At 45.0% G+C, this 143,601-nt stretch overlaps 1 protein-coding gene across 3 annotated transcripts; it reads left to right on the top strand.

Annotated features, from left to right (window-relative positions):
- Nucleotides 1–50,705: 50,705 nt before the first annotated feature.
- LOC119445476 (3-oxoacyl-[acyl-carrier-protein] reductase FabG) lies at nt 50,706–137,733 on the top strand. 3 transcript variants are annotated; one of them, XM_037709758.2, is made up of 9 exons: nt 50,706–50,813; nt 62,128–62,267; nt 67,132–67,224; nt 77,226–77,364; nt 80,576–80,616; nt 81,467–81,536; nt 85,446–85,482; nt 87,070–87,133; nt 88,638–89,108. In XM_037709758.2, exons 1-9 carry the CDS (start codon nt 50,777–50,779, stop codon nt 88,827–88,829), a joined length of 813 nt encoding a protein of 270 aa, XP_037565686.1. In that variant the 5' UTR covers nt 50,706–50,776; the 3' UTR covers nt 88,830–89,108. The 3 variants fall into 3 exon arrangements, with proteins under 3 accessions (XP_037565686.1, XP_049519289.1, XP_037565685.1); XM_049663332.1 differs by lacking the exons at nt 62,128–62,267; nt 67,132–67,224; nt 77,226–77,364; ... (3 more) ...; nt 87,070–87,133; nt 88,638–89,108 and adding exons at nt 105,483–105,622; nt 115,109–115,201; nt 124,728–124,866; ... (3 more) ...; nt 135,698–135,761; nt 137,263–137,733 and having other exon boundaries at nt 50,717–50,813; XM_037709757.2 differs by lacking the exons at nt 50,706–50,813; nt 62,128–62,267; nt 67,132–67,224; ... (4 more) ...; nt 87,070–87,133; nt 88,638–89,108 and adding exons at nt 94,597–94,771; nt 105,483–105,622; nt 115,109–115,201; ... (4 more) ...; nt 135,698–135,761; nt 137,263–137,733.
- Nucleotides 137,734–143,601: the final 5,868 nt, after the last annotated feature.

Genomic DNA, 143,601 nt, shown 5'->3' with positions numbered 1-143,601 from the left:
GTGCTGCTGCTAAACGTCGCCTCCCATCCCTCCCTCCCTCCCTCCCTCCCATCACCCCACGGCCTTTCGCCCGACGGAACACGTCGTGTTTGCTGTCCGCCGTGCGTTCGCTCTCCGTGAAAGCGCGCGTGCCTCGTGCACTTTCATTCGCGCACATACAGCATAAGGCGCTCGGCAACGATTTTATCGCCGTTGGACTTTATACGGAACCTCACGGTGACGACGACGGACACGTCGACGGCAGAAACGCGCTTGAACTGTCGATATAATTGCTGTCGTAATAAAAAACATACCGGAGCAAATATTCACAACTAGATGAGGCATATGTGTGCTGCAGGGAAAATCCGGAGACCACTGAGCACATCGTAATGGAATGCGAAGGGATGCACCCAGTCAGAACCGTAGGTAACGTACACCTTCCAGTAGAGTTGGGGTTTAAATTGGTCGGAATCGTCAACCAGTCAACAGTTGATATGAGCAAGAGATGTTTAGAGTATTGGTGGCAAAGAGCAGGGAAGAGATTGATACTACCGGATCTCTTACACTCATACGTAGCGGTAAAAGGTAGATTTTCAAGGGAAAAACATTAAGGAGATGTACACGAACAATGCCTGGGCGGAGTGCTCGGGTGCCCTGACAGAGCAACAGAACGGTTTCAGATCATATATTCGCTTGCAAGTAGTCTGGCTCTTCACCCTGAGCCAGACTACTGCGCTGGTCCGGAAGGAATCGTGTGGTATGGTTGCATGTTTCCTCGACGTCACAAAGGCGTATGACTGCATGCCTTACGAGCGGATGCTTTGCCACACGTCGGCCCTGAATAGACCACCACCGCTGGTAGACATTCTGCAAAGGCTGTACGAAAACAACACGGTTGTTGCCTGTCAGGGAGACGCCCAATCTCTACCAGTGCCGGTGCGCCGGGGCCTGAAGCAAGGCCACGGTGTAAGAAGGCAGGTGATGCGACGGCGGCGCGAGGCGCGGCCACTTAGTTTGACTTTGCGGACGCCGCTGCCGCAAGGGGCAGCACCTGTTCTCGGGGCAACTTCGCTCGCTTTGCTGGCGCTTCTAGAGGCGCGCGCGGCAGAGGTGCTTTATTTCGATGCATATATGCCGTTCGCCTGCTTAAAACAACTATATTTGGTTGGAGGAACGTCCCTTTATATTTCTGCTGACCTTCAGATTCACTCCGATGCGGCGAGCAGCGGCTACCTAGCAGCGGCAAGCGCAGCGCTCTGTCTGCTCGAGCAGACGACGCGTCTCTCTCATGTCGGAAATGACGGTATTTTGACAGTAAGGGGCATGAAACCTTCTACGTGCTCAGGATTTGGAGTCTGAATGACGAAAAATTGCATATCTTTAGGTATGGGTGTTTCAATGCTGACGGAGGTCGTAAATTATCCACTCTTGTACTGTTGCTCCAAAGCCTCCTGAACACGTGCTGCCCCTAGCGGTGGCGCCCACTTCCGGTCACATGAAGTGGCCGCTCTCTCGCCTCAGCGCGGGTTCGCCGTCGGAGCACCTATCTTCTTACACCGTGAGCAAGGCTGCCCGTTCTCCCCGCGGCTATACATGTTAATCGTTGCAGGGTAGGAGCAAAGCCTGTTCGATTCAAGGCTATGCTTCTCGTTCGAGTTTCTCAGGGAGGGACTCCCCTTACTTGGGGGCTGCCTTGACTGCCTTTCGCCGACGATCGGAGGAAACCACCGTCGACCTCAAGCGACCAGTCACCCTGAGCGTCACCCATCTCGCTCACCCGCCTCGGTCTCTACATCAACCCAAAGAAATACGCAGTTCTACAGTTCTCTGGTACGCCAGAAGCGAACACCACGCTCTTGCCGGACAGCGACACAATCCCATGGGCCACCGAGTATCTCTACCTTGGTGCTACCCTATCTTCTTTACCTGATATTCTGGGGGCACACGAAGAGCACCCGCGACAAGCATGCCGCAGAGCCAGTGCCGTGCTGCGTCGGCGGTCAGTGCAATCAATATCTACTCGTTCGCGAACTATCGAAGGCTGTCCACGTCCCAGCGTTAATATTTACCAACGCGCTGGTGTCCATTTCAGCCGATACCCGGGCGTGGCTAGAGCGCGGGCAGCACAAAGTGAGACGTGTGGCTTATCGGCTGCCGCTGATGCGTGGCCGTTCAGGCCCTATACGGCGGCTTCAGGTGGTCGTCATTCGAGGCTCGAGAAGGATACAAGAAGGTGGCCTTTGAGGGTCGACTTCGTCGAATGGAAGACCAGAGATGGGCGCGCCGTGTTTTCCGTTGCGTGGGCTTCAGGGGCGCGCAGACTGCGTGGACCTCTCGAGTGCGCACGCTAAGCCGCAAGTTCGGCTTCCTTGCCTAGCCACTACAGGCGTTAGGCGCTCAGGAGCTGAGCAACGCGGCGCCGCAACGCGTACGCGAGGTAGAAACAGAGCAATGACACTCTCCCATGCTCGGCAAGTCGACCCTGGAGCTTTACGACTCACATAAGCCCACCCCAGCTACGGAGAACTTCTAGAACTACGACAACGACACTGGGAATACACGCAAAGTGGCGCAATCGGCCTGTTGCACGTATTCTGTGTATTCGCGGGTTTCTTTCGCACTCTAAAAAACAATTTTATGTAACACGTATTGAGCAACAGAAAGCTGCGCCGGGAGTTGGTTATGTTCCTCTACAATTTTCTCATTTACACTTTTCATCTAATTATAATATTTGAAAACTTGAATAAATAAAACTAATTATGTATTTAGATGGTATGCAAGAATAATCTGATTATCTCCAAGGACGGAAAACAGCATTATCTTGGTTCCGGCCAGCTACGTGGCATTTGCATATTTTTAAGGTTTGGCTAAAGCTACGTCGGGCACCCTGTACGACGTAAATGCGAGAAAGAAACATGAAACTGTACTTCATACCACTCGCAAGGCAAACTTCCATGCATGCGATTCAGTTCAATTCCTCATCTGTTCGAGGGTACAAATATGCTGCTTAGAGGATAACGCACAGTTTAATTTTTCAAATGCTAAATAATATAGACCTCTATTATATGTTCCTATTAATCATGCACATTTTAGAGCACAGCTTCTAGGGGCCCGTTTCTGCGTGGAGCGTCGACGTCCCTCGTAACAGAACGAACGAGCACAGGGAAGGATGAAAGAGCCAACGCAGAGCGCAGCGGGTGATTAAAGACGGTGATATCGAAGAGAGCGCAAGGAGCAAGGCGGAGGAGGAGGCTACAGTGAAAGCATGAGGCGGAAAGCGGAGGGGGAGAGTACGGCGAAAGGGTGAGGAGGAAAGCGGAGTGCCACACGTGACTACAAGATGGCAGCATAGAATTATAGCGCAGATCTTAGGCGCCCGCTCTTGGGTAAAGTCTCGCCGTTCCTCGGCATGAACGCGCGAACACGCTCGTGCCTCTGCTAGCGCCTTCGTCGTCGTCTTCTTCTACGGCTGGCTCCGATGCCGCTGATCATGCCAGCGTTCACATATTGCCCCTCCCACTGCGAAGGCCATGACGGCACTGGTACGCTGCCAGTCGGTGTGGTGATTTCGGTCTCGAATTCTTTGCGTCGATATATTGCGATATGAAAGCACGTATACATGTGCACTCAAATTTAGCATTAAGAAGTATCGTAATCGTCGCAATTTTTTTCTCATCACATACGTATATGGTGGAAACATAAGTCGAATTGTGAATCGTTTTAAATCTAAAGTGGCTTTTCCACATGTAGGGGATATGCCATAGGCACTTTAGAATGTAATATTGCACAAATGTTTGTTCTAATTGACACGTGTACATGTTTATCTTTTTGAGATTTAGAGAAGTTCTAATCAGGTAACAAGGTTAATGAAATCTCAAACGGCAGTTGCACATTCAAACTTTGGTCTTATTTTAGTTTTCTATAGTAGTTACTTGAGAGAGATGGTGCATTATAGAAGTAGTGCAGCAAATAACCCAACGCGAATCGCATTGTTAATGTCGATATAGGTTGACCAGATGAGATTAGCGGTAATATGAACGCGTAAATACTTTTATGAATACAGAGGCTCTAACGCAGTGTTAAGTAGATACGTCGAAGAAGAGTTGTTTTGAGTTGGAGTTGCTCGGATGATGTTTCTGTTACGACCGGTGTGCCATAAGGCTCTGCATTGAGGCCGCTCCCCTTTCTTGTTTTATATTGATATTATTTGTAACTGTATCGAAATCCAGATAAGATTGTTCGTGGAAGATTGTGTATTGTTGTGCATAGGGTATCTAATGAGACAGATCGTTTTCCTTTGGCGGCCGACTTTAAGAACATAGAAAAGTTATGTGTCACCAATAGCATGTGTACGCCTCGGCTTTAGTAAAAAAAAACCCAAAATCAGATATAAGTATTTTTATGTGGCCAACAAATAAAAAAATATTCTATCAGTCAAATACTTGGGTATTAGGCTGCCAGAAGGTGGTCGTTCGCCAGAACGTTTTAATACCATAGAAGTACGGGGCGCGGCCTTGGCTTCTTGCAACGAAGTTTCAAACACATAAACATTGACGTGAAAGATGCCGCGTATAAAACACATGTTTTACCAGCTTTGGAGTATGGTTGCCCTGTGTGGTATACGTTAGGTGATGTCGATATTAATGCATTACTATAAATCCAATCATTTGCGGCAAGGTTTGTCCTAGGGAGATACGGACCGTTTTCTAAGTGTAACAACAATGTAAAGAGAACTTGGTTAGATCCCCTTGTTTGAACGACGATGATAGCGCGCGCTTTGACTTCTTTATATTTTGCTTTTTTCCGCCTCAGAACCATGTTGAAAATCACTCTGCGCAGCTGCAGTCTACGGCGGCAGCGGCGGCGGCGCGCGCCCGGCCTAAAAGTTTCAACGTGGACTTTCTAGGGCCGCCACCGTTGACTTGCTTTCGCAAGCGAAAATATAAAGAAAAAAGCAAGCGCTTTAGGAGAGGAGATGGCGTTGTAAAGAGTCAATGGCGGTACTTTTACTATATAGGGACTTTAGTCGTACCCTCTGGGTAGCGGCATATCGCGGCAACTCCCTGAACTAAAGCGCACCGTCGGCTCCCTTTGCGGAGCGAGCGATTGCACTGGCATTGAAAAAAAAAATAGAGGCGCTGCTTTGGGCAAGCAAATGTTGCACGCATAAAAAAGAAAAGCACTAAAAAAAAGAGATATTCAACGGAAGCTTTGCGGGAGCAAAGCTTCCGTTGAATATTTCTGCCAGACATCTGATCCGAAATGCTACGAGTTGTCTGGCCAGACGACTCGTAAGATTGGCGTAAGATGCCAGTCTAGCAACTAGCTGGCGGTCTTCTAGATAAGGCTAATAAATACGCGTACTCATTTATAATTACCAAGGTGAGACGACAGTCTCAGGGTGTGCTTCTTTTTATTTATTTTTTTAGTTATGCGTCATGACATACGTCATGGCAGTGATTTCCAACTCTTTAAGGAAGATAGGCCACGTGGCGGCCAAAAGGGAACCTGAACGAAATGTTCCTAAATCCTGGGTATGAGCTCACTGCATGCTCACTGTGTAGTTCGTGACCGAATGGGTAGAGCAGCAGGCCTGCGGTACTAAGGGATCGGTGTTCGAAACCAACCGTCGGAGCAACTTGGGTCACTGAGTATGTCGGGATGTCTACGTATTTGCCGCTCTTGAACGAATTTAATTCACGCCGATATGGGTCACTGGAGATGTGGGACTGGGTAGGTGCCGCTGTTCGAAAGAAAAAACTCTTTGACGCCCAATTGGTATGTGACACTCATTCTGTGCGCTGGTCCTCAGCGAACGTCTTTATCTTCAATGAACGCTTTAGCTGGCTACGCCAGAAACGCACTGGGCGTGTGCCGTTTTTCACTTCGCACCTTTCAGGCCAACGCTTTAGTGACCTGCGCCATGAATGTAATGGGTATGTGCCGCTCTTCCGTGAACCTCTCGCCACTTCGGTCACTGAGTATGCGGCAATAAGTGTGCGGCAAGCGAGGAAACGATTCTCGGCGTTTTCAGCCACCGGCGCGCCACTCTTCTTGCCTCGGAGGCCACGCGTGGACTTCTCAGAAGTGCCAGTAAAAATGGCGTAGCGTGTACATAAACAAGCGTGAGAGGGGCTAGGTCGCCGCATGACGCGTTTGTCAGCGTTCGGATGCACCGGAGCGCCATTGCATTTCGTAGGCCACGCGGAGGCTTCGTGGCGGTGGCACTAGATGGCGCCGAGCGTTGTGAGAGAAACGCGCATGAGGAATCTCGCTGCAGTACACGCCTCATACATGACTCTTTTCGATGATGGAAATCCGTTGTGTCGCTGTATTAATTCAGTGCTAAAAGCATTACCGTCCCCAGTCATCGTGAGACAGGTTTTGCCGAATTTCGCAAGAAACATTTTCCATAATTAATTCTTGCTGTCGAGTACAGATTATTGTACACTCGGCAAAGAGGGGGAAACATGATGCATGGCTTCTTTGTCGTTTCTGTAAATTCTGGATGTACGCCACAATGATAACGAACAAACTAGCTTGGAGGAAACCGTTGCTGACTTTCCATCTGAAAGAGGTATTAGGGGGATCCAAAAACAACATCTCATGTCAGATGTTAGGCCGCGCATGTAGTCAATTTTTACAGACAAACTGTTAAGGGCTCAGTCTTCGATGGTCGCGTCCGGATGTAGAAAAAAAACTTTCATTGGCCGTATGCTGTATGTGCCAGTGAAAGCGTGCGAGGGACGGCGTCGCGCGAAAGGCCGTGGGGGGACGGGAGGGAGGGAGGCAGGGGAGGCGACAGGAGGACAGCAGGAAGGCAGCGCTGGAGGGAGGGGTTGCGGCTTCTGCTCTGCGAGGCACTTGTTCTTTGCGCGGCGCCGAGCGGTCGCCCACACACTATGTTGAAAGCGATCTGCAACACAGCTCCTATCTTTGTATGCGCTGTGTTTTCGCGACTCAGTTTCTGTTGAAGCGATAGACCGTCTGAACCTTCGCTCGCTCCTACTGGCGCACTTGCTCACGCCAGCGTTCTGACAGCGGTTGTGTGCGGTCACACAAACAAAGCGCAGAACTGTTGTCGACGGCGGCGGCGTTTTGCCGGCGTTTGCACCAAACGCGCGCGGTGTTTGTGGCGTATTTATGAAGAACGTGCCAACCTTTTCAGTACACCCTATGGCGGTGTACCGTAGCAACCGTAAGGCCATGGTCCCTGCGGTCACGAAATAAATCAAAACCACCGGATAATATATATTTCTCATTCTTTAATAGTTCAAATAACAATTTACACCATCACAACCTAATAGTCATAATTAGAAATACATAATTTCCACCATAGCACAGCTTCGCTCGTCTTTCATCTCTACTCCAGTGGAATGGCTGACAGTTTTTAAATAAATTTTGTAATTATATCTTCTGTGACATGTTATTCGAAAAAAATGAACACTTTTTCATAGCAAAGTAACTTGGGGCCGCTGAAGGACTGGCTTTCTATGTCCCTAATTTTGGTTACCTTGGCCTGCAAATGTATCACCTAGAAACCCAGTTCTGTGTACCAGTCCATGGCAATAATTATTGATACTTGTTCTTTATAGGCGTAATGATATTTTTAAACGAAAAGCGCGATGCATGGCATCAAACCGCTCGTGATTCAAAGAGCTCCGATGATCCACGCACATCAGCCATAGAACAGACACACACCACGTACCTGTGTGTCCGTTGTTTTCAATGACGACATTCCGCATAGCTTCAATGTAGTGGGTGTACTTGATCGGGCCCAGAGAAGGGTCGAAGACGGTAGCATTTGTGGTGATATTGATCGGCGACTCGAAGGAGCCACCGCACTCGTTCTTCGTCCTCATTCGCAAATTAGGCCACTCTGCAATACCTGTTCAGGGCGGCTTTGTATGCAATGAGTTGCGGCCGCAGTTAAAAACGGAACACAAATTAAAAACACTTTTTCATGTGAAACTCGCCGGCCAATCAACGTGTTCATAAACATTTTGGCTGCCCTTTGTGGCTTGATTTTAAACGATAGCTAATCAGTTATGGTTATAATACAGCAAAAATAGTTTTTCTAGAGGAATAGCTGCTTTCTTAATAATTTATTTCTAGAACACAAGATAACTGTCTCTATGGGCAAAAACAAAACTATTATTAACTAGACTTAATTCCTTTTCGCAGTGGGCTTGAGAGCAAGTGCTCTCTTCCTGAGGCTTATTGTGCTTGGATCTGCGCTCAATATAAATAGTTCCTGCTTTTTTTTGTGAGTCGAAATTACTGGAAGGGTTAGGAAGCTTATTCGGACGATATTTATCCATATATATCGCATATTCGCTTTAGCTATTTCACATCGTGGTCCTGGATATATACCGATGCGAAACAACCAGGAGTGACGACAAACAGGACGTTATTCTTCAACAAAAAGACGATTTGGCCGGAAGAAATGCAACCAGTGTTCTCATAATCTTAGTAAAAATACATGTGAGTCTATCGGCTTCCGTAGTGGGTATGAGCCAGTGTCTGGCCACAAGAACAAGTTTTGGCAGCCGTTATTGTCACACGCATCATTGCCCAGTTTTTAAACAATTCCTAAATAAACCTTTAAACGCAACTGCTTCATTAATTCAGCCCCGTCATTATCTGTTGCCACGCGTGCTCCTAGTTCAGATGGTCACCTTTGTCGCCGCCTTGGTATTGCGTTTTTGATCGAGCGCAACGATGCATGGGCAAGTGATGTGAGGTCGTTCACACGTTCCGGAAGCTGTTGTTTCTAGATAGACGAACCCTTCTGATAAGTTTCATGCGTACACTCAGAGATGCTGGTGGCAGTTACAAAGAAAAAAACGAACGGGAGGGCATTTGACCCGACGCAAGACGTCCGCACTTGCTACTTCCACCACCACTGTGTTGTTTCAATTGTTTGCGGGCACGCGTCCGCCCAATAAAGCGTTTCAGTTTATTTCTGCACTACACTTCCGTTCTACCTGTCTGTGCACTGCCACAATTACGTGACATATGGTGGAGGTGCTTATGCTCCTTACGATAATCCTAGGGAGCAACCGAACCAGCTCAGAAATCTTTTGGGCCGCCGATGACAAGCACCGCAACCAAGGAACAGATACTGACGATCTCCGAAGAAGCCGCCGAGAGCAGCAGTTCCCTATAGATTTTGGGCCCTTGCCAGTTCCTGTCCCTCAGGTGAAGAAGGCAAAGATCACCATCATGGGGAGCACCATCATGGTCCGGTCATCCTACACCAGCCGTGGCAAACACCGACCTTCAGGGGAGCTGCGACTCAGAAGAGTAGCTTAAGCAATTTGAACAAGTCGCCACGTTCAGTTGCTCATCCAACACGGAGAAGCTGCACAACGTGTACTTCTCATTGGAGAAATCGGCGAGGACGTCGTTCGAGAAACATGAAACAGCCCGGAGCTCTGGAGCTGTTTTTCTCACGAAATTCAGGCATTCGTTCACGAACACCGTTAGTAGGGAACACGCTGAAATCTTGCTTGAGACCTGAACGCAATGGCCAACGAACCGCGTCACAGTCTACGCTGAAGAGATGAAGCTCCTTTTCCTTCGAGCGAACCCAAATATGCCTGAAGACAATGTCCGATATCTCATGCGAGACGTTAAGAAAGAAATGTTGGCCGGGATTGCACGTATTCATCCAACCACCGTCGCAGAATTCGTCATTGTGGCGGCTATCGTCGTAAAGGAACTCAATATCCGGGGACGGCAATACGAACGCCGCCTGGGCCCTGTCCAAACAAGCGACACCGACTTCAACAGAACCGACATATGCAGCCTTCCAGATCTAATCCACACCGTCGTAAGATTCGCCCCATAGTTCAACCACAGGTCTCATCTCTCTCCGACGTCATCAGAGAGGGTCTACAATACCATGGCTCAACTCCGCTGATCCCGCAAGCATCACAACCAGAACGAACGGCACACGAAGTTCAAACCTATGCCTCTGCGCTGCAAAGCAGAGTACGACAACCCAGCTCGTGTTGGCAACCTCACACGCCGCCAGCTGACACACCGTCAAATTTACATACCGGCGCCACACCAGCAGCCCTAAGGCCAAACAACACGTACGCGTGGCCGCGCGCGATAGCTCGCGCCCTAGCGCCTCACTCCTGCGAAGATGGTGCAGGACAGATTGTACACGTCGAAGAGCGGCGCTAGCACAGATATATAATGCTAGAGTGCACTAGGATACGATTGAGTGGAACGAGCGGCTGGGGCGACGCATGATTTCCAGTGAGGCGCCCGGACGTGGTAAACTACTGTGGCGGCGCTGCGATCGAAGTGGATTGGGCCGCGTGAAGGTCGTGCCGTTGGAAACCGCTGGCGATACTGCTCGGAAGGGTCATTCGTACTACTTCGCGCACTGGTATTTGCATTCAGACCGCTCAAATGGTGTTCATAATTTGATATGCCATGTATTCATGCCTTAAGAATAGATTCCTTTGTTTCTCTTCTTTATTTTATTTTTTAATGACGCTCGGTGATTGCGCGTGCATTGCGGCCGCAGTGTAGGCTTTCATTCTGCGATGTTATTGTAAGGTTCCCTTTGGAGAACAAATATTTTTCTCCTTCTTCAAGCAGCATATATCTTTCGTGTGTATTGTTGCGCATATAGTTTTCCATCAGTAGGTCTTGTGAAACTCAGACGAAGAAACATAACTAACCTTCCTTCTTACCGCTTCAAACAAGTTAAGCATATCTGCCCAATCCGCAGCCTTGTACTCCGATTTACGGGAAGGATTGTTATAGATAAAAAAAGAGTAAACTACAGCGCAACATTCCATTCAAGCGTCCGCCTTCCTCGCGTAACATAATGCGGAGTAATTTGTACGGGGTCATTTATTGCGGTCCGACCTCGAGCGCCAAAAACGGCTTTATTTAGACATTCCATATGATGATATTTTGCCTTAAGCCGTACGTCGAATTGGTTGATAGCAGGATAAGTTAACAGCTGCTTCCTTAATGTCGTTGGGAACCTTCGGACGCAGCCCTTCGAGTGTCCTGTCCCGAGATGCATTGCTCTTCCGTTCTTTTTAAAGAAGCAGTGCAGTTGGCGTGCATCGGGAAACTTGTTCGCGAGCACATATTCCAACTTTCGCCGGGCGAAAAACGTCGCATTCCTGAAATTCCGAACTTTTTGTCTGCCCTCCTGTATCCGCGCTGCCAGTAGCTTTTAGGTTTCGCCTGATGGTATTACGACCTCAAGTTGTAGGACTGGTGTCTTTAGGCAGAGAGATTTCGGCGTCAGGCACTCGTTTTTCGCAAGTCTGGTTGAACCACAGATGCGTCTTGAATGCAGCTGTACTCGTCGTGAGCGACACAAACTGCCTAATCTTGGAAACAATACCTTGTCCATGTATACTTCTGTAGTGTACGTAGTCAAGAGTTCGATGAAAGCTCGTCTGGTGAGGTATAGCATGTTGTATTAATGAAAGAATTACGGTCATTGGCCAAGGCAAAATTCAAACGTTTGACATTTCGCGACCTGTACAGATTCCGTGTTCACAGAGCATCAGACATAGTGTCGTTGTCCTTTTAAATACGCAGTATATGACGTAATGAACGGGCCTAAACTTCAGGTATGTTTCCGTCCGTCCTGTTAGAGGTATCTGGCGTCGCCTGTATCAGCAGAGATTCGAGCAGCAGTCTGGTTGTCGTGTTTCCTTACCAATGATTACAGTATTTTCCCGAGCGTTGAAGTGATGACTCTTGTGTACATGCTTCGCAAGTGCGTTGGACACGTGGCGATCATTTTGAAGATCGCGTTTATGCTCGTTGAGTCATCGAGTCAAGTTTCCCGTCCCGAAAATGTAACAGAAATTGCAGTCTTTGCATGGAATCTCATAGCTTACTCCCAGGAACTTATGAACTTACTATAGGGAACTTAGGTTTCTCGGGACAGGAAGCTCAAAGGGCTGCGTCTGAAACTCCTACGGCTGCGTAGGAAGGGTGGTCGGAAGCGTCCAACAGACGTGGCGACGAACATGAGCCAATTCTGGTGCAAAATTGCTTCTACCGTCTGCGTTGGACTCAGCTTTGTCTGTTTGTAACAACGGATATATTGCATGACGGCCCGAACATAAATTAATAATTACCGTCAAATTACGCACGTCGCATGGCGCATATCGCGTTTTCGGAGAAGTTTGACGTCATTTGGAATCGGCAAAACTATTTGAATATAGTTTCCAAAATAAAGAGAAAAACGTAGCTGCTACACCTTAGCTTGGTGCAACAGGTATAGCATCAAAGGAATTGGTGTCAGGTATCCTGCTTTCTTGCAGGTGTACACGACATAGGCGTCCATGTTACGCGTGCAGCTTGAACGCTACTCCGCCAACAGCCAATCACAAGTCTTTCAGTTTGATCTCGAAGCAATCAGTCACGTGTTTTATGGTGCAGTACTGCACTACGGCTTCTATTGTAACCATGACAATTCTGCAAAGTACGGAAGACAAACAGCGTTCATAGCAGCGAATGTCTATCCCGGTTATGTCATGGGGCAAGCTTTGCTCATACCCTGCCGAAAATGAAAACTGATAGACATCTGAAAGCCCCAAAATGGGCATACCTTCTTACCAAGATTATTGAACCGGTCTCGCAAGGTGACAAATTCTTTGCTAAGGAGCCGCCATATTGCCCTTGTTTTCAGCACACTGGTTCAGTTTCCGCCTGCTATGTGGAATGTGTGGGCTGGAATCTCTCGTGATTTTATTTCTTCTTTTGAGCATGAGACCAATCCAATTTTTATCCCTTTTATTCAAAGGCATTCTATGAGTGGTACTACCTGGGCTATACGGGTGGCAGCGCTTGGTTATTTTCGTTTACCGGCTTGTCGCGCTCGCTATCAATAAAAATATACGGACAGTAATGTACGAATAATTGGAATTTTATTTTGATATCAATAAACAATAGGTAGTACCAAGAAGTACTTGGTGCACTGGCATATATTAGATGTGTTTACGCTTTCGGGTCGTACTCAAAGTGACGCCGCGTACGCTAGCCGACGTGCGCTTTTTCGCTCTACGTATACTTTAGGGCCGCGAAGATTCTGCATCATGCTGGCGCGCATGTATTTCTGAAGCGCAAATTTCGTCGTAAAACATTCCAGCAAATTTCCCATGCTTCCGTGAAATTTGGAGAACCGAAACTAGTGCCTGCCGCTGTTGTATTGCTTTGAGTGATGCTTGCTTTCTTGGGAACAAGTTCCGCAAATAAAGGATTCTGTTAACTCGCGTGGTTGGGGGTGCTTCATGCTGCAAGGTCAATACGAGGCACCGAAATTTGCTTACATAATTTTAGCATGAAAAAAGAAAAGAACACGACGTGAGAATACAGGGAACCCTGATCCCGTCAGCGGCTTCTGATAACAGCTTTCGACTACTTGCTTCTGTGGTTTATATGGAAGCGTCTTGCTCAACGCACATTTGACTTTGGAACGCATTTTCTGCTGGTCGCATTATAAAATGAGGCAAATGCCTATTTTGTGCGTGTGTAAAAATTCAAGCGCGGCACCGGTGATCCGGAGTCGGAATTTATTTCATAAATGAAGAAAAATAAGCACAAAAATAATTTATGGCACTACCCCAATAAAATAGGAATCATCGTTTTTTCGTCTCTCTACGTTTAAGCATTTTACCTGCCCGGTTTTCTACCTTGTTTAAGTTTTTATTTCCTTCTGCATATGGCGGGACAGCACTCGGACAAGGCACCACGTAGGCCTGTATAAATATACTTTTGCCAACATGTGCGTTCGAACTGCATAATTTGTTTAGTTTATAAGAAAAAAGAAGTCCTTTATAAACGTTCAGCGTGGATGGAACTTGCACAGTTTACATAATGATCATGTTGCTACAGTCAACATATTCAGACGAATAAAATTGGTTAAATCGCGATCATGCCATTGAATCGACTGTAGTAATACTCATATCCACAACGCGTATTTACAGATAGTACCACACTAGACAGGAGAAGACCAGTAACGGTCTTGAAAATCTTCTCGTGAGGGTCATCGTATGCGGAACTCCGCATTATTCTCGAGCTCCTCTAGTTTAACATACCTCTGAAGCGCTAAGTACACGAGCCCAAACGGCCCTAGGACGTTTTTGCAACATATGAATGCAAAGATCTTTGTACTACACTTTAAGAAAAATTCCGAGGGAAACGGTAGTAACTGCACAGTTACTCCTAAAACGGGCGCTTTCATCCCTCAAGGGACTAACTGCAGGAGTGTGCGTGCCGCGTGCAAATTTCGGGGAGTAAGTGTTCAGTCTCTGGTCTGAAAGAGAGCAACGGGAGGACGATGATGATGATGATTATTGTGGTTTATTGGCGCAAGGGCCAGATGGGGCCAAAGAACGCCAAGACGATGGTAATGACTTGTTGATGGTATATGAATAGTCAATTATATGAACATTAGATGTGACATGGCTGTAAAGGGGCCTAAAAACAGTCGCTGTAAAGAGCGTAAAATCTATACGTAATAAGATTATGGCAATGACTAATGATGTGTACTATAGACATGAATATACATTGCGAAAGAATGATTTGACTTACAAAAAAAATATTACAGATGCAAGAATTGGCCAGAAGCACAAGTGCCTAAACAGAGCCCTTGAGACACAAGAGCCTGTAGGCATGTCCTATAAAAAAACTATCACAGCAACATCCTGTTGAGAGAGGATGCGCTACGAACTTACTGGGCTAATAACATGTAGCACAACATCTTTCAAGTATGCGAGGACTGCTTTGGTGTTAAAGAGCGGTTCTTTACCAAGAAACATGGCGGGATGCAGAGGGACACAATAGCGATATGCTAGAGGAAAGTGTTTCTTTCTTTCTCTTTCGGCTTCCCGACACTCCAGGAGGACGTGGAGGACGGTGAGCCTGTCGCCACATCTACCACAGGTTGGAGGATCATGACAATTCAATAGAAAATTGTGGGTGCCGTAGGTGTGTCCTATTCTGAGGCGACAGAATAGGACATCAGTTCGTCGTGTTTTATTTACGGAGGGCCAGTAACCTAACTGTGGCTTAATCAAATGAAGCTTATTACTTGTTTCTGCGTCCCACAAGCGTTGCCAGTGGCTTCGCAGTTTCTTTCGCAAGAAAGGTTTCAAATCTGTTGCAGGAACAGCAGCTGTAGGGTTAATAGCGGGTGTTGTGACTGATGTGGCCATTTGGTCGGCAAGAACATTGCCCTCGATGCCTCGATGCCCAGGCACCCAGCATATAATGACATGTTGGTTAGTTGCGTATGCTCTACAAAGAACAGAATAGAGCTCAATGAGAACAGGGTTTTTCTGTTTACAGGGTGACTTCAAGGCTTTTACGACGCTTTGAGAGTCTGTAAATATAATAGTTTTTTGAAGTTTTCGTTTCTTTATATGCTTTACAGCTGACAATATTGCGTACGCCTCAGCGGTAAAGATACTTGTTTCTTGGTGAAGCACGCCGGATTCCGAGAAGGACGGGCCGACGGCTGCATAAGATACTCCGGCATGTGATTTAGAAGCGTCTGTGTAAAATTCTGTGCACGGGTACTTGGACTGTAATTCTAGGAAATGCATTCGGATTTCAACCTCTGAAGCGTGCTTTGTAACCTCTACAAAGGACATATCACGTGCTACCACCTGCCACTCCCAAGGTGGTAACAGCTTGGCTGAAGGCATTAAGCGATGTTCGTGGAGTGGGATATTCAGTTCTTCGCTAAGCTCCCTGACACGCAGTGAGAAAGGCTGTCTTATAGAGGGACGATTACCAAAAAGTGTAGCACACGTCATATCGTTAACGGTATTAAAACATGGATGCTGATGATTAGAACGGACTTTAAGGAAATATGTGAGGCTGGTGTATGTTCTCTGCAGATGGAGTGACCACTCATTTGATTCGACATATAAACTTTCAATGGGACTTGTTCTGAAAGCGCCAGTGACCAGGCGGATACCTTGATGGTGGACGGGATCCAGCATCTTCAGCGCACTAGGGGCGGCAGAGTGATATACCGCGCTACCGTAGTCCAATCGTGATGAAATGAGACTCTTGTAAAGATTCATTAAACACTTCCTGTCACTACCCCAGGATGTGTGAGATAAAATTTTTAGTAAGTTCATTGTTTTTAGACATTTCACCTTGAGATATTTTATATGTGGAATGAAAGTAAGTTTAGAATCAAGTATGATGCCTAGGAACTTGTGCTCTTTGTTGACAGGTATTCGTTGTCCATATATTTCGATAGTGGGATCTGCAACAAGCCCTTTCTTCCTGGTGAAAAGAACACAAGAACTTTTGTGGGGGTTCACCTTGAATCCATTTTCGTCTGCCCACTTGGACACTTTGTTCAAGCCCTGTTGTACTTGTCTCTCACAGACTGTGAGGTTGCAGGATTTGAAACCTATTTGTATGTCGTCTACGTAGACAGAATAAAAAATAGCTGGCGGTAGTGAGGCACGAAGCGTGTTCATCTTCACGATAAACAGTGTGCAGCTGAGCACACCTCCTTGGGGTACACCAGTTTCCTGTATGAATTCACGTGATAGAACATTGCCGATTTTCACACGGAAGGTACGTTTAGACAAATAGCTTTCTATTACGTTTAGCATATTTCCACGGATGCCCATTCCCGACAAGTCTCGTAAAATTCCGTAACGCCAAGTTGTGTCGTACGCCTTTTTCATATCAAGGAATGTCGCCAAGAAAAACTGTTTGTGTAGATATGCATCACGGATATGTCCTTCAATTCGCACAAGATGATCAGTTGTGGACCGCCCTTCTCTGAAGCCACACTGATAGGCATCAAGCATATTGTTCAGTTCAAGGAAATGTATAAGTCGGCGATTAATCATTTTTTCAAAAAGCTTACACAGGCAGCTTGTGAGAGCTATCGGGCGGTAACTTGCCGCCAAGGAAGGGTCTTTACCCAGCTTCAAAACTGGAATAACAATAGCTTGCTTCCATGAGGATGGGATGTATCCGGCAGCCCAGATAGAGTTGAAAAGGCCCAGAAGTGTCATCTGCGTGTCAGTGTGTAAGTTTTTGATCATGTCATACATGATTCTATCAGCTCCCGGTGTAGAGCTGCTGCATACGCTCAAGGCAGCTCTCAGCTCGGCAATATTAAATGGACGGTTGTATGGTTCATTCGGTCGGCATTTACGATCCAGTGACTTAAGTTCAGCTACTTGTTTGTATTTTATGAATGCTTCTGAGTAATGCATGGAGCTTGACACACGCTCGAAGTGCTCGCCCAGAGCGTTGGCCTGGTCTTCCAAGGTATTCCCTTGGTCGTCAACTAAAGGCAATGGGTGGATTTCCTGCCCCTTTAGCTTTCTTAGGCCATTCCATACTTTGGACTCTTGGGTGTAGGATGTTATGCCACAGAGGAACCTCTCCCAGCTAGCCCTCCTTGCCTGTCGCCGCGTACGCCGTCCCTGTGATTTTGCCAGTTTGAATTCCATAAGATTTTCCGCAGTCGGGGAGCGACGCAGTGCGCCCCAGGCTTTGTTCTGTTTCTTTCGTGGCAGCCTGCACTCCTCATTCCACCAGGGAACCCGTCTTTTAATGAGAAACCTTTGGTTTGTGGAATGAATTTTTCAGCTGCGTCGAGGATAAAACCGGTAAAATACGCTACTGCGACATCAGTACTAAAATGGTTGATAAAATCTTGTGTTAAGTAGGTGGATTCTCTAAAACCTTTCCAGTTAGCTGATGTTATTTTCCAACGGGGGGCGTGGGGTAGACTGTCATGTTCCTCTATCAAGGTCAACGTCACAGGGAAGTGGTCGCTGCTAAATGGATTCTTAATGACATTCCATTCTATATAAGGAAGGAGGGTAGCAGAGCCAATCGCTAGATCTATAGAAGAAAATGAATTATGGTGGAGGTTATAATAGGTGGGCTCTTTTTTGTTAAAGAGACACGCACCAGAGGTTAATAAAAAGTTCTCTATAAGCCGACCCCGGGCTTCACACCGGGAGTCTCCCCACAGAGTGCTGTGGGCATTAAAATCACCGGCAATTATGTATGGTTCCGGGAGCTGGTCAATTAGCGCGTAAAATTCCGTTTTGCCGAGTTTATAGTGTGGCGGTACGTAAATACAACAGATTGTTACCAACTTGCTGAAATGTATCGCTCGCACAGACACCGCCTCTAGTGGTGTCTGAAGAGAGAGATTCTGGCAAGCAACAGATTTATCCACAATTATTGCTACACCTCCAGAGGAGGCAACAGCAACGTCACGGTCTTTACGGAAGATAGCATATTGTCTGAGGAAGTTTGTTTGTGTAGGTTTTAGATGTGTTTCCTGAACACACAGCACTTTTGGCGTATATTTATGGAGGAGTTCTGTGATATCATCGAGATTACGGAGAAGTCCTCTCACATTCCATTGTAGGATTTGTGTGTTCATTTTGATAGATTTTTATGCTGTGTGTTCAAGAATATAAAGTTAGCTCACGGGCCCTTTCCAGGCGCCGTGACACGAGATTTTTCTTTTTTGGAGCGGTCGATGGAATCGCGCCGCTCCTTAGGCGCTGACTGCGCCCTCACGCTCGGTGTTGTGTCCATGGCCTCTTGCGAGGCGCTGGACACGCGCTCTTTCGAGCGATGTGGTTGCCTTGAAAGCCTCGCCTCGAAAGACGGGGCCTTGGAGCCCACCAGCCCGGAGGTTGATGGGCCCTCTTTGGATGGCGGAGCAGTACTGGCTGCACCCGCCAAGGGGGCGGATGGCGTCACCGCTGGCTCACTACGCGTGTGCCAGGCAGCCGCCGAAGGCCGTTGTGGTGCAGCCCCCTGACGCACCACTTCGGCGAAGCTGGTTTTTGGTAGGTAGGATACCTGCCGACGTGCCTCTTTAAACGAAATGTTTTGTTTTACTTTAATTGTAACAATTTCCTTTTCTTTCTTCCAGCATGGGCAGGACCGCGAGTACGTGGCATGCTCCCCATTACAGTTCGCACAGTGAAGAGAGTTTTCACAAGATTCAGAGGTGTGTTCATGATTACTGCATTTCGCACAAGTTTGCCGCCCTCGGCAGTTCTGTGAACTGTGCCCAAATCGCTGGCACTTAAAACATCTCAGAGGATTTGGCACGTATGGCCTCACACGAAGTTTGATGTACCCGGTCTCGATGGACTCGGGCAGAACACTTGAATTGAAAGTGAGTATCAGGTGCTTGGTCTGGATTTCTTTTCCGTCACGCCTCATCTTAATTCGCTTAACGTTGATAACATTCTGTTCACTGAAGCCCTCCAAGAGTTCAGCTTCAGTGAGTTCCAACAAATCGTCGTCTGAGACAACGCCACGGGTGGTGTTCATGGTGCGGTGCGGGGTTACAGTTACTTGGATGTCCCCAAAGGACACTAGATTAGGCAGCTTTTCATATTGCTTCTGATCATGGAGCTCCAAGAGGAGATCACCACTGGCCATCCTCGATGCCTTATAACCTGGCCCAAGAGCATCAGTAAGGGATTTAGAGACTAGGAAAGGGGAGATTGTTCGTACTTGTTTTCCTGCTTTTTCCGAGTGAATTACATGGAATCGCGGAAAGCTTTGTTTTTGATGTCCAAAGAACTGGAACACGTCTTCGGTGCGCCCTCGTTTCAGACGGCGATCAGGGAGTGATGGGAAGGAACTAGCCATAAGGATATATGGATTTTTCGGCAGCAACGCCAGCCACCCACCATGGAGCCCAACAAGGGGACGCTGCAGTGCCTGTAAACACAGGTCCCGCAGACGCCAGCTGTACGTCACCACTATAACCGAATATGAAATAACCTAGGTTGGTTACTCACACAGGGTTAACCCTCGCTGCCAAGAAGATCGGAAGTAATATGGAAGTGAGTAGAAGACAGGAGAGATGAAGAGGCGAGAGAGAAAGACGAAGATTGGAGAGAGAGACAGGAAAAGGCAACTACCGATTTCCCCCGGGTGGGTCAGTCCGGGGGTGCCGTCTACGTGAAGCCGAGGCCAAAGGGGTGTGTTGCCTCCGCCGAGGGGCCTCAAAGGTCCAAACACTCGGCATCAGCTCAACCCCCAGGATCCCCTTTTCCCCGGACACGGCTAAGCCGCGCACGGCTAAACGCGGGAGGGTCCAACCCTCGTGTGCTCGGGTACGTGGTGGCGCAACTCACCAAACGCCTGCTTACGCAGGCGCCCCTGCGGGGAACGGGAGGACGAACGGCAACAGTTACTCCACATGCACCCCGCTGTTTTCGCCCGTGTCCTGGAGTGATGCGGCGATAACGATATTGCCTATCAATCGTGAATAGTTAGATGTTCGTGCGCTGTATATTGAGCTACATGCAAATTAGCGCTTTGCCTCTTCGTGAGAAAACTGCGTGAAATGTAAAAGTTTACTTAGTTTAGGTGGAATGTAAACAGCCAAGCACTTCGTGTGCTTGCACACCATGAGTGAACGATTCACAGTAAACACGCCAGTCATTGATGGACGGTCAGATTCTCTTGGGAAATAGTACCAAAATTCCTTCCGTTCTAAGGATATTACAAACTTAACTGAAGCGATGTGTAGCTCAAACGGGGCGCGCTAAGTGACAGATAAATTGGCCTTGTCTGTCATCTTCTCCGTCGTTTCATCACTACTTTGTGCTTGGACTCGGATCTGGGCGGTACAGAAGTTGCCGAGGAGGGGCATTCCAGCTTGCTGGCCGGCGTTTCCGAAGCAGACGATGCAGGTTCATCTATTTGTGAAGCAGCCGTGTGCTACGCACGGCAAATCGGTCCGGAGCCAGGTGGTGATGGTTTTGTCATTGGCTCCACTACAGGTGCCGGTACTGTTACACGCAAAGAAGGCGGGTGCGTTGAATCCGCCAAGCGCAACCTGCGAGCCGCCGGGGCTGCCTTGACGAGCGGCCCACGCACAACTCTAAAGCGAGCGGCGCCAATGGTGGTCAGCCCAGGTCGTCGTTGATGTCCAAAAGTCCTGGTGACTTGCAGCCAGCGGTGGTGTGATCGTAACGCAGACGAGGCGGCAATTGCCGGTGCGGTGATGGCTTGGAAGCAGGTGCTATCAGCTGAGATTCCCGGACCGATCGAAACACGCCGGCTCTTATCGGCAGCTGGCAAGCAAAATCCAATATAGTGTCATATCAAACAAGCAATATACAAAAGGTAACGTAATTTTGTCGTTAATCCCGCGATTCATGTGTAGCGTGAAGTGACGTCATTTCCTCTATGTAGGTTATGAGTAAACTGAGATTGACATACTCATCCCATTTCACAAATAATGAAAAATGAACCTAATGTGAATTTGAGGCACTACAATTTCAATTCTCCGAAACAGATGCAAAACGTTTTATTTGTGTCGTAAGTGCTACATCTTTAACAAAATGTTACACCTTTTATTTCGCTGCTTTATCTGACGGAACATCTTGTGTGCCTATAATTCTACCTTATTAATTTGTTATTACCAGCAACAGTTAATAACTCATTTGTCTCATTTTGTTAATCATTCCTTGAGGCTTTTAAGTAGGGGCCATAGTGGCGAATATTACGTACCCTGTCCAATGTTCAGGGCACCTTAGACTAGACAAGCCGGATGGCATGAGCGAATGCCCTTTCTTATATTTCAGGACCACAACTGAGATTGACGTGGAGTCTTCGGTTTATAGCTATTAATGACTTTTCAACGGTTGGTGTACATTTTAATACCAACTTGAATTGTTCTGCTCATAATAAATGCCTCGCCATTATTGTATGCGCTCTCTGTGTCCTGTTTTGTATAAAGGGGATACTATTCGCCGACACACTCGCCTAATCTGTACAAATCCATGTGTCTTTGTCAACTAAAATATTTATAAGTCGCTTGGAATGACACCTTAAAATGCCACAGCGCATCATATAACGGTTTTGCAAAACACGTCTCTCAGCATATACTATTGTAATTATACTAATGCCGGCACTGTCCTTCTATAGGTGCTACTTTGTCACCAGCATGTAGTTGCCAAGGTAATCGCCCAGGCCTCATGTTATTGCTCAAACTCCTTCACTATATTTCCGCTTGTCCTGAGTTAATCAGTGGCGTCGTGCTTCGACGCTTGCACATAAGGCTACAATGAAACATCAACCATTCCACCTGCCATAACTAATTTTCAAATTTGGACCTAATATATAGCTTTTATAGCTCATACTTTATTTTCGTAATTATGTTTCCCGTATCCCAGTGGTTGCTTTGTTGTGATCTTCAAATCCTAGCTATTTTTCCACACAGTTGTCATGGAGTACCATCACCGATAGTCTACGTATTCGTAAACAGTTGCTCAACCATGCAGTGTTCCCACAACTTTTGTTTTACTGCTACGGCTACGTTTATTTTGACCGCTGTATTAAACTGGCCGGCCTTTGCTTTATATTGAGGGGACCATGGAATATATACGTTTAGGCTTGATATTCTTTACTCGGAGGCGGCTAATTTACCGTGACTGTAGATGTATATGTATATAGTGACAATAAAATTGAAGGTTTAGCGCTGTGGATAGAGAGCTTGTGGGAGACATGGATGGATGCACTCAGTCGTGATACATGGATAAAATATGTAACCATAGTATGCATACATGTTCTCCGGTCATTCGTCAATCACGAACTGTCGTCGCTAAGCATGGCGATCGAGAGAATGACACACGCTGAACGCGGCCCTATGTCTTTGTCGTCGCATTCGTAACGTCTGGTGGGCCTAAAGATTGGCGTTCGCTACAAGTTGAATAACATTTGTTGCTGGGCGATGTGTACAAATAATGCCGCGACAACTTGCCTGCATTCATCGTTACTATAAGCTTAAAGATTGGTGCAGAGCAAAGCAAACACAACAGGGGGGAAACAGAGTCTCCGTCGGCATGTGTCAACGTGTATTCATCTGGGTTGTGCTGTATCTTTGTGCTAAAATAAACAACAGTGTTTTGCCGAGAATAGTTTCCTGCCACACGGATTAATAAAGGTGACGCTGAGATTGAAACAGTCGAGGAGAACTTTAACACGGTGTAGTGTAGGTATACCGCTTCACAAAGTTTGATTTAATTTTTTTGCGTCTGCTGTTAAACACATTTATATGTATTTTCACACGCCCTCTGGATCTCTGGTATGTATGCTTCTACAGAGGCGAAGAGTTGTGATAAAGTCAAGAAAAAAGAAAAAAATTCCACTTGCCTTTTGCCCCGTAATGCCAGGCGCCGACTGCGTTGCCTTAATGCGCCAATAGAGATAGTGAGAAGTAAAACACTTTATAAACGTGGGCTAAATAATAAGAAGTTTAGCTACTTTCCATCATAGAAAGGAGTAGAAGCATTGTTAACTCTAGATTACATTAAATTTTCGGGTCACCAGAGTATGCCAGTATACAACCCTATTACACATAATAATGCAGTTAGCTCTGCCAGCTAACTATTTCTCATACACTAAAACTGCAGCATAGGTAATCGAAACATACATCTGCTTTTTAAATAGACAGTGTATTTCCATAATTATGACTACCATGCGATCATAGTCAAGACACCAATATCACATTCGACTTAGCCAAGTTGACAATCATTGTACACTTACATGCGCCGAGAGCAATAATCCAGAGGCTGTACCATGCCGCTAAAGGCTTTCGTTTGGTTGGCAGTAGAGTCATTTCAGCGGTTACTCCTCGCCCTCCCTTCGGAAGCCTCGGCATCTGATGGAGAGCTCGCGAAATGCCTGACCGTGTGTTTGAGTTCCACCTGTCTCTGCCTTTCTGAGTTAACACATTCGCGAGCTGCGACGTTAAGTTGAACTCCGAGAAAGCAGGAAAATGCGGACTCATTTGGACTGCAATGCTGCATACGAAAACAGCCCGAGCAGCTGTTCGTTCACTGGCAGAAAATTATTGTTTGCCGCGACTAGCGCTCATGTACTCATAAACAGGTATGTGCGCAATGAACACACAAAAAACATGGCAGCGGTTCGTTCTTGAAGTTAAGAACGACATGTGCGTCGAGAAGCAATCAAAATATAGTCCACGTACTCCTATCAAGTTTGTTCGGTTCTGAAAATGGTCCGCAGCGACATCCGTTTACTGCTGGTGTGCGAAGCGCTAATACTTACTAACTTTAGTGCGGTACTATGAAGCGCCGCCATACAAAGCCCCAGCGCATAAATAAGTGCAACTTCACCATTACCTTTCCGGTCCGTTCAAGAGAAATGCTTATTGAAAGGAAACTTTGCCTCGATAGCTACTATGGTGAAGAATTGGATTCATTAGGCATCCAGTGAGCCTAATATTATGACATTTGTCGCATTTAAAGGAACCAAGTTATTGTGTGGTTGCCAAGCTCTTTTTTATTTAGGTCGTCAATGCTTTGTAAAAACAACGTTGCTGAATGAAAAAAAAGAGAAATCCGAGCTTACCTAAGCGTTGTGAATGAGTTGTGAATGCGAAAACAATAATGTCCAAGTGAACGCCACTGAGCGGTCCTTCTAGATTTGCGCTGTGAGGTAAGCTTTAGAGTTTTGCTGCGGGTTATGTTATCAATTTGGAGATTTTCTTCTTCTAGCGCAAAGAACGCACGAACGTGGAAGAATGAAGATACATACGTGCGCTAACTTCCAACAACTATTTATTTCCGGGACGGACGCTGTTTTTATACCCTCACTTTTCCCCTCTCGTTTCACAAACACGTGTTTATTGACAAGGTGCATGATAGCAGACTAAGGCAAGGCAACAAAGCACCATGGTAACATGACACCACTTGCAGACTAGGCAAAGAAAACCATTATGTTTAACGCATGCGCAGGAATTCCAAGTCCTTCATGGATAGTGACAGGTACTTTTGCGAACACAATTATCGCCCAACTCTTAAATGTAAGCCCTTTCAATGATTAGACGAGTTAATTCACATTTGCTTCTCCCGATAATAACTGTATCTTCGAAGCGGGGAATGCCGCATCGGCACTTGTGACAATGAATTACGAGGAAGCCATCCGCCGCAGGCTTGTTAACTTTATTTGCATGTTCCATAAGCCTATTATTGATGCATCTGCCGGTTTGTCTGATATATATCCTTCCACATTGCAAATGTATTCTGTAAATAACACAGTTCCTGCTGTTAACGTTCCCTTTTTTGTGCTGCTTTTCGCACGTGTACTTTATTGTACCATATGGTCTTGTTTTTGCACACAAGCCGATAAGCTTATTTGGAGCTGAGAAAACCATGCCGACCTTTCCACGAAGTCCTATTTTCTGCAGGTTTTGCGATAGGCGGTGAATGTGTGAAATTCCGGTAAAAATTTTCTTTTTGCCAGACTCTGCGGTAGCTGTCGTCGAGGAACCAGCCTCTCCTAACTGCGTTGCTCTGAGCAAAGCTTCGGAAATTGACACAATCACATGGTTTGGAAACCCAGCCTCACTCAAAAGCACTAGGTGTTGTTTAAAACTGGATGACATCAAATGAGGGCACGACTTCTTTACAGTATTGCTCAAACACAGTTGCACTATGCCCATTTAATAAGCTTAGAATGAACAGAACTGTACGATAAAAAAGCCTTGTTAGCACTAGGTTGATAACACCAGCAGATGTGATCATGACACGGCACAATTTTTAGATCTAGAAAGCGGATATTCTTATCTACTGGCATTTCGCAAAGGTCACATCAAGAGGACCAAGACCTTCACAGATTATGCTTGTAACACCCTCACATTCTATTTCAAAACACTGAGTGGTGCAGTCAAGAAACAAAAGGAAATCATCAACATAATGGAACCCTCTGTAGACTGAGGTTTCCTTGAGTCTCTCTGCCAAGACTCTGTGCAATCTTCCAATGTACAGGTTACCGAGAACAGGTGCCAAGCAAGATCCGATACATATGCCCTGTTTCTGCAAACACGAAACACCATACCAAAGGATAAACGTTGAAGTCAGGTATTGCTTTAGTAATGCTAAAAACCATTGAACAGAAGCTGCCGCTTCATTGCAAAACTACACTGCACCAAATTCATCTATGCTTTCTTCAACGCAGGTTAACAGGTCTGACGGAGGAATGGAATAATGAAGGATCTTTTGTGTCACCGGAGAATGCATTAGGCTTCTTGTCAGAATGCACTTTTATAAACTGTAAAACTTGATCTGAACTCTTTACAAGGAAGGGGTAATAATTGCCGCGAATAGTAAGTGTTTTTAGCAGGTAAGCAGCTATTTCCTTCTGCCAGGTCCCCTTCTCAGACACGATTACCCTAAAGGGGACGTTACTTTAGTGCGTCTTGGCGCTAGATATTACGTCTAAAGATTTGCCTCTGTTGTTCTCAATATTATTCTTCTTTCTGGAGTTTTACGTGCCCAAACAAGTTCTGACTATGAGACACGCCGTAGTGGAGGGCTCCGGATTAATTTTGACCACCTGGAGTCAAAATAATGGGATTAATTTTGGTAACATGACACCATGCACGTGGTCAAAATTAATGGGATGAACTTTGACCGCGTGCACTATAACGCAAGCACGCGGGCGTTTTCGCATTTCGCCTCCATCGAAATGTGGCCGCCGCGGCCGGGATTCGATCCCGCGATGTCGCGCTCAGCAGCGCAACGCCTTAGCTGACTGAGCCACCGCGGCGGGTCCGTCTCAATGTTTTTCACAACCTTATTCATATTCATTTTTCCACAGTTCAATTGTTTTTTTAGGACCTTAGCCAAACAGACGGTTTTATGTTGCCTAAAACGCCTGAGAGTGCTTCGTCAGCCTTTGAGAAGACACATGGGTCATAACAGCAAACCGTTCCTTCTTGTCGGCAGGCACTGCACATAATGACTTATCTAATAAGTACGAAGCTACGCGACGTACACAAATCCTTGACGGTTGAGGCTTACAGCGTTTTAGAGCGTCCTGTCGGATTCGTCCTGCAGTGCTTGCTAGGTGACTTGGCGCACTAGCGAAAGCTGCTCTGGTGTGGTCCTCACGATTTCTACGGCGAATTTTGGTCCGCGTGCAAGAATGTTCCGGATTCTCTTAGGAAGATGAATTCCTTCGACAACGTCAACCTTTCAGGTAGGTGTCCGGTAGTATTTTCTCACACGGTCTCGCAGTATCTGCTTTTTCAAAGCGCGCTGCTAACGTGGCGTCGCGGCAATGCCCTCTCTCCTCAAGCAACACCTGGCGCACTAGCGTTAAGCAGGTGTTCCGTTTCGCCCGCTCTGCTCTGTCTAGGCTCGCTCGTAACGTGGCGTCGCAGCCAATGGGAATTTGGGTGCCGTCTCTCTGCTACGGACGCCAGATTTTTTCACCTAATGGGCCATTTGACGCTTTCGCAGAAAAATACTCTCAAATACCAATTTCGAACTCTGTAACTCATTATCAAAATGCGAATCGCACGTCTGTAAACTGCACCTATTAAGGCATATCAATCAAAAATATATTGATGTATTATACACAGACTCTCAATTATACACTAATTTGTGAGTATAAATATGACTTTTGCAAAACACCCATAAGCACTGTAACTACTTCGCGACAGCTTTACCCTTATACGCCAAAGCTACTCGCTTTAGGTTATCTAACACTTGCAGTTTTCACTACTGGGATACCTCTTTTTGGTGCTGCCACATATGTGTAAATTTCGTGCTTCATTTTTTAGAAACAAACGCCTGGCAACATTTGTAAGAAGTATGAAGGCCTAACCTAATATTTTGCTTCCTGCAGTTGCTACTATTTAGCTTTCTCTCTCAAATTCAATAAATAATTGAATCTCTGAACCGTTCCAATAAATAAGTGGAACGGTGGTCGCATGAGATATTTCTCTGTTTTACATGTATTTTAGTAAAGGAAACAGAGTTGGCCCCATTCTAATGCTTCCTCTCAAGCGCACAAGGCCTCGGCAACGTGCGTTGGCGTGCTGAACGGTGTACCACGTCGGCAAGACGAAGCAACAGTTATAGGCTTGCTTCTTTTCAGGCAGTGCCACGATTGCATCCTACATGCTACTGCACACTACTATTGGAACAAAGTAGGGCGCATTACGTGCATGCTATTTCTGGACCACGTTGGGGTTTCTCTTGTCTACGCGTGTCTTTCCAGAAATGGTGCGATTTTGCTTGCAAGTCGGCGCACACCCATTACGCCCGTTTGTTGAAAGGCGGGTGAGTTTGGCACAATCAGCTGCACGTCGAGTGCATTGTATGCGACCAACGGACGCATGAAAGCGCGAGGCGCTCCCGCCCGCAACTGATCAGCTTTCAGCTTTAAGCACTTGAGAACCCTTCAGCGAGACCGTACATTTTGCATTCACACATGGACATTTCTTAACGAACCATAGAAAAAAGCGGTTGACGTCTGACATGGAACGGTCTGTGCACTACAACACACCCGGCTGCAGATGAGATACATATATACATAATTTTGTATGAGCAGGCAATTATTGAAGCCTTCGAATGCGCCTTGAGCAGTTCTGGATGTTTCCGTTATAGGGGTCACCACCGCCACTTTCAACGTTATGCTATGCGTTAGCTATGCGTGCGGGCACAGCTGCGCCCAAGTATTCCTAATATTGGAATATAGGGCTTACGACATGTGCGTAAAGAAGAAACAGGACAACCTAGGCGCAGTAAGGGTAAAAGCAGACCAATTAATGCTGGTGCTCGCGAACAAATATGCAGCTTTACAACAGGAAGATTAAGACAACATAGAGATAATGAATAAAGCCGTAACTAGGCTGATCTCAGAAGCAGCAATTGAAGTGGGAGATAAGGCACCAAAGCAACCAGTACGTAAGCTCTCCCAAGTAGCAAAAGACCTAATAAAGAAACGACAGAACGTGAAAGTGTCAAACTCCAGAGACCAGATAAAATTCGCTGAACTGTCAAAACTGATCAACAAGAAGAAAGTAAGGTATATTCGAAATTATAACGTGGAAAAGATTGAGGAAGCAGTAAAATATGGACGCAGCATGAAATCAGTCAGAAGAAAACTTGGCATAGGACAAGGGCAGATGCATGCAGCGGAAGAATTCTACACTGATCTGTACAGTTCGCAGAGCGGCCAAGCTACTTTCATTGGAAGTAGTAATGAACAGGATACAGAGGCCCCTTATAAAATTAGCGATGAAGTTAGAACGGCCTTGAAAGGCATGACCAGGGGGAAAGGCTGCTGGAGAAGATGGAATAACAGTCGATTTAATCGAGGATGGAGGAGATATCATACTTGATAAGCTTGCGGCCCTTTAAACGCAATGCCACATGACTTCAAGTGTACCAGAAAGCTGGAAGAACGCCAACATTATGCTCATCCATAAGAAGGGAGACGTTAAAGAATTGAAGAATTATAGACCCATTAGCTTGCTCTCAGTATTGTATAAATATTCACCAAGTTAATTTCAAAACTTCACTTCAGCCAACCAAGATAAGCTGGCTTCAGGAAGGGATATTCTACGATGGATCATATCCATGTCATCAACCAGGTAATAGAGAAATCTGCGGTGTACAATCAACCTCTCTATATGGCTTTCATAGATTATGAAAAAGCATTTGATTCAGTACAGATACAAGCAGTCATAGAGGCGTTACGTAATCAAGGAGTACTGGAGGCATACGTGAATATCTTGGCAGATATCTACAAGGATTCCACAGCTACCTTGGTTCTCCACACGAAAAGTAGAAAGTTACCTATCAAGAAAGAGGTCAGGAAAGGAGACACAATCTCTCTAATGCTATTCACTGCATGCTTAGAAGTATTGAAGCTCTTAGACTGGGAAGGCTTAGGAGTGAGGATCAACGGCGAATATCTCAGCGACGTTAGGCTTGCAGAAGACATTCACCGTTTGAGCAACAATGTGGAGGAATTACAAGAAATGATTGAGGACCTGATATAAAACTGCTCCAATCCATAGTACGATGCATCGGTATTCAATTCGATCGGCCTGGCAAGGGAGCCAGGATTCAGGATCGCCAGTCAGCCTCTAGAGTCTGTAAACGAGTACGTTTATCTGGGCCGATTACTTACAGGGGACGCTGGTGGTCAGAATGAAATTTACAGAATAAAATTGGGTTGGAGTGCATGCGGCAGGCATTACTAAATCCTGACTGTGAGCTTATCCCTGTCGTTGAAAAGTGTACAGTCATTACATTCTACCGGTGCTAACATATGGGGTAGAAACTTGGAGGTTAACAAAGAAGCTCCAGCACAAGTTAAGGACCGCACAAAGAGTATGGGAAAGAAAATGTTAGGCCCAACGTTAAGAGACGGGAAGAGAGTGGTGTGGATCAGAGAGCAAACGGGGATAGCCGATATTATAGTTGACATTCAGAGGGGAAAATGGAGCTGGGTAGGCCATGTAATGCATAGGGTGGATAACCGGTGGACCATTAGAGTTACAGAATGGATACCAAGAGAAGGGAAGCGCAGTCAAGGTCGGCAGAAAACTAGGTGGGTTGATGAAGTTAGGAAATTTGCAGGCGCAAGTCAGAATCGGCTAGTGCAATACAGGCGTAATTGCAGATCGCAGGGAGAGGCCTTCGTCCTGCAGTGGACATAAAAATAGGGTGATGATGATGATGAATGCCATCAGGACCTGGAGCTGAATTGTGCAGCTGGCTTAAGACATTTGTCTTCCCCGTAACTGTCACTTCTTAGAAGTATTCACCATGAGTACGGGGCATAGCGTGACAGGGGAAAACACATATTAAGTGACTTTCTAGGCCTTTATCAATATCTTCAAGTAGTTAAACCCCAGAAACGTAAAACCCCCGATAGAGAAGATGTGTTGTCGTAAACCTATGATCATGTTGTTTGTAATCCATGTGGACCAGGTGAAAGGCACTGCCTCTATATGTCTCAAGCATCTGGCGCTTGCCACGTCGACTGTCAAATGCATGATCATTGTTAGCCTGTAGTGAAAATGGGGGCGGGGGGTGGATGATCAGTTCAGCGACTGCTCGTAACAGTTTTCGGTGTTTGTCTAAAATTGTGAGACTGCTCATGTTGTCCAGTGCATGGGAAGTACATATAAAAGGTGTTTTCTTTTTTATCCTTAACCCATCTTCTTTTTCATTACAATGTGACAGTAGCTTAGGGGGCCCTTTCACGTGATTATATTACGAGCGCTGCATGAAACACCAGAAAGGAACGCACACAAAATGAATAATTAACAACAAATCATTTATTAACTTCTAAACTACGCTCTCAGTCACGTCCTGTATAACGTTAATTTTTCATATAGACGAGATTTTTATAGCCTCATAGCGCGAGTGTCAGCGGCGCCGCTGTATACCCTCGACAAAACGTGCTGCCGTTTGGTGAGAGCTGATGGGACTGAGGAAAACGTGAGGAAATAGCTGCAATTACTGTGCATGTTCGCATGTTGTTTTTAGATGGGCTCCTGCCGTATTTTCGTGGAAGTGTTTGCTTTAGACGTGTTCTTACCGCATTTCCTGGGTGGGATGTATGTACAAAGGTTATTCGTCCGGGCGGCACTGTGCCGTCGTTGGCTGCACCAACAACCAGCGAAAGGGAAAGCTGCTCATGCAAGTGCCCTGCGATCAACATTCACACAGAGACAGAAGAATCTTGTGTTTTTCGCAGCACAAGTTCCCTGCGGCGCCTGAGAAACGACATCAAATGATAATGGCTTTACATAGGAAGGACTTGGTGCCCAGCAAGCTTGCTCGCGTTGGTAATCGTTTTGTTGTCATAAACTATGCAATGGTGAGCGGCTCTTATTACCGCGCAGCGGGCTTGCGGTAACATAACGGTGTCGTTTACGACGCTGCGACGTCTTTATTTTGGTCTTCTCGCTTGATTTTCGAGACGGAAAGCCCAAAATTGCGTTGTAAATATAAAAGCAAGATAAGCAGAAATCGTTCGGGTGAGCGCGTTGACTTCGTAACTTGCACAGGGATTGTTCCGTTTCGCTCAATAAGCTTGAATGTTTTCGTGTGCTGTGTTTTTCGTGCGGGCGAATTAGCCGCATTCGAATGTACCGACCGCGAAAAGAGAAAGCAGCGCATGTGATTAGCCTACATTGAAACAGGGATGCGCATGCGTCAATGCCTTACTTGATTTTTTTTTGTTCTTTAGCGCAATGGCTGGCTACTTAAACTGCTATAATTGGGCGATGCTCACACTAAGATACACGTTCCTAACAGAGACGGTGCCCCCTTCAGCGATATGTCGTACATGGACACGCAATTTTGCGCTTGCTATTGACTGTGAGGGAGGAAATTAAAAAAAATTTAATTATGGGGTTTTACGTGCTAAAACCAGTTCTCATTATGAGGCACGCTGTAGTGGGGGACTCCGGAAATTTGGACCACCTGGGGTTCTTTAACGTGCACCTAAATGTAAGTACACGGGCGTTTTCGCATTTCGCCCCCATCGAAATGCGGCCGCCGTGGCCGGGATTCGATCCCGCGACCTCGTGCTCAGCAGCCCAACACCATAGCCACTGAGCAACCACGGCGGGTTGTGAGGGAGGAAATAATAAAGCGCCTGTAACTGGCTGCACACGAGACATAAAATGTAATGCTTCTATCACGTGGACACTGCACTGGTCCACTAATTGATAATGTTACGTGAACACGAATGAGCTAGAGCTATTGCTGCGACTGCCCGTGCAGCGGGCGAACAAACAATAACTTTATCGTACTCGTATCAATCGCGGAATGCTACGAGCACACGACGACCGAGATGGCAAAGCAGAGTAAACATGCAGCGCAATGTAGGGCGGTCGCGCGCGGCACAAATATATGATACCCGTCTTTTAAAAACAAAATATAATGTACTAGGAGTCGCCTAGTATCTTTATTACTGTGCGTAAAGGCCCCCAAGAAAGCGTGTAATTGATAAGATCTCGCAGAAAAATAAACTTGCCCAATTGCACGACGTTGGAACCGCAGTGAAGCAGACGACGCTGCAGCTCTGTTGATGCAGACGGTGCCGCAGGGTATACTCTCGCTAAATTATCTCCAAGGTATATTTTTGTAACCTGAAATGCGATATCATTAAGGGGGCAGGCAGGGCTGAAAATGAAGTTTTCAACAGTTGCACTGTTCTGTGTAAAAATTTGTAGGTTTGTGCACTTTTTGTTTTAAGCAAATATTCTAAATTCCATTAATACAGGTCAAATAGCAAAAACTTATGGCTGTCATACGGACGAAATAAGCCATGTTACCTTACGGAAGCTATAATTTCAGAAATAATACAGCTACACTGATCGTTTTTGTTAGATACAATGATTGTTTTTGATACGTACCCTGTAGGGTGGTATAGTGCAGAAAAAGGCCAGTCGCGCGTTTTGCATTACATTTATGTAACAATGTCATCACTTCGAGGATAAGTTATATTATTTTCGTGGTCATTCTATGTCATATATGGACTATTTCTTGTGGTATTAAAAATTTACAATAATAAAGAGTACCTAATCTTGTTCCTGACAAAACTTCAGCCCAGATACTACGTTGAAACCAGGTTCTGGTGTAGCAGTTTGGAAATGATAGTTTTCCTAAAGGGCTTGTTCGACCAAATAGTGGAAAGTGAGAAAAATGACCAGAAAGATGTCAAGCTACATGTAATTAATTACATTTGCTGGTAAGTGTTATTTCACAATTAAAATTTTACTCGGTAACGCTGAGTGTAATTTAATTACTTTTTTTCAGTAACCAACTACATGTAACAAGTTACATATTTCAGCCTAAAGCAGCTAAATTTGGCGAGAACTGGGTTGAAAACACGTACAACGTCCCGCATTTTTAGCTATATCGCGCGAGCGGCCGTCACGCGTAATTTTAGCGCTTTATGCGGCGATAATGAGCGGGACCGGCAGAAGTACTCTCAAGTGCGCTAAGCACTCCCCTGTGCAAGAGTGCAAGTGTGTGATGTGCAAGAGTCCAAGTGTGTGCTGTGCAAGAGTGTGATGTTCCCTTGAGGATGACGTGCGACCATATTATAGTGTTCTCGCGTTATGTAGGTAAAAATGGGGGAGGCTGTACATGTGTTACCTACTTCCCTCAAAAAGTGCGTGGCAGCTAGGCCTCAAATACCTGAACATGGCCGTTTGCAGATTTTTCGCACTTCTTTTGGGATGGCCGACCTCTGAGCTGTTCTCGAACAATAAATTTTTTCTCTCTTACTCTTTCTTTCCGGAGATGATATTCAGCGGCCTTCATAGGCGGTAAGAGCAGTTGCTGAATTTTGCGCTGAATGAAGTGTACGACTTCCCTGATAAAGACAAAGAGTACAAAGAGTAAAGAGCTCTTGGGTGGTAAACGATTATGTTTATAAGTGTTTTATATACATGGTGCCCCATCTATCAGGCGCAAAGATTTAAATATGTGCAAATGCCACATAGCTGGACCGAACTAAAGTAATGTTGTTTGCCATCGCTTGGAGATACTCACTCAGATTATTTTTTTCATTGCGCCTTATTACATAATTAGCCTTAATTAATTATTCAACATCTCAAATATTATATTTAGGTGAAAAGTGTCAATGAGAAAATTATACAGCAACATGAAAAACTCCCTGTACAGTTTTTCGTTGCTAAATACGTGCTACATAAAAGTGTTTTTCGGAGCGTTAAAGAGAAGCCCGCGAGTACACGCAATGTTGCCGCGCGACCGGCTGCTCGAGACCGCGCGCGTTCCTGCTCGCCATCCGGACCGGTTCCGCCTGGCACGCCGAACGACAACACCACCTCAGCGAGGCCCCCTCCCCCTTCAGCAGACTGCGGCGCGCGGAAAAGGCTGCAGCACCTACTGTGTCTGTGCCCAACTGCCTCTCCCACAAGAGCGACTCTCGCAAAGATGTAGCGCGAGCAAAACCTCCCTTGCTCGGCAGTAGAACACATCGTGCATCCCTCGGGCTGCAATTCAATTGGCAGTGGGCTCCGTACTCTGCTGACCTTCGCTGACGACGCCATCCTTCCGATCGCCTCTAAACGCATCCCCTTAGCGCGTCTGCGGCGTTTCGGCTGCCGCTGTTTCTATTTCCCACTTTTCTGACGCCACTCCCTAGTGCAGCGCGGTTCAGGTGTCCTCCGCAGAGAGACAGTCCCTGCGCTACATATTAGCCAGCCTTTCACTTATTTATTTGGCAAACATTTTGAACCAGCGGTTTCTCATGTTTTTGACTCAGTAAAGTTCCGCGGCGCGGTCGCAATCTGAATATTTTCTGCCTAATCTCTCGCGGGTGTGCTCAGTTCCGTTAGATTTGTTCTTGCTGCGCACAAGGCTTGAAGCGTAGCTGTGCTGTACATTGTAATACCTTTAGCAAATACGTATTACTGCTAGTAACTCGCGTACTCCTGTGGACGGCCACGATACATTCACCTTCAACCATTCGCGCGCTATCGGTGTAGTACCATCATTTATTCTGCGTATATAGCGCATATATATTCAGGTGTGCGCCCATTCACTTATTCTTGACACGTTGGCGAAACAGTGGGCGTAAGTTTCAGTGGGCGCCAGTTGGGGTAGATGTGTGAAGATACTGTCGCGAAGCCTACTATGAGAGGAAGCGGCGCTACTTAAAGCCCCTATAAAATAAAAAGTAGCGTCACGCTTTGAAGAATGCCGCCGCCTCCTCGCACACCCTGTCCGAGGCCGACGCCGCGTCGATATTGGCCTAATGGCACCACGTGGACCGTCGAGCCCCCGGCCGCTGGCTGCGTTTGTTTACGATCACGCTTCATCGCCATTTTCGCCCGAGAAGCGTCTACCGACTGGCGAAGAGCACGACGATAGCGACGAACGCAGTCAGCGATCGTCGAATCTGATCAGCGGTGAAAGATAAACAAGTGCACGTGTTTCAAGCGGTGTATGCGGCGCAACGGTCGAAAAAGGAGCGCGAAAGAGAGGCGAAACGAGGAGGAGGGAATGCGGAGGAGGAGAGTGTCGCTACTTTTTATATAGAGGGGCTTTAGCGCTACTCCCTTTTTCATTGTTTAACCAGCGATACTAGAATGCTTTAGCTGAGCGCTTGCTGTCCGCTCCACTTAGACCGGCATATGCTAGCAAATGCCACAAAACCACTTAGCGGGAACGCTAGTGCGCTTGCGCACAACGCTCATATCATCTACGGAACGAAGATCGCATCCCTCGTTCCGCTACAAAGCCGACTGAATGGAGGGTGACAGCGTGTTTACATGGCCTCTCCGTCGTTTTGCAGCCGAGTTGATAGCGCGTCGCTCGCGTCTCGGCAAGACGCACTTATCAAATGCGAAATCTACGCAGATTACTGCAGTATCTCAGAGCGTGAAATCTGAGAGGAACGGAGCGTACGCGGCGCTCTGCTAAAACTGTTTACTGACTCTTGCCGGCGTACCGAGGCTGAATCCCTTCGTTTGAATGTTAGCGATATAACGCTGGCGGATGAGCGCATTTCTGTATTCTCGAGGAAAGCCATAGATCTCTAACTGCCGGAAATACGTACGGACAGCTGCAGCAGCGGTCCGCGACTATTTTTGCAGCCATCTGCTGCACACGTCTTCAATCCACGTGATTCAATCCAGCCTGATTGGAGCAGAGTGCGTTAGCGAAAACTCAGTTGCATTTCCGATGACTGATCGCACAGAAGCAAGCTAGAAGCGCTAATGGTTTCGTCGCTGAGGCGACGTACGGCGCGTCGCTGAAAGTGCCATCTCGTTTCTGTAGAACAAACTGCCCCCCGAAAAGGATCATTAAAACATAAAATATAAAACATTTAAGATAATTCGAGGTGAAATAAACTACTGCTAGAATATAGATCCGGATGCCTGAAAACACTATGTTCTAAAAAAAGAACTTACCGATATCGAAGATAGATGCGCATGGCGTGCCGACATAGCACTGAAATCTTTGGAAACCATCTTTTGTAAGCACGTCGCGCTATCCGTTCAGAGGCAAATAAGGTTGCAGTTATCCTCCTGGGGCCTTGGGCTTCAATAACAACTTAGGGCCTTGCAAAAAAAAAAAAAAAACACCGCTGCGGACTTCTGCCAGGTATCACGTTCCGCAATATTAACTCTGAATGGCAGCAGTTCGTAGTGGTGTTTTTGCAAGAACGACTCAAGCTCCTGGAACTTTATGACCCATTTGTTGTCAAAAATTTGGATGAAGTCTTACAATTCTTAAACGCAAACTGTGACAAACAACTTTGTGCATTTTATATTGACGTTACGGACTTGTTTTATTCTTTACCTCATGATGAACTGCTGGTTGTCGTGGAAGGGTGTATTGATTGCAATAGATGTATAGGGTTTCAGAACGCCTCTGGTATTTCGGTTAGTGATTTTTTGGAACTTTTGACCTTTTATCTAAGGTCAACATACCGTCAGAAAAAGAGCATATGTATTGGATCATGCATAGCTCCAATTCTAAGGGATTTGTTTTGGTCAGATTAGACAGAGCATTGCTGGGCTATTTGGATGGAAAGAGTGTGACAGTCACAAGAACTTTTATTGGTCCTGCATGATAAACTGGCGCTCCCTCAGGTCAAGTCGGTGGCTCCGCCCACGATGGCACCGGAAAGAGTGTGGCAACTTCAAAAGTTTGTCGTTACGTTGATGACTACATCGTTTTCCTTGAGAAGGGTATTGATGAGCTGCAGGTAAATGTTCTTGTTGTTCTTGAGACGTTCAAAGACTGCTTTAAGTCCCTTGAATTCACGAATGAAGTGCCCAGTGACAACACTCTAAAGTTTTTTGACACGACACCTACGTCGAAATGGGGCACTTACCGCTGCTATTGACCCTTTTCGCGGCGATTCTGTGGGCGCTGCCCTGTCTGATCACGTGGTGACGCGTCCATTGCTTGCCTCAACTGCCTCCGTTGCCTCCTTGTTTACAATGGAAGTGTATGACGCCGGCACGGCTTAGAAAACCTGTTTTCGGGGATATCGTAGACGGTGACTAGGTGGACGACACGAAGCTTTGATCACAGCTTCAGCGAACATGCAAAAGCGCTTTCGGAGCTGATTAAGCTATGTCCAAACGGCGCAAGCAGCGTATATGGTGTTTGTTCTAGAAGCGGGCTAAATATGTATTCCAAACTATCCAAACATTCCGCTCATGAATTCAGTCAGGATTAGTGCATTTTGCTCTTTGTTCTTTATTCGGCAAATATATTGAAGCAGTGGCTTGTCAGTTCCTGACTCAGTGAAGTTGCTCGGTGCGGCCACTATCTGATCATTTTCTGCGTAATCGATCGCGGGTGTGCTCAGTTCCGATAGATTCGTTCTTGCTGCGCGCAAGGCTTGAAACGTAGCTGTTTTGTACATTGTAATACCTAGTAACAATTAAATACATATTACAGCTAGTAACTGGCTTACTCTTGTGGACCGTCACGAAACATTCAGCTTCGGCCATTCGCGCGCATCGGTGCGCGAATGCCCTATATTATTGTGCGTATACAGTGCGCATATATTAAAGTGTGCGCCTATTCACTTATTCTTGATACGTCGGCGATAGAGTGCTCGTAATATTCCTGCCATTTGGGACAGATGTGTATAGATAACGTGCGCGAAACTTACTATGACAGGAAGCGGCGCTACTCCCTCTGTCATTGTTTAACGAGTGGCACTCACTCTTGCCGCCGTTCTGGCGATGAAGCCCTTTCTTCGAAGGTTAGCGATACAAGGCTGGTGGATGAGCAAATTTCTGTATCCTCGAGGAAAGCCGTACATCACAAAGTGCCGGTAACACGTTCAGACAGTTGCAGCAGCGGTCCGCGAACTTGGCCACACAGATTCATTCTATTCCTTAACATGCCAGTCACTATTTTTGCAGCCAACTACTGCACATGTCTTCAATCCACATGATTCAATCTAGCATGATTGGAGCACAGTGTGTTAGCGAAAACTCAGTTGCATTTCCGACAGCTTATCGCACAGAAGCAAGGTAGAAGCGGTAATGGTTTCCTATTGGTGCGCGGTCGCTGAGGAGACGTATGGCGCGCCGCCGTGATCGCCATCTCGTTTCTCTAAAACAAACTGCTCCGCGAAAATGGTCAATATTTAGAGACTGCCATTTTATGTGGCGTCCGTGCTTCGTCCACTGGATGTTGGTTGCCGCCTTCAAGTGCTCTACTCTTATCGCCGCCTGAATCCCCGTTCAACCGCTAGACAAGGAACGCTTCCATGGAATGGGCTGGCAACCTGGATCCTGCACCGCTATCATCGCAGAGGCCGGCAAGGGATATAAGCAGCGTCTGGTCACGGCTCGCTTTGGGCACGACACCGACGTCGAAATGGGGCACTTGCCGCTGCTATATTTACAGGCTGCCATTTGATGTGGCTTCCGTGCTTCGTCCACTGGATGTTGGTTGCCGCCTTAGAGTGCTCTACTCTTATCGCCGCCTGAATCCCCGTTCAACCCGCTAGACAAGGAACGCTTCCATGGAATGGGCTGGCAACCTGGATCCTGCACAGCTATCATCGCAGAGGCCGGCAAGGGATATAAGCAGCGTCTGGTCACGGCTCGCTTTGAGCACGACACCTACGTCGAAATGGGGCACTTACCGCTGCTATATGTACAGGCTGCCATTTAATGCGGCTTCCGTGCTTCGTCCACTGGATGTTGGTTGCCGTCTTCAAGTGCTCTACTCTTATCGCCGCCTGAATCCCAGTTCAACCCGCTAGACAAGGAACGCTTCCATGGAATGGGCTGGCAACCTGGATCCTGCACCGCTATCATCGCAGAGGCCGGCAAGGGATATAAGCAGCGTCTGGTCACGGCTCGCTTTGGGCACGACACCGACGTCGAAATGGGGCACTTGCCGCTGCTATATTTACAGGCTGCCATTTTATGTGGCTTCCGTGCTTCGTCCACTGGATGTTGGTTGCCGCCTTCAAGTGCTCTACTCTTATCGCCGCCTGAATCCCCGTTCAACCCGCTAGACAAGGAACGCTTCCATGGAATGGGCTGGCAACCTGGATCCTGCACCGCTATCATCGCAGAGGCCGACAAAGGATATAAGCAGCGTCTGGTCACGGCTCGCTTTGGGCACGACACCTACGTCGAAATGGGGCACTTACCGCTGCTATATGTACAGGCTGCCATTTTATGTGGCTTCCGTGCTTCGTCCACTGGATGTTGGTTGCCGCCTTCAAGTGCTCTACTCTTATCGCCGCCTGAATCCCCGTTCAACCCGCTAGACAAGGAACGCTTCCATGGAATGGGCTGGCAACCAGGATCCTGCACCGCTATCATCGCAGAGGCCGACAAGGCATATAAGCAGCGTCTGGTCACGGCTCGCTTTGGGCACGACACCTACGTCGAAATTGGGCACTTACCGCTGCTATATGTACAGGCTGCCATTTTATGTGGCTTCCGTGCTTCGTCCACTGGATGTTGGTTGCCGCCTTCAAGTGCTCTACTCTTATCGCCGCCTGAATCCCCGTTCAACCAGCTAGACAAGGAACGCTTCCATGGAATGGGCTGGCAACCTGGATCCTGCACCGCTATCATCGCAGAGGCCGACAAAGGATATAAGCAGCGTCTGGTCACGGCTCGCTTTGGGCACGACACCGACGTCGAAATGGGGCACTTGCCGCTGCTATATTTACAGGCTGCCATTTTATGTGGCTTCCGTGCTTCGTCCACTGGATGTTGGTTGCCGCCTTCAAGTGCTCTACTCTTATCGCCGCCTGAATCCCTGTTCAACCCGCTAGACAAGGAACGCTTCCATGGAATGGGCTGGCAACCTGGATCCTGCACCGCTATCATCGCAGAGGCCGACAAAGGATATAAGCAGCGTCTGGTCACGGCTCGCTTTGGGCACGACACCTACGTCGAAATGGGGCACTTACCGCTGCTATATGTACAGGCTGCCATTTTATGTGGCTTCCGTGCTTCGTCCACTGGATGTTGGTTGCCGCCTTCAAGTGCTCTACTCTTATCGCCGCCTGAATCCCCGTTCAACCCGCTAGACAAGGAACGCTTCCATGGAATGGGCTGGCAACCAGGATCCTGCACCGCTATCATCGCAGAGGCCGACAAGGCATATAAGCAGCGTCTGGTCACGGCTCGCTTTGGGCACGACACCTACGTCGAAATTGGGCACTTACCGCTGCTATATGTACAGGCTGCCATTTTATGTGGCTTCCGTGCTTCGTCCACTGGATGTTGGTTGCCGCCTTCAAGTGCTCTACTCTTATCGCCGCCTGAGTCCCCGTTCAACCCGCTAGACAAGGAACGCTTCCATGGAATGGTCTGGCAACCAGGATCCTGCACCGCTATCATCGCAGAGGCCGACAAGGGATATAAGCAGCGTCTGGTCACGGCTCGCTTTGCGCTCGACACCTACGTCGAAATGGGGCACTTACCGCTGGTATATTTACAGGTCAGTTACCGCCTTGGCGCTTCATGTATTAAGACTGATAACTATTGGCTCATTGCGGTGTCGTGCCCCGAAGTGCTTTCAGATAAATTGTGCCTGGTGTCATCGCTCTTGTCGAGCGTATCTTCTTCCATAAGTAGCTGGTTGATTCTACTATCTGGAGATGTTGAACAAAACCCGGGCCCTGACACTAATGCTATCGCGCAAACGCTTGCTTCCGTTCTTGAGACTGTACGCAGACTTGAAGTGGGACAGTCAACTATCCTAAATGAGCTGAAAGGTGTCAGGGAACGGCAAGAAGCCACAGATGCCAGAGTAAATTGCTTAGCTGGAAGAATAGATGTACTCGAAAACACGGTTGCATCTCTCGATAGTGCTCAAAACTCGGAGCCAAATAACGAGTTACGTAGCTTAAGTGACGAACTTCACACTTCAAGATGTGATGATACAGAAAACAGAATACGACGATGTAATTTACTGTTTTTCGGTATTGGGGATGAGCAAGGCGAAAACTGGGCTGCATCTAAACAAAAAATAATAAAGTTTTGCTCTGACCAGCTGGGCCTTATCATGGTGAACGCAGTTTGAGCGCGTGCATAGATTGGGACGCTTTTCTTCTGAGAAACGTAGGCCCATCATAGCACGATTAGCCCTTTTTTAAAGACAAGCAGAATATCCTCGCACTTGCGCACAAACTAAAAGGTATTGAGCATTCGATAAGTGAAGATTTTTCTTTATCCACAAGGCAAGCTAGAAAAAAATTTATTGAATTTGCCAAAACAAGAAAACAGCCTTTCAAACTTACATTTTGATAAGGTTCGTATTAATGACACCACTTATGTTTACGACCGCGCTACTGACACAGTTGTGCTTTTAATCTCGTAGCTAAAAAAGGCAACATCTGCTGGTATAGCTAAGAAATCGCAATCTTCCTTAACGTCCCCGCTGTCGTTATCTTACACGAACATTCGCAGCCTACTAAACAAGCGCGCTGCACTCAGTGCCTATTTGGAAGATGGCGATCCCGATATTGTAGCTTTAACTGAGACTTGGTTGCGCACTGACATTACTCATGAAGAACTTCTTCCCAACAGTAACAAATTTAACATTTACAGGCATTACCGTAGTGGGAAGAGGGGTGGTGGTGCCCTGATTGCTATACAAACCTGCATTTCATCCTTTCTCGTAGAAACAAATTCCCCTGCTGAAATAGTTTGGGTCACATGCGTAACAGCCTCTACCCGTGTTCTTGTGGGTACATGTTATCGGCCGCCCGACGCTGACCACTCGTTTCTCGATGTACTGCGCGAAAGCATCTCATGTGCTACTCAACAATGTTCCACGGCTGTTGTTTATCTCCTGGGCGACTTTAATTTTCCACTTATTGATTGGCCAAATCTGTCATCATCCTGCGTGAATTTATGAGCTTAACACTAGATTACAAACTAACCCAGATAGTCGATCAACACACCCGCGGTCCCAACATCTTAGATTTAGTATTAACTACCGCACCTGATACCGCCGGGCCTATTGCTTAGGTTGATGGCTTGAGCGATCACAAACTTCTTCGATTAGACATAAATGTTCCACAAACTTTCTATTGGGTTCAGACGAAAAGCATTAGAGATTGCAATAGGGCCGACTATAAAAATATTAATGCTGAATTGGCTATCTTTCTTAGTGAATAATTTCTGCCATTCTTTAATTCAAGATCGGTAAACGACAGCTGGGAACTTTTTAAACAAAAATTAACAGCACTGGTAGAAAATTACGTGCGGAAAATCGGTGTAGCAAATGACAGGTCTAATCCTTGGTTTACAAAGCACCTTCGAACATTGAGAAACAAAAAGAAGCGTCTGTATCGGGCGGCCAGAAGGGACAATCAAGCCTCATTTTGGGCGGCATACAGTGATTTTCTAAAATCTTACTGCAAAGAGCTATGCGCAGCAAAAGACAAATATTTCTCACGCAACCTGCCATCTCTTCTAATAAATAACCCCAGAAAATTCTGGCAAGCTATATCACCAGGTAACACTGTCCGCAATATTGTGCTAGATGATGATAGTCAAAGCCCTTTGTCTGACGCTGATTTCCAGTAACGTTTAACAATTTTTTCACATCTGTTTTTACACAGGAAGACTGTTCCACTGTTCCCTTAATTCCCGACTTTGAATATCCTTTTATGGAACCAATATATATTACAGCAGATGGCATTACATCCTTAATAAATAATCTGAAATTATCCACATCCTCCGGTATAGACAATATCTACTCAAAAATACTAAAAAATACCGTAACAATTTCAAGCCAGATTTTGTGTCATATTTTTAGGCAATCCTTAACATCTGGCGAACTACCCCTGGATTGGAAAATTGCGAAGGTTATCCCTGTATTCAATTGTGGTAACAAGTACTCTCCACGAAATTACCGTCCCATCTCATTAACATGCATCTGCTGTAAACTACTGGAACATATCATAGCATCGCATATCTGCCGCCATTTAGAATCAAACAACTTTTTTTATTTGAACCAGCATGGATTCAGAAAAGGCTTATCTTGTGAAACCCAGTTGCTCGAATTTACAACAGAATTACATTCCAGCATCAATAACAAACAGCAGACTGACTGTGTATTCTTAGATTTTTCGAAAGCATTTGATCGTGTCGCTCACTGTCGCTTCATCTCAAAATTATCCGCGCTCGACTTGATTCATTAACTTTATCTTAGCTCCGAAACTTTCTCTCCTTGCGGCAGCAGTTCACTGTTAATAACCAATCATCGCTTATCTCTGACGTTACTTCTGGCGTACCGCAAGGCAGTGTCCTTGGTCCTCTTCTTTTCTTAATTTTCATTAATGACCTTCCACAAAATATATCATCGCAGTGCTTTTCGCAGACGATTGCATATTATACCGTACGATAATAATAATGATCATTTATAATTGGAGAATGACCTTAACCTTGTCAGTTTCTGGTGCAGTACATGGCAGATGACCCTGAACTCAGATAAATGTGAAGTTATGTCCTTCTCGCGAAAACATTCAAATTTTAGCTTTTCCTACGTCCTAAATAACACCGCCGTACCTCTGACATCGTCCTATAAATACCTTGGCATTGAACTTACAACTAATCTTTCCCGGAATACTCACCTAACAGCTATCTGCGCAAAAGCTTCAAAAACTCTGGGTTATCGCCGACGGAACTTGCGTAAATCCCCTGCTACAGTTCGTAAATTAGCATATCAGACTTTTGTTCGCCCACAATTAGAATTTGCGTCATCAGTATGGTCACCACATCAAAATTATTTAGTTGATATGCTAGAATCAATTCAAAACAGAGCATCGCGCTTCATCACAAGTAACTACGACAGAACTTGCAGCGTAACTAAGAATAAAGCAGATACTGCACTCCAGCCACTTGAAACTCGTCGCACGATTAGTCTTCTTTGCCTTTTCCATAGATACGTTCATGGTAATCGACCTCATGTGTTGCCCCTTGAAGTACCAGCCCGCACGTCACGTCGCCTTAACAATAGCCATAGTTTCATGCGCTTATTTGGCAATACACTGTCATTTAACGCATCAGCCTGCCACGTGTCATAACCGTATGGATCAGTCTTCCTGATAACATTGTGTGCCTAACAAATCGGGAAGCCTTTCGCGAAGAATTGCAAAGTTTCCTGTAGAAACATTGTATAAGGATGTTATTGACCTGTTTACCTTCCCTGTTTTTCATACTTGTACTTTTGTATTTTTTGTGTTTAAGAGTATATTAATGTGTTTACGCTGTGTAAAGCTTAGCCTAGACAAACTTTTTTTGAACTTTGCTTTACCCATCTTGTGACGGCCTGTATTAACATTTATAATGTTTACTCCTGTTGAAACACTCTGTGTCCCCCTTTATCCTATGCCCTTAAATTGGCCTGTAAGGTATTTTAAATAAATAAATAAAAGATTGTTCTTAGAGCGGTAAAAATCTGTTGGCGCTTTGAACCGCGAATAAGCCGATTTTGCCGTATGTCTCGGTACATTCTAAAGTGGTCAAAAGGGGAATCATTGATCTATGTTGCCGTGCACGAACACGCGAGGGGGGGGGGGGGGGGCGGTCCAATGTCTCTGATATACATGTATAGAGTCTGCTTACACTACTGCTATTTATTATCGATCACGTGACCTTGAGGAAAGCAGAAGCGTGCCCCCCCCCCCCCCCCGCCCGGTCGGGCCGGTGAACCCCCCCCCCCCCGAACAAAATTTCTGGCTACGCCCCTGTGGTGGTCAATAAATCTTTGTTGGTAGATTACGCTCGCTTGTCGTCCAATGTGTTCTTTTATGTCCACGTTGCTCTTGCGCTGCAAAACGTTTCCGATGTGCAACCATCAGGCCCAAATCGCCACAATTGTGAGTATTGCGCCCGTGGTGAAATGTCTTCCTGTTTATACATTATCCGGCAAATGGCGTCCTCAGTACACGCTAAACGTTGGAAAATTGTTGGCTGCTTATTTTCTCGGTTAGTGATACACGTAAGTGAGTAATGAGCGGGTCACACGTGGGGGGCCATCTAAGCTCGTTTAGAATTTGTTAGACACGTCGGTTGGAAAACACAGTAAACCCTTATTTCCATTATCGGTTGGAATGGGAAGTCGGAATAGCCCTCTGTAGCGATGATTGGCCGACGTGATTCTGTCACTGTGATGCACACTCAAAGCTGAAAATTGCATTTGTGATTCGAGACTAATAGTATATTTGCTGAAATCCAATTAACTACCATCTACCCAGTTGAAGGGTTCATGATACATTGTGTAATAATTTTAAGCGAGAATCCTCTCTGTTCGCTCCGAAATGATAAACTTTTCACCAGCCAAGGGCCCATGTAGCTTCATACATTGCCAAATTATTACAAAGAAAACATGGCAATAAACTTTCAAAATACCGCCAAAGTCTGTAATGAAATACCAAAACACTTACAATGCATGGATATGGATCAGGCAGAAAATAGGGGAAAAATTATAACAGTACAAGCATAAACAGGTCGTGGAAACATAGAGAATATTAAAAGTGCAAGTAAACTACTCAAAAGACAGAGCCTAAACCAACTTCAACAACATGAATTTGTCATGCCATGCCAGCGAGGAATTGAGGCGGTTCATTAAATAGGGGACAATATGTTTTCGACCATTCATGGACTTTTTGTTATTTTTAAATTGATTTTATTTATAGGAAAGACAGAGAGGTGGACCTAGGCTAGTGTGCTAGTGTCTGCTACTCTGTACAGGGAAAAGGAGGGAAGGGGAGTGAAATTACTGTGGTGGATGATGATGCAAAGATGAGTGGTGAGTGCTTATGTACATTTGACGGTGGCCCTACTACAGCCGCTTGTCTAGCTTCGTGTCCTGCAGAAACTTAAATGGCGCTTTAGTTTCCCGCATTGAAGTTACACTGTCAGGCCATGGGTCGAGAATAGCGTCCTCCGATAGTAGTTTCTTGCTGACGCTGGATAGGGAACCTACCAACGTCATTCTCACCAGCGTATATGCTGGACGATCGCACAATATGTGTTCCAGCGTTTCAGGCGTCTGGCAGTGTTCAGAATCAGGGCTGTTCGATTGGGCGATGAGGTGTGCGTAGCGACGAGGGAAAGCAACGCCCAGCCCAATTCTGTGTAGCAATGACGCTTTGCTCCGCGTAACCTTCAGGGGCAAACGGAATTTTCCATCTGGGTCGATCATATTTAAGTGTCTGTTAATGTTGCCAGCATGGGCTCTGATGCCTTCGTAAGGTCCTGCATGAGTGCCTTTATCAGTTTATCGCTGAGTTGGTGTCAGGACGTGAGTATGCAATCTGTGCTTGATCAGAGGAAGAGAATGCCGATCTTGTCTCACTGTCCGTGAGTTCATTGTCAATCACACCACAATGACTAGGTATCCGTTGAAAAGTGATCACGTGGCCACTTGGCTCGGCACTGTGATGAAGTTCAGTGATTTCTAGCACGAGCAGGTAATACGGTCCTTTCTTTAAAAAGCATTTTAACGCTTGTAGCGCTGATTTGGCATCGCAGAACACTGTCCATTTATGAGGTGTCTCCATTGTCAAAAATGACAGCATCCCGTATTGCCGCAAGTTCCGCAGCCGAAGATGTCGATTTGTGGTCCAATTGAAATTGCCGACGAATTCCAAGTTGCGGGATAACAAATTCCGCCGTTGTGGCAGATGGTGTGACCGAACCATCGATATATATACTTGTACAGTCCCACTATATGATGTAAATATATGGGACAGGGTGAGCTGCTTCAAGCCATGGTAGAAACGTGGGATTTCTTCGTAATTCCAGTTATTTGAAGCCTCACTAGTGGTCCCGGTAATGTCCACGGAGGTGTCTCGGGGACTTTCGTTTTTCATTTCTACATATTGCAGCCATATTACAGAGCTATGGGAAGATTGTGAAAAATAGAAGGGTAACTTGGAATAATGAAGGCAAGCACAAGCAAAGCACTGAAACATTTAACATAGACAAGCGAACACAAGCAAATAATTACAGAAATATTGCAGGCAATGCAAATTAAATAGTGGAAACGTACTCTGCTATGGTGACCGGAAAGTCATTTATTGGGAAGGAACGAATAGTACCGGACAATGAATTTAAGGGCTCTATTGTACGTGTAAAAAAATTGAACGCGGTAGTACGAAAATAAGGCATTAAATTCAACGCATGAGCTGTACGAGTAAAACTCACTTCAGCAAGGACAGTATGACTGCAGTTGCAGACGCCAGAGACATATTTAGTGATGAAAAGCACAAACCTCACAGCTTCAATGTGATAACGGAGCAAGAGCATTTGCAGGTTCAAGGGCTACAGTGCGTGTGCTGGTGAAAAGCTCAGACCATAATAATGACAGATGATTTGTAAAGGCCAGCAGATAGCTTAGTAAGCTGATGCCCTTGTTCTTTAGCAGCTCCCCTGAAAAAGATCTGCCTTGAGCGGCCTGATGTTAAGCCGATTTCACAACCTCCTCCACCGTTCCAAAGAAAAGAAAGAAAATCAAATAAAAAAAGTCTGCGTGGGAGAGGTTGGGAAGCACGTTTGGAAATTGGTTGTTAAGGTATAATTAGAGTTATGAAACGAGGTTATGACACGTGAGCGATTTCACTCACGTTCACACATGAAGCCAAATCTTATTCAGAAATGATGACTGAGACCTTTATATCTAGCACAAGCGCACATAACATGAAGTTTTCAGTGTAGCCACAATATATCAATGACTGCGTCTTGACGTTGTCAAACACATGCCATTATTATAAAATAGTTTTTTGCTACCATTAGAGCTCCGCCCTTGATCCCCTCCTACCCCCACCTTCTTATTCCCCCCTCTCAGAGAATTGGTTTTCATTCAGTGGGAAGCACTTACGTAGCGTAATATAAAATTTATCGAATAAATATATAAACTAGAAAGCGAGTAAGGGGTTTTCAACTGTGTCAAAAAAAGATAAATGGGCTGGTATACATTCTCATTCTATATTACACATTTATAAAACAGAAAGAGTAAGGGAAGCTCCAAAACGCACGTAAAGGGTAACCAGCCTTGGCTCAATACTTCAGTCATCTGTTATTCGGGCATTTGCCTCCATAATTGTCGTTTTTCCACGCAGTCCCTTTAGGCAACACTTAGTAGATGTTTTATCCTTTACACTTAAGCCATGTACCTGGCTTAATCATATAATATGATCGAAACTTGGGAGAGTTGGTACCACAACATAACTTTGCTGCATGGCGAAAGAAGACGTACATGAGATACAAAGTATGAAGACGGACGAGCGTTCGTCCTGTGAATCTTGTCTACCTCTTCGTCCTTTGGCGCTGCAACAAGGTAAATTAACCATACAACCAGGTTCAGGTACTTTGCTAAAGGCCGAAAGAGTGGCATACTGCCGCTAACTTATAAAATTGGGACCGCAAGGAGGAGCGGATTCAGCACGGTAGCTCGACATCCCACGGAACCTGTTATCACTCTTAGCGCAGAAAATTGACGTCATCGCTACCTTGGAGACAGTTACGTAGATCCAATCGGCAGTGGATTTTAAGATAAGGCATGCGCTGCTTCCATTATCAAATTACTGCAGTAATGATATTATAAATATTATCAATATGACTAAGCTCAAATAAGTTTGATGATGTTTTCAAAAACGAAAAAAAAAATACTATCGCCAATACATCGCAATACTATCGGCCGACCTCTCGGGAAGACCCCCGAACCGAGCGAGACAGACTGACCACATACAACACCATTACAAAGATGTACCAACAAGCCAGAAGAGCATTCCCACCACCACACAAAGACCTAAACAGGGCCGAAGCAGTGGCCCTACGTCAACTGCAAACAAAAACCTTCCCGAAACCGTTTCATCTCAAACGGATATTCCCCGCAGTACCCAAAGAAGACACACGCAAGATATGCAAACAGGAAACAGCTACACTCAAACACATGCTATGGGAATGTAACGCCCAACACAAAAACGAATTCAACTCCGAGACCCTATCGCTAAGGTGGGCCGCCGCACTGCGCAGCTCCGACCTCGGCGACCAACTCTGGGCTGTACAGCAGGCCCGCGAGGCGGCGCTGAGACAAGATCTCGAGGTCCCGTCGTGGGACACCTGAGCCCGGATCGTCAAAACTTCAGGACAACTCAATAAAGTTATTACCATATCGCCAATTTAAAACCAAGCGAGGGAGGCTCTATTAATGATTCGCTAACTGATATAAGTTGTACTTCTGCATTAGTGATTAACAATATATTCTGCTTTATCATGTTGGAAGTAGTTATGTCTTCGTTTTATTTATCTTCTCTTGCTTATTTCAATTATAGAGAGCTAGTACTGCGAAGCATAACAAATTGAATGACTGTGGTAATTGCAGCTTTGTAAAAAATAAAAACAATATTTAAAAAGTATTCTGTGACGACCTCCTCTGGGATAAGAAAGAGGATTCCGTGGCCTATCATATCTATAAGGAATCACATAATCACATGACAGCTGAACACTCAACTCCCCCATTTTTCCTATTTCTTTTTGTTAGTTTTGCTATTTTACACTCCAGAGCCACGAAGTCATTATAAGATCGTAGTTCGTTAAACATCCCCGGGGATGTTTAACGTAAATAAAAGTAAAAGATCGTTTTTGCCTTTCGTGTCCATGAATATGCGGCCGCCTCGGTGGGCATCGAATCAGCTACCTTGAGCCTATTTCCGTGTATTTGTGTGTAGCTAGCACATACCATCGAAAAGACCACGAGTGAGCAAATGGATGGTGACCGCCACGATTGCTTAAATAGGATGGGACAAGTGGTACCACGACGGGGATTTCCGCGTACGCGGCACAGCAGGAAAGGAGGACGCTGCCGGGTCCGAGGAGGCCGTAATTCCTGGCTGTTGTGGGCTTCAGTTTACGCCACAAGGTCGGGCTGTCCACTTCACTTCGTCCACGCAGTCGCTGTACTCTGAACTTGAACGTACAATGCCTGATCTGAAAGGAAAAGTTGCCATCATAACTGGTAAGTTGTTAGCCCTTTCGGGCTTTGCAAATATTTTATTACTTTACGTCACGTTCTACACTCTTTTGAAGCATTTCTCGCCGAAGCGGACGCTGTACTTGACCTTTAAAAAAAATTCATTCAGCTAGTTCACGTGCTAGAACCTCGACCTTTTGATGAGGCACAGTGTACCGGGACACTCCGGATTTCATTTTTTAACCCCCACGGTTCTTTAACGTGCACATAAATTGCGTCTCTATTCGCCTTTGCATTTCGCCCGTGTCACAATGCGGCCTCCGCGGCGAGTATAGAACCCACGATCTCGAGCTCAGCAGCGCTATGCTACCGCGGTGAGTAACACGAAAAATTCAATTATACTGCGAGCTATTTTTTTGTTTTCTGAGACTAATGAGACGCGAAAACAGCGAGCAAGAGCAGCACGATCGCGTTGCTTGTATTTAACCCAAGGTTCTGTTTAAATTGTGGGTATGATTTCCACTGCCAGTAGAAAACTAAAATGTACTCTTTGTAGCGCAGAACTCAATACATTTACTTCAACTTCGATACAGCGAATAGGGAGCTTTAGTTCTCGTATATAGAGTGCAATTTTTGAGGTACAATACTGCCATGTGGAATACTCAAAGGAAAATCATTACCACTCATTACCGGCGAGTTGTCGCACGTCGCAAATATTCTTTTTTAGACCCCACATAAGATTGTGCTTGATTTGAAACGCGGATGGCGAAAGAACCAAATTGTTGAATTTATCTATAATGCAATGTCCAATAGGTTTACAAACTTTTGCTTCACACGTTGTATAGCCCACAGTCACTACGAGCACAATTGTCTCGCAGTTAAGTCACTGACACTCATATTTGTGTATGTGATCAAGCATCTTGTACATCCTTCGGTTTCTTTTGTACACTTTGCGCTATTGGGGCTTACATGTCTTTATAAATTGAACGAATACGTGTTTTTTTATAGGTAGCGCCAGGCTTCAGCTCTTGAATTCATACATGTTGTTTGTACAACAGGTTAGCTCTGGGATAAACTCGGCCAATTTGCGCAAGAACATATGCAACACAACCAAAGATGCACTGCAAGTAACGTTGGCGTTCTCATTAGCATATTACAAAACTGCTACCCTTGCTTGTTGTCTGAGAAAGCTAATGGTGTAACACCATTAGATTAGTATTTGGCAGGGCAAACTCAAATGTGATTGTAGTTTGAAGATGTCTGTTAACCGTATATGAGTTCATTACTCATCGACTTTTACGTCATAGTTCGAACATAATGTACGAAGCTAAATATTAAAGTAGTGTAATTAATCGCAACTTGGTAATAATGTGCAAATATTTGTAAAATATTTATATAATGACTGCTTTTTGAAGGAACGCTTTTGAGGAAGCGTAATAAGCGGTCTGTCATGGGTGAGCATATCCATGTTTTAGTAGAAAAAAAGTGGAAAAAAGAAGTGGAGTATTCCGAACTATTGTACATAGAGAACATGTAAATGGCGATTGAATACAAATTCTTGAATACGCTCTTTGAATAGTACCGTGTGTGGCTTCGAGTCTAGGGCAGGTTCCTTGTGTCTACGGCATCTGGGTTAACTGTAATCTTCGTCTCATTAATGAGGTTGCATAATATTTCCCTATAGTGCGAACCTATAATAATTCGCTGTGGCCCACCCCATTGTCCCTTGGATGCCAATCGTTCTTTTAACGCTGTATTCCTGCACATTTTTAAGGGACTCTCCGCGGAGTGCATTGGATCCTTTCATGCGAGCGGCTACACCTCAAGGTCATCTTTAAGCACGTGCCGCGCATCAGCAATGTGCGCATGTACATTATTAGAATACGATGGAGCGATACATCTGTAAAGTTCGTGGCCGCGTATAAATAAAGCTAATGGACGTGGGGCACTGACTGCACCTTTGACACGGGATGGGTTCCGCATGCACGACGTCCTCGTAACAGGCGCTCTTAAAGAGGGGTCGACGCGGACGGTGTAACAAATATAGCTCATGTTTTTTCCTGAAGGCCGCGTTACGCAAGCCGCCGGAGCGTGTTGGCGGTCAGCCAAGCTGGAAAAGCTTCGTCTTTGTTTGGCCGCGCTTAGACGCACGCACTCATTATTCCATTTCGCTTGGTAATTACCAACGGGCACGCACGGCAGTCCATGGTCGCGGCTCACGCAATGGCATATCGCAATTCAGCACAAGTCGCCTACCAGACTGCTTGCGCCGAGTTGCTGCAACCAGAAAAGATGCCCATGTGCCGCTTAAAAGAAACCAGCTGAATCTGATAGAATACATGAAATTGTACGAACCGTGGCAAAGGAAGGCACGCTCGAAGCGCGCAAGGTCGGAGGTTTAGCGCGATAGCATTATCGGCGGACTTCACCCACTTTGTAGACATATCCGCCTGTTTAAAAGTGTTCCCGAATGCCGCGCAGCCTAGCACGGCGTCCAAAAGCGCAAGCTGTAACGAGGGAAGAATACCAGAAAGTGGCATGTGACGCCCACGTGAAGAATTTCAAAGAGGGACTTTGGCACGAAGAGAAGCGTTGGTGCGACCATGGCCTAATGGTTAGGAGAGCGCTGAGCTGTAGGGATGGTAGACAGAGATTAGATCCTACCTTCAGCCACGCATTCCCTTATAGCATTATAGCTGTGCGTAACCGCTTTTGAGTTATCTGAAAAAAAAAAGAAAAAAAGAGACCGTCCAGGTGGGTTGAGCATACGCGAACCTTGTAACAGTGCGCTCGAAATCGCAAGGTCATGAGAGATATGTAATAGTCAGCAAAACTGACGTTTCGGCGACTTGGTTTAGCTTCTTGTTTCAGCAACTCAACACGGAGGAAGCGTCGGGACAGGCGACAAAAGGGATGCTGTATACAAGGTCACTTTGAAAATTGAGTGTGTGCAAGGACCCGCGCGCGCTGTCGAGACGTCAAAATCGCCGCACTTTATACCTGAAGAGAGTTAGCGGATCTACGTACGGGCTAGTTTATCTTTTTTCTTTTTTTGTTTCAGTCTGAATGTAGCAGAGTACTAGAACAAAATACAGGAAAGAGGTTCACCGCCGGAGAAGCATTGACATTATTCTAGTTCTACTGGACTAATGCGATTAGTAAGGATGAGAGAGGCTTTGAAAATGCTTATCAAGTTAACGTATTATGCGACCACACCCACCCAGGGAAGGTGCCGCTCGCTTATCGAAAAAGATAGATCCATGAAGTAAGTATTCGCTCATAACGCTGATAAGGCAGTCCAACCAAGCTGGGATAACTTAACGATTCTGTTACCACAATATTCCTTTTCGCGCATCGTCAATGGTCTTAGCGGCACTCCATCCTCGTTGTCACCATGATTGGGTGTCAGTGAATAGTGGGTGATAAAGCAGACACAGAAATAAGTGAAAGGAACCTAGACATCATGCAGACTCTTCTGTCCTGCCGATTCACGCTTCGTAGAGCATCAAGCAGGTGGCGTTGAAGCTTGGGCAGTAGTAAGCCCCTTGAATAAAACGAAAAGCAGCGACAATACTTCTCGCCCGGCTTTTCCTTCTCCTGGTCTCCGTCGCTGCTCGCGCTTTCCCTCGCCGCTCCCCCTCGAAGTTTTGCTTCGGGGCGCGCGTAGTCCCCGCTGAACTCGCGTGTGCCACGTTGGTGTAGTTTATACTATTACCACATTTTCCGCTTGCAGATTATAGATTAGATTGTGTGAATGGCTCTTGGCGCAGCATTCTCGGCCTTGGAGTGAACGAGCTGGGCGATGGTGAGGAGGACTTAGAGAAATGAAAGTTTATTTACATTACGTACAGGCGTTGAACAAAGCAAAATCAGAGTAAAAAGTCATTGTTACTGCCGGCACCAAATCCTTACCAACCATCTCAGCTTTCTGTCGTTCTAAGCTTCAAATCGGACGCTGCGGCCCACGGCAGGAAGAACGCCTCCCTCTTCTCGGTCTTTCTCTGGCCTATAACCACTTCAGTCCGTCTGGGTCACGTCCTTTTCAGCCAATCGTTGGACCTATGCAAGTGGCGTCATGTTCGGCCAATGGACACACTCCATGGGCTCTATTATGCGATGGCTGCCTTCGTCCGGCGTTTCCTCCTCGCCTTGTAGGCGCTCAGCTAGAGGGGAAGAGTGGTCCTCGAACGACATTTCAGAGTAGCAAGGGGCTTTTCCTGTGACGGGGGTCAACGACCTCGAACCGTGCCAGTTTCCAGAGGTATTTCGGGACGCGTCACGCAGGGGGAGACAAAAGCTTCATGCGCATTCCACCCTTTTGACGGGTCCGGTAGCATGGTCGACGCGCACTCGCGCACCAAGATTGGAATGCGGCGGCGAGTGGTTGCGGTCGAAGAACTTGACCGATGCTAAATAATGGTCCCTATCTAACAGGGGGCTACATGGTGAAATAATTGTTTCTTTTTCTGCATCAAAAGGCCCGCGCCGATGCGTTGAAGTAGAACTGAAAACTGTAATCTCTTGACAAGGACAAAAATATGAACCCGTGATATCCAAGACTATTGTAGAAAGCAACTGCTAGCTCCAGCTTTCTTATCTGTTTGAGCAGGTCCTTTATGGTAAACATAAATGGTGGAATAGTTAGAGCACGCTCGCAGCAATCCTAAATGTAACACGGTCATCCCATGGCTTGCTTGGGCCACGGTTGACGGTTATATTCCTTTCTTTTTCGTGTACTTTTACGACAAGCAAGAGGCGAAGGATATGATAGCAAGACCTGGTAGAGCGCACGTCCTTGTAGCCTATTCATATTACCGCATTAGTCTCTTGTATCGCGTTAAACGATAACATTCACAGAGTCCAGGAAAAAAAAGTGTCCTCGTGTATTTATGCTTAAAATATCGAGAAAATACTGTTTTATATTGCGCACGTGCATTTATCGTAACAGGTGTGCGAGTTGCAGAACAATGAATGAATTCTGGAGTTTTATGTGCCAAAACGAGGATTTTATTATGAGGCACGTCGTAGTGGGGAATTCCGGGATAATTTTGACCATCAGCGGAACTTTAACACGCCCCCAATACATGGGGACACTGGCGTTTTCGCATTTCGCCCCCATCAGTGGTAGACCAAAAATAAAGTTTATCACTACTTGTTCCTGTGCTACTTGGTTCATACATTTATGACAGAAAAAGCGCGAAACAATATGGACCAATGTCCGGACCGAAAAAAAAAAACGCTCTTCGCAACTGTGTTTAGTCAGAGAAGACAGGTATGCACCCTTTTTAAGCTAAGTGCCAGGGTGCGCAGACACATTTTCGCTCTGTGATCGCATAGGATAACAACAGAAATCAAATTGCCAACATACAGGCTTATTCTAGCATACACGCGAAGAACTGTTTTTTATTGCTGCTCCGTGTCACAGACGTCAATTCCTGTTCGGTCGTTTCTTCAAATAGTTCCCAGTCTTACTTTTCCCTCTTAATAACATTTTTTTTGGTCAAGGCCTCCATATCGGGAATGCGTGCGCGAAATAAAAACGTGCGCCTTCAGACCACTGTTGTATTATTGTTGTGTCCATCATGACTATAGAAAGTTGTTCGTTTTTTACAGAAGTTGCTAATAAATTCAACATAATTAAGAAAGAAAAATACATGTCTCTTACGTTTGGTAACAGAAAGAGAGGAAATTAAACTTTCATAACGTTTAAACAAGGCAAGGCCGTCCGTACTGCGCAGCTTTCGTAGCTCACCCAGATTTCGCAGCATTCTTACCAGGCAAGCTCTCTACACAAAGTTTCTTTCGAGAAATTATCAAGTAAAACAAAGGAAACGCCCTGCGCACAAGTTTGCCGACAGCGCGCCGTGCACGCTCCTGTTCACGGCAGTCAAACTTACACTTCCGAGGTCCTTAAAATCGGGTGATGCGAAAGCCTTTTATTATAAGGCAATGCCATTTTTGCGTTGCTGAATTCTTCAGACTTCGTAACGCAACACAACGAAAACGTCGGCAGCGACCCTATAGCAGCAGCGGAAATTGCGCAGAGGACGCCACACGCATTTCCATCCCAAGCGCAGTAGGCCAAGAGCAATTGTTATGGCGCCGCCGGTAATCAAAACAAATAACAATTATAATAAAATCACCGCATATCCACGAAGAGAATCATGATGAGTGGGGCGAAGCACTGGGGATCGTTATACGGTAAAATCACCCGTGACATTGCCCCACTCGCGCATGTAAATGTGTGACAACGCGGTGTACAGTATATACAATGTTTTGTTGCTCATAACGCGTATATCGTGTTGAGTTGCGGGTTGCGTTTCGATTTCATTATTACTGTTTTATGGTCGGTGAAATGCAGAGCCAGCGGTTCTTTTAGCGGATACATCCTAAAGTTTGCAAAGACGAGGTCTATGCACGTTCCCCTCGTGGTCGTGGGTTGCTTGTAGTCGTAAGAGTTGCACCGTAAGAGAGCAGCTTGTCGGCGTTGCTGCTTTGCCGGCGCTTCCCTCGCTCTCGCCTCCGGGGTAGCTTGCTGTCGGCGTTGCCGGCGAGGCGCCGCTTCTCGCGCCCTCAAATCCGGGTCCGCTTGGAGCTTTTGCCGCTTTGCCGATGCTTCCCGCGCCCTCGTCGCCGGAGTAGCTTGCTGTCTGTGTAGACACTGAGCCGCAGCATGCCGCGCCTTACGTTCGTCCATGACAGAAAGAGATTGTGTGGTCTGGAACGCGCCATACACAGCAGCGTCATCTCGTACACGGTTTAAAAAGGAAGGTGATCCGCTGGCGGCGCGAGGCGCGGCCACTTAGTGTAACTCTACGCACGCCGCTGCCGCAAAGGGCAGCACCTGTTCTGGGGGCCACATTTTCGCTCGCTTTGCTGGCGCTTTTATGGGCAAGCGCGGCAGAAGTGCTTTATTTCGATGAATATATGTCGTTCGCCTGCTTAAAACGACTCTACTTGGTTGGAGGAATGTCCCTTTATATTTCTGCCGACATTCCGATTGACTCCGACGTGGCGAGCAGCGGTAAGCGCAGCGCGCCATCTGCTCGAGCAGACGACGCGTCTCTCTCGTGTTCGAAATGACGGTATTTTGACTGTAAGTGGCATGAAACCTTCTACCTGCTCATGATTTGGCGTCTAAATAACGAAAAATTGCACATATTTGGGTATGGGTGTTTAATTATGCTGATGGAGGTCGTAAATTATCCACTGTTGTGCCGCTTCTCCAAGGCCTCCTGAACACGTGCTGCCCCTAGCGGCGGCGCTCACTTCCGGTCACACGAAGTGGCCGCTCTCTCGCCCTAGCGCGGGCGCGCCGTCGGAACACCTATCTTCTTACACCGTGATCTCGTATAAAGACGTTGAGCCGCTGCATGCAACGTTTCATCCATGACAGACAGATCGCGTGGCAGTCGATGTGAGCACGGATGATGCCGGACGGACAAGGCTATACCCTAACGAGCTTCGCACCTAAAAAAAGATACCCGCAGCTGGCAGCACCCGCTCGGTAGCGTGCTGACGCTCGCACGCTTGTTTCCGCGCGAACTGCGCAAGGCAACCACTTAGCTCCACCAACCGGGATGCGTGGACCTCCTCGCCTACCCGCTCTCGCCGGCTCGATGGCTAGATTAAAAGAATGTCGCTACCTTTAACTTAATTTCAGGGGCTCAGTGCAGCGGGGGCGCTATGCGGTGCCTCGGCACTCTCGGAACACCGACCCTGAGCTACGAAACCGGCTTGACGCGCCTTTTTGAAGCTTCAGGTAACGCCGCCGAGATTCAGGTACAATTTTTACACAATCGCTGTGTTACCTAATGTAGCCTATGAACCTCGCGTATTAGAGGAATAACCGACGGTCACCTTTCCTTGTTTACACAAGTCGTTTTTCCTTGCTACCCTGTCTGTACCGTGTCGAGCACAAACAGCTAGCAGATCATGAAACGGGAGAGAGTATGCTAGAATGGCGCAAAGAAGAGATGTGGTGACTGTTTTAGGAGCCAACTGTGGATAGCTGGGCTGCTGTAATACAGGCACTCGTCGTGATAACAGAGGAAAAGCGCAGCTCAGACAGTCTTATCTTGATAGGAAAAAGATATATGCTAGATAGTTTTAGTTTTGAGCGGTACGTGATACGTCAGAGCCATTGGGCATGCGCCGCCTCTCCACGAAACCGTGGTAGACATGCCTTCAGATCAACGTTTCAGCATTCCATCATCGCGTACTACTAGAGCGTAGAATCCAATTAATGACTCTTTAAAGAAATAGGCCCCGACCACTACAAGTGTCTGACGGATTTTCGGCATCGTCGAGAACAATGCAACGATAGGGGCGACGCTCACTCTACGCCGAAGTCTGCCCATGCTACGGTGCCTCAATGTGCGCGCCCCCGTGTGGGTGGTGCCAGCCTTTGAAAGGGATTGTGCTGCGGTGACGACGGGAGGAGACGAGGTGCCATTTTCTTGCCTACTTCCTCCATGGGTCGCCATTGGTGACCGCGGAGACTTCCGTTCCCGCGTACCATTCGCAGTATGTGCCTGACGCATGCATTTCCCATAGCAGCAATATTTCTAGAAACTGTTGAATGATGTTTTCCTAGAGAGCCGAAAATAAAACTTGTTTGCGTAGTGAAAGCTAAAAGAAGCCATATGGCAGTACTGCCCAGTCTGGGCTTTTTATCTTATTGTTGGTGCGAAGCGTTGTGAAGGCAAGCATTATCTGGGCTATTTGTTGTTCTCGCAACGACATAATTAGCTTGGAACTTTATTACGCGTAAAGGTACGTTCAGACTACGTACGTAATGTGTTGATATTTCGCAAGAAACGGTAGCGCAAACGCAAAAAGCGCAACTAAATTGTTCAGACTACAATCGTATGACGCGTTAAGAGTGCAACAGTCGTCACGCACGTGAGCGTAATCGTTGGAAGGCCCGATACTTTTACGTTTCATACAGATACAACATTTACGGCGTGGCCAGTAAGTGCCGCAGTTTCGGTTTTAAATTTCCAGTGACGCGACTACCGGCATCCCTAGTTAGAGCAACGGCCCGACGGACATAGCTGCGTGTGTGCGTAGTAGCTTGTGTGCGTAGTTATGTGCGTAGTCTGTTTACAGCCGCCACGTTGAAATGCACTGAGACGCAACTGGCCAGCACACGTTTTGATTGACCGGTCTTAAGACAATGGGAACGACCAGCATTTCTAACCGTCTTAACGCTTGTAACGCGCGATACGGTCTTTTTGTTTGATGCGCGCTTTGCTAACGTTACGACCGCAGTTTGAACATACCTTAAGCCATCCTGACGTTGGTCGTAAGATTCGTCGCTTCCCTGTACGAATGACGACAGGAAAAGTTCCGCGATTAGGATGAGCAGAAAAAGCGTTGGTGTTTCCCGTCCGTACATCTTGTCTCCACGTGCGCATTACATTTTTACAGGCGACGAGTGACCCACATATATGCACAGAAAATGGAAAAGACAAATAAATATGAAGTAATCAGTGCAGCATGAATATTTCTTCTTGTTTTCTGCAAATAAACTATTGATTTTCTTAAACTTTTGCGGCTCTGGCTGATAGTCGTAGTGCACGACTTAAATCATTTGCAAGCTGGGTGGACAACGTTTATAGTAAAAAAAAAAAAAAAAACTAAAAACAGGCGCAGACAAACTGCGCAGTAAATTATGCAGATGGCGATTTTCTTACGCGAAATTTCTTCTGGTAGTGTAGTCCTCAGTTTCGGCAATCATGCATGTCGTTTTATAATTACACACTACTTCAACAATATAAAAGAAAAGCTTTCTGCGAGCTATCCCGCAATTTCCTGACCATGGCTCGTGGGTAGGGGCTAATGTTTCGTGAAGTAGCGCAAACTTTATTACGTTTATTAGTTTATTACGTTCCTGATGGGGGTCGAATTCAGGCCGCGACGGCCGCATTTCGATGGTGGCGAAATGCTAGAACGCCCGTGTACGCTGCATTGGATGCACGGTAAAGAACCCCAGGGGTTCGAAACATACCCTCAGTCCCCCACTACGGCGCGCCTCTTAAACTTGTCGTCATTTTGGCTCGTAAAACCCCAGATTTTTATTTATTTAATGCGATACGTCCTCGATGGTTGGATCTTATTTTGGTCCCTCCACACAGGAGCTTTAACCATTAGGCCACAATCACACCTATACTTCCATCGTACCAACTCCAACTACACTATAAAAAAGAGTTTATACCCTTTGCATGGGTCGTACACTCTAAAATAAGTTTACACCCTTTGGGTCGTATCTTATCCCCAAACAATAAACTGTCATCTCCTTGCTTAAGTTTCTTTTCTTGAAAACTCAGTGCTCGCTACTTTCCTGCCCACAATACTGTGTCACGCTGATGACGCGCAAGCGTTTCGTGACTAGGCAGTACCATGCTCGCAGCGTTAAAGAAAGGCAATGCGGACGATACAGATGACGATGGTTGCTTGGGGACAAGACACGACCCAAAGGGTGTAACCGTGTTTTAGGGTGTATCTTGTCGGCAAACAATAATCGTCATCTGCCTCGAGATTGAACGGCGCTCGTGGGCCGTTCTAACTCGAGGTTCTCTTCTCTTGGCGGCTAATCTTCGTCGGCGGTACAAGCGCGCGATGGCTGATTGTCTGCCTCAGCCGAGCTCCGCAGGAAGCTGCCCACCAAGCATCGTGCGTGGAGCGCATAAAGCACCCCGCCCCGTTGGCGCTCGGTTTCCGAATGAAGGCATATAGGTGAAATTTGTCCGCAAATATATGAGCAACTGATGGCGACTTCAAAAATAAACGCTTGTAACTTAAGTTGCTTTAGCTCGTGCAGCTCCCTCTGAGACACATTGAAAACAACAAAATCCTTAAAACCACAGAAATAAAGAGTAATTGATGAACATTGATCAATCAACAAACTGACTCATTCATTAAAAGCTTGTCATACTAAGAAGACGTGGGGAATGAATACTCCTGAAATAAATGAAATCCTCTTTTTGTGAATACTTGTTTTATTAAGGAATATCTCTTCATAAATAAAGGCGATATCTTCTGGTCCTCCCAGTTGCCGAACTGCTTTCAAGGCACGCATGCGCGATAAATAGGAGCGTTAAGAGATTGTTCTCGTTTCTGCACTTTTACAAGTGCTAGCACAGCTTTCCTATCCCTTACATTTGTGAAAGCATTAAAATGTTCATAATTCATCTGGAGTCTATCATGCACAAATGCGTTCATTTTAACTAAGAAATGGTTGCGAGGTTGGCGCACGTCCACACCTGTCTTTCTATTTTCGTTGCCCTTTCTGTTGCGTGGCGCTACCCGTGTAAGCTTCATTTAACTTCCGTACGCGTTTTGTTTCTCCCCACAGGCGCCTCGTCGGGTATAGGCGAAGGAACGGCGCTCTACTTCGCTTCTCTCGGCTGCTCGCTTACGCTGACTGCACGGAACAAGCAGGCTCTCGAGAGAGTTGCCAAGGAGTGCTGCGCCAAGGGACTTCCCTGTGACAAGGTGGGCAGACAGTAGCGCAATGCTGCTGCACTAGCTATAACGGACAGTCGTAGCTTGTGCGTGAAATATTGATCGTTCACTGACAACTGCGTTATCAGTGCGTTATCAGTGCGTCAACTGCGTTATCAGTGATTTGTTACTGCCGTGTACGGCAGTAGCAACGCTGGTAGCTACATCTTCTGACGCTTTGTCGAACCGCGACAAAGTTAGTAAAGAGTATCGCGAACAGCAATGTATTCCCACCGGGATTTACTGTCTACCGTAAAGATAGACACCGGCACGGCGGAGGTGTTCTTATTTTAATATCGAAGAACCAGCCCAGTGAAGTACTTCATTTTGACAATAATGGAGGGCTGCATAAGTATGGTGTCGAGTGCATCTGTCAAAAGGGTATAAACTAGTATTTGGATCCTTCTACCACTCACCCGATAGTAATGAAACCCCAATTCATAGCCTTGCTGGCATTTTATCAGTACTCTCTGGTAGTGTTTTTCTGGGTGCGGATTTTAACCTCCCAGACATAACTTGGCTTACTGACGGTGCAATAACTAACAAATCGCGAATCTACAATTTTTCGAGAAATAATTATGTTAATAATTTAACCCAATATGTACTTGTTCCTACTAGACAACAGGCTACATTAGACCTGGTCCTTCGTAACGATCCCAACATTGTGACCAAAATCTCAACGCAACATGGCCTTAGTGACCACGATGCGGTCATTACAAACTTAAACATTTGAGTGGTTCCTATACGGGTGCAACTACCACGGCGAGTATTCTTGTATGAGAAAGGCAACTCTGACACCATCCAGCATAATTAGTATCACACTTGCCAACATTCCGGCGCCTGTCAGGGAGTAGTGATGCAGAGAATTTATGGTCCACCCTTCGCAACAAATTATTAGAACTACTAGAGAAACATGTCCCCATAAAAGTACCGGTGGTGAAAAAAAAAAAACATAAACCGTCGTTTAGTTCTGGAGTGTGTATAGACTGATGCGCAAAGCTAGAAGCGCGTACAAAAAGGCTGTAATAAAAGCACTTCACTCCACCGCCAACATTTAAAGAATGCAAACCAGATGCTAAAACTAGGAATAAAGAAAGCAAAACAATTATTGCTTACCCAATTAAACACAGACCGGAACGAAAAACCTAAAGCTTTCTGAAAATGTATAAAAACAAGTAGAACCGACGCCATTTCAGTTCCCGCACTAAAATCGAATGGCACTGCTCTAACGACAGAAGCTGAAAAGGTTGAAGTGTTTAATCTCTATTTTTAATTGGTCTTTTCGGAGAGACTAATGACTGACGCGACCACATTACTTCCTCCTAACTGTGCCTTTGACTATTACATGCCTGAAATAAACATCGATATACATGTTATCGACTGTCTTTGGGGGGAATTGGACACCTCTAAATCTATGGGTCTTGATATAATTCTTCCCTATGTTCTGAAGGAATGTCACGACATTAGTGCACAATATCTGTGTTTTATTTCAAATATCGTGCGATACTGGGCTTGTTCCACAGGACTGTTAACTCCCGGTGGTTAATCTCATCTTTAAATCTGGAGACAAGAAACTGGTGGAAAAACAGGCCTATATCCTTGACTTCAGTATTCTGCAAAGTTTTTGAGCATATATTGCACAGTCAAGTATTTAAATACCTCGACTCGATTAAATTGTTTACTGCCTCACAGCATGGAACGCACAATTAGTTGAATTGCAAAACTTTATAGGTAACTCCCTTGACAAGAACAAACATGTAGATGCACTATTCCTATCTTTAAAAAAGCGTTTGACACAGTATCTCATCACTTCATCAATATTAAGATAACGTCATTGACCATACATAACAAAACCAACACTGGATTTGTAATTATCTAAATGACCGTAAACAGTAAGTAGTTCTTAATGGGTGTAGTTCATCACACATAACCGTATCCTCAGGAGTGCCCCAGGGCAGCGTTCTGGGGCCATGGCTATTCCTTATATATATTAACGACATTCTACTTGACATAGAGTCCCCCATGAAATTCTTGCAGATGACTGTGTTCTTTACCGAGAAATAAATTCACCATCAGATTTAACAATCATACAGAGGGACCTTGATAAAATAGGAAATTGGTGTCTACGCTAGCAAATGAGTCTGGATGCAATGAGTCTGGAATAAATGCAATCACGTCCGTTTTTCAAATATAAAATTCGAACCTCAAACGCAGTACAATGTGTAAAAACAACAATAAAAAGCGTCTCAGAGTGCAAGTACCATGGCGGTTACTTCACGCCGAAACTTAAGTGGAACATACATTCAGCTTGCAATATCTAAAGCAAGTAAAATGATGCTTTTTACTCGCAGAAATTTCAAATCAGCGTTTAAAGATGTTAAAAAAACACTTCATTTTTTTTAATGTAAGATCGATCCTCGAATACGCCTGTATAATTTGGGACCCATATCAGGACTATTTGATTCAAGTAATATAAACACGCTTCGTCTCGAATAGTTACAACCCGTTGGAAAGTGTCACTGAAATAAAAGCATTGCTGGGCTGGGAAACGTCAGTCACCAGAAGAAAAAAATTGAGACACAAGTTCTTCCACCGTATCTTCTATAAGAACACAGGCATTGAAATATCCCAACTACGTGTCGGGGCCAACTAATGCCTCGAATCAACTCCACCACTCGAAGAAGGTGCCTGAATACAGCTGTAATACGAACCGTTTTGCTGAATCCTTCTTTCCACAAATGGTGAATGTCAGGAATTTGTTTCCGGAAGAATGTGTTTCAGTGTCAGATAATCCAGATTTTTTCCCCGACTGTGTTTTTGACAATGCATTACTGTCTTAACTTGGTTTAAATTTTTTATTACGCTTGAAAGTGTTAACTCATTGTATGTTGCACCTTGATGTTACTTTGCTTTGTTTATTTATTGTTTATTTCTTTGAATCATTGAACACATCTTTCTGGGATAATGCCAGCGATAATGCCTCCGAGGTGACGCAGGTATTCTGTAAATAAATAAATAAATAAATAAATAAATAAATAAATAAATAAATAAATAAATAAATAAATAAATGATGCGTTTGGAAACCTCTTTCTGATAAGGGATTGTTCTCGTCGAAGGACAAGTATAAAAGGACAGCGTGTTAACAGTTGTGTAGCTGCCAGCGCTTTACACCATGGTAGGTCATGACAGTATTTGTGTTGTGTGCGCTCCGGTTGAAGTCAGTGTCACAAGATGTCACTATCAATGCTGTAGCTTCGCTACACCTCTCCGGTAACGCCATATTCGGCAGACGGTATAGCATTTAGGCACAAGCTTAAACTCGTTAAATAGAAAGTCATAGCATGTCATTAAACGTATGGCACTTTACTGCGTACCGAGTTACCGGAGACGATTGTACGAGTGGTTGCTCTGGTGGCGCCATCTTGTGGCGCCGACTTTAACCCGAGAGAAGGCACAAAGCTATTATAGTTGTAAACAGCTGTATTCTACAGGTTCTACGTAGCTGCTAACGTAATTTATTAACATTGAGCGTCGCTTTATTTTTCTTCGACTAGAACAATATGTAGCACAAAAACGTCTTTAACGCGTTGTGGTTGAATAAAGGGTCTTACGAGGTCGCTTCCAGCGTTGTTGCCGCCGTGAACGTCTCCGGTAACCCGGATCTCCATGGCAGTTATGAAGTTTAGGGGCTACCCAAAACGCAATAGCTGTATGTGCTCCCGCTGCCACGCCAAATACTGTACCTCAAGCGTTTGCATGTTTCACAGTTCATGTGGCATTCTTAAGCGGCACTCATACGGCACCGTTAATAAAGAACAGGGCACAGAGGGGTTACACTGAGAAAAAGAAAATTAGAAGCGAGTTTTCCTACCTGGCTGAAACTAGAGGTATTTCGTCTGCCGTGCGGAAAGTTTAGTGCCGGAAGAGGAAAACGCGAAAGTGCGCACGGATGAGGCATTCATCAATATTTGGTCTGCTGCTAGCAAAGTCATAAAATAGTAAATAACGCTTATCAAATCTAAAAAAGTCAATTCGTTCGTTGAGGCGAATTTTTCAGTAATTCTATACACAGGGAAATCCTTGCTTACCCATCTTCCTATCCCTATCAAATGGAAAACAAGCGAGATGAAATCGCAACGCGCACGTACCCGAGAATAAACGCATAATCAAACAGAGTGCAACCACAACGGCCTCATTTTAATGGGGACGAAATGCCAAAACACTCCTGTGGCTTGCATTGGGCGCATGTTGAAGATTTCCCACGTGGTCCGTGTGGTGCTGTTGAGACTATAGATCATGTGCTCGTTGTGTGCCCTGTGTACGTGCGCGAGAGACTGACACTGTCAGCTAACTTGAGGCATTTAGACAATAGACTACTGTCGAAGGACCTCCTGCTAGGCGCATGGCCAGAAAGTTGGCAGACTATAGAGGTAACGCGTGCTCTGTCACGTTTCTTAGGCGACACGGGCCTGGACTGGTGCTTGTGATGACACCACTTATGTGCTGTGTTCTCTCACCTCGTTTCTCCCATCATCATCCTGCATTGCGACCATCTTTCTTACCCTGTTCCCCTTTCCTTACGTAGTATAGAAGGCCACATACCCAATTTTCCGGTCAACCTCTCTGGATTTTTCAATCAATAAACTTCTTCCACAGGTGGTCAAAATCAACCAGGAACACCCCCATTACGCGTTCCTCATAATAAGATGCTGGTTCTGGCTCCTGAAACCCCAGAATATAATTTTCATAGAATTTTCAGTAGATGAAAGAACGCAAAATGCACGTTCGGAAAGTTGACTGGTGATGAACAGTATTGAATGAAATTTTTGTTACAATAGGTCTCGTTCAAATGCAGGTGATTGTTGTACCTGGTGACATATCCGTGGAGAAGGACGTTGCTGCTGTGGTGGAGAAGACGGCAAAGCACTTCGGAAAAATTGACATTCTCGTGAGTGTGACGCTATGTGTACCAGAGCAATTAACCTGGACAGACGAAAAATCAGCAGAACCCATCTTACGATGACTGTTGATACTAATGCGTTTGGCATCGAACCAATATTATGACACAATGTATTGCCATCGCTGAAACGAGTTACATATCAGGCGTGTACGGCAACGGGATTACTCTTTTGCGCTTCCCTAGGAACACCTGGCACCGCCTAGCGGCGCCGCTGCGAAGCCTGTCCGTGGCCTCCGAAATGCATGGCTAGTCGGGGCGTGTGAACGCTGAGAAACGCGTCATGTGGCAACCGGGTTCTTCTCTCGCGCTCGTTTCTGAACATGCTTCGCAATGTAGTGACGCTGTCGTGAAGTCCGCGCATGGCTACCCATACGAGAAGCGTAGCACGCCGGTGCGTGCACACGCTGGGAATTGTTCGCGCGTTTGCCGCACACGCAGTGACACATACTGAGGGACCCCAAGTTGGCGAGAGGTTCCTTAAGAGCGGCACGTACCCAGTGCCTTCATGGCGTAGAAGAGAGAAAGGATGCATAGAAAGGCAGGGAGGTTAACTAGAGGTAGTTCCGGTTGGCTACCCTGCACGCGGGAAGGAGTAGGGGGATACAAAGAGAAAGAGAGTGGAAGGGGGAGAGAAAGAGAGACGAGCACAAACCGCGTACACTATAGAGCGGTAGGGGGCGGCGTTCTTAAAGCCTATAGTGAAGGCCCGTAGTCCGCAGGAACTTTAGTAGCGCGAGTTATGCCTTCAACGCGAGTGTTCTTTCGGAGCACTGACCTAAAGCTTTTAGTTCCGTTAGGGGACCATTGTTCAATTGGTCTAGTACTCTGCACAGCACTTGTCTCTCCGCACTATAGCGCGGGCAGACACAGATAATGTGTTCGAACGTCTCATTGCTGCTGCACATGTCGCACGTGGGGCTGTTGGCCATTTCAATAAGGAAGGCATGCGAGTTCATAAATGCAACGCCTATCCACAAACGGTACGGCATGGTCTGTTCACGTCGTGGTAATCCAGGCAAGAGATGCATCCGTGTATCCCGAGACAACGAACCCAAACGACACATGGTGAAAGTGTTCGAGTAGCTCATGGCGTAGCTCACTGAATAGGTTCGCGTGAAAAACGTTGATTGAAAAGCGGCACATACCCAGAACATTTGTGGTGGAGCCTGCTAAAGCTTCGGGTTGGTGTTTTTGAGGGACCCTTGTGATGTGGGTTTGATTCCCCTAAGCATCGGATAAATTTAAAGGATCGTTTTTGTCATTTTACAGTGACACGTACCTAGTTATCCAAGTTGGCGTCAAAGACGTTCATTGACACGAACCTACTGGCACATTCCCAGAGAGCCAAATGGGCATCAAAAAAGTTCATTGGAGACCAGCACAGACTGCGCGCGACACACCCTGTGCTCTCAGTCGGAGTCTAAGAGTTTCGTCAAACACAGTTTCCTTCCCAATTCCCCGAGCCTTGTGGGCGTGAAAAACGTTCGTTAAAGATCGGCACGTATGTACAGATTGCCATATACGCAGTGACCCAAGTTGGCCCGACGGTTGGTTTCCAACCCTGTTCCTTGAGCACAGCAGTCGATGCGATACCTAATCGACCCGACCTTGGTGTACCCAGCGACCGTTAAGACGATTACGGACAACAAACAGGCATGCATACATACATAGGTACAGTTCCAGCGGAAAAAATATTAGCACAAGTGACCGATCATTCGATCTTATAAATTGCGGCACGCGACCCTGTTGTGCACTCGCCCGCTAAAAATGGGATTGCCACGCACCCCCTGATTGGAGCATGAATCATGTGGCACTTTAGATACCAGTGTGCACGGGAACAAGAGCGCCGCGTGCCGCAATTTCCCGGCTCCGGTCATGGGCCACTTGTGCTTATCTTTTTCCGCTGCAGCTGTACATACATATATACATACATACGTACATACATACATACATACATACATACATACATACATACATACATACATACATACATACATACATACATACATACGTACATACATACATACATACATACATACATACATACATACATACATACATACATACATAGATGTTTAGGCCCTGGAAACTGCGTGAATACATAACTCATTAAAATCAACCTACCATCACATCGTAATATGAAGCGAGTATGGTCTGAAATAAATGTGTCAAATTTAAAGTTATATTGAATATCATGATTCAACAAAAAGTTCTTGAGCGCCCAAGAATTACGATACATATGCAATGTATACCGCAGCCAACGGAAAACGCTATACGAAATAGAAGTTTCTAAGACGACCAGTCTATTCCAATTAAGTGTCTATATAAGCACAACCTTAGGAAACGTCTTGTTTTTCATTGAACTGTCACTGATATATTATATGTGAACAGCAAAATTTATTTGACGTATGAACGCATTTATGCTTCACAGATAAACTTTTCGTGTTGCCGGCATCCTTGGGTATGTCTATTGTAAACCTAGGCATTGCATGCCACATATTATTTATATATCAACTCAACCGTATACACCACCTATTTCTTGCTACTGTCAGCATATCTGTGACAACAAACGCGGTGGACTGCAACCTTTCCCTTCCAGTTCTTACAAGCTTTTCCGATAAAATGTTGTCGACATGCTTGCACGAAATGGTTGACCGAATACACAAAATGATCAGGAGCATTTTTTTAGAAAAATCTTAATATGAGCAATGTTCACATCAACACTGCACAAAGGCAATATAGTTCATTGACCCCTTTAATACATGTTACCCGAGGAAATGCTGACTGCATTTCCCATAGCAGAGACCAGGGAAACAAATTCGCAGTTGCTGCGCAAGGCGTCTTCAAGCAAGCGGTGCTCTAGCACTGACAGGGTGTGACAGAGGCTTGGAAGAGATATGCGAGGTATTCTTGTGTGTTGCTGACTGCTGGAACCGCAATGTCAAGCAGAGAAATCAGATGCGTGGGAATTCCTATGTAAGCTACCTGTTCCGATAGCACCATCAAGTGATAGGCTTCCGTGTATGACTTCCCATATAGCGAAACCAAAGGATCAGGCGGCGCAGCGAAAACTTAGCTGATGTTAAAGTTTAACAGACAAGTACATTTATCAGGAAGAGGGCTCAGTAAATGCCGTCCTAAAACCGTCTCAATTATGAAAAACGATATCCTACTCTGCTAAAATGGTGCTAGAAAGATAGTGGCAATAGCGGTATGAAAGCGTATATATATATATATATATATATATATATATATATATATATATACATACATATATATAAGGGTGTAATGAGAAGCATTGCTTTCAATTTAGCGACATTGTTGTGAGCATCCCTGCTACAAGCATAGCACTCTATTCAACCTATGCAATATGACGCAAAGTACACTCTGACAAGAAATGGGCCGTAATAAAGGCAGCTGTTCGAATTAGTACCTAGTGAACTAGGCACTTACGTAGCGTTATCTAAATCTGCATGCTGTGATTTTATAATAAATAGTAACTCACACTAATAATTTTTTCAGCCTAGGAAAAAATCGGTTACTGGTGATTGATGATTTTTATCCGCCATTTCTGCAAGTTTAAACCGTTCATTGAATATAATGTCTCAGTACACAGGTCCATATCGAGTGCTGCGTGCCGTTACTACAGTTATTTATGAAATCGCCACAGTCAGTACCAGTGCCTCATATACCCTGAATTTCACTAACGTACGTTGTGCATGTCGCACGCCACGTAGAGGAAGATTGAGGCAAAGGGTACCGGCAGAATAGTCGATCAAAGCTGAATGCGCCGTAATAAAGTCGAGTCCGAGAATTACGTCGTGAGGACAATTGGTCAGCACTGTAAAAAAAACTGGAACGGTGCGGTCAGCGATACTTATACGGGAAGTACGCATTCCAGTGACGGCAAGAGCGCTGCCATCGGCGACGCGTACGGCTCATGTAGTAGCAGGCGTGAGAACCTTCTTCAGTCGACGACGGAGGTTGTAACTCATTATGGACAGCTGGGCTCCAGTATCTACTAACGCCGTCAAGGGGACACCGTCGACGTGAACATCAACTAAGTTGTGGTTCGTTCGGAGTATCAATGGAGGATTTCGACACGACGAAGTTAATGCAGCAATATAACGCTCTCCTGTAGGAGGCAGAAGAAAAAACAGCTCTCAGAATTAGTTTTCATTGTGTTCCTTTGGAAAAACTCTGATTTCTGGTGCAACTTTTGCTAAACTGAGGCTTGCGTGTTATGATTAATGTTCGCGTGGGCTTTTGCCTTGGCCACTGGTGAAAAATGGATTGGAGAGATTATTTATTTATTTATTTATTTATTTATTTATTTATTTATTTATTTACAATACTGCCAGTCTCATATCGAGACCATTGCAGGTGGGCATATGATTGCACATACAATGCATGTGTTATATACAGAACGGCAAAAACATCCAAACATGTAAATGGAAATACATGAAACAGGTTCAATGCACAATTTTACAACAATAATGCTATTAATAAAAAGACCAAATGTTACAAAAACGAAGAAAGAAATAAAGGAGGTAAATTTTAGCTATAGTTCAAAAAGTGGTAGTTTTGATGATTATATGTGCATAAGAACTGTTTTTTCCTAACTATTTATTTCATCGTCCAATAAATTAACAAAATCGGACTGCGATACTGTGTTAGGTATAGATGCATCCAGCTTATTCCACTCGCGAACAATACGGAGGAAAAGGGAAAACTGAAAAGTATCGTTATTACAAAGAAACTCGTTTAGCGTATACGTATGATTATGACGAAGTATGCGGGATTTAGAAAATGTAACGTATGCAGAAGCATCTATTTTTACTCGCTTGTGTAGTATTTGATGCAGAAATTTTAGACGAGCTCGTTTTGCTCGAACTGCCAAAGTTCCAAGCCCTGACTGTGCTAGGAGAAGAGTAGGTGAATCACTGCGTCGGTACTTTCGGTGGACAAACCTAATTGCCTTTCTCTGAATGCTTTCCAGTTTAGATATATTAGATTTAGTGAACGGGAACGATACGACATTAGCATACTCAAGGACAGGTCTCACAAATGTAGTGTAAGTTAAAAGTTTGACGTTAGTTGGTGCCATCCGCAGACACCTTTTGAGAAAAAAGAGTTTTCGTAATCCACAAGAAGTAATGTTGTTAATATGCGATGTCCAATTAAGGTCGGACGTTATCGTTAAACCAAGATATTTATGCTGTTGAAGTAGTAAGTGGTTCGGGAGGAAAAGGAAAGGTTGGCGCTATGTTCTGCAGCCCTTGAGGGAGCACGGCTCAGCGCCAGCTGTTGAACTCTAGTTACGAGGCTGCCGTTAAGTGTGTACGGGAAAGCGGTGGGTGCTTTTTTTCCCCTCGTTACTCTCATACAAACCGTTTTGTTTTCATTAATGGTCATTTGCCAGTTATCACACCATTTGCTTATTTTTGCTAGTGGGTTATTGAGCATAAATCGATCCTCGTGATTACGTATTTCTCTGTATATTATGCAGTCATCTACAAAGAGTTTAATTTTACAATCAATGTTGTTTGTAATGTCATTGATAAAAACAAAAAATAATAGCGGACCTATTACTGAGCCCTGTGGGACCCCTGATGTAACAGGAACCGGAGCAGATGGGATGTTTTCGATGACGACAAATTGTGATCGGTGAGATAGGAAGTTTTTTATCCATGCAGTAATGGGTCCATTGCCAATCACAGCTGTAATTTTGGCAGTTAGTTTACTATGGCACACACAACCAAACGCTTTACTGAAATCTAGTAGAAGTAGGTCAGTTTGATTATGATTATTAATACTTGAAGCAAGATCGTGTACCACCTCTGTTAGCTGAGTGACTGTCGATAAACCTCTTCTAAAACCGTGTTGAACATCTACTAGAAAATCTTCTTCAAAATATGCGGTTAAGTTTTTGAGAATAATGTGTTCTAAAATTTTACATGATGTGCTGGTAAGTGAAATTGGTCTGTAGTTAGATGGTAGGTTAGGATCGCCTGACTTACGAATCGGTACAATTTTAGCAATTTTCCAATCTTCTGGTAAGTCTGATGTCGAAAGTGACTAGCGGTAAATAAGGCCAAGATATTTACTGTTACATTCAGCATATCTTTTCAAGAACTCACTGGGAATGTTATCGGGACCGTTTGCTTTCTTCACGTCTAGCTCAATTAGGTGCTTAAATATCTCTGAGTCGTTTATTGTTAATGTGTCAATAGTGGGGAATGATGGCGGTGGCAAATATGGAAGTGTGTTGTTATCTTTAGTAAAGACTGAGTGAAAGTCTTGGTTAAATTTATCAGCGAGTGCCAATTTTTCCTCGCGTGGACGATCTGGTGTCGCTGCAGGGCGTGCGCGAAAAAAGGTCCAAAAGTGATTAGGGTTGTGAGTGATAACGTTAGGCAATGTTTCATTGAAATACGCATGCTTTGCGAGCTTAGTCTTTAACTTGAGTTCGTCGGTAGCGCGAAATAGTTGCGATTTTTTTTGTGTACTTTCACCTTTCGTTTTTATGTTACGGCGCAAGCGTTTTATTCTGCGCTTGACATGAATTCTATCGCGTGTTATCCAAGGATTGTTTTTTTTTGCTTTTTTTGCTTTTTCTGCTTTTTTTCGGGATGTAATGGTGCATGCCGTGCGAGACTAAACGCTTGAAATGAAGCCAAAGATCATTGACGTGAACAGAACTATCGTTGGCCATTTCGTAAAATTCTTCGTATTCGTGCTCTAAATAGGTTAGTATAGCGGAATCATCTGCTTTTTAAAAATTAGGGACGATAACTTCGGTAGTTTTAGCTGTTGCAGTGCATCCAAGGGGCAGCTGACACATTGGTATGTTGTGATCTGAGATACCGTTTATGATCTCCGAGCTAGTTCAGTAGATCTAGGGGGAAGTTGTCACTAATCAGTATTAAGTCTAGAATGTTATCGCTTGTTCTCTGTGTTCACGTAGGAGAGGTTACAACTTGATGAAGCCTGAAGTTTAGCATCAAATCAATGAGTGAATTTGATGAGAGTGAAGTGTGATGCATGGTATTCCAGTCAATATCAGGTAAATTGAAGTCTCCCATCAGAATAACTCGGTTAGTAGCATGCTTCTGCATAAACTCCTGTACAGCAATAACACTTTCGTGACCAGAAAGAGAACTTCTGTAAAAGCAACCAGTAAGTATTGCAAAGTCATCGCACATAATCCTGCAGAACGCAGTCTCAACATCTGGAACGTTGGGCGTCCATTCAAAGGATAAGGGCTTCTTAATAAGCAGAGCTACGCCACCACCTCGAGTTGGTCGATCTTTATGGATAACTGAGTAATTTGGGGGTGCTATTTCGTGGCTGCATATTTTTGGTGAAAGCCAGGTTTCAGTAATGGCAACTATATCAGGGCTGTGTTCGAGTAACAGGTTTTCTAATGCTTCAGTTTTATTGACAACACTTCTGGCGTTCACATTTAGTAATGCTATTTCTGTGAATGTTTGTGGCTTCGAGTTACTTTCGACGTTTTTTTGAACTGCGACTCTCATGTTTCTTTCGTCATCCCAGACAAACCTGCTGTCATTTATGTACAGTTTCTCAAAAAATAGAGATACTTTTTCTCCTTTCTGAAGGTTTGATTTAGTACTTTCCCAGAGTTTTCTTCTCTTTTCCCACACTCTACGACTGAAATCTTCACCTATAGAGTAGTTAGTGTTCTTGAGTTTGTAGCCTTTCCTCAATATCATTGATTTGTTTCTTGAGTCAAGTAGCTTTAAGATGACAGGTCTATTTTTATCTTTATTCGGTCTGCCTAAGCGATGTTTTCGTTCCAAGGCAACTGGCTCTAAACCAAGGGTATCCTTGATCGTTTGATTGACGCTGTGTTCCAATGTAGAGCTGTTTTCGGCCTCAACCTCGGGTAGTCCGTAAACAATAAGATTTGATCTTCTGCTATGGTTTTCCCAAATCATCAACCCTGATTTCTAATATTTCAAAGGCTCTTTCCAATTGCAATATGTTGTTTTCGCATGAAACCACTTTTTCTTCAAGTTTGGAGAGGGCGTCTATCTTCTTTTCAATTTCGGTTAGCCGATGTCCTTTTATATCTTTTATGTCGGTTGCGATGTCCTTTAGTTGTTTAGCAATCTGGCCTAACTAGGGGCCTGGATTTTCTTCTATATCTCCAGCTACTAAAAGAAGTTTCCATGAAAACAAAACAACATCGGCAACTGCAACAACAAGCCGCGGGCACGGCAGCACCAACAAGAAGGGGTTACTAGATCTAAAACACCTATCGTGTTGCCTTCTCACCTGCATAAAGAAGGACAGTGGATTAGACGTCTGCATTCTTGTGGTACTGCCGTGCCCAATGGCTCCTGGCATTGAAGGAAGACCATATATAGCCGGTAGAATAGGTGGCGCTCGATGCCGGTCATGTGTCCAGCAGGGCGCGTCGGTCGCCGAACCACGTGGCCAGTTGTCCCAACACAGATAGTAGGAATCATCTGGCGCGTGGACCCGGTGTTGTTGATATGCGTTACGCTGATCATCTCCGGTAGCAGCCCGGTGTGCGCATTCCCACCGATAAGGAGTATGCTGACAGGAAGCTGCGTGAAAAAGGACAGTAGATTAGACGTCTGCATTCTTGTGGTACTGCCGTGCCCAAGATAAGTCGCGGCGCGTGATTACGGCGCAGTATCATCGCATTTGTGTGGCCAGAGTAGCAGCAATAAGCCAGGGGACGGCCTTACATACGCATTTACGCTCTCGTTCACAGAAGTGCGATAATTGAAAGAAAAAGTCGGGAATTGCTCGCGCAGAAGTTTAGGTTTTGACTTGAGGCGGTTTTATATACTCACAAGCGCAGTTCAAATACTCTACCACAACTCTAACGCGCAGAACTTGGTATTCTCACGATGTTTAGAACAGTTGTTCAAAATTGAGCGCCTGCGGAAACTGAGGGGCTCCACAGTATTTGTTTATTTGTTTATATTTCCTCAAAAGCCAATTGTTGAGACATTACATGACGGAGTGGGCGGTGAATGGCAAACAAGATAATAAAAGTCACAATGGCATGTTTTCAATGAGCCGCTTGAATGTTAGTGGGTCGATGATAGTGCCAACTTCGGTGGGCAGGCCATTCCAGTCTCGTGCGGTGCGCAGGAAAAATGACTGCTGGATGGTCACGGTATGGGCTTGCGGGGGTTATGCTGTGTTAGAGTTACTGGTGCTGGCAATGTGGTGGGCTCTTTCTTGTACGGGTTACCAAAAGGCAAAGATTCTGTAAAGGTTCCGAATATTTTCCTGCTGGAAAAGTAGCGCCAAAGCTTCAAGATCAATCTAGGAAAATGCAGAAGACGCTGACCTCTGAGCAGCGCTATCTGGAGCGCGAAATCAAGCAAAAAACTAGCTTCCGCAGAGTTTCCTGTCGGGCTAGTTCATACATAATATTTGCAATGTCAAAGCAATGCGTCTTTACCTTTTTGCGGGTTTGTTGCACTGTTTTCGTTCTAAAAATGAACATTCGCAAGCCAAAATTCAGAGCGTACGTTTTCCTCACAGTATTTCAGAAATGCTTCACTGCATGGCATGGGCAACTTGCTTCTGCGAAACGTGTTCTCTGAGATTCTATAGCCTTTTTTTATGTGGAGGATATTACAATTCGCACGCTAGAAGCATGCTTTGTAAGTTGTTGTATGTAAGAAATGATTGTTTCTTGCAACATACGCATTCCGGAACCGCAATGTTTTCAGGAATTGATAATGCTTCATTACATGGCAGAATGTTGCTTATAGCACTAAATCTTTGCTTGGATACCTGAAACGTGGTCACGCTCCTGTTGCAACGAGAAAGTAACAGAAACTGCATGCACCTAGATGTAGCAAGAAATGCAGGTTACAACTAACTAAGCATATTTTTTTAACCAAAAATACGGGTAAATGAGGCCGACCAATTTTTGGCTGGATGACACTTTTTTTGCACATTTTCATTTATTGCAGGTGAACAATGCTGGTATTCCCATGCCAGGTACAATTGACAGAACTACGACAGAGGACTACAACCGCGTCTGGGACACAAACTTTCGGGGCCCGCTCTGCATGATCAAGAACGCTCTTCCATACTTGCGTAAAACCAAAGGTATGGTTTATATTCTTCCTGATTAGGGGGTGGGGGGTAAAATTACGCCTTTCTACTAAGGCACTTCGTTCGTTTGCGTCACTCAAGACAGCCTGGCCTGTTTAAGGTAGTGACATGCACCACACAAATATTAACATAAACAATAATTATTCAAGGCACAAATGAACACAGTCTAAGAGAATAATATGACGCACGCATAGCCCATACTGGGGCAAGTTCGAATAATAATAGGTCGCAAGGCAATATCCTGCTATAGATGCTATCTAATGGCTACATATGTTGCTATAGAATACCAGTGGCATGGTCTCGAAGCAACGTTGACGTGCAACTTCCGTAGAATCGCTTATTGATGCTGTACTGACCTCAATCAGCACATGATGCCTTTCTTGCATAAAACAGGATCTCCAGAGGTTCTCGGTGGCAGTCGTATTTTGCGGCGACAGCGGGAAGTGGTGGAAAGAGTGACCGTGACATATCTCAGTCTATTCATATCGCACGCTTGCGGCCGCGTGCACGTCATGGCTTTTTTGTCAGCTGCTCTGTCACCAGACCAACAGTCCCTGCGCTGTCTTCGCCGACAGTTAGTGACAGGCATCGACTCAATGACATCTTAGAACGATCGCTCTGACCTTCGGAATCCTAAGCGGCTGTTTTTCGGAGCAGAGAGAAGGAAGGCAGCAAAAGCTGAAGTAAAATTGCAGTAATGCTACCAGTGACTGCGATGTCGGTGTACATGAATGATAATCGTCGTCACGGTGAACCGAGTGAGAGCTTAACAATTTGCGAGGGCAAGTACGCGGAGCGGGTGGGGTCACGTGACCGGAAGCTGACCACATTACTCGGCTGTTTCGAAGGCGCCACTGAGAACGCTTCTCGGCGCTATGATATCGAGTCAGGTGATCGGAAAGGACGATGCGAGTGTAGCCTGAGTGCCCCTTTTTGACTATCCAAACAAGGAGCCGTGTTCCCAAACAGCTCTTACGCTGGGATTGTTAATTCCAGCCGTGATAATTCCAGTCAATCCTTATCTTGACATATTTTTATCGAAAGAAGCCAGCTAATTACAAATTGTACTTACGGCCGCAAAGCTTTGTGGATTCGGCACAATATTTTACTAAATAAACTATTTGGATGACCCTATCTCGGCTGAGGCCTGATAGGGCGGAGAACAAGAGAGCAGCAACACAAAAATGGGGCAAGCGTTTGATGCAGATTAAAAAAATACTATAATTACATAAAACAATAATGCAATAAAGTACATAATGGATGAATTCTGGGGTTTTACGTGCCAAATGCACGATTCTATTATGAAGCACGCCGTAGTCAGGGACTCCGAAATAATTATGACCACCAGGGGGTGTTTAACGTGCCTCCAATGAACAGGACACGGGCGTTTTTGCATTTCGCCCCCATCGAAATGCGGCCGCCGCGGCTTGGATTAAATCCCGCGAGCTTGTGCTTGGCAGTGCAGCGCCGTAATCGCTAAGCCACCGAGGCGGGTAGGGTACATAATTGAATGGTGGCGTTATACAGTGCTAGAAATATAGGAAAACAGGTTGCGAAAAGTATAGTAGAAATCATTGCATTCAAATACAATTGAAGAACCTGATCAAATATTTTCGAAAACCAGCACAGTCGGGATAGTGCGCACGATATTAATGGGAAGGTAGTGCCAATACGTAGAAGTTTTGAAACGAATGAGTGAAGAAAGGATTTGCTGTGACCTTAACCCCAACCCACTTTATACTTATGATTCGGACGAGATTAGCAATCAGAAATTGTTTCGATAAGCCGGGTTCGTAAGATTTGATGATGTTAAAATTTGTGCGGACTGGCAGCGGTGGTAAAATGAGCTAGATTTCCATAATGTTATACTGACTCCACGGCGATATAACGTACATAACGTACGTACGTAACGACGATATAACTGGACAAAATAAAGCTAGTGGCATTATTTTGTAATACTTCGAGGCAATAATAGAGAGTAGCGTGGTAATGATCTTAAACAGACGCAGTGTATTCTAATTTGGGATATATGAGGATTTTATAAAGAGGTAATCTTAGACAAGTCGGGGCTTTGCTAAAATTATTGCTCAAGTAATGTAACGTGCAATTGTCGTGGCTGTTATAAGACAAATATGAGTGCTCCGCGTGAAGTTGTTAGGTATTAGAATGCCTAAATACGTCTATGATGTCGCGGACTCAAGTCCTGTGCTGTAAAGTATGTAACTAGAAGAGCACTCACTTCGTCTTGACACATGCATTAGCTTACACTTGTTAGGGATAACTCCATTAACCATTTATCTCTCACCCTAGTATTCCAGACGGACCGTAACCTTTGCATGTCAGTTGCATTACAAATCTCACCGTAAAGAATGCAGTCAGTGGTATATAGGTGTCAAGAAGAAAGAATGCACACTGCTAATTCATTAATATATATTAAACAGGCTAGCGGGCTTAACACGGAACCTTGGTCAACTGCGAATCATGACAAATAATTCATGAGCATATAGAAAACGGTTCGTAAGAAAGCATTCAATCCAGGTTAATATTTTAGGATCTTCGTTTAGGGCTCCAACCTTAAGCATTAGAACTTTGTCATTTACCTTATTTAAGGCATTGACGAAATCCAAAAAAATTACACTCCGCCTCAAAGTTCCGGACATGTATGGTATGCAAATGGTATGTAAAAAACTGCGTTTGGCAAAAAAATAATAACAAGGGTCTGAAACCGCGTTGAATAATAAAAATTAGTTGTACCGAAAAAAATGTATGGTGTGAATATAATATGTGCTCGATGATCATAGAAGGTATTTTCGGGTTGATAAGTTAAGGGTGATGCTCTAGTCCCTGATTTGTGAAGCGTTACGAATTTCCCATGTTTCCAGTGTTCAGCCAAAATACTGAGACCAAGTGATGGTTTAAATATTTTCGTTTGGAAAAAAGGGGAGCACATCTTTGGATGTGCTCGCTGAAGGCTATAAAGAAAACAATTGGCTGTAAAACGTTGGGGCAGGCGCTGTACTGTTTCATCGAGGACTATGGTCACCGGAAAGTTTTCAACGCAACGGCAAATCTTGTTTGATGTTAGTGATTTCTTGTCGTTCTCTTGTACATTCATTACGTAAATTCATAATGAATGCCGTAAACGATGCTGTGCTGCTGTCGCGCGCCGGCTGATATGATCACTTATGCGGTAAATATCTTACAGGCAGCATCGTGAATATTTCAAGCGTTGCGTCGACGATTGTGGTGAGTAATGATGAAGAAAAAAATAGTATATACTTGGCTCATTAGTTAGCTATCGTGGGTCCTCAACGCCGTCTTCTACCTGAAAGAATGACACCAGTTTTAAACACTAGCAGCAGCTGTTGGTGTTAATAATATTCTGAAGTGAAAGCTTGCGGATTTTTATGCGAAACAATTCTTAATGCCGAAATGTCACAGTCAATTACATCGATTCACTATTTCGCACATACAAGGAGAGTGCAGTTGTGGTCCGAAAAATGCCCGCTCAGTAGCAAAGAATAATGGTGCAACTCGCGTGAGCACTGTTCGGCAACGATATATATAATATTGTAGAAATGACTGAGGACCTAATTCGGTGAAGCGTAACGATAAGTATGTATATTTTAATTGTCTAGGCGAAGAAAACAGTAACGTTCGAAATTTCGCGCGCGGAGATGGCATTCATATTTTTTCAATTCGTCCGCAAATCACAGGGACCTTGAATTCACAACTAGCAGAAAAGCTGCTACGGTTGTTTACTAAGTGTGTAATTGCTGGCTATAATCTTGGCACGTACAGGTGGCGCTAGTAGGTGAACTGCCACGCTTCGGCCCAGCTTCCCGAAGAATACTTCATTGCATTACTCTTTCATATTGATCCGAAAAGAATTCGTTAGCCTTCAGATGGCTCGTTTTCTTTAATGCGACACAGAGCATTTGGGACGGCGAAACACGAAGCAAAGTGGACAAACTGCGGGTCCACTGCCCATGCTCTGCGCTCGATTAAAAAAAGTGGCGCGCATAGCAAAATACCAAATGGCCCAAAACTTCCACCCTACTGCAATATATCTATTTTCTATCGTCTTTCTGGGCAGATGAAAGGTATGACACCTTACTGCATGACGAAAGCAGCAATGGACCACCTGACACGATGCGCTGCTTTAGGTGAGTGGGCGTGGCCGTTCTACTGATTGTCCAAATTGAACGGAAGTGTGGCGGCATATTTTATTCCAGTGGCGCGGACAACTACTCATTTTGTAGAAAACCAAGAGAAAAAGACAGCTATACATTGAACTTCACTAATTCTCACGAAGAAAGACGTGCTCGTGGAGTATGACGCTGGAGACCGCGTTTCCCAAAGATGTCACATTCCTGAAAGTCCCCCTAATGCTTTATTTTGTTTATTCATGTCTGATAACACAGAAATGCCTTCCCATATGGTCGTATACCCGTATTTCTCAGAAACTTAGCCTTTCTCTCTTTCACCATGGTAAGAAGACCCCGAGCTAAGATCACCCCATTTATTTGCTTGACTACCTCTTATCACTCCTGTTACTATTAAGCCACGCACAATGCGTATTGCCGTGGAAAAATTAAATAATGCGAGTGTCGCACTTACATATATGTAGAAACACTAAGAAAAGAAGCAGTTGGTATTGACGAACTATCTATCGGCAACGAGTGAAAAGGCTTGTATTGCAACAACAGCCTTTTTTTCGCGTACTATTCAGTTTGCTTTGAGAAAACGTTTTGATTCCAGTGAATCAAGTGAAGTCACGTTGTTATAATTAAAAACTTGCGGACAAAATGTATGTGTGTGTATGTTTTTTTTTTGGCAAGTAAACCCTTTTTCCCACCGACCAATGTTACCGGTACCGCGGCTTTCCACGATTTCCGCAGTTGGCGATAGTGGGCGAATGCAGATCGTGCAACGATGCAAGTATCTAAAAAATATAAAGGAATGAAATCATCTAACAGAAATTTTTCGGAAACATCAAGGTGCAATGCACTAGTGTTCAATGCCAGATTAACGTGTCTGAAAAAAAAAAACGGTGCCATCGCAGAAAATTTCGAGATGCGAACTTTAAATGCGTAGCGTGAGTAAATAGCAAAAAAAATCATCTCGGCATATTTTGCTAGCGTGGCGAATTATCCATCCGCAAGTACTTCGGTTCCCTGCCTGGGAGCTTGGATTTTAAGAACAATGAAAATCTTGTCAATCTGCTTTGGAGTATACTCTAACCGTTTTGCACCCTAAAGGTGCTTTCTGTCCATAATTCACACCGTTACGACCGTTAAAGGTTTAAATTGGTTTACGGTCTATTGTACAAGACTGCCAGAATATTAGTAGAATGAAGAGAATTAACAAACATAATGAAGAGGCATTACACATAAGGGCACCAAATTTCTATCAGGTTCAGTCTGCCCCAACAGGAAGCTGAAGTCATTAACGACGATAGCAACCGAAGAGCGAAATAGAAACAACGAGTTTAGTGGAATCGGCCACCACCTCGTTTCAGAGATGATGCCATCTATCCATTCATCCTTCGAATCGATGCCTCCGCAGAAGGTATCTTCTTTGATGGCAAAGGACGCCCTCATTCACAATCAATTTTGTTTTTATTGCGATAGCAATTATATGGACACTCCTAAGCAGATTTCTGCCGTCGGCGTCAGCCGTCGTCGTCGCCGTCGGCGTGAGGTTCCGTATGACGTCAATAGAGATGAAATCGTCGCCGCGCGCCGTACGCTGTATGTGCGAGTGAAAGGGCGCGAGGGACGCGCGCTTTCACGGGAAGTGAACCCACGGCGGAGATCAAACGCGCGTTCTGCGCCGTGCTCCCTTAAGGGCTGCAGAAGTAGGCGTCTCTTTCCTCCTTTACGATCACCATATATGTAGAGCAAACGCGCCTTCTTCCGACGCACGAAAGGCCGTGGGGGGGGGGGGGGGGGGGAGGGAAGGGAGGCGACGCTTAGCTGCGGCACCAAGTTCCTATTTATATAAAAACGTTGTGAGGCGAGAAGGTGGTAAAGACTTCCGACGCTGCTCGACGAGTGTTCCGTTCTGATATCGTCGAAAACCTCCGAGCCGCCCCCAGAGGCTCCGGCAACAGTCACCAACGCCCCACGCGTTTTGTGCCAAGACGGGCAAAACGCCGACGGCGTCGACAAGTTCTGCGTGTTGCCGGTGGTGCTGCATGTCCAAATTTATACAGCTGATAAAGCTACTATCATTACTCCGTATAGCTCTCTACAAATTTGCTATTGCAATTGATGCTTCGCTTTTCGGGTGAAACTGCGACAACCTTTTTTTTTCTGTTTGACGAGCTTGGCAGGTTCTTGTATGCCGGCACCGTATGATACCACAAGAAACATGATGGCTGCTTTGCGGTGCCATGTTTCTTTTCTGAAATGTTGTTCAATATATCTGCTGCTAATTGGAACTTACAATTATGGCCATGCATAATACAGTAGTCATTATGAATCTGTGCCGCTTACGGATTATGTCGCGCTTCCTGTAACAAAATGTGCATATGTACAGAAGTGAACAAAAGGAGAAAATATCTTGCATTTAGGGCCTATGTGCTCAACTGTTAATAATGTTGCTGGTGGTTTAAGCGAAACCCTAGCCAATAGGGCTATAGTCTCTTAAATACAAACTGCCTTCGTACTTTATTCACACCGCATGGTCCGCCCACCTTGTACATAATTTTAGAATTCCAAGAACGTATCACAAGAAAATTGGAATATCAAAATGTAGTGAAAATACATGCGCGCTCATGAGATAAATTTTTGAGATTGATGCTAAGGTTAGTTGACCAAAAGTCCTGGCATGCTGTTACATGCTTAATATCTAGCAATAAATCAAAGGCCGATACTAAATAAAGATAGCGCACCCGCCTGCTAACACAAAAACTAGGAAACTGGCAGTAGTGAACAGCGTGAAAAGAATAAAATGGAAAGTCGAGTTTTTTTGCATCGTCAATAACCAAAATGCTATCCATCTCTTTCATCAGGGCGCATGTATTTTCACTACTGGTTGATATTACCGTTTCCTTGCGATACATTCTTGATATATACAAATGATGTCCACGGTGCGTGGGTTATGTAACCTGAATAAAGTACGATGTCACTGCGTTTTCTAGAGACCTTATGCCTAGGCTAGCTGTCTGGCATAACGCAGCACCAACCTTTTGAGCAGTTTAGCTCACAGAAGCCAAATGGAAAATATATCTCGCTGTTAATTGCTGTGGAGAGAGAGAAAAAAACTTATTTACAGAAAGGCAGAGAGGTCGGCCTGAGCTGTAACTTGCTGTGGCCTGCTACTCTACACGGGGAAAAAGGGACGGGGAGGAAAAGGGTTAATGAATTATTATGATGATAAGAGGAGGAGGTGTGTGTATATACAAGGTTACAACGTTGTGGCATCTCTAAAGCCGTGCGTTCAGCCTAGTGGCTTGTAGAAAGACTACAGCGGCACTGGTTATCAGGGCTGCGCTGTTTGCATTGGGCCAAGGACCTAAAAAAAAACTCGTCTGATAGGGGCCTCTTATCGACTTTTGCAATGGAAGATACCAGTTTCTGTCGTTCTTGCGCGTACGCGGGACAAACGCAACATATATGATCATGTGTTTCTGGTACCTGGCAGTATTCACAATTGGGGCTAGTGTCACTGCAAACAATCACATGTCTATAATGATTCGTGAATGCGACAACAAGGCGAATCCGGTGCACCATGCTTGTTTGGCTTCTTTGGCTGTGAGGAATGCCCTAGTTCATTTCTGCGCCCCATTTATACACTCGCTTGTGTTGACGATGTGGTTGGGTCCAGTGTTCCAACGTACAATTGCGTATTACGCAACGAAGTAGGGCATTTGTGTCTGTTCGTGAGAATGGAACGCGTAACTTCAGTCTATAACTATTTAAAGCAGAAAGTATTCAGAACCGAATCCCTCATTAACAGGTACGCGTCGCTGAACATAACATTATGGCCAAACTAGCTCTCATGCCGCTGTCTGCAGATGGTGTCACAACCCTTCACATAATTTTTCTCTCCTTTTGTTGCTTTTGTAGAGAATGCTCCCTTTGGAGTACGTGTCAACACAATCAAGTAAGTAAAGCCGTACGTTACCCTACAAATTTTCACTGTGCAGTATCCCGAATAAGAGTACTTATGTAAATCGCTGTGCAGTTTGTGGCAATATTGCTTCAAATTTCTTACGTTGTGCACATATGTGCGCGCGAGAGAACAGCACATTGATGTTGAACTACATGCTGCTAAATTATGCATATGATGAGTTCATAATTAACGCAACACCTTTGTACCAGAGGCAGGTACCAGCCAGAGAGCGTACAACAGCGGCTTTTGTTGCATCACTGTAGATTATTCTCGTAGTGCATTTCCGTAATTACAGCATAGGATATTATGTTAGAGGAAAAGGAAGAATGTTTAGCTGGTAAGGTACCGCTAGAGCCTTCGCACTGTAAATTTTAAGCTGCAGCAAAGTGGGCCACACATCAACAACATGGTAGGCCATTGACTGCGTCTTATTGCTGAAAGCAATACTGGTTCGCTAATAGTGTATGACGTTAGTGCAACAGGGCTCGAGACAATATTAAAGCACTGCGGAAGCGAAATATTGATAAATCAAGTCTAGCCAACGCTATGAAGCAAAAGGGAAGTGGAAGCGTAATAAATAATGTCCCTGAGCTGATTGCGGCAAACAACGAAAGCTCATCATAAGACCGTAGCTCGCACAAGTATGCTTCCGTACAAACCACGGTGTCAAAATCAAAAAAGAAGTAAAAAAAAGTGACGGTGAATTTAGGCTTCACGGCGCTCCGATTTAGCTCGGGTTCAGTAGTGGTTCGGTGAAACACAAAATTTTAATGGCTTACAAACTAGTCCGCAATACTCAAGCGATTCGGCGTTGTCCACTTTATTCACCATCATGGCGACAGGCTGTGCAGTACTATCGACTTGTCTGCAAGGCGCATGGTGAGGTCAGAAATTCACTACGGCGGTGAGGTCAGAAATTCCTAGGTGAGGTCAGAAATTCACTACGGCGTATGGTAGGCAGCAATTATAGGTTCTGGATGACCATCAAATGAAAAAAAAATTGTTTAAAAAATACAACAAACAGTTACATAAAGACCTATCATAGACAGTGGTATTCCTGCGACCAGCTGTGCGGCGCATTGGCTCATCCACCTCCGTGCTGCGTCTTTCCTGCGTTTACGTTTATCACCATCCATACTTAATACGTGCAAAACCTGTACAAAGTACGTCTTCCGAGATATTTAGACGCACAGATTTCAGTGCGTCTAAATAAGAGAAATGTTATCAGTCTCAGCGGTTATCAACAGCTATCTCAGCAGTATCAGTATCAGTATCTCAGCACCTATCAGTTATCAGTCTGCGGTTCTTCTTTTTGTAACCTCTAGTGAAGTTACTTGGCGCACTCACAAGATAAGAATTGTATGTTTCTATCTTTGTAAGTAGGACAAATTTGAATAGCAGAGTTCCTAGCCACGGAACAATGAAGTGATTTTTCAGTTTATTTCTGAGAACCATGGTAACCTGCTGACGTAAGCTGATGTGGTGGAACGTATGTCAATAGAGCCAGATGGACAAGTGACGAATGTAACTTTACGTATCGGCTTCTTTCTTTCTCTCTTTATATTTTCTTTTTCCCAGCCCCGGTGTCATCAAGACGACCTTGGCGTTGAAACCTGGAGCCAATGTTGACGAATATATGGAGGTGCGTAAGGCAAAACCCGCTGCAGTCGCGTTGGCTACTTAAGGCACAGAGGAAATTGCAAAACTACTGCTCGCAAAATGGGAATGCATAGTTTCCTACAACCAGTTAACGGTGGGGAAAATGAGGGCATAGAGGTATCGAAAAATATTGTGGCGATGCAGTAGGCTGCGTGATCTCCTGCCAGTTAAATTATATTGCACATTACCTTCTATGCGACTTTGGTTTTGGTTGTATCCTTTACACAATCTCTTTGTTCTCGGTGGTTATACTAAACTAGCGCCAGTAAAGAGGAATGATAAATCGACAATGGCATGTAACGCTGCATAAGCGTCATTTTGATAGCCCATCAGTTTAATGAAACTAATTCTCTTCATAGGTGGCAATTTGGATGATGCGGCGTTCATGCACTTTCTCGCGCTGTTCACGACAGAATCACGTTGTTTGTGCTTGTTCCACGTTGATACGACTTATCTTTTTTTTTTGACTGGGCTATAAAACATGAGTGATAGATAAGTGCGCAAAATTGGGAAACAGGACACCACACAAGAAGAGACACATGGAAAGAACGAGCGCAGTAATAACAACTGATTTATTTCAACGTTGGGCGTTACAAATTATAGAATCACAAAACAGCCGAATTGCGCAGGTACATACAATTCGAAAGAGAGCCTTCGACCAACCCGCCGTGGTTGCTTAGTGGCTATGGTGTTAGGCTGCTAAGCGCGAGGTCGCGGGATCGAATCCCTGCCACGGCGGCCGTATTTCGATGGGGTCGAAATGTGAAAATACACGTATACGTAGATTTAGGTGAACGTTAAAGAACCGCAGGTAGTCAAAATTATTCCGGAGACTATGGCGTGACTCATATTCAGATGGTGGTTTTGGTACGTAAATTCCCACAATTGTTATTACCCTTCCTCCTTTCCCACAAAACTTTCCAATGCATCTTATTAGCCAAAAAGGATATTTGTGCACTGAACAGTGATATAGATGTGTCACACAGGTGCAACCTCTTCTTTTGATGGGAAACGCTTCCAAAATCTCTCGGGTGCATGCGTTCTTGCTTCTTCGTAGTACCTTGGTAAGATGAAATTGCGCCTTGTAGGTGCAGGCAGCGCAATGAGCGGGTAACTTACCCATTTCATTAATTTTGATAGTCAGGGCAGACAGGACGCTGCGTAAACGGCCACGCACGGGAACACTTTTCTGCATTAATGAACACACCATCGAGAACTTGGTCCTTCATTAATTTACCTTTTTTTTTCAGGCATATTCTATTCTTTCTAGCGTTGTTTCCCAGTCTCCAATATAGGATTTACTTCGAAGCATTGGGCTGTTTACTGCGACTAGCTATTCATTTTCTCACACGTGAGCACGTCAGTAACCAGCGCTCAGTTTTCCCTAATATAAACTGTGCACTATAAGCATATACGCTTTGCTACTTTCGTACTTGATTCCATAAGTTGTACGACGAGCTCAGAATTTCATTGTCACCACCGTGCAGATGCTGGAGAAAACTACCGGTGCCGCTCATGCTCTGGGAAGAACTGGAACACCGGACGAGGTGGCGCGCTGCATCGCCTTCCTGGCCTCAGACGATGCCTCGTTTGTCACAGGAATATCGATGCCCGTCGACGGTGGTCTGCTGCTGGTGTCCTCGCTGTCTCATGGCACCCCATGGGAGGAGAACATGTAGAATGCCTAGTGGACAGGCTCGAAACTCTGTCGATGCATGGTAAAACTGTAGCGCACAAAAAGAAAGGAGGAAACAGCTTGTTTACAAACAGCGCTTGTTTGTAACATGTATCATTAGTTATTTGTGGGTGCTACAGCTTTACCCTGCACAATTGCTAACTGACCAACCCATCAGCTACTCTGTCGATGTCCATGGGCGCATAGGATCAAGACAGCGTTGCTGTTTCTGCTGTCGGTGATTTGATGCATAAAGGGTGGAATAAAGACGCATGCCTTGTGCAGTGAATTCCTTTGCGACTGTCTGTGATCTTTCTCTTCGGAATCCTTTTTCAAGCTTAGCGAAAAATTATTACTTCTTGCTTTAATATTGGTTGTATTTAGTTATGTATATTGATATTATATTTTATGAAAAAAGATTTCGAGGTGGGACAAGTGCAAAACGAAAATTCGGCAGAATCTATCTCAGTATTACTGTTGATAGTAATGCGTTAGCATGGAATTAATATATAACGACACTATAGTCGGATACAACTTCAGAAGGCAGCGGCATTTGCCCCTCAAAGGCGGATGCACACAAGCCTCCACCAATAGGCGCGCACTTCAGGTGACGTCATGAGCCGGGCGGCCGGTGACCCCGCCGACGGAGAACATGCCTAACATGGCCGCCCTCGCTTCGAACTGGGCCGAGTCGCGTCAGCTGTGTGTATCCCTTCCTCAGAGTGAATTCGAATTGTTTTTGGTGGTCTGTCATGCCGGAAGTATAGGCTCTATTCTGGACACGCATGGCGGCTGCACGGCCGCCATTATCCGCCATCTTGTCTGTCTCATTGGCTGTCCAGAGGTCACGTGTTTTGAAATTTGTGCCGGGAAACGGAAGTTTTGCAAAATGCAATTTTGTGTTTTCGTCAGAATGACGAAACGTGACGTGGAGCTGCAAGTTTTATCGACTAATACTTTTTTGTGGTCCTTGGCACCTGTATTGCGACTTTAGCGATTTAAAAAGAAAGTGGACGGTAGCGTGCAGAAGCCCGTGTAATGCATCTGCAATTTCGCGAATATGTGGTGGCGTTCCAAGATAGCTGGCATGTCAGCTTGTTCATTGGCTGAAAGAATATCCCGTGAGGAGCGTCACAGGAAGGGCTGCTTCGTAAACGTCAATTTGACGTTGCGTGACGTTGCGCTGGGCCGCCATTGCAGAGATTTTCCGCCATAATCTGTGGTGCGACGAGCCGCGCGAATTATGGTGATGAGCGGCCATATGCAGTGTCAGTCGTGAGGCATGCGTATCGCCGCATTTTCCCTGTCATTTGGGGCCATGAAATTTTTTTGTTCACAACGCATGCTCATAGCATTTGCATCGCTCTCGGGTGGTGTTGGCATTTGTGTTTTGAACCATCATTTCTAATAAAAGCACGTTTATTTGAAATAATATTTGTTGAAACTAGCAAACTTCTTGCGACTTTTTGCACTTTTCGCTACTGCGTTTGCATTGTAATCAATATTAATGTATTTTCGCGTCATCAAAGGCTATGACAACGGCGAATTTTTAATTTATAAAAATAAATGTACGCAAGGCGGCGTCTTGATGTTTCCTCTCGCGGGGCAAGTAAGCAGCGAAGAGAACAAGAGATGGCAGTGCCGGCGCTTGCGTTGCGCAAGCGGATACCTGTGGCTCGCGCAACGCTATCAATGATATTCGGCCGCTTCTCAGCCAGACGAGTCGGGCTGAGTCACTTGCGGCTCACGAGATAGCGATAACGCACCCTAGAGCGTGCGCTGATCATCACTCGCAGGTCGCGTATGTTGTCTCAAGGTAGAAAGCAAGCGCGTGGGCGCCAATATACGATGACTCATTCAGTTTTCCGAGGACACGCATCCTAGCTAATGAAGCAGACGACAGCCTGCGCGCATGCAGACGACGGAAGCGAGAATTAAACGATTTTGATGGAGTAATCGTACGCTTTGAGCTAGCTGCTTTATTTTTACTGGGGAGGAAAACTGTTTTGCTTTATCAACCACGCTAGGTTCAATGCCTACATTAGAGTTTCATAGTCGAAACGTCAGATTTGCGTGACGTTACGAAAGCAAAACGGGGCCATCGGCGCCATTTTGTAAGCGTCGCGCCTACGTCACGCCTCGAAGAAAATGGCGGAATGTTCAGAATAGCGGCTGATTTGTGAGCTCACGACGCACAAATTGTGCCGCGTGCGTTTGTTCTGAGCTGTGAGCCGGCGAAGAAAGATTGCAGCGAACATCGGTGACGCTGCGCTGCGCTTCGTGTGGAAACAGGATCCCGCGGCGACATACCGCCGCAAACAAACATCGTGCGTGTTTGTTCCATGGTGTTTTGTTTTGCTCATAAGTGAAGTTACGACGAGGAGAGTTTGCCAAAGTCTGGTACCTACTGTTAGCGGCGGGTGTGTTTGTGTACTGTGCCCCTGCGTTTCTCGTCGGACGTGGCGAAGTGATGGAGCAAAACCATTATCAGGATAAACGAGAAAAGCATGCGCGGATGAAATCAACCTACGAGTTTCTCAACAGAAAAGATTTGCGAAAGAAACTTCCAACGCAAAGATTCGTTGCTGCCATCTCAGCGCGCAAACGACCGATTGTTGGCAGCAGTGTGATAAGATAGCCGAGCGTCTAGCTGCGTCGTTCGAGTGTTGTGTAGCACCGTCGATTGATTGCTTTCCACCAATGCCAACAATCAGTAACAAACACGCGCTGCTTAAGCGAATGTCATTGAATTATTAACGGTCAGGCGTTTGGGAGCAGCGTTTGTTTCCTTAATGTCAGCCTCAGTGCTAATATAAAATTTGACTGATACACTGGTGCCGTTACAAGGGAGCTTGGCATGAATTCGCGTTGCTGTGCGGCTTAGAACTCTTCGCTCAGTGCACGCGCCAGCTGTAGAATGTCTGCTGCGGCACAATCGCACATAAGTTGTGCTGCCAGCACTCGACTTGCTTTCCCACAACACAGCTTTGCGCTGCTTTTCGATTGTCGTGATATGTCGGTACTAAAAAATTCCTATGACAGTGAAGGCAACAGAGCCAATATGTACATTTAAAAAAAAGTACGACAAAGTAGGAACAGCTGCTTGTGAACTGACTCCTAAGAGTTCTACTCGCGTCTGCGTTAAATGTGTGCGTGCTTTCTTGCGTGTTTGTGTATATTTGATTTTTCCCCTTTTTTGTATTTTAGATGTTAGTTTTCGCGCTCACGTTTGCGTGTATGTGTGTGAGTATCTGAGCGCTTCCTTGCGTGTATGTGTTTATTCCTATTTCTGTCCTCTTATTTTTGCGTTTGTTCTTTTAAGCATGCTGTATCCGCATCTTTCTTTACAAATTCATTAACTCGTCTCATTCAAAGCACCAAGTCCTGTGAATAGCAGGGCTGGCGTCTTCGATGTCATTAAAGCCTCTCTATCGTCTACCTTGTCTCCTCAGTCTGCCATCTTGCTTTGTTTTCTCCTACTATTCTGACCTTGCTTCTTGTGCTGCTGCGGCAGCGTGATTAACCAACTTGCACTAAAGAAAGTTCTAACAGCAGAAACATTGACAGATACAAAATGTTAAAAACATCACGTAGCTTGCACAGTTACTTCGTCTCTTAGCCCTGTTAATGTGCCCATGCATCAGTGCATACGGCAGCTTGCAAGAAGTGCACATGAAAGGGTGCCATATTCTAAAACTGCCCCTTGCTATGTTGTTGCATTCAGTCTTAATAAACAGATGGTTTCGCTGCCCGTCACATGTGGTGGTACACATATATAACATTGTGCAGTGGAGTATCATTTCCTTTCTTGACACTTTCATCATTACAAAAGCAGTTTTCTAGTGAATGGAGTCCAGCAAAGCAGTGCTGTGAGAGCCTTTTGCAACGTTCACCATTTATTAGTTCACCAATATCACTGTCTGAATCTGTCCGTCACTTTGCCTACGGCTTGTAATGAACAAAGTGACTCACTAAAACACGCTCAATTTTGCTGATCATTTTTCCAGTAAGTAATTATGACAAAAATGCTAGCAAAGTTAATCACGGTAATAATTGTGCTTGCATTTGCGTTACTTGCCCGAGTCAGAATAATAAATTAAACATTGGCTATGATAACACTTCAATTTTCAGTGCAGACTGCTAACAGAGCCATAAAGCGTGCTCCGACAACTGCTATTTCCCTATGGGGCGCGTCAAACTCGACGGTGGCTGCCATGTGAATCTTGTCTACCTCTTCGTCCTTTGGCGCTGCAACAAGGTAAATTAACCATACAACCAGGTTCAGGTACTTTGCTAAAGGCCGAAAGAGTGGCATACTGCCGCTAACTTATAAAATTGGGACCGCAAAGAGGAGCGGATTCAGCACGGTAGCTCGACATCCCACGGAACCTGTTATCACTCTTAGCGCAGAAAATTGACGTCATCGATACCTTGGAGACAGTTACGTAGAGCCAATCGGCAGTAGATTTTAAGATAAGGCATGCGCTGCTTCCATTATCAAATTACTGCAGTAATGATATTATAAGTATTATCAATATGACTAATCTCAAATAAGTTTGATGATGTTTTCAAAAAACGAAAAAAAAATACTATCGCCAATACATCGCAATACTATCGGCCGACCTCTCGGGAAGACCCCCGAACCGAGCGAGACAGACTGACCACATACAACACCATTACAAAGATGTACCAACAAGCCAGAAGAGCATTCCCACCACCACACAAAGACCTAAACAGTGCCGAAGCAGTGGCCCTACGTCAACTGCAAACAAAAACCTTCCCGAAACCATTTCATCTCAAACGGATATTCCCCGCAGTACCCAAAGAAGACACACGCAAGATATGCAAACAGGGAACAGCTACACTCAAACACATGCTATGGGAATGTAACGCCCAACACAAAAACGAATTCAACTCCGAGACCCTATCGCTAAGGTGGGCCGCCGCACTGCGCAGCTCCGACCTCGGCGACCAACTCTGGGCTGTACAGCAGGCCCGCGAGGCGGCGCTGAGACAAGATCTCGAGGTCCCGTCGTGGGACACCTGAGCCCGGATCGTCAAAACTTCAGGACAACTCAATAAAGTTATTACCATCCATATCGCCAATTTAAAACCAAGCGGCGGAGGCTCTATTAATGATTCGCTAACTGATGATATAAGTTGTACTCCTGCATTAGTGATTAACAATATATTCTGCTTTATCATGTTGGAAGTAGTTATGTCTTCGTTTTATTTATCTTCTCTTGCTTATTTCAATTATAGAGAGCTAGTACTGCGAAGCATAACAAATTGAATGACTGTGGTAATTGCAGCTTTGTAAAAAATGAAAACAATATATAAAAAGTATTCTGTGACGACCTCCTCTGGGATAAGAAAGAGGATTCCGTGGCCTATCATATCTATAAGGAATCACATAATCACATGACAGCTGAACACTCAACTCCCCCATTTTTCCTATTTCTTTTTGTTAGTTTTGCTATTTTACACACCAGAGCCACGAAGTCATTATGAGATCGTAGTTCGTTAAACATCCCCGGGGATGTTTAACGTACATAAAAGTAAAAGATCCTTTTTGCCTTTCGTGTCCATGAATATGCGGCCGCCTCGGTGGGCATCGAATCAGCTACCTTGAGCCTATTTCCGTGTATTTGTGTGTAGCTAGCACATACCATCGAAAAGACCACGAGCGAAGAAATGGATGGTGACGGCCACGATTGCTCAAATAGGATGGGACAAGTTGTACAACGACGGGGATTTCCGCGTACGCGGCACAGCAGGAAAGGAGGACGCTGCCGGGTCCGGGGAGGCCCTTAATTCCTGGCTGTTGTGGGCTTCAGTTTACGCCACAAGGTCGGGCTGTCCACTTCACTTCGTCCACGCAGTCGCTGTACTCTGAACTTGAACGTACAATGCCTGATCTGAAAGGAAAAGTTGCCATCATAACTGGTAAGTTGTTAGCCCTTTCGGGCTTTGCAAATATTTTATTACTTTACGTCACGTTCTACACTCTTTTGAAGCATTTCTCGCCGAAGCGGACGCTGTACTTGACCTTGAAAAAAATTCATTCAGCTAGTTCATGTGCTAGAACCTCGACCTTTTGATGAGGCACAGTGTACCGGGACACTCCGGATTTCATTTTTTTAACCCCCACGGTTCTTTAACGTGCACATAAATTGCGTCTCTATTCGCCTTTGCATTTCGCCCGTGTCACAATGCGGCCTCCGCGGCGAGTATAGAACCCACGATCTCGAGCTCAGCAGCGCTATGCTACCGCGGTGAGTAACACGAAAAATTCAATTATACTGCGAGCTATTTTTTTGTTTTCTGAGACTAATGAGACGCGAAAACAGCGAGCAAGAGCAGCACGATCGCGTTGCTTGTATTTAACCCAAGGTTCTGTTTAAATTGTGGGTATGATTTCCACTGCCAGTAGAAAACTAAAATGTACTCTTTGTAGCACAGAACTCAATGCATTTACTTCAACTTCGATACAGCGAATAGGGAGCTTTAGTTCTCGTATATAGAGTGCAATTTTTCTGGTACAATACTGCCATGTGGAATACTCAAAGGAAAATCATTACCACTCATTACCGGCGAGTTGTCGCACGTCGCAAATATTCTTTTTTAGACCGCACATAAGAATGTGCTTGATTTGAAACGCGGATGGCGAAAGAACCAAACTGTTGGATTTATCTATAATGCAATGTCCAATCCGGTTTACAAACTTTTGCTTCACACGTCGTATAGCCCACAGTCACTACGAGCGCAATTGTCTCGCAGTTAAGTCACTGACACTCATATTTGTGTATGTGATCAAGCATCTTGTACATCCTTCGGTTTCTTTTGTACACTTTGCGCTATTGGGGCTTACATGTCTTTATAAATTGAACGAATACGTGTTTTTTTATAGGTAGCGCCAGGCTTCAGCTCTTGAATTCATACATGTTGTTTGTACAACAGGTTAGCTCTGGGATAAACTTGGCCAATTTGCGCAAGAACATATGCAACACAACCAAAGATGCACTGCAAGTAACGTTGGCGTTCTCATTAGCATATTACAAAACTGCTACCCTTGCTTGTTGTCTGAGAAAGCTAATGGTGTAACACCATTAGATTAGTATTTGGCAGGGCAAACTCAAATGTGATGGTAGTTTGAAGATGTCTGTTAACCGTATATGAGTTCATTACTCATCGACTTTTACGTCATAGTTCGAACATAATGTACGAAGCTAAATATTAAAGTAGTGTAATTAATCGCAACTTGGTATTAATGTGCAAATATTTGTAAAATATTTATATAATGACTGCTTTTTGAAGGAACGCTTTTGAGGAAGCGTAATAAGCGCAGTCTGTCATGGGTGAGCATATCCATGTTTTAGTAGAAAAAAAGTGGAAAAAAAAGTGGAGTATTCCGAACTATTGTACATAGAGAACATGTAAATGGCGATTGACTACAAATTCTTGAATACGCTCTTTGAATAGTACCGTGTGTGGCTTCGAGTCTAGGGCAGGTTCCTTGTGTCTACGGCATCTGGGTTAACTGTAATCTTCGTCTCATTAATGAGGTTGCATAATATTTGCCTATAATGCGAACCTATAATAATTCGCTGTGGCCCACCCCATTGTCCCTTGGATGCCAATCGTTCTTTTAACGCTGTATTCCTGCACATTTTTAAGGGACTCTCCGCGGAGTGCATTGGATCCTTTCATGCGAGCGGCTACACCTCAAGGTCATCTATTAAGCACGTGCCGCGCATCAGCAATGTGCGCATGTACATTATTAGAATACGATGGAGCGATACATGTGTAAAGTTAGTGGCCGCGTATAAATAAAGCTAATGGACGTGGGGCACTGACTGCACCTTTGACACGGGATGGGTTCCGCATGCACGACGTCCTCATAACAGACGCTCTTAAAGAGGGGTCTTAAACATGAGCTATTACAAATATAGCTCATATTTTTTGCTGAAGGCTGCGTTACGCAAGCCGCCAGAGCGTGTTGGCGGTCAGCCAAGCGGGAAAAGCTTCGTCTTTGTTCGGCTGCGCTTAGACGCACGCACTCATTATTCCATTTCGCTTGGTAATTACCAAAGGGCACGCTTGGCAGTGGTTGCGGCTCACGCAATGGCATATCGCAATGCAGCACAAGTCGCCTAACAGACTGCTTGCGCCGAGTTGCTGCAACCAGAAAATATGCCCACGTGCCGCTTTAAGAAACCAGCCGAATCTCATAGAATACATGAAATTGTGCGAACTGTGGCAAAGGAAGGCACGCTCGAAGCGCACAAGGTCGGAGGTTTAGCGCGATAGGATTATCGGCGGACTTCACCCACTATGTAGACATCCGCCTGTTTAAAAGTGTTCCCGAATGCCGCGCAGCCTAGCACGGCATCCAAAAGTGCAAGCTGTAACGAGGGAAGAATACCAGAAAGTGGCATGTGACGCCCACGTGAAGAATTTCAAAGAGGGACTTTGGCACGAAGAGAAGCATGGGTGCGATCATGGTTAGGAGACCACTGAGCTGTAGGGAAGGTAGACAGAGATTAGATCCTACCTTCAAGCACGCATTCCTTTATAGCATTATAGCTATGCATAACCGCTTCTGAGTTATCTGAAAGTAAGAAAAAAGAAACCGTCCAGGTGGGTTGAGCATACGCGAACCTGTAACAGTGCGCTCGAAATCGCAAGGTCATTAGAGATATGTAATAGTCAGCAAAATTGACGTTTCGGCGAGTTGGTTTAGCTTCTTGTTTCAGCAACTCAACGCGGAGGAAGCGTCGGGACAGGCGCCGAAAAGGATGCTGCATACAAGGTCACTTTGAAAATTGAGAGTGTGCAAGGACCCACGCGCGCGCTGTCGAGACGTCAAAATCGCCGCGGATCTACGTACGGGCTAGTTTACCTTTTTTTTGTTTCAGTCTGAGTGTAGTAGAGTACTAGAACAAAATACAGGAAAGAGCTTCACTGCCGGTGAAGCATTGACTTTATTCTAGTTCTACTGGACTAATGCGATTACTAAGGATGAGAGAGGCTTTGAAAATGCTTATCAAGTTAACGTATTATGCGACCACACCCACCCAGGGAAGGTGCCACTCGATTATCAAAAAAGATACATCCATGAAGTAAGTATTCGCTCATAACGCTGATAAGGCAGTCCAACCAAGCTGGGATAATTTAACGATTCTGTTACCACAATATTCCTTTTCGCGCATCGTCAATGCTCTTAGCGGCACTCCACCCTCGTTGTCACCAAGATTGGGTGTCAGTGAATAGTGGGTGATAAAGCAGACACAGAAATAAGTGAAAGGAACCTAGACATCATGCAGACCCTTCTGTCCTGCCGATTCGCGCTGCGTAGAGCAACAAACAGGTGGCGTTTAAGCTTGGGCAGTAGTAAGCCCTTGAATAAAACTAAAAGCAGCGACATTACTTCTCGCCCAGCTTTTCCTTCTCGTTGTCTCCTCGCTGCTCGCCTTTTCCCTCGCCGCTCCCCCTCGAAGTTTTGCTTCGGGGCGCGCGTAGTCTCCGCTGAACTCGCGTGTACCACGTTGGTGTAGTTTATACTATTACCACATTTTCCGCTTGCAGATTATAGATTAGATTGTGTGAATGGCTCTTGGCGCAGCATTCTCGGCCTTGGAGTGAACGAGCTGGATGATGTTGAGGAGGACTTAGAGAAATGAAGGTTTATTTACATTACGTACAAGCGTTCAACAAAGCAAAATCAGAGTAAAAAGTCATTGTTACGGCCGGCACCAAATCCTTACCACCCATCTCAGCTTTTTGTCGTTCTAAGCTTCAAATTGGACGCTGCGGCCCACGGCAGGAAGAACGCCTCCCTCTTCTCGGTCTTTCTCTGGCCTATAACCACTTCAGTCCGTCTGGGTCACGTCCTTTTCAGCCAATCGTTGTACCTGTGCAAGTGGCGTCATGTTCGGCCAATGGACACACTCCATGGGCTCTATTATGCGATGGCTGCCTTCGTCTGGCGTTTCCTCCTCGCCTTGTAGGCGCTCAGCTAGAGGGTGAGAGTGGTCCTCGAACGACATTTCAGAGTAGCAGGAGGCTTTTCCTGTGACGGGGGTCAACGACCTCGAACCGTGCCAGTTTCCAGAGGTATTTCGGGACGCGTCACGCAGGGGGAGACCAAAGCTTCATGCGCATTCCACCCTTTTGACGGGTCCGGTAGCATGGTCGACGCGCACTCGCGCACCAAGATTGGAATGCGGCGGCGAGTGGTTGCGGTCGAAGAACTTGACCGATGCTAAATAATGGTCCCTATATAACAGTGGGCCACAGGTGCAATAAGTGTTTCTTTTTCTGCAGCAAAAGGCCCGCGCCGATGCGTTGAAGTAGAACTGAAGGCCGTAATCTCTTGACGAGGAAAATAATTTGAACCCGTGATATCCAAGACTATTGTAGAAAGCAACTGCTAGCTCCAGCTTTCTTATCTGTTTGAGCAGGTCCTTTATGGTAAACATAACTGATGGAATAGTTAGAGCATGCTCGCAGCAATCCTAAATGTAACACGGTCATTCCATGGCTTGCTTGGGGCACGGTTGACGGTTATATTCCTTTCTTTTTAGTGTACTTTTACGACAAGCAAGAGGCGAAGGATATGATAGCAAGACCTGGTAGAGCGCACGTCCTTGTAGCCTATTCATATTACCACATTCGTCTCTTGTATCGCGTTAAACGATAACATTCACAGAGTCTATGAAAAAAAAAAGAAACATAGATTGGATTGTAAGTGTCCTCGTGTATTTGGGCTTAAAATATCGAGAAAATACTGTTTTATATTGCGCGCGTGCATTTATCGTAACAGGTGTGTGAGTTGCAGAACAATGAATGAATTCTGGACTTTTATGTGCCAAAACAAGGATTTTATTATGAGGCACGTCATAGTGGGGGATTCCGGAATAATTTTGACCATCAGCGGAACTTTAACACGCCCCCATTGCATGGGGACACTGGCGTTTTCGCATTTCGCCCCCATCAGTGGTAGACCAAAAATAAAGTTTATCACTACTTGTTCCTGTGCTACTTGGTTCATACATTTATGACAGAAAAAGCGCGAAACCATATGGACCAATGTCCGGACCGAAAAAAAAAACGCTCTTCGCAACTGTGTTTAGTCAGAGAAGACAGGTATGCACCCTTTTTAAGCTAAGTGCCAGGGTGCGCAGACACATTTTCGCTCTGTGATCGCATAGGATAACAACAGAAATCAAATTGCCAACATACAGGCTTATTCTAGCATACACGCGAAGAACTGTTTTTTATTGCTGCTCCGTGTCACAGACGTCAATTCCTGTTCGGTCGTTTCTTCAAATAGTTCCCAGTCTTACTTTTCCCTCTTAATAACATTTTTTTTGGTCAAGGCCTCCATATCGGGAATGCGTGCGCGAAATAAAAACGTGCGCCTTCAGACCACTGTTGTATTATTGTTGTGTCCATCATGACTATAGAAAGTTGTTCGTTTTTTTACAGAAGTTGCTAATAAATTCAACATAAGTAAGAAAGAAAAATACATGTCTCTTACGTTTGGTAACAGAAAGAGAGGAAATTAAACTTTCATAACGTTTAAACAAGGCAAGGCCGTCCGTACTGCGCAGCTTTCGTAGCTCACCCAGATTTCGCAGGATTCTTACCAGGCAAGTTCTCTACACAAAGTTTCTTTCGAGAAATTATCAAGCAAAACAAAGGAAACGCCCTGCGCACAAGTTTGCCGACAGCGCGCCGTGCACGCTCCTGTTCACGGCAGTCAAACTTACACTTCCGAGGTCCTTAAAATTGGGCGATGCGAAAGCCTTTTATTATAAGGCAATGCCATTTTTGCGTTGCTGAATTCTTCAGACTTCGTAACGCAACACAAGGAAAACGTCGGCAGCGACCCTATAGCAGCAGCGGAAATTGCGCAGAGGACGCCACACGCATTTCCAGCCCAAGCGCAGTAGGCCAAGAGCAATTGTTATGGCGCCGCCGGTAATCAAAACAAATAACAGTAATAATAAAATCACCGCATATCCACGAAGAGAATCATGATGAGTGGGGCGAAGCACTGGGGATCGTTATACGGTAAAATCACCCGTGACATTGCCCCACGCGCGCATGTATGTGACAACGCGGTGTACAGTATATACAATGTTTTGTTGCTCATAACGCGTATATCGTGTTGAGTTGCGGGTTGCGTTTCGATTTCATTATTACTGTGTTAAGGTCGGTGAAATGCAGAGCCAGCGGTTCTTTTAGCGGATACATCCTAAAGTTTGCAAAGACGAGGTCTATGCACGTTCCCCTCGTGGTCGTGGGTTGCTTGTAGTCGTAAGAGTTGCACCGTAAGAGAGCAGCTTGTTGTCGGCGTTGCCGCTTTGCCGGCGCTTCCCTCGCTCTCGCCTCCGGGGTAGCTTGCTGTCGGCGTTGCCGGCGAGCTGCCGCTTACCGCGCCCTCAAATCCGGGTCCGCTTGGCGTTTTTGCCGCTTTGCCGATGCTTCCCGTGCCCTCGTCGCCAGAGTAGCTTGCTGTCTGTGTAGACGCTGAGCCGCAGCATGCCGCGCCTTACGGTCGTTCATGGAAGAAATAGATTGTGTGGTCTGGAACGCGCCATACACAGCAGCGCCATATCGTATATAGACGTTTAGCCGCTGCATGCAACGTTTCATCCATGCCAGACAGATCGCGTGGCAGTCGATGTGAGCACGGATGATGCCGGACGGACAAGGCTATACCCTAACGAGCTTCGCACCTAAAAAAAGATGCGCGCAGCTGGCAGCACCCGCTCGTTAGCGTTCTGACGCTCGCACGCTTGTTTCCGCGCGAACAACGCAAGGGCAACCACTTCGCTCCGCCAACCGGGATGCGTGGACCTCCTTGCCTACCCACTCTCGCCGGCTCGACGGCTAGATCAAAAGAATGTCGCTACCTTTAACTTAATTTCAGGGGCTCAGTGGAGCGGGGGTGCTATGCGGTGCCTCTTTCTCGGAGCACCGACCCTGAGCTACGAAACCGGCTTTTCGCGCCTTTTTAAAGCTTCAGGTAACGCCGCCGAGATTCAGATACAATTTTTATACAATCGCTGTGCTACCTAATGTAGCCTATTAACCACGCGTATTACAGGAATAACCGACGGTCACCTTTCGTTGTTTACACAAGTCGTTTTTCCTTGCTACCCTGTCTGTACCGTGTCGAGCACAAACAGCTAGCAGATCATGAAACGGGAGAGAGTATGCTAGAATGGCGCAAAGAAGAGAGGTGGTGACTGTTTTAGGAGCCAACTGTGGATAGCTGGGCTGCTGTAATACAGGCACTCGTCGTGATAACAGAGGAAAAGCGCAGCTCAGACAGTCTTATCTTGATAGGACAAAGATATATGCTATATAGTTTTAGTTTTGAGTGATACGTGATACGTCAGAGCCATTGGGCATGCGCCGCCTCTCCACGAAACCGTGGTAGACATGCCTTCAGATCAACGTTTCAGCATTCCATCATCGCGTACTACTAGAGCGTAGAATCCAATTAATGACTCATTAAAGAAATAGGCCCCGACCACTACAAGTGTCTGACGGATTTTCGGCATCGTCGAGAACAATGCGACGCTAGGGGCGACGCTCGCTCTACGCCGAAGTCTGCCCATGCTACGGTGCCTCGATGTGCGCGCTCCCGTGTGGGTGGTGCCAGCCTTTGAAAGGGATTGTGCCGCGGTGACGACCGGACGAGACGAGTTGCCGCCATTTTCTTGCCTACTTCCTCCATGGGTCGCCATTGGTGACCGCGGAGACTTCCGTTCCCGCGTACCCTTCGCAGTATGTGCGTGACGCATGCATTTCCCATAGCAGCAATATTTCTAGAAACTGTTGAATGATGTTTTCCTAGAGAGCCAAAAAATAAAACTTGTTTGCGTAGTGAAAGCTAAAAGAAGCCACATGACAGTACTGCCCAATTCTTTGCGGTCGCGTTTATCATGGCCAGTCTGGGCTTTTTATCTTATTGTTGGTGCGAAGCTTTGTGAAGGGAAGCGGTATCTGGGCTATTTGTTGTTCTCGCAACGAGATACTTAGCTTGGAACTTTATTACGCGTAAAGGTACGTTCAGACTACGTACGTATTGTGCAGATATTTCGCAAGAAACGCTAGCGCAAACGCAAAAAGCGCAACTAAATTTTTCAGACTACAATCGTATGAGGCGTTACGAGCGCAACAGTCGTCACGCACGCCAGCGTAATTGTTGGAAGGCCCGCTACTTTTATGTTTCATACAGATACAACAGTCACGGCGTGGCCAGTAAGCACCGCAGTCTCGGTTTTAAATTTCCGGTGACTCGACTACCGACATCCCCAGTTGGAGCAACGGCCCAACCGACATGGCTGCGTGTGTGTGTAGTTCGAGTAGCGTGCGTAGTCTGTTAACAGGCGTCATATTGAAATGCACTGAGACGCAATTGGCCAGCTCACGTTTTCATTGGCCGGTCTTAAGATGCGTAACGTATGCAACTGACAATGTGAACTATCAGCATTGTTAACGATCTTAACGCTTGTAACGCGCGATACGGTCTTTTTGTCAGATGCGCCCTTTGCTAACGTTACCACCGCAGTCTGAACATACCTTAAGCCATCCTGACGTTGGTCGTAAGATTCGTCGCTTCCCTGTGCGAGGCACGACAGGAAAATTTCCGCTATTATGATGAGCAGAAAAAGCGTCGGTGTTTCCGTCCATACATCTTTTCTCCTCGAGCGCATTACACTTTTACAGGCGGCGAGTGACCCACATATATGCACAGAAAATGGAAATGTCAAATAAATATGAAGTAATCAATGCAGCATGAATATTTCTTCGTGTTTTCTGCAAATAAACTATTTATTTTCTTGAACTTTTGCGGCTCTGGCTGATAGTCGTAGTGCACGACTTAAAATTATTTGCAAGCTGGGTGGACAACGGTTATGGTAAAAAAAACAGGCACAGACAAACTGCGTAGTAAATTATGCAGATGGCGATTCTCGTCCGCGAAATTTCTTCTGGTAGTGTAGTCCTCAGTTTCCGTAATCATGCATGTCATTTTTAATTACACGCTACTTCAACAATATAAAAGGAAGGCTCTCTGCGAGCTATCCCGCACTTTCCTGACCGTGGCTGGTGGGTGGTGCTAATGTTTTGTCGAGTAGCGCAAACTTTATTACGTTTATTACGTCCCTGATTGGGATCGAATCCAGGCACCGATGGCCGCATTTCGAGGGGGGCGAAATGCAAGAACGCCTGTGTACGGTGCACTGGATGCACGGTAAAGAACCCCAGGTGGTCGAAACACATACGGAGTCACCCACTACGGCGCGCCTCTTAATCATGTCGTCATTTTGGCTCGTAAAATCCCAGATTTTAATTCAATTATTGAATTACGTCCTCGATGGCTGGATCAAATTTTGGTCCATCAGCACAGGAGGCCACAATTACCAAACCATTAGGCCAGAATCACACGTATACTTCCATCGTACCAACGCCAACTACACTATAAAAAAAAGTTTATACCCTTTGGGTCATACACCCTAAAAAAGCTTTACACCCTTTGGGTCGTATGTTATCCCCAAACAATATTTGTCATCTTGCTTTCGTTTCCTTTCTTGAAAACTCGGCGCTCGCTACCTTCCTGCCAACAATGATGTGTCACGCTGATAACCAGCAAGCCTTTTGTGGCTAGGAACTACCATGCTCGCAGCGTTTTAAAGAAAGGCAATGCGGACGATACAGATGACGATGGTTGCTTGGGGACAAGACATGGCCCGAAGGGTGCAACCTTGTTTTAGGGTATATCTTGTCGGCAAACAAGAATCGTCATCTGCCTTGAGATTGAACGGCGCTCGTAGGCCGTTCTAACTCGAAGTTCTCTTCTCCTGGCGGCTAATCTACGCCGGCGGTACAAGCGCGCGATGACTGATTGTCTGCCTCAGCCGAGCTCCACAGGAAGCTGCCGACCAAGCATCGCGCGTGGAGCGCATAAAGCACCCCGCCCCGTTGGCGCTCGGTTTCCGAAGGAAGACATATAAGGTGAAATTAGTCCGCAAATATACCAGCAACTGATGGCGACTTCAAAAAGAAACGCTTGTAACTTAAGTTGCATCAGCTCCTGCAGCCCCCTCTGAAGCACTTTCAAAACAACAAAATCCTTAAGACCACCAAAATAAAGGGTAATTGATGAACATTGATCTATCAACAGACTGACTCGTTCATCAAATGCTTGTCATACTAAGACGTGTAGAGAATGAATATTCCTGAAGTAAATGAAATCCTCTTTTTGTGAATACTTGTTTTCATTAAAGCATATCTATTCTTAAATAAAGGCGGTAGTCTTCTGGTCCTTCCAGTCGCCGAAGAGCTTTAAAGGCACTCATGCGGGTTAAATAGGAGCGTTAAGAGATTGTTCTCGTTTCTGCGCTTTTACAAGTGCTTGCACAGCTTTTCTAACCCTTACATTTCTGAAAGCATTAAAATGTTCATAATTCAGAGGGGGTGTCTATATTGCACAAATGCGTTCATTTTAACTAAGAAATGGTTGCGAGGTCCGCGCACGTGCACACCTGTCTTTCTATTTTCGTTGCCCTTTCTGTTGCGTGGCGCTACCCGTGTAAGCTTCATTTAACTTCTGTACGCGTTTTGTTTCTCCCCACAGGCGCCTCGTCGGGTATCGGCGAAGGGACGGCGCTCTACTTCGCTTCTCTCGGCTGCTCGCTTACGCTGACTGCACGGAACAAGCAGGCTCTCGAGAGAGTTGCCAAGGAGTGCTGCGCCAAGGGACTTCCCTGTGACAAGGTGGGCAGACAGTGGCGCAATGCTGCTGCACTAGCTATAACGGACAGTCGTAGCTTGTCCGTGAAATATTGATCGTTCACTGACCACTGCGTTACCAGTGATTTGTTACTGCGGTGTACGGCAGTAGCAATGCTGGTAGCTACATCTTCTGACGCTTTGTCGAACCGCGACAAAGTTAGAAAAGAGTATCGCGAACAGCGAAGTATTCCCACCGGGATTTACTGTCTACCGTAAAGATAGACACCGGCATGGCGGAGGTGCTCTTATTTTAATAGCAAAGGACTATCCGAGTAAAGCACTTCATTTAGACAATAATGGAGGTCTGCATAAGTATGGTGTCGAGTGCATCTGTCAAAGGGATATAAACTAGTAATTGTATCCTTCTACCGCCCACCCGACAGTAATGAAACCCCAATTCATAGCCTTGCTGACATTTTATCAGTACTCTCTGATAGTGTTTTTCTGGGTGCGAATTTTAACCTCCCAGATATAACTTGAACTACTGGCGGTGCAATAACTAACAAATCACGAATCCGTACAATTTTTCGCGAAATAAATATGTTAAACAATTTAGCCCAATATGTACTTGTTCCCACCAGACAACAGGCTACATTAGACCTGGTCCTTTGTAACGATCCCAACATTGTGACCAAAATCTCAACGCAACCTGGCCTTAGTGACCACGATGCGGTCATTACAAACTTAAACATTTGAGTGGTTCCTATACGGGTGCAACTACCACGGCGAGTATTCTTGTATGAGAAAGGCAACTCTGACACCATCCAGGCAGAATTAGTATCACACTTGCCAACATTCCGGCGTCTGTCAGGGAGTAGTGATGCAGAGAATTTATGGTCCACCCTTCGCAACAAACTATTAGAACGACTAGAGAAACATGTCCCCATAAAAGTACCGGTGGTGAAAGAAAAAAACATAAACCGTCGTTTAGTTCTGGAGTGTGTATAGACTGATGCGCAAAGCTAGAAGCGCGTACAAAAATGCTGTAATAAAAGCACTTCACTAAGAATCACTAAAATCACTAAAACTAAGAATCAAGCAAGCGAAACAATTATTGCTTACCCAATTAAACACAGACCGGAACAAAAAACCTAAAGCTTTCTGAAAATGTATAAAAACAAGTAGAACCGACGCCATTTCAGTTCCCGCACTAAAATCGAATGGCACTGCTCTAACGACAGAAGCTGAAAAGGTTGAACTGTTTAATCTCTATTTTTAATCGGTCTTTTCGGAGAGACTAATGACTGACGCGACCACATCACTTCCTCCTAACTGTGCCTTTGACCATTACATGCCTGAAATAAACATCGTTATACATGGCATCGACTGTCTTTGGGGGAATTGGACACCTCTAAATCTATGGGTCTTGATATAATTCTTTCCTATGTTCTGAAGGAATGTCACGACATTAGTGCACAATATCTGTGTTTTATTTGAAACATCGTACGAGACTGAGTTTGTTCTACAGGACTGTAATCTCCGGACGGATAATCCCATCTTTAAATCTGGAAGAAACTGGTGGAAAAAACAGGCCTATATCCTTGACTTCAGTAGTCTGCAAAGTTTTTGAGCATATATTGCGCAGTCAAGTATTTAAATACCTCGACTCGATGAAATTGTTTACTGCCTCACAGCATGGAACGCGCAATTAGTTAAATTCCAACACTTTATAGGTAACTCCCTTGACAAGAACAAACATGTAGATGCCCTATTCCTATATTTAAAAAAGCGTTTGACACAGTATCTCATCACTTCATCAATATTAAGATAACGACATTGAACATACATATAAAACCAACACTGGATTTGTAATTGTCTAAATGACCGTAAACAGTAAGTAGTTCTTAATGGGTGTAGTTCATCACACATAACCGTATCCTCAGGAGTGCCCCAGGGCAGCGTTCTGGGGCCATGGTTATTCCTTATATATATTAATTCCATTCTACATGACATAGAGTCCCCTATGAAACTCTTGCAGATTACTGTGTTCTTTACAGAGAAATAAATTCACGATCAGATGTAACAATCATACAGAGGGACCTTGATAAAATAGGTAATTGGTGTCTACGCTAGCAAATGCGTCTGGATAATCATAAATGTAATCACGTCCGTTTTTCAAATAAAAAATTCGAACCTCAAACACAGTACAGGGTGATTCCACGAGAGATCAACACAGGTCCAAAATTTCATATTTTAGATTCCATTGAATATTTTATATTTTATGCGCATATCACTCGGTAGCACAAAAGTGAACTTGGCTTCCTTGCCAAATAAATACTTCAGGAGGAAAAAAATACCGAAGTTCCTCAGTGTGGAGGCGCTGTTTTCTTGCACCCGGCATTCGCGCAAATTCACAACGATGTGAAATACTAAATATTACCGCTACAATAAAATACATTTTTTGCGTAATACGTAATGAGGAGTCAGATAGCATTGTTTGAGGTGTCTGGGCAAAACGGAAGTGTTTTAGAAAAATTTGTCAATTTGCTACACTTTTCAAAAGTTGCTATATTTACGAATTTTTATCTGCTTAACCAATTGATGTAGCCCTTTCAAATTTGGTGCTCTGTGAGAACGTAACGTGTTCAACAATTGTACCGAATATTTTTGTTGTATCACAAATAACCATTTTTACAGTTTGTCTCAAATGTCAAGTTTTGACGAAAATGAACTCTATTTAAAAATCAAAATACAAAAAACCCCATCGTTAATTTTTTTTCAAAATCTCGTAAACAGCTGCTCGTAGACACTGGAAAAAGAATATTAAAAAACATGTTGCATTATTTTGTTTGTAGTGACAATATAGCTGGTCGAAATCAGAGCTTCATTGCCTGCAAGTCTAACATGTGGCATTACCCACTGAGATGGTTATTTCTTAGCTCCTTAACGAACATCAATCACTGTCGGCCGAACTAGCTGGCAAACAATGCACGGGATAGTTCTCTGACGAATCCGAACGGATGATAGCGTGCTGTGGAGAACAAGTTCTCAGCTTACGAAGTGCTGCAGTAATGTCGGCACTTTCCGCATTTCTTCGATAAGATCAACTGATCCATAGGGCCAGATCAGGAGATCTAACAAAGCGAATCCAATACGCCGCATCACAACTGCTTGCCTGTTGACTTACAGACGCGTCACTGTACACTTGTGGATGATCCAGATGTGCTGCATTAAAGTGCTCCAGCATGAAGGTAGGGAGAGGGAACAAGGCACTTGGAGCATAGCCGATGGATGCACTTAGAAAGGCTTGATCCTTTTCCACGGACTTGCAGCAGTGCGGGACGCTAACAAAACACGATCAGAATTGTTGGCATCAGGCGTGCTTAACCAAATGTGCCAAGACCGTATGCCTGGAACACGCGGCAAAGATTTCCACTGGTTCTTTTTGAGGCGGCGAAAGTTCTCTACATCATACACATCTGCATAGAGCAGTTTTACATTTTTCAGCGTTGCGGTCATCTGCGCCACCATTTCAGAGGCTGACAATGACTGCTGTGCTGGCTGCTCTTAGATTGTAGAGCGAGGCTTGATGCTTTACTAAGCCACCAACACCATCGCAAGCGTTCTTACCATGGCCTGTGGCCGAAAAGAGCCACTTCGTTGACATGTGCTCCTTCTGTGACAGCTCGTAAAGCTGATACTTGTTCTTGAAATGGCTACTGGCACCATCAGACACGTATGTAACATGTGTGTCAGGCTGAACTTCTTCCTTCATGTACTCACAGATTTTTTCCAGTGCAAAGCAAGCGTGTGCAGCATCATGGCATACGTCATCACTGATGACAGCAAAACTTTGAGTGGACCGTCTACTCGTGACGACGCACGTAAATATAGAGACCTGTTTTTTGTGCCAATGGTACGACTGTATCTCGTTCGGTACAACAGCTGTCCAATTCTCTGCAAAGTCAAAGTGGAAGACACAGGATCCGCGCTGTTCATTCTGTTTGGCGTCGTGTATTGCTGATGCTTGTATGCCCCTTATGTAGTTATGGGTGATCCACCTGACTACCCACACACCAAGCTCCTGCAGAAAGACAGTAGCCTGTGTACTCTTTTTGATCAGGTCGCCATTTTCCCATACTGCATAGTTTACCTCTGTCTCTTGGGGGATTCCTAATGTAGTAGTAGTTAAAGCGTCTTCTTTTGCACAATAATCACAGTCGCCCAGGAAACAATCAGTCGTGGGTGAGGTGCAAAGACAGAGTTCCTTGAGGTGGTCCATTGTGTAGACACCATTAGTGAGCTCTTCTAGCGCGGAAACACATTGTGAGGCGTTGGCACAATACATGCAAAGGCACACTTCTTGTTGTGAGGCAAGAAGAACCCATTTTGGTCGGAGTGAATAAAACTTTGAGAGCCCAATAAATGTATCCGGATTGGCTTCTTTAAATAGACGATAAGTCTCTCGTACTGACCGGGTCATAAATCTCTTGGCAGCATACTCTTTGTTCCCGTCAATCAAAACAGACACTACATCTTTTTTGTTGGGACTCTGCCGAGAACAACCATGCTCGTCTTTCGTATAATATTCCACAGCAGTCTGGATATCTGTTGGGTTCAACCGTTTCCTCTCAAGGGCGTCTGGTGCTGACCATATTCCATGCCTCTCACGCCAGTGTCGGGATTTGTAAATCATAAAGGCTGACAAATTTGGAATGAGAGCTTGGATTTTTCTTCGCTCCAGTTGGCTTGGTAGCAGAGTCAACAAGCGCATTCGCTCTTGGTAGGAGGAACATCTCTCATAAGCTTCTTTAAAGTTTCTGAACCATTGGGTGCATACGCCGCATTTGGTACCTGAAGGGTTCAAATAGCGGCCGCAGCCTAAGAAGTGAGAGTTGGCCATGGCAGTGCCATCAATTTGAGTTTTCTCTTGCACCGGACGAAGGTTTGTGCGTCGCGAATGCGATTTCTGCGGACGCACGCGAGGCAATGTTTTGAGTGGGTGTACGCACTGCTCTCGACCTGCAAGTTCCTCTTCTTGTGGTATGAATTCATCAGCTGTTTCAGCAGGGGAAGCGTCGAAACGACACAGCAGTTCCCTAAGTCGTCTGAAGCAATTCTGGCATATCTGGTCGTCGTCATGTGCGTGGCGGGCAGCTTGCGGCAACAGCTTCCGCAGTGCTGCTAGACCAATGTCTTCAACCTTGCGGAAATTTCTTCTAAATGGTATTTTCTTTTTGTGCACCATCAAGTAATCAGCACAAAAAACTCTGTCTCGGCTGTAACGGTGAGCCATCGCAGCTCTACTCCCAGCTCAAATCACTGCGAGCACAGTTGGCGCTTCTGTATAATGAACTATGACTGTGCGGTGTGCGCTCTACCCTCAGCCCAAAAGTAGCCTGTCGTCTGTTTTGAGGTCGTTCACGCCTCATACTAGCAGACGTAAACCTGAGAGCGCCTACCAGAATGAAGTGGAGGGAAAAATTAGGGTGTACTAGATGGACTCCGTAGTTATTCCAAATCAGATCCAGAGCGAGCTCTGCCCTCAGGTTCTTTTTTCGTATAAAATATAAGACAACTTTTCTGCAATTGGTTCCAGCGAACGCTATCAGCAAAAGCATGACGTGCGAGATTATATTGTGTTACCCAGAGAGAGCTATTGCTGGGGCATTAATTTGGACACAACCTATACCTGAAACACCATAATCTAAAGCATCGCCTCCGAGATGGTGATCGCGACGCGCAATATGAAGACAGCGGTGGAGCAGACGACAGATGACAGCGCACCCGAAACAGGCGGAGTGTACGTAGCTTCTGGTTAAGGCGGTACCGCATCCCCAGAAACGTTTAACTTATTTCGCTTCACTTGCTCCGCCTGCCACTGCCTCCCGTGCACTTACTCCCAAATTTACCACACTCGTACCAACTCAATCAAAACAGACGAATTTTACAACAGCCTCATCTGTAAGCGCGAACAAAATATGGAGGCGAATAATGGCCGAGTATACGCATCAGTGCAGGAGTTTACATCAGAAAGCTAGACATTCTAGAAAGAGGCGCTTCAAATCATAATTATAGTATAATAAAACTGCCTTTCTGTCACAATCATCGTCAAATTTAGGCAAGTCAGAGGCTTATGCACATTGTTTTCAGCCTGATGGCCCTCTTTCTTAGCACCTTGCTGCATCCTGGCAAAGTTCTGATTTCGACCAGCTATACTGTCACTACAAACAAAATAATGCAACATGTTTTTAATATTCTTTTTCCAGTGTCTACGAGCAGCTGTTTACGAGATTTTGAAAAAATTAACGATGGGGTTTTTTGTATTTTGATTTTTAAATAGAGTTCATTTTCGTCAAAACTTGACATTTGAGGCAAACTGTAAAAATGGTTATTTGTGATACAACGAAAATATTCAGTACAATTGTTGAACACGTTACGTTCTCACAGAGCACCAAATTTGAAAGGGCTAAATCAATTGGTTAAGCAGATAAAAATTCGTAAATATAGCAACTTTTGAAAAGTGTAGCAAATTGACAAATTTTTCTAAAACACTTCCGTTTTGCCCAGACACCTCAAACAATGCTATCTGACTCCTCATTACGTATGCATTTTACGCAAAAAATGTATTTTATTGTAGCGGTAATATTTAGTATTTCACATCGTTGTGAATTTGCGCGAATGCCGGGTGCAAGAAAACAGCGCCTCCACACTGAGGAACTTCGGTATTTTTTTCCTCCTGAAGTATTTATTTGGCAAGGAAGCCAAGTTAACTTTTGTGCTACCGAGTGATATGCGCATAAAATATAAAATATTCAATGGAATCTAAAATATGAAATTTTGGACCTGTGTTGATCTCTCGTGGAATCACTATACAATGTGTAAAACACAACGATAAAAAGTGTCTCAGAGTGCAAGTACCATGGCGGTTACTTCACGCCGAAACTTAAGTGGAACATTCATTCAGCTTTCAATATCTAAGGCAAGTAAAATAATGTTTTTTTTATTCGCAGAAATTTCAAATCAGCGTTCAAAGATGTTAAAGAAACAGTTCATTTTTTGCATGCAAGATCGATCCTCGAATACGCCTGTATGATTTGGGACCCATATCAGGACTATTTGATTCAAGTAATATAAAAACTTCAAAATCAGGCTGCACGCTTCGTCTCCAATAGTTACAACCCGTTGGAAAGTGTCACTGAAATAAAAGCATTGCTGGGCTGGGAAACGTTAGTCACCAGAAGAAAAAAATTGAGACACAAGTTCTTCCACCGTATCTTCTATAATCACACAGGCATTTAAATACCCCAACTACCTGTCGGGGCCAACTGATGTCTCGAATCAACTCCACCACTCAAAGAAGGTGCGTGAATACAGGTGTAATACGAACCATTTTGCTGAATCCTTCTTTCCACAAACGGTGAACGTCAGGAATTTGTTTCCTGAATAATGTGTTTCAGTGCCTGATAATCGCGATTTTTTCCCCGCCTGTGTTTTTGACAATGCATTACTGTCTTAACTTTGTTTAAATTTTTTATTACGCTTGAAAGTGTTAACTCATTGTATGTTGCACCTTGATGTTACTTTGCTTTGTGTATTTATTTTTTATTTCTTTGAATCATTGAACACATCTTTCTGCGATAATGCCAGCGATAATGCCTTCGAGGCGACGCAAGTATCCTGTAAATAATAAATAAATAAATAAATAAATAAATAAATAAATAATAAATAAATAAATAAATGATGCGTTTGGAAACCTCTTTCTGATAAGGGATTGTTCTCGTCGAAGGACCAGTATAAAAGGACAGCGTGTTAACAGTTGTGTAGCTACCAGCGCTTTACACCATGGGAGGTTATGGCAGTATTTGTGTTGTGTGCGCTCCGGCTGAAGTCAGTGTCACAAGATGTCACTATCAATGCTGTAGCTGCCCTACACCTCTCCGGTAACGCCATATTCGGCAGACGGTATAGCATTTAGGCACAAGCTTAAACTCGCTAAATAGAAAGTCATAGCATGTACTTAAACGTATAGCACTTTTCTGTGTACCGAGTTAGCGGAGACGACTGTACGAGTGGTTGCTCTGGTGGCGCCATCTTGTGGCGCCGACTGTAACCCGAGAAAAGGCACAGAGCTATTATAGTTGTAAACAGCTGTATTCTACAGGTTCTACGTAGCTGCTAACGTAATTTATTAACATTGAGCGTCGCTTTATTTTTCTTCGACTAGAACAATATGTAGCACAAAAACGTCTTTAACGCGTTGTGGTTGAATAAAGGGTCTTACGAGGTCGCTTCCAGCGTTGTTGCCGCCGTGAACGTCTCCGGTAACCCGGATCTCCATGGCAGTTATGAAGTTTAGGGGCTACCCAAAACGCAATAGCTGTATGTGCTCCCGCTGCCACGCCAAATACTGTACCTCAAGCGTTTGCATGTTTCACAGTTCATGTGGCATTCTTAAGCGGCACTCATACGGCACCGTTAATAAAGAACAGGGCACAGAGGGGTTACACTGAGAAAAAGAAAATTAGAAGCGAGTTTTCCTACCTGGCTGAGACTAGAGGTATTTCGTCTGCCGTGCGGAAAGTTTAGTGCCGGGAGAGGAAAACGCGAAAGTGCGCACGGATGAGGCATTCATCAATATTTGGTCTGCCGCCATCAAAGTCATAAAATAGTAAATAACGCTTATAAATCTAAAAAAAGTCAATTCGTTCGTTGAGGCGAATTTTTCAGTAATTCTATACACAGGGAAATCCTTGCTTACCCATCTTCCTATCCCTATCAAATGGAAAACAAGCGAGATAAAATCGGAACGCGCACGTACCCGAGAATAAACGCATAATCAAACAGAGTGCAACCACAACGGCCTCATTTTAATGGGGACGAAATGCCAAAACACTCCTGTGGCTTGCATTGGGCGCATGTTGAAGATTTCCCACGTGGTCCGTGTGGTGCTGTTGAGACTATAGATCATGTGCTCGTTGTGTGCCCTGTGTACGGGCGCGAGAGACTGACACTGTCAGCTAACTTGAGGCATTTAGACAATAGACTACTGTCGAAGGACCTCCTGCTAGGCACATGGCCAGAAAGTTGGCAGACTATAGAGGTAACGCGTGCTCTGTCACGTTTCTTAGGCGACACGGGCCTGGACTGGTGCTTGTGATGACACCACTTATGTGCTGTGTTCTCTCACCTCGTTTCTCCCATCATCATCCTGCATTGCGACCATCTTTCTTACCCTGTTCCCCTTTCCTTACGTAGTATAGAAGGCCACATACCCAATTTTCCGGTCAACCTCTCTGGATTTTTCAATCAATAAACTTCTTCCACAGGTGGTCAAAATCAACCAGGAACACCCCCATTACGCGTTCCTCATAATAAGATGCTGGTTCTGGCTCCTGAAACCCCAGAATATAATTTTCATAGAATTTTCAGTAGATGAAAGAACGCAAAATGCACGTTCGGAAAGTTGACTGGTGATGAACAGTATTGAATGAAATTTTTGTTACAATAGGTCTCGTTCAAATGCAGGTGATTGTTGTACCTGGTGACATATCCGTGGAGAAGGACGTTGCTGCTGTGGTGGAGAAGACGGCAAAGCACTTTGGAAAAATTGACATTCTCGTGAGTGTGACGCTATGTGTACCAGAGCAATTAACCTGGACAGACGAAAAATCGGCAGAACCCATCTTACGATGACTGTTGACACTAATGCGTTTGGCATCTAACCAATATTATGACACAATGTATTGCCATCGTTGAAACGAGTTACATATCAGGCGTGTACTGCAATGGGATTACTCTCTTGCGCTTCCTTAGGAACACCTGGCGCCGCCTAGCGGCGCCGCTGCGAAGCCTGTCCGTGGCCTCCGAAATGCATGGCGAGTCGGCGCGTGGGAACGCTGAGAGACGCGTCATGTGTCAACCGGGTTCTTCTCTCGCGCTCGTTTCTGAACGTGCTTCGCAATGTACTGACGCTGCCGTGAAGTCCGCGCATGGCTACCCATACGAGAGCGTTCTTAAAGCCTATAGTGAAGGCCCGTAGTCCGCAGGAACTTTAGTAGCGCGAGTTATGCCTTCAACGCGAGTGTTCTTTCGGAGCACTGACCTAAAGCTTTTAGTTCCGTTAGTGGACCATTGTTCAATTGGTCTAGTACTCTGCACAGCACTTGTCTCTCCACACTATAGCGCGGGCAGACACAGATAATGTGTTCGAACGTCTCATTGCTGCTGCACATGTCGCACGTGGGGCTGTTGGCCATTTCAATAAGGAAGGCATGCGAGTTCATAAATGCAACGCCTATCCACAAACGGTACGGAATGGTCTGTTCACGTCTTGGTAATCCAGGCAAGCGATGCATCCGTGTATCCCGAGACAACGAACCCAAACGACACATGGTGAAAGTGTTCGAGTAGCTCATGGCGTAGCTCACTGAATAGGTTCGCGTGAAAAACGTTCATTGAAAAGCGGCACATACCCAGAACATTTGTGGCGGAGCCTGCTAAAGCTTCGGGTTGGTGTTTTTGAGGGACCCTTGTGATGTGGGCTTGATTCCGCTAAGCATCGGATAAATTTAAAGGATCTTTTTTGTCATTTTACAGTGGCACGTACCTAGTTATCCAAGTTGGCGTCAAAGACGTTCATTGACACGAACCTACTGGCACATTCCCAGAGAGCCAAATGGGCATCAAAAAGGTTCATTGGAGACCAGCACAGACCGCGCGCGACACACCCAGTGCTCTCAGTCGGAGTCAAAGAGTTTCGTCAAACACAGTTACCTTCCCAATTCCCCGTGTAGAGCGAGCCTTGTCGGCGTGAAAAAGGTTCGTTAAAGATCGGCACGTATGTACAGATTGCCATATACGCAGTGACCCAAGTTGGCCCGACGGTTGGTTTCCAACCCTGTTCCTTGAGCACAGCAGTCGATGCGATACCTAATCGACCCGACCTTGGTGTACCCAGCGACCGTTAAGACGATTACGGACAACAAACAGGCATGCATACATACATAGGTACAGTTCCAGCGGAAAAAATATTAGCACAAGTGACCGATCATTCGATCTTATAAATTGCGGCACGCGACCCTGTTGTGCACTCGCCCGCTAAAAATGGGAGTGCCACGCACCCCCTGATTGGAGCATGAATCATGTGGCACTTTAGATACCAGTGTGCACGGGAACAAGAGCGCCGCGTACATCAATTTCCCTGCTCCGGTCATGGACAACTTGTGCTAATCTTTTTCCGCTGCAGCTGTACATACATATATACATACATACATACATACATACATACATACATACATACATACATACATACATACATACATACATACATACATACACACATACATACATACACAGATAGATGTTTAGGCCCTGGAAACTGCGTGAATACATAACTCATTAAAATCAAGCTACCATCACATCGTAATATGAAGCGAGTATGGTCTGAAATAAATGTGTCAAATTTAAAGTTATATTGAATATCATGATTCAACAAAAAGTTCTTGAGCGCCCAAGAATTACGATACATATGCAATGTATACCACAGCCGGCGGAAAACGCTATACGAAATAGGAGTTTCTAAGACGACCAGTCTATTCCAATTAAGTGTCTATATACGCACAACCTTAGGAAACGTCTTGTTTTTCATTGAACTGTCACTTATATATTATATGTGAACAGCAAAATTTATTTGACGTATGAACGCATTTATGCTTCACAGATAAACTCTTCGTGTTGCCGGCATCCTTGGGTATGTCTATTGTAAACCTAGGCATTGCATGCCACATGTTATTTATATATCAACTCACCCGTATACACCACCTATTTCTTGCTACTGTCAGCATATCTGTGACAACAAACGTGGTGGACTGCAACCTTTCCCTTCCAGTTCTTACAAGCTTTTCCGATAAAATGTTGTCGACATGCTTGCACGAAATGGTTGACCGAATACACAAAATGATCAGGAGCATTTTTTTAGAAAAATCTTCATATGAGCAATGTTCACATCAACACTGCACAAAGGCAATATAGTTCATTGACCCCTTTAATACATGTTACCCGAGGAAATGCTGACTGAATTTCCCATAGCAGAGACCAGGGAAACAAATTCGCAGTTGCTGCGCAAGGCGTCCTCAAGCAAGCGGTGCTCTAGCGCTGACAGGGTGTGACAGAGGCCTGGAAGAGATATGCGAGGTATTCTTATGTGTTGCAGACTGCTGGAACCGCAATGTTAAGCAGAGAAATCAGATGCGTGGGAATTCCTATGTAAGCTACCTGTTCCGATAGCACCATCAAGTGATAGGCTTCCGTGTATGACTTCCCATATAGCGAAACCAAAGGAACAGGCGGCGCAGCGAAAACTTAGCTGATGTTAAAGTTTAACAGACAAGTACATTTATCAGGAAGAGGGCTCAGTAAATGCCGTCCTAAAACCGTATCAATTATGAAAAACGATATCCTACTCTGCTAAAATGGTGCTAGAAAGATAGTGGCAATAGCGGTATTAAAGCAATATATATATATATATATATATATATATATATATATATATATATAAGGGTGTAATGAAAAGCATTGCTTTCAATTTAGCGACATTGTTGTGAGCATCCCTGCTACAAGCATAGCACTCTATTCAACCTATGCAATATGACGCAAAGTACACTCTGACAAGAAATAGGCCGTAATAAATGCAGCTGTTCGAATTAGTACCTAGTGAACTAGGCACTTACGTAGCGTTATCTAAATCTGCATGCTGTGCTTTTATAATAAATAGTAACTCACACTAATAATTTTTTCAGCCTAGGAAAAAATCGGTTACTGGTGATTGATGATTTTTATCCGCCATTTCTGCAAGTTTAAACCGTTCATTGAATATAATGTCTCAGTACACAGGTCCATATCGAGTGCTGCGTGCCGTTACTACAGTTATTTATGAAATCGCCACAGTCAGTACCAGTGCCTCATATACCCTGAATTTCACTGACGTACGTTGTGCATGTCGCACGCCACGTAAAGGAAGATTGAGGCAAAGGGTACCGGCAGAATAGTCGATCAAAGCTGAATGCGCCGTAATAAAGCCGAGTCCGAGAATTACGTCGTGCGGACAATTGGTCAGCACTGTAAAAAAAAAAACTGGAACGGTGCGGTCAGCGATACTTATACGGGAAGTACGCATTCCAGTGACGGCAAGAGCGCTGCCATCGGCGACGCGTACGGCTCATGTAGTAGCAGGCGTGAGAACCTTCTTCAGTCGACGACGGAGGTTGTAACTCATTATGGACAGCTGGGCTCCAGTATCTACTAACGCCGTCAAGGGGACGCCGTCGACGTGAACATCAACTAAGTTCTGGTTCGTTCGGAGTATCAATGGAGGATTTCTACACGACGAAGTTAATGCAGCAATATAACGCTCTCCTGTAGGAGGCAGAAGAAAAAACAGCTCTCAGAATCAGTTTTCATTGTGTTCCTTTGGAAAAACTCTGATTTTTGGCGCAACTTTCGCTAAACTGAGGCTTGCGTGTTATGATTAATGTTCGCGTGGGCTTTTGCCTTGGCCACTGGTGAAAAATGGATTGGAGAGATTATTTATTTATTTATTTATTTACAATACTGCCAGTCCCATATCGAGACCATAGCAGGTGGGCATATGATTGCACATACAATGCATGTGTTATATACAGAACGGCAAAAACATCCAAACATGTAAATGGAAATACATGAAACAGGTTCAATGCGCAATTTTACAACAATAATGCTATTAATAAAAAGAGCAATGTTACAAAAACGAAGAAAGAAATAAAGGAGGTAAATTTTAGGTATATTTCAAAAAGTGGTAGTTTTGATGATTATATGTGCATAAGAACTGTTTTTTTCCTAACTATTTATTTCGTCTTCCAATAAATTAACAAAATCGGACTGCGATACTGTGTTAGTTATAGATGCATCCAGCTTATTCCACTCGCAAACAATGCGGGGGAAAAAGGAAAACTGAAAAGTATCGTTATTACAAAGGAACTCGTTTAGCGTATACGGATGATTATGACGAAGTATGCGCGATTTAGAAAATGTAACGTATGCAGAAGCATCCATTTTTACTCGCTTGTGTAGTATTTGATGCAGAAATTTTAGACGAGATCGTTTTGCTCGAACTGCCAAAGTTCCAAGCCCTGACTGTGCTAGGAGAAGAGTAGGTGAATCACTGCGTCGGTACTTTCGGTGAACAAACCTAATTGCCTTTCTCTGAATGCTTTCCAGTTTAGATATATTAGATTTAGTGAACGGGAACGATACGACATTAGCATACTCACGGACAGGTCTCACAAATGTAGTGTAAGTTAAAAGTTTGACGTTAGTTGGTGCCAACCGCAGACACATTTAGAGAAAAAAGAGTTTTCGTAATGCACAAGAAGTAATGTTGTTGATATGCGATGTCCAATTAAGGTCGGACGCTATCGTTAAACCAAGATACTTATGCTGTTGAACTCTAGTTACGAGGCTGCCGTTAAGTGTGTAGGGGAAAAGCGATGGGTGCTTTTTTTCTCGTTACTGTCATACAAACCGTTTTGTTTTGATTAATGGTCATTTGCCAGTTATCACACCATTCGCTTATTTTCGCTAGTGGGTTATTGAGCAGAACTCGATCCTCGTGATTACGTATTTCTCTGTATATTATGCAGTCATCTACAAAGAGTTTAATTTTACAATCAATGTTGTTTGTAATGTCATTGATAAAAACAAAAAATAATAGCGGACCTATGACTGAGCCCTGTGGGGCCCCTGATGTAACAGGAACCGGAGCAGATGGGATGTTTTCGATGACGACAAATTGTGATCGGTGAGATAGGAAGCTTTTATCCATGCAGTAATGGGTCCATTGCCAATCACAGCTGTAATTTTGGCAGTTAGTTTACTATGGCACACACAACCAAACGCTTTACTGAAATCTAGTAGAAGTAGGCCAGATTGATTATGATTATTAATACTTGAAGCAAGATCGTGTACCACCTCTGCTAGCTGAGTGACTGTCGATAAACCTCTTCTAAAACCGTGTTGAACATCTACTAGAAAATGTTCTTCGAAATATGCGTTTAAGTTTTTGAGAATAATGTGTTCTAAAATTTTACATGATGTGCTGGTAAGTGAAATTGGTCTGTAGTTAGATGGTAGGTTAGGATCGCCTGACTTATGAATCGGTACAATTTTAGCAATTTTCCAATCTTCTGGTAAGTCTGATGTCGAAAGTGACTAAGCGGTAAATAAGGCCAAGATATTTACTGTTACATTCAGCATATCTTTTGAAGAACTGACTGGGAATGTTATCGGGACCGTTTGCTTTCTTCATGTCTAGCTCAATTAGGTGCTTAAATATTCCTCAGTCGTCTATTGTTAATGTGTCAATAGTGGAGAATGATGGCTGTGGCAAATATGGAAGTGTGTTGTTATCTTTAGTAAAGACTGAGTGAAAGTGTTGGTTAAATTTATCAGCGAGTGCCAATTTTTCCTCGCGTGGACGATCAGGTGTCGCTGCAGGGCGTGCGCGAAAAAAGGTCCAAAAGTGATTAGGGTTGTGAGTGATAAGGTTAGGCAATGTTTCATTGAAGTACGCATGCTTTGCGAGCTTAGTCTTTAAATTGAGTTCGTCGGTAGCGCGAAATAGTTGCGATTTTTTTGTGTACTTTCACCTTTCGTTTTTATGTTACGGCGCAAGCGTTTTATTCCGCGCTTGACATGAATTCTATCGCGTGTTATCCAAGGATTGTTTTTTTTTGCTTTTTTGCTTTTTTTCGGGATGAAATGGTGCATGCCGTGCGAGACTAAACGCTTGAAATGAAGCCAAAGATCATTGACGTGAACAGAACTATCGTTGGCCATTTCGTAAAATTCTTCGTATTCGTGCTCTAAATAGGTTAGTATAGCGGAATCATCTGCTTTTTAAAAATTAGGGACGATAACTTTGGTAGTTTTAGCTGTTGCAGTGCATCCGAGGGGCAGCTGACACATTGGTATGTTGTGATCTGAGATACCGTTTATGATCTCCGAGCTAGTTCAGTAGATCTAGGGGGAAGTTGTCACTAATCAGTATTAAGTCTAGAATGTTATCGCTTGTTCCCTGCGTTCGCGTAGGAGAGGTTACAACTTGATGAAGCCCGAAGTTTAGCATCAAATCAATGAGTGAATTTGATGAGAGTGAAGTGTGATGCATGGTATTCCAGTCAATATCAGGTAAATTGAAGTCTCCCATTAGAATAACTCGGTTAGTAGCATGCTTCTGCATAAACTCCTGTACAGCAATAACACTTTCGTGACCAGAAAGAGAACTTCTGTAAAAGCAACCAGTAAGTATTGCAAAGTCATCGCACATAATCCTGCAGAACACAGCCTCAACATCTGGAACGTCGGACGTCCATTCAAAGGATAAGGGCTTCTTAATAAGCAGAGCTACGCCACCGCCTCGAGTTGGTCGATCTTTATGGATAACTGAGTAATTTGGGGGTGCTATTTCGTGGCTGTATATTTTTGGTGAAATCCAGGTTTCAGTAATGGCAACTATGTCAGGGCTGTGTTCGAGTAACAGGTTTTCTAATGCTTCAGTTTTATTGACAACACTTCTGGCGTTCACATTTAGTAATGCTATTTCTGTGAATGTTTGTGGCTTCGAGTTACTTTCGACGTTTTTTTGAACTGCGACTCTCATGTTTCTTTCGTCATCCCAGACAAACCTGCTGTCATTTATGTACAGTTTCTCAAAAAATAGAGATACTTTTTCTCCTTTCTGAAGGTTTGATTCAGTACTTTCCCAGAGTTTTCTTCTCTTTTCCCACACTCTACGACTGAAATCTTCATCTATAGAGTAGTTAGTGTTCTTGAGTTTGTAGCCTTTCCTCAATATCATTGATTTGTTTCTTGAGTCAAGTAGCTTTAAGATGACCGGTCTATTTTTATCTTTATTCGGTCTGCCTAAGCGATGTTTTCGTTCCAAGGCAACCGGCTCTAAACCAAGGGTATCCTTGATCGTTTGATTGACGCTGTGTTCCAATGTAGAGCTGTTTTCGCCCTCAACCTCGGGTAGTCCGTAAACAATAATATTTGATCTTCTGCTATCGTTTTCCAAATCATCAACCCTGCGTTCTAATCTTTTAATGGCTCTTTCCAATTGCAATATGTTGTTTTCGCATGAAACCACTTTTTCTTCAAGTTTGGAGAGGGCGTCTATCTTCTTTTCAATTTCGGTTAGCCGATGTCCTTTTATATCTTTTATGTCGGTTGCGATATCCTTTAGTTGTTTAGCAATCTGGCCTAACTAGGGGCCTGGATTTTCTTCTATATCTCCAGCTACTAAAAGAAGTTTCCATGAAAACAAAACAACATCGGCAACTGCAACAACAAGCCGCGGGCACGGCAGCACCAACAAGAAGGGGTTACTAGATCTAAAACACTTATCGTGTCGCCTTCTCACCTGCATGAAGAAGGACAGTGGATTAGACGTCTGCATTCTTGTGGTACTGCCGTGCCCAATGGCTCCTGGCATTGAAGGAAGACCATATATAGCCGGTAGAATAGGTGGCGCTCGATGCCGGTCATGTGTCCAGCAGGGCGCGTCGGTCGCCGAACCACGTGGCCAGTTGTCCCAACACAGATAGTAGGAATCATCTGGCGCGTGGACCCGGTGTTGTTGATATGCGTTACGCTGATCATCTCCGGTAGCAGCCCGGTGTGCGCATTCCCACCGATAAGGAGTATGCTGACAGGAAGCTGCGTGAAAAAGGACAGTGGATTAGACGTCTGCATTCTTGTGGTACTGCCGTGCCCAAGATAATTCGCGGATCGTGATTACGGCGCAGTATCATCGCATTTGTGTGGCCAGAGTAGCAGCAATAAGCCAGGGGACGGCCTTACATCAACGCATTTACGCTCTCGTTCACAGAAGTGCGATAATTGAAAGAAAAAGTCGGGAATTGCTCGCGCAGAAGTTTAGGTTTTGACTTGAGGCGGTTTTATTACTCACAAGCGCAGTTAAAATACTCTACCACAACTCTAACGCGCAGAACTTGGTATTCTCACGATGTTTAGAACAGTTGTTCAAAATTGAGCGCCTGCGGAAACCGAGGGGCTCCACAGTATTTGTTTATTTGTTTATTGATTTCCTCAAAAGTCAATTGCTGAGACATTACATGACGGAGTGGGCAGTGAATGGCAAACAAGATAATAAAAGTCACAATGGCATGTTTTCAATGAGCCGCTTGAATGCTAGTGGGTCGATGATAGTGCCAACTTCGGTGGGCAGGCCATTCCAGTCTCGTGCGGTGCGCAGGAAAAATGACTGCTGAAATGTCACGGTATGGGCTTGCGGGGGTATGCTGTGTTAGAGTTACTGATGCTGGCAATGCGGTGGGCTCTTTCTTGTACGGGTAATAAAAGGCAAAGATTCTGTAAAGGTTGCAAACACTTTCCTGCTGGAAAAGTAGTGCCAAAGCTTCAAGATCAATCTAGGAAAATGCAGAAGACGCTGACCTCTGAGCAGCGCTATCTGGAGCGCGAAATGAAGCAAGATACTAGCTTCCGCAGAGTTTCCTGTCGGGCTAGTTCATACATAATATTTGCAATGTCAAAGCAATGCGACTTTACCTTTTTGCGGGTATGTTGCACTGTTTTCGTTTTAAAAATGAACATTCGCAAGCCAAAAATTCAGAGCGTGCGTTTTCCTCACAGTGTTTCAGAAATGTTTCACTGCATGGCATGGGCAACTTGCTTCTGCGAAACGTGTTCTCTGAAATTCTATAGCCATTTTTTATGTGGAGAATATTATAATTCGCACGCTAGAAGCATGCTTTGTAAGTAATTGTATGTAATAAATGATTATTTCTTGCAGCATACGCATTCCGGAACCGCAATGTTTTCAGGAATTTATAATGCTTCATTACATGGCAGAATGTTGCTTATAGCACTAAATTTTGCTTGGATACCTGAAACGTGGTCACGCTCCTGTTGCAACGAGAAAGTAACAGAAACTGCATGCACCTAGATGTAGCAAGAAATGCAGGTTACAACTAACTAAGCATATTGTTTTAACCAAAAATACAAGTAAATGAGGCCGACCAATTTTTGGCTGGATGACACTTTTGTTGCACATTTTCATTTATTGCAGGTGAACAATGCTGGTATTCCCATGCCAGGTACAATTGAAAGAACTACGACAGAAGACTACAACCGCGTCTGGGACACAAACTTTCGGGGCCCGCTCTGCATGATCAAGAACGCTCTTCCATACTTGCGTAAAACCAAAGGTATGGTTTATATTGTTTCTGATTAGGGGGGAGGGGGGTAAAATTACGCCTTTCTACTAAGGCACTTCGTTCGTTTCCGTCACTCAAGACAGTCTGGCCTGTTTAAGGTAGTGACATGCACCACACAAATATTAACATAAACAATAATTATTCAAGGTACAAATGAACACAGTCTAAGAGAATAATATGACGCACGCATAGCCCACACTGGGGCAAGTTCGAATAATAATAGGTCGCAAGGCAATATCCTGCTATGGATGCTACCTAATGGCTACATATGTTGCTATAGAATACCAGTGGCATGGTCTCGAAGCAACGTTGCCGTGCAACTTCCGTAGAATCGCATACTGATGCTGTACTGATCTCATTCAGCACATGATGCCTTCCTTGCATAGAACAGGATCTCCAGAGGTTCTCGGTGGCAGCCGTATTTTCCGGCGACACCGGGAACTGGTGGAAAGAGTGACCGTGACATATCTCAGTCTATTCTTATCGCACGCTTGCGGCCGCGTGCAGGTCATGGCTTTTTTGTCGGCTGCTCTGTCACCAGACCAGCAGTCCCTGCGCTGTCTTCGCCGACAGTTAGTGACAGGCATCGACTCAATGACATCTTGGAATGATCGCTCTGACCCTCGGAATCCTAAGCGGCTGTTTTTCGGAGCCGAGAGAAGGAAGGCAGCAAAAGCTGAAGTAAAATGGCAGTAATGCTACCAGTGACTGTGATGTCGGTCTACATGGATGATAATCGTCGTCACGGTGAACCGAGTGAGAGCGCAACAATTTGCGAGGGCAAGTACGCGGAGCGGGTGGGGTCACATGACCGGAAGCCGACCACATTACTCGGCTGCTTCGAAGGCGCGACTGAGAGCGCTTCTCGGCGCTATGACATCGAGTCAGGTGATCGGAAAGGACGATGCGAGTGTAGCCTGAGCGCCCCTTTTTGACTATCCAAACAAGGAGCCGTGTTCCCAAACAGCTCTTACGCTGGAATTGTTAATTCCAGCCGAGATAATTCCAGTCAATCCTTGTCTTGACATATTTTTATTAGAAGAAGCCAGCTAATTGCAAATTGTACTTACAACCGCAAGGCTTTGTGGTTTCGGCACAATATTTTACTAAATAAATTATTTCGATGACCCTATATCGGCTGAGGCCTGATAGGGCGGAGAACAAGAGAACAGCAACACAAAAATGTGGCAACCGTTCGATGCACAGTAAAAAAATAGTATAATTAAATAAAACATTAATGCAATAAAGTAAATAAATGAATTAATTTATTTATTTACATTCATTTAATTACCTAAACAATACTGCAATAAAGTACATAATGAATGAATTCTGGGGTTTTACGTGCCCAAGGCACGATTCTATTATGAGGCATGGCGTAGTGATGGACTTCGGATTAATTTCTAAATTCCGGTATTTAACGTGCCTCCAATGAACAGGACACGGACGTTTTTGCATTTCGGCCCCAACGAAATGCGGCCGCCGCGGCTTGGATTCGATCCCGCAAACTTGTGCTCAGCAGTGCAGCACCGTAATCGCTAAGCCACCGAGGCGGCTACGGTACGTAATTGAATGGTGGCGTCATACAGTGCTAGAAATACAGGAAAACAGGTTGCGAAAAGTATAGTAGAAATCATTGCGTTCAAATACAAGTGAAGAACATGATCAAATACTATCGAAAACCAGCACAGTCGGTAAAATGAACACAATATCAATGGGAAGGTGGTGTCAATATGCAGAAGTTTTGAAACGAATGAGTCAAGAAAGGCTTTGGTGTGACCTTAACCACAAACCACTTTATATTTATGATTCGGACGAGATTAGTGATCAGAAATTGTTTCGATAAGCTGGGTTCGTAAGATTTGCTGATGTTAAACTTTGTGATAGAGGTAGAGCTGAAGAACTTTCTTGCGGAGTGGCAGCGGCGGTAAAATAAGCTAGATTTCCATAATGTTGTAGCGCCCACCGACGCTGCAACGCGGGGCGCTTTGGTCGGCGGTCCCAACCGGTGCCTTCGCGCCGACTGTCAAGGAAGAAAACAATAAAGACGCGCAGCGCGTGCTCGAAGCGCAAGCTCGGCACGCGCAGTGTTGTTCCAGGAGCTTGAGACGCTGGTCGTCGCGGCCTCCGCTCGGCTGGCCGACTTCTTAGTAGGAACGACGGTACGGCTCGTTCGCCGCCGTCACGTTCTTCCTACAATGGTGACCCGGACGTGATGGTTCGGGCGACTTCTACGAGGACCAGTTTCGGCTCGGGAACGCCAACAGCCTACGGCCCACGGCCCCTTACGATGCGGACCGTCAGCGGGCTCTGCTCGAGGGACCGTTCCATCGGGCGCCCGTGCAGCAGCTAAGTCTCACTAGTCCTACCAATGATCCGGCGCCGTGTTCGATATTGGAAAGCTGCAGCGCCGTAAGTCACCGCAGCCGTGACCTCGTCGTGGAGTGTCCGCCTCGGCTGCGGGAGGTTGCGGGTTCGAAACCAGGCGGCCACCGGTTACCCACCGGAATACAAATCGAGCACAAGCGACCCCCGGCCAGACGCCCGGCTTTGTTCAGGGGTGCTCGCTTGGGAGAAGCTCCGCTTAACCCGCCGTCCCCGACAGGGGATTACTTTCGAACAACCCTGCAGCCTGCAAAGGTGGTTACAACCCGGCCTGCGCGGCTCCACCTCGAGTGATGCATCGATGCGCAGCCCACTGCGCGCGCAATCCCGCACCCTGGTAACCTCCTCCCAGGGGCCAACAGCTCTCGCGCCTGTACAAGGACTACACCACAATCACCTGGACCATTAACGGCCGTCTCCTGAAGAACCTCATCGACCGCTCCACCCTAAGCACCGTGAAGAACGACGTCCCCGTTAAGGTCTCCAAGATTGCCATCAACCAGCTGGAGAGGCTTCCCTCCGACAACGGCAAGTTGGTCTTTCAATGCACGGCCCTATCTATGCGCAAGTCACCAAGGCAACCATCGCACTTGGTTCCATCTTCGAGGACACCTGCACGAGCAACGCCCAGTGCGATCCTCGCGGGGCCTCGTGCAGTGAGTGCCGCTACCTCTACGAGCCATCCGAGCCCGTGAGCCTCAAGTCCAAGCACCTGACCTGCCGGGCCGCCGCCGGCCTCGGCTAGCCCTGCGACTACTCCGAGCAGTGCGTCTTCGCCCAGCTGAACGGCGTCTAAACGGACCGTCTGATCTGCGACTCTGCTCTCGAGTTTGTCCGCTCGCTGGACGGCAAGACCTGCGACAAGCTACAGACCACCGCCGGAAACGTATCGGACAGCCCTGCAAGGCCAACAGCGAATGCCACACTGCCAGATCCGCTTGCCTCAAGGACGTCTGTGCGTGCGCCAGCCACAGGTGCACCTAAGATGCAGGCTGGAGTACAAAGGTCCAACTTAGCTTCTCTCACTTCCTTCATCGACGTTCCGTCTGGGCGGGGAGCCCTGTAGCGCCCACCGACGCTGCAACGCGGGGCGCTTTGGTCGGCGGTCCCAACCGGTGCCTTCGCGCCGACTGTCAAGGAAGAAAACAATAAAGACGCGCAGCGCGTGCTCGAAGCGCAAGCTCGGCACGCGCAGTGTTGTTCCAGGAGCTTGAGACGCTGGTCGTCGCGGCCTCCGCTCGGCTGGCCGACTTCTTAGTAGGAACGACGGTACGGCTCGTTCGCCGCCGTCACGTTCTTCCTACAATGTTATACTGACTCTACGGCGATAACTGCACAAAATAAAGCTAGTAGCATTATTTTGCAATACTTCAAGGCAATAATAGAGAGTAGCGTGGTAATGTTCTTAAACTGACGCAGTGTAATCTAATTTGGAACATATGAGGGTTTTATAAAGAGGGAATTTTAGACAAGTCAGGGCTTTGCTAAAATTATTACTTAAGTAATCTAACGTACAATTATCGTGGCTGTTCTAGGACAAATATGAGTGCTCCGCGTGAAGTTCTAAGGCATTAGAATGCCTAAATACTTCTATGATGTAGCGGACCTAAGTCCTCTGCTGTAAAGTATGTAAATAGAAAAGCACTCACTCCGTCTTGACACCTGCATTAGCTTACACTTGTTATAGATAACTCCATTAACCATTTATCACTCACCATGGTATTCCAGATGGACCGTAACCTTTGCTTGTCAGTTGTATTACAAATCTCACCATAACGAACGCAGTCAGTGGTATATAGGTGTCAAGAAGAAAAAAATGCACACCACTAATTCATTACCATATATTAAAGAGGCTAGCGGGCTTAACACGGAACCTTGGTCAACTGCGAATCATGATAAATCATTCATGAGCATATAGAAAAAGGTTCCTGAGAAAGCATACAATCCAGGTTAATATTTTAGGGTCATCGTTTAGAGCTCCAACCTTAAGCATTATGACTTTGTCATTTACCTTATTTAAGGCATTGATGAAATCCAACAAAATTACATTCCGCCTCAAAATTCCGGTCATGTGTGGTATGCAAATGATATGTAAAAAAACTGCCGTTGGCAAAAAAATAATAACGAGGGTCTGAAACCGCGCTGAATAATCAAAAATAGTTGGATCGAAAAAAAATTATGGTTTGAATATATTATGTTCTCGATGATCTTAGAGTGTATTTTGGTTCCCGAGATAGGGTTGATAAGTTAAGGGTGATGCTCCAGTTCCTGATTTGTGAAGCGTTACGAATTTCCCATGTTTCCAGTGTTCAGCCAAAATACTGAGACCAAGTGATGGTTTAAATAATTTCGTTTGGAAAAAAGGGGAGCACATCTTTGGATGTGCTCGCTGAAGGCTATAAAGAAAACAATTGGCTGTAAAACGTTGGGGCAGGCGCTGTACTGTTTCATTTGAGACTATGGTCACCGGAAAGTTTTCAACGCAACGGCAAATCTTGTTCGATGTTAGTGATTTCTTGTCGATCGTTTGTACGTTCATTACGTACATTCATAACGAATGCCTTAAACGATGCTGTGCCGTTCTCGCGCGCCGGCTGCGATGATCACTTATGCGGTAAATCTCTTACAGGCAGCATCGTGAATATTTCAAGCGTTGCGTCGACGATTGTGGTGAGTAATGATGGAGAAAATAACAGTACATACTTGGCATATTTGTTGGCTCTCGTGGGTCCTCTACGCCATCTTCTACCTGAAAGAAAGACACCACTTTTATACACTAGCAGCAGCTTTTGTTGTTAATAATATTCTGAAGTGAAAGCTTGCGGCTTTTTATGCGCAACATTTCTGAATGCCGAAATGTCACAGTCAATTATGTCGATGCACTATTTCGCACATACAAGGAGAGTGCAGTTGCGGTCCGAAAATTGCCGGCTCAGTAGCAAATAATAATGGTGCAACTCGAGTGAGCACGGTTCGGCAACGATATATACAATATTGTTGAAATGACTCAGGACTTCAATCGGTGAAGCATAAGGCTAAATAGGTATACGTTAATTGTCTAGGCGAAGAAAACAGTAACGTTCGAAATTTCGCGTGCGGAGATGGAATTCATATTTTTTCAATTCCTCTGCAAATCACAGGGACCTTGAATTCACAACTAGCAGAAAAGCTACTACTGCTGTTTACTAAGTGTGTAATTGCTGGCTATAATCTTGGCACGTACAGGTGGCGCTAGCAGGTGAACTGCCACGCTTCGCCCCAGCATCTCGAAGAATACTTCATTGCATTACTCTTTCATATTCATCCGAAGACAATTCGTTTGCCTTCAGATGGCTAGTTTTCTTTAATGTGACACCGAGCATTTCGGACGGCGAAACACGAAGCAAAGTGGACAAACTGCGGGTCCACTGCCCATGCTCTGCGCTCGATTAAAAAAGGTGGCGCGCATAGCAAAATACCAAATAGCCCTAAACGTCCACCCTACTGCGAAATATCATATTTTTCTATTGCCTTTCTGGGCAGGTGAAAGATATGACACCTTACTGCATGACCAAAGCAGCAATGGACCACATGACACGATGTGCTGCTTTAGGTGAGTGGGCGTGGCCGTTCTACTGATTGTCCCAATTGAACGGAAGTGTGGCGGCATATTTTATTCCAGTGGCGCGGACAACTACTCATTTTGTAGAAAACCAAGAGAAAAAAACAGCTATACATTGAACTTCACTAATTCTCACGAAGAAGGACGTGCTCGTGGAGTATCACGCTGGAGACCACGTTTCCCAAAGATGTCATATTCCTGAAGTCCCCCTAATGCTTTATTTTGAATAATCATGTCTGATAACAGAAAAATGCCTTCCCATATGCTCGTATACCCGTATTTCTCAGAACCTTAGCCTTTCTTTCACCAGGTAAGAAGACCCCGAGCAGAGATCACCCCATTTATTTGCGTGACTTCCTCTTATCACTCTTGTTACAATTAAGCCACGTACAATGCGTAATGCCGTGGAAAAATTAAACAATACGAGTGTCGCAGTTACATATATGTAGAACCACTAAGAAAAGAAGCAGTCGGTATTGACGAAATATCTATCGGCAACGTGTGAAAAGGCTTGTAATTCAACAACAGCCCTTTTTTTCGCGTACCATTCAGTTTGCTTTGAGAAAACGTTTTGATTCCAGTGAATCAAGTGAAGTCACCTTGTTATAATTAAAAACTTGCGGACGAAATGTGTGTGTGTGTGTGTGTTTTGTCAAGTAAATCATCTTGCCCACCAACCAATGTTACCGGCACCGCAGCTTTCCACGATTTCCGCAGTTGGCGATAGTGGGCGAATGCAGACCGTGCAGCGATGCAAGTATCTAAAAAATAGAAAGGAATGAAATCATCTAAACAGAAAGTTTTCGGAAACATCAAGGTGCAACGCACTAGTGTTCAATTCCAGATCGCCGCGTCTGAAAAAAAAACGGTGCCATCGCAGAAAATTTGTAGAGGATAATCTTTAAATGCGCAGAGTGAGTAAATAGCAAATGAAATCATCTAAGCATATTATGTTAGCGTGGCGCATTATCCATCCAGAAGTAAACGAGGACTTCGGTTCCCTGCCGGGGGGCTTAGATTTGAAGAACAATGAAAATCTTGTCAATCTGCTGTGGACTATACTCTAACCGATTTGCACCCTAAAGGTGCTTTCTCTCCGTAATTCACACCGTTATGACCGTTAAAGGTTTAAATTGGTTTACAGTGTATTGTACAAGACTGCTAGAGTATGTAGAGTGAAGAGAGGTAATACACATAATGAAGAGGCATTACACATAAGGGCGCCAAATTTCTATCAGGTTCAGTCTGCCCCAACAGGAAGCTCAAGTCATTAAAGACAATAGCAAACGGAGAGCGATATAGAAATACGGAGTTTCGTGGAATCGGCCACCACCTCTTTTCAGAGAGGATGCCATCCATCCTCACATCCTTCGAATCCATGCCTCTGCAGAAGGTATCTTCTTTGATTGCAAAGGACGCACTCATTCACAATCAAATTTGTTTGTTTTTTTGACGAGCTTGGCAGGTTCTTGTATGCCGGCACCGTATAATACTACAAGAAACATGATGGCTGCTTTGCGGTCCCATGTTTCTTTTCTGAAATGTTGTTCAATATATCTGCTGCTAATTGGAATTTACAATTATGGCCATGCATAATACAGTAGTCATTATCAATCTGTGCCGCGTACGGATTATGTCGTGCTTCCTGTAAAAAATGTGCATATGTACAGAAGCGAACAAAAGGATAATGTATTTTGCATTTAGGGCCTGTGTGCTCAACTGTTAATAATGTTGGTGGTGGTTTAAGCGAGACCCTGGCCAATAGGGCTATAGTCTCTTAAATACAAACTGCCTTGGTACTTTATTCACACCGCATGGTCCGCCCACCATAATTTCGAATTCATAATTCAAACATAATTTTCGAATGCCAAGAACGTATCACAAGGAAATTGCAATATCAAACTGTAGTGAAAATACATGCTCGCTGATGAAATAAATTTTTAAGATTGATGCTAAGGTTAGTTGACCAAAAGTCCTGGCATGCTATTACATGTATAATATCTAGCAATAAATCAAAGGCCGATACTAAATAAAGATAGCGCACCCGCCTACTAACACCAAAACTAGGAAACTGGCAGTATTGAACAGCGTGAAAAGAACAAAATGGAAAGTAGAGTTTTTTTTTGCATTGTCAATAACCAAAATGCTACCCATCTCTTTCACCAGGGCGCATGTATTTTCAGTACTGGTTGATATTACCGTTTCCTTGCGATACATTCTTCATATATACAAATGATGTCCACGGTGCGTGGGTTATGTAACCTGAATAAAGTACGATGTCACTGCGTTTTCTAGAGACTTTATGCCTAGGCTAGCTGTCTGGCATAACGCAGCACCAACCTTTTGAGCAGTTTAGCTCACAGAAGCCAAATGGAAAATATATCTCGCTGTTAATTGCTGTGGAGAGAGAGAAAAAAACTTATTTACAGAAAGGCAGAGAGGTCGGCCTGAGCTGTAACTTGCTGTGGCCTGCTACTCTACACGGGGAAAAAGGGACGGGGAGGAAAAGGGTTAATGAATTATTATGATGATAAGAGGAGGAGGTGTGTGTATATACAAGGTTACAACGTTGTGGCATCTCTAAAGCCGTGCGTTCAGCCCAGTGGCTTGTAGAAAGACTACAGCGGCACTGGTTATCAGGGCTGCGCTGTTTGCATTGGGCCAAGGACCTAAAAAAAAAACTCGTCTGATAGGGGCCTCTTATCGACTTTTGCAATGGAAGATACCAGTTTCTGTAGTTCTTGCGCGTACGCGGGACAAACGCAACATATATGATCATGTGTTTCTGGTACCTGGCAGTATTCACAATTGGGGCTAGTGTCACTGCAAACAATCATATGTCTATAATGATTCGTGAATGCGACAACAAGGCGAATCCGGTGCACCATGCTTGTTTGGCTTCTTTGGCTGTGAGGAATGCCCTAGTTCATTTCTGCGCCCCATTTATGCACTCGCTTGTATTGACGATGTGGTTGGGTCCAGTGCTCCAACGTACAATTGCGTATTACGCAACGAAGTAGGGCATTTGTGTCTGTTCGTGAGAATGGAATGCGTAACTTCAGTCTATAACTATTTAAAGCAGAAAGTATTCAGAACCGAATCCCTCATTAACAGGTACGCGTCGCTGAACATAACATTATGGCCAAACTAGCTCTCATGCCGCTGTCTGCTTATGGTGTCACAACCCTTCACATAATTTTTCTCTCCTTTTGTTGCTTTTGTAGAGAATGCTCCCTTTGGAGTACGTGTCAACACAATCAAGTAAGTAAAGCCGTACGTTACCCTACAAATTTTCACTGTGCAGTATCCCGAATAAGAGTACTTATGTAAATCGCTGTGCAGTTTGTGGCAATATTGCTTCAAATTTCTTACGTTGTGCACATATGTGCGCGCGAGAGAACAGCACATTGATGTTGAACTACATGCTGCTAAATTATGCATATGATGAGTTCATAATTAACGCAACACCTTTGTACCAGAGGCAGGTACCAGCCAGAGAGCGTACAACAGCGGCTTTTGTTGCATCACTGTAGATTATTCTCGTAGTGCATTTCCGTAATTACAGCATAGGATATTATGTTAGAGTAAAAGGAAGAAGTTTTAGCTGGTAAGGGACCGCTAGAGCCTTCGCACTGTAAATTTTAAGCTGCAGCAAAGTGGGCCACACATCAACATGGTAGGTCATTGACTACGTCTTATTGCTGAAAGCAATACTGGTTCGCTAGTAGTGGATGACGTTAGTGCTATAGGGCTCGAGACAATTATAAAGCACTGCGGAAGCGAAATATTTATAAATCAAGTGTAGCCAACGCTATGAAGCAAAAGGAAAGTGGAAACGTAATAAATGATGTCCCTGAGCTGATTGCGGCAAACAATGAAAGCTCATCATAAGACCGTAGCTCGCACAAGTATGCTTCGGTACAAACCAGGGTGTCAAAATAAAAAAAAGAAGAAAGAAAAAAAATTGACGGTGAATTTAGGCTTCACGGCGCTCCGATTTAGCTCGGGTTCAGTAGTGGTTCGCTGAAACACAAAATTACTAACTTACAAACTCTTTTACAAACTAGCTTACAAACTACTCCGCAATACTCAAGCGATTCGGCGTTGTCCACTTTAGTCACCATCATGGCGACAGGCTGTGCCGTACTATCGACTTGTCTGCAAGGCGCATGCGCAAACTTTCTAGGTGAGGGCAGAAATTCACTACGGCGTATGGGAGGTAGCAATTATAAGTTCTGGATGACCATTAAATAAAAAAAATGTTTAAAAAATACAACAAACAGTTACATAAAGACCTAGTCATATACAGTGGTATTCCTGCGACCAGCTGTGCGGCGCATTGGCTCATCCACCTCCGTGCTGCGTCTTTCCTGCGTTTACGTTTATCACCATCCATACTTAATACGTGCAAAACCGTACAAAGTAAGTCTTCCGAGATATTTAGACGCACAGATTTCAGTGCGTCTAAATAAGAGAGATTTTATCAGTCTCAGCAGTTATCAGCAGCTATCTCAGCAGTATCAGTACCTGAGCACCTATAAGTTATCAGTCTGCGGTTCTTGTTTTTGTAACCTCTAGTTACAAACCTCAAGTTACTTGGCGCACTCACAAGATAAGAATAGTATGCTTCTATCTTTGTAACTAGGGCAAACTTGAATGGCAGAGTTCCTAGCCACGGAACACTGAAGTGATTTTTCAGTTTATTTTGAGAACCATGGTAACCTGCTGACGTAAGCTGACGTGGTGGAACGTATGTGAATAGAGCCAGATGGACAAGTGACGAATGTAACTTTACGTATCGGCTTCTTTATTTCTCTCTTTATATTTTCTTTTTCCCAGCCCCGGTGTCATCAAGACGACCTTGGCGTTGAAACCTGGAACCAATGTTGACGAATATATGGAGGTGCGTAAGGCAAAACCCGCTGCAGTCGCGTTGGCTACATAAGGCACAGAGGAAATTGCAAAACTACTGCTCGCAAAATGGGAATTTCTAAATGCAGAGTTTCCTACAACCAGTTAACGGTGGTGAAAATGAGGGCATAGAGGTATCGAAAAATATTGTGGCGATGCAGTAGGCTGCGTGATCTCCTGCCAGTTAAATTATATTTCACATTACCTTCTATGCGACTTTGGTTTTGGTTGTATCCTTTACACAATCTCTTTGTTCTCGGTGGTTATACTAAACTAGCGCAAGTAAAGAGGAATAATAAATCGACAATGGCATGTAACGCTGCATAAGCGTCATTTTGATAGCCCATCAGTTTAATGAAACTAATTCTCTTCATAGGTGGCAATTTGGATGATGCGGCGTTCATGCACTTTCTCGCGCTGTTCACGACAGAATCACGTTGTTTGTGTTTGTTCTACGTTGATACGACTTATCTTTTTTTTTTCGACTGGGCTATAAAACATTGAGAAATAGATAAGTGCGCGAAATTGGGAAACAGGACACCACACAAGAGGAGACACATGGAAAGAACGAGCGCAGTAATAACAACTGATTTATTTCAACGTTGGGGGTTACAAATTATAGAATCACAAAACAGCCGAATTGCGGAATTACATACAATTCGAAAGATAGCCTTCGACCAACCCACCGTGGTTGCTTAGTGGCTATGGTGTTAGGCTGCTAAGCGCGAGGTCACGGGATCGAATCCCTGCCACGGCGGCCGTATTTCTATGGGGTGGAAATGTGAAAACACACGTGTACGTAGATTTAGGTGCACGTGAAAGAACCCCAGGTAGTCAAAATTATTCCGGAGTCCCCCACTATGGCGTGACTGATATTCAGATGGTGGTTTTGGCACGTAATATCCCGTAATTGTTATTACCCTTCCTCCTTCCCCACAAAACTTTCCAATGCATCTTATTAGCCAAAAAGAATAGTTGCGCACTGAACACAGGTGCAACCTCTTCTTTTGATGGGAACCGCTTCCAAAACCTCTTGGGCGCATGGGTTCTTGCTTCTTCGTACTCTCTTGGTAAAATGAAATTGCCGCTTGCAGGTGCAGGCAGCGCAGTGAGCGGGTAATTTGCCCATTTCATTAATTTTGATAACCAGGGCAGACAGGACGCTGCGTAAACGGCCGCGCACGGGAACACTTTTCTGCATTAATGAACACACCATCGAGAACTTGGTCCTTCATTACTTTACCCCTTTTTTTCAGGCATATTCTCGTCTTTCTAGCGTTGTTTCCCAGTCTCCAATATAGGATTTACTTCGAAGCATCAGGCTGTTTACTGCGACTAGCTATTCATTTTCTCACACGTGAGCATTTCAGTAACCAGCGCTCACTTTTCCCTAATATAAAGTGCGCACTATAAGCATATACGCTTTGCTACTTTCGTACTTGATTCCATAGGTTGTACGACGAGCTCAGAATTTAATTGTCACCACCGTGCAGATGCTGGAGAAAACTACCGGTGCCGCTCATGCTCTGGGAAGAACTGGAACACCGGACGAGGTGGCGCGCTGCATCGCCTTCCTGGCCTCAGACGATGCCTCGTTTGTCACAGGAATATCGATGCCCGTCGACGGTGGTCTGCTGCTGGTGTCCTCGCTGTCTCATGGCACCCCATGGGAGGAGAACAAGTAGAATGCGTAGGGGACAGGCTCGACACTCTGTCGATGCATGGTAAAACTGTAGCGCACAAAAAGAAAGGAGGAAACAGCTTGTTTACAAACAGCGCTTGTTTGTAACACGTATCATTAGTTATTTGTGGGCGCTGCAGCTTTACCCTGCACAATTACTAACTGACCGACCCATCAGTCACTCTGTCGATGTCCATGGGCGCATAGGATCAAGACAGCGTTGCTGTTTCTGCTGTCGGTGATTTGATGCATAAAGGGTGGAATAAAGACGCATGCCTTGTGCAGTGAATTCCTTTGCGACTGTCTGTGATCTTTCTCTTCGGAATCCTTTTTCAAGCTTAGCGAAAAATTATTACTTCTTGCTTTAATATTGGTTGTATTTAGTTATGTATATTGATATTATATTTTATGAAAAAAGATTTCGAGGTGGGACAAGTGCAAAACGAAAATTCGGCAGAATCTATCTCAGTATTACTGTTGATAGTAATGCGTTAGCATGGAATTAATATATAACGACACTATAGTCGGATACAACTTAAGAAGGCAGCGGCATTTGCCCCTCAAAGGCGGATGCACACGAGCCTCCACCAATAGGCGCGCACTTCAGGTGACGTCATGAGCCGGACGGCCGGTGACCCCGCCGACGGAGAACATGCCTAACATGGCCGCCCTCGCTTCGAACTGGGCCGAGTCGCGTCAGCTGTGTGTATCCCTTCCTCAGAGTGAATTCGAATTGTTTTTGGTGGTCTGTCATGCCGGAAGTATAGGCTCTATTCTGGACACGCATGGCGGCTGCACGGCCGCCATTATCCGCCATCTTGTCTGTCTCATTGGCTGTCCAGAGGTCACGTGTTTTGAAATTTGTGCCGGGAAACGGAAGTTTTGCAAAATGCAATTTTGTGTTTTCGTGAGAATGACGAAACGTGACGTGGAGCTGCAAGTTTTATCGACTAATACTTTTTTGTGGTCCTTGGCACCTGTATTGCGACTTTAGCGCTTTAAAAAGAAAGTGGACGGTAGCGTGCAGAAGCCCGTGTAATGCATCTGCAATTTCGCGAATATGTGGTGGCGTTCCAAGATAGCTGGCATGTCAGCTTGTTCATTGGCTGAAAGAATATCCCGTGAGGAGCGTCACAGGAAGGGCTGCTTCGTAAACGTCCATTTGACGTTGCGTGACGTTGCGCTGGGCCGCCATTGCAGAGATTTTCCGCCATAATCTGTGGTGCGACGAGCCGCGCGAATTATGGTGATGAGCGGCCATATGCAGTGTCAGTCGTGAGGCATGCGTATCGCCGCATTTTCCCTGTCATTTGGGGCCATGAAATTTTTTTGTTCACAACGCGTGCTCATAGCATTTGCATCGCTCTCGGGTGGTGTTGGCATTTGTGTTTTGAACCATCATTTCTAATAAAAACACGTTTATTTGAAATAATATTTGTTGAAACTAGCAAACTTCTTGCGACTTTTTGCACTTTTCGCTACTGCGTTTGCATTGTAATCAATATTAATGTATTTTCGCGTCATCAAAGGCTATGACAACGGCGAATTTTTAATTTATAAAAATAAATGTACGCAAGGCGGCGTCTTGATGTTTCCTCTCGCGGGGCAAGTAAGCAGCGAAGTGAACAAGAGGTGGCAGTGCCGGCGCTTGCGTTGCGCAAGCGGATACCTGTGGCTCGCGCAACGCTATCGATGATATTCGGCCGCTTCTCAGCCAGACGAGTTGGGCTGAGTCACTTGCGGCTCACGAGATAGCGATAACGCACCCTAGAGCGTGCGCTGATCATCACTGGCAGGTCGCGTATGTTGTCTCAAGGTAGAAAGCAAGCGCGTGGGCGCCAATATACGATGACTCATTCAGTTTTCCGAGGACACGCATCCTAGCTAATGAAGCAGACGACAGCCTGCGCGCATGCAGACGACGGAAGCGAGAATTAAACGATTTTGATGGAGTAATCGTACGCTTTGAGCTAGCTGCTTTATTTTTACTGGGGAGGAAAACTGTTTTGCTTTATCAACCACGCTAGGTTCAATGCCTACATTACAGTTTCATAGTCGAAACGTCAGATTTGCGTGACGTTACGAAAGCAAAACGGGGCCATCGGCGCCATTTTGTAAGCGTCGCGCCTACGTCACGCCTCGAGAAAATGGCGGAATGTTCAGAATAGCGGCTGATTTGTGAGCTCACGATGCACAATTTGTGCCGCGTGCCTTTGTTCTGAGCCGTGAGCCGGCGAAGAAAGATTGCAGCGAACATCGGTGACGCTGCGCGGGGCGATTCGTCTGGAAACAGGATCCCGCGGCGACATACCGCCGCAAACAAACATCGTGCGTGTTTGTTCCATGGTGTTTTGCTTTGCCTCATAAGTGAAGTTACGACGAGGAGAGTTTTCCAAAGTGTGGTACCTACTGTTAGCGGCGGGTGTGTTTGTGTACTGTGCCCCAGCGTTTCTCGTCGGACGTGGCGAAGTGATGGAGCAAAACCATTATCAGGATAAACGAGAGAGATAAACGAGAGGCGGAAAAAAAAGAAAATATAAAGAAGTAAAAAGCGCGCTATCATCGTCCAATAGGAGATACAGGCGAGAGAGAAGCGGCGTTTATCAAAGGATGGCGGTACTTTTCTTATATAGGGACTTTAGCTTGGCATGAATTCGCGTCGCTGGGTGGCTTAGAACTCTTCGCTCAGTGCACGCGCCAGCTGTAGAATGCCTGCTGTGTCACAATCGCGCATAAGTTGTGCTGCCAGCACTCGACTTGCTTTTCCACAACACAGCTTTGCGCTGCTTTTCCATTGTCGTGATATGTAGCTACTAAAAAATTTCTATGACAGTGAAGGCAACAGAGCCAATATGCACATTAAAAAATAAAGTACGACAAAGTAGGCACAACTGCTTGTGAACTGACTCCTAATAGTTCTACTCGCGTCTGCGTTAGATGTGTGCGTGTTTTCTTGCGTGTTTGTGTATATTTGTTATTTTCCCCTTTTTTGTATTTTAGATTTTAGTTTTCGCGCTCGCGTTTATGTGAATGTGTGTGAATATGCGAGTACTTCCGTGCGTGTATGTGTTCATTCCTATTTCTGTCCTTTTATTTTTGCCTTTGTTCTTGTAAGCACGCTGCAGCCGCATCATTATTTACAATTTCATTACCTCGCCTCCTCCAAAGCACCAAGTCCTGTGAATAGCAGGACTGGCCTCTCTCTCGTCTACCTTGCCTCCTCAGTCTGCCATCTTGCTTTGTTTTCTCCTACAATTCTGACCTTGCTTCTTGTGCTGTTGCCGCAACGTGATTAACCAACTTGCACTAAAGAAAGTTCCATCAGCTGTGACAACAGAAACATTGACAGATACAAAATGTTAAAAGCATCACGTGGCTGGCACAGTTACTTCGTCTCTTACCCCCTGTTAATGTGTCCATGCATCAGTGCATATGGCAGCTTGCCAGAAGTGCGCATGAAAGGGTGTCATATTCTGAAACCGCACCTTGCTATGTTGTTGCATTCTGTCTTAATAAACAGATGGTTTCGCTGCCCGTCACTTGTGGTGGTATACATACATAACATTGTGCAGTGGGGTATCATTTCCTGTTTTGACACTTTCATCATTACAAAAGCAGTTTTCTAGTGAATGGAGTCCAGCAAAGCAGTGCTGTGAGAGCCTTTTGCAACGTTCACCATTTATTAGTTCCACAATATCACTGTCTGAATCTGTCCCGTCACTTTGCCTACGGCTTGTAATGAACAAAGTGACTCACTAAAACACGTTCAGCTTTGCTGAGCATTTTTCCAGTGCGTAAATATGACAAAAAATGCTGGCAATGTTAATCACGTTAATAATTGTGCTTGCATTCGCGTTACTTGCCCGAGTCAGAATAATAAATTAAAAACTGGCTATGACAACACTTCAATTTTCAGTGCAGACTGCTAACAGAGCCATAAAGCGTGTTCCTACTGCTGCTATTTCACTATGGGGCGCGTCAAACTCGACGGTGGCTGCCTGAAAGGAGCATTTTGGGCCTCACTAAGCTGATGATGTTTTATATTTGTTCTCTTATTTGCATTACTTGTGTGAGCTATATAACCAAAATAAACAATGCAACCACATGAATGTGCTTTGGCGTGCAAGCTGCTAACAGTGGCTGTCAGTTTCGTGTTGACTACTGCTATTTCACCAGTACTAGCTATGACATGACTGTGACTTCCAGTGCAGACTGCTAACAGAGCCATAAAGCATGCTTCGACTTCTGCTATTTCACTATGTGGCGCATCAAACTCGACAGTGGCTGCCTGAATGGGCATTTTGGGCGTCACTAAGGTAATGATTTTTTATATTTGTTCTCTTATATCACCATCATTTATTTCACCCTTAAAGGCCCCGTTAGGGAGATTTCATGAGGGGGGAAGGGGATACAGGGGTGTAAAACGGTCATACATAGGCATGGGAAAGCAGAAGTGAAAAACCGCATACTAAGAATAAAAAAAATAACAAAGGGGGTAAAAGAAGTCTGAGCAGAATATAACAAGCATAGTAGCGGTATATAACAGTAAAAATGTCGGCTGTGCAGGGCGAAACGAACTGCGGTGAGCAAACTAAGTGGCCAAAATAGGCATGGAACTGGGGTTTGAAGCGATCACACATGGGCATGGGAAAACAGAAGTGAAAAACAGTGTAATAATAATAATAATAATAATAATAATAATAATAATAATAATAATAATAATAATAATAATAATAATAATAATAAAAACAGGTAAAAAACGTCAAGTACTAGAATCAATACAAAGCAAAATATGACAAGCAATGTATCACTACAGAAAAGTACACATTCAGCTGCGCAGGCGAAATGGCCTGCGGTGAGCAGAAATTACGGCCAAAGATAGAGAAACATAAAAATAGGAGATTACGCAACAATACAGGCAGATCGTATTGCTGGGAGAGGAATGCGAGGGAAGTAGCTATTGTAGGTTCAAGTGATCCGTTAGCAGTTGCCTAAATCTGTAGTGATTAGATTCGGTAACAACTTTTTCAGAATGTTCCATTCTTGTATGGCGATGGGAAGGAAAGATTTAAGGCTTTGGATGAACCGTGAAAACGTTGAATGCTGAGGGAGGTTAATAAATGGCGAACCGAATGGAGTAAGCCCTCTGCGGTTTACGCCATAAAAGGCACAGACCACAGAGTACATTGAGAAAGGCAATAAGAATTTTTTTTAAATATTTAGATGGACGTAGTTTTCTAGGCTCAGTAAGGACGGTGTGCCTATATTGTGTAATACGAGGTTATTATACGTAAAGTTGTAAGCGTATGTCGAAGCATTTGCTGACCGTAAGAACAGCGCCAAATAATTTACCCCCTTAAAAATGAATAGAGTTGTAAATTGGGGTGCTGTGCCGCATGCGCCGAGTTTGGTGAAACTCGGGATCTTCACGAGCTCTGGTGACGTCCCAAGGTGAAAGAAGTAATGATACAAAGACAAAGTTTGTTCATCTGCACGCCCCCAGTTTCATTGGTTTATCTAGATTCACTCTGGGTGGTTATCATCCCTTGGGCGTTGCCATATGGGCGGTCGACAAACTGGAGCTCACGTCATCATACCGTCTGTAAATGGTCATGCCTTCTTTCACTTGTTTGTCGTTCCACCGAGCGCACAACAGACACAATCATGTTATGAGATAAATGCATCTACTACAATATTATTAGTCACTTTATTGTGCTTTATAATCATTTTAAAGTTTACAAGATGTACACTGAATGTGTATTAAACTGATTCGCAATTTATTACGTTTCGCTTTATACCACGTGGGAACGCTCCACTACTGTTTTCCTCTTGATTGGATTGGCGCGGCTCGCTAAGTGCTTGCGCTCCGATTTCCGAGCACAGATTAGTTTGCGCCTGTTTTTCACACTGGGCTTTCAACATATCACTCGGTGATCGCGCTAAAGGCTGCGAGACAAAGCGAGCGTTGGCTGGCGCCGAAGTGGTTTGCCGCGCACTTACCGTGTAAGCAAGCAGGAATGCCGGAAAGCAAAGCGTCAGAAAACTAAGCTTTATTTTCTTTTACTTTGTGATGCACCTTCATACTGGCTAGTGCTGAACGATGGCTTCTGACAACCGCACGAAATAGTCTTTCTACTGGGTAGCGCCGAGC

Source organism: Dermacentor silvarum, chromosome 3, assembly GCF_013339745.2.
Source record: "Dermacentor silvarum isolate Dsil-2018 chromosome 3, BIME_Dsil_1.4, whole genome shotgun sequence".
NCBI lineage: Eukaryota > Metazoa > Arthropoda > Arachnida > Ixodida > Ixodidae > Dermacentor > Dermacentor silvarum.
Note: the sequence above shows the minus strand (reverse complement) of the source record. Positions and strands in the feature narration are given on the sequence as shown.

What these genes read in the sequence shown, in the direction of transcription:
- LOC119445476 (XM_049663332.1), top strand. Translation starts at nt 50,777, where the DNA reads ATGCCTGATCTGAAAGGAAAAGTTGCCATCATAACTG. An exon ending in ATACTTGCGTAAAACCAAAG is followed by an intron (nt 124,867 to 129,886) that starts GTATGGTTTATA and finishes AATCTCTTACAG; the next exon opens with GCAGCATCGTGAATATTTCA. An exon ending in GACACGATGTGCTGCTTTAG is followed by an intron (nt 130,850 to 134,082) that starts GTGAGTGGGCGT and finishes TTGCTTTTGTAG; the next exon opens with AGAATGCTCCCTTTGGAGTA.